The sequence below is a fragment of the Spinacia oleracea genome, chromosome 3, assembly GCF_020520425.1.
Source record: "Spinacia oleracea cultivar Varoflay chromosome 3, BTI_SOV_V1, whole genome shotgun sequence".
Taxonomy (NCBI): Eukaryota; Viridiplantae; Streptophyta; class Magnoliopsida; order Caryophyllales; family Amaranthaceae; genus Spinacia; species Spinacia oleracea.
Genome location: NC_079489.1, coordinates 86,606,865 through 86,745,648, shown reverse-complemented (window position 1 = coordinate 86,745,648; position 138,784 = coordinate 86,606,865). Strand labels below are relative to the sequence as shown.

At 38.3% G+C, this 138,784-nt stretch overlaps 3 protein-coding genes across 6 annotated transcripts; 2 read left to right on the top strand and 1 right to left on the bottom strand.

The window, feature by feature from the left end:
• Window positions 1–20,350: 20,350 nt before the first annotated feature.
• Window positions 20,351–35,137, top strand: LOC110794101 (uncharacterized). Of its 2 annotated transcripts, none has more exons than XM_056840550.1 (13): window positions 20,351–20,680; window positions 26,536–26,645; window positions 26,728–26,838; window positions 26,922–26,979; window positions 28,386–28,475; window positions 29,320–29,418; window positions 30,088–30,173; window positions 31,940–32,077; window positions 33,045–33,102; window positions 33,204–33,318; window positions 33,887–33,956; window positions 34,631–34,702; window positions 34,807–35,137. In XM_056840550.1, the coding sequence occupies exons 1-13, from the start codon at window positions 20,491–20,493 to the stop codon at window positions 34,924–34,926; spliced, it is 1,317 nt and encodes a 438-aa protein (XP_056696528.1). In that variant the 5' UTR covers window positions 20,351–20,490; the 3' UTR covers window positions 34,927–35,137. The 2 variants fall into 2 exon arrangements, with proteins under 2 accessions (XP_056696528.1, XP_021854742.1); XM_021999050.2 differs by having other exon boundaries at window positions 20,353–20,680; window positions 29,320–29,414; window positions 30,120–30,173.
• Window positions 35,138–38,199: 3,062 nt separating this feature from the next.
• Window positions 38,200–52,031, bottom strand: LOC110794103 (aquaporin NIP3-1-like). 3 transcript variants are annotated; one of them, XM_056840549.1, is made up of 2 exons: window positions 51,099–52,031; window positions 38,200–38,871 (listed from the first exon to the last, which is right to left on the bottom strand). In XM_056840549.1, exons 1-2 carry the CDS (start codon window positions 51,324–51,326, stop codon window positions 38,854–38,856), a joined length of 246 nt encoding a protein of 81 aa, XP_056696527.1. In that variant the 5' UTR covers window positions 51,327–52,031; the 3' UTR covers window positions 38,200–38,853. The 3 variants fall into 3 exon arrangements, with proteins under 3 accessions (XP_056696527.1, XP_021854744.2, XP_056696526.1); XM_021999052.2 differs by having other exon boundaries at window positions 38,200–38,843; XM_056840548.1 differs by having other exon boundaries at window positions 38,200–38,812.
• Window positions 52,032–57,411: 5,380 nt separating this feature from the next.
• LOC130469832 (uncharacterized) lies at window positions 57,412–84,147 on the top strand. Its single transcript, XM_056839337.1, has 9 exons — window positions 57,412–57,580; window positions 58,716–58,804; window positions 59,056–59,139; window positions 59,218–59,913; window positions 59,995–60,520; window positions 68,374–68,566; window positions 82,227–82,248; window positions 83,727–83,939; window positions 84,076–84,147. Exons 1-9 carry the CDS (start codon window positions 57,412–57,414, stop codon window positions 84,145–84,147), a joined length of 2,064 nt encoding a protein of 687 aa, XP_056695315.1.
• The last annotated feature ends 54,637 nt before the right edge of the window (window positions 84,148–138,784 follow it).

Here is a 138,784-nt window from a genome sequence, read left to right as displayed (position 1 = left end):
ACTTAAATTCTAGCATACATGCATAATTCAATGTTTATTAAGCATTTTATTCAAGTTATGTGTTCCGGCAGGTGTGAATAAAATGATTCCAAGATCCTAAAATCATTGAAGAACTAAGCACAGTTTGTCGACTTAATCCTAAAACATCTTAGGTAAGCAAAAGCCTTTTGCTAATAGCCTAGAAACTATTCTTGGTTGATAGGTACGTCTAAGAACTTATTAGGTAAACCTATCGATTTTTCCACGACATAAAAGGACTCCTTACTTATATCGTTGAGTTTCACCAAAACTAACATGTACTCACAATTATTTGTGTACCTTGCCCCTTTAGGACCAATAAGTAACACCTCGCTGAGCGAAAACTATTACTAGATTGATGTAAAGGATATCCAAGCAAGTGTATATTTTGGCATGGCACCTTTTAACTCAATTTTTAAGTTTGGAACTTAAGGCTCTTACTATGTTGGTTAGATTTTAAGTGAACTAAAATCCTTAATCATGAAACATAATCAAGCTCTTGATCTCATGCATTTTAAGACATATTTTAAAGCAATAAATAACTTAAAACATGCATAAGATAAATGTGATCTAGTATGGCCCGACTTCATCTTGAAGCTTTAACTTCAAAGTCCGTCTTGAAAATCTCCGTGGGAGGCACCATTTTCTTCAAATAGAATAAGCTATAATTAAAACTAATTACAACTATTTGATGGTACGCAGACCATATTTGAATTGAAAAACGACTTTGGTACTTTAGACCAATTACATTCAAATTAATGGTACGCATACCATATTTTCTATCCTATTTGGGCCATACTAGTCACTTCATAACCTGCAAAACAGTACATATACAATATATACCATTCACCCATTCATTATCATGAATGGCTCACATAGCTGGTTAGTAAAACACATTATGCATCACGTAAACATTTGCAGCAATTAATCAAGGGCACCAATAATCTACCAATTATTCAGTCCTTATTAATTCTAATCAAGTTGTTTTAACCTTAAGGATTTGTAGACCTAATCAAGAGTTTATGACTAAAAGGGCTCCCACTTAAACCAATAAATTCATATGCTTTACTAATTTTAAACATAAAAATGTATTTCTAGTCTAACCGGAAACATACAAATTTAATTAAAATTTAAAGCTCATATAAATTTATAATTGAATCCAAAAAGTTTAATTTAATTTCAGTCGTATTTAAATTAATTCATGATTTTAATTTTAGTAAAATAATTAGAATAAATAAAATTTATTATAATTACAATATTCAAAATTAAAATCCAAGAAAATAATTTAAATTATTAATTTTAAAATTAATTAAAATTACGTAAACTGAAAATTTCAAATTAAAATTTCAAAACGATCTAATCGCAACGCAAACACCTCACGCATCACACGCCCATGGGCCACACGCACACAGCCATCGCTGGCCATGTGCGCGCAGCCCATGCGCTGCGTCGCATAGCTGCTGCTTCTACCCTTCGCAAGCCATCGCGCGAGCTGGTGCTCGCTGCGCGCGCGCCAGCGCTCGATGCACGCGAGCCATCGCTCGCTGCGTTCGCTCGCTAGCGCTCGCTGCACGCGGGCCAGCGCTCGCTTCGTGCACTCGCCAGCGCATGCTGTGCGCGCTCGCTAGCGCTCGCTGCGCGCGGCATCGACGCTGGGCGCAGCACTCGTGGCACGCGAGCTTGCGCTCGCTGTGCGCGAGGCAGTGCGCGTTGTGGCGCAGCTCGCTTGCTGCCCACACGCGACTGCCGTGCCTTGCCTTCGCCCATGCCCATTCGTCCATTGCTCATAGCCCACGACACAAGGCAGGGCTGCTGCCTTGTGCTCGTGCACCATGCCCTTGCTCATTGCATTCGTGCCGCATGGGCGACGAGCTCCCTTGCTCGTCGTCACATGCCCGCACTATACAACACCCCTTAAGGGTAACACGTAGCGTCCATTGCTTTGTGCGTGCAAGTTATATGAACGAATCGCATAAAATTTAAAAAATTTATATTTAAAATTAAATGACAAATTAATAAATTAATATTAATTTCATAATTTTAGGGCGAAAAATCGAAAATTTATTATTCAATTGATTTCCGATTAACATTGATTCAAGTTTAGGTCATAAAAATTTAAAATTTATCATAAATTTACAATTTTTATGGTGGTTTTTAATCATAGGTATCTAATTAAATTATAATTAATTATGAAAATCAAATTAATTCTAAATTATTCTAATTTTCAACAAATTAATCATAATTACAAATTAGATTGCATAATTAACAAGGCTAGGCATTCAAACTTGTTAAACATATACAGTAGGTCAATCAAAAATTCAAGATTTATCAACAAGAATCGCAAATATTTAATTTAACATCTTAAATTTACGAAATTTTGCATTCGAAAAACTAAAACCTTCGAAAAGTCATAGTTAGGCTTCGAATTTGAGAATTTTGGGTTCGGCAGAAAAATATTTCTTTTGTCAAAATTTTAGAATGTCTTTTACATGCGGAATTGACACAAAAATCACTCGATTTGGATGAGTAACGAAGAAACTGCCGAAAAACCGCGTACGTATGATTAAATAAACGCAATTTGCAATTAATTAACAATTACGAAAATTAATCACCCCTTTTAATTCTTGCAAATTTGTAATATTTAACCATGTTCATGCAATTTAGATTATGAAAATAATAAGAGGCTCGTGATACCACTGTTAGGTTATGATACATATGACAATTCATAAATCATGCGGAAAAACCATTTAGCCAGGAATACATATTATTTACACATAATCATATAGCATAGTTTAGATGCATACTCTTTGTTGCGTGCCTTCCCTAGCTGCGCCCGAACCGAACAAGAACAAGTCTTTAGGACTCCAAGTGTCGTCCCTCCGTAGATAGTCCACAGCACGTCCGGATTCGCCTTAAGATTGACCAACTAGAATCGCCCTTAAGGTACTGATAATTTCGGCACTTTTAGGCAAGGTATGTGACTGAATTTTTCTCTCAAAAACTCACTTTGAATACTTGAATAATCTATGTAAATATGTGACCCTAGGCACCTATTTTGTTAGGTTATGATACATATGACATTACATAGATCATGCGGAAACAACCATTAACCCAGGACAACATATTATTTACACATAATCATATAGCATAATTTAGATGCATACTCTTTGTTGCGTGCCCTCCCTAGCTGCGCCCGAACCGAACAAGAACAAGTCTTTTAGGACTCCAAGTGTCGTCCCTCCGTAGATAGTCCACAGCACGTCCGGATCCGCCTTAAGATTGACCAACTAGAATCGCCCTTAAGGTACTAGAAAATTTCGGCACTTTATGAGCAAGATGTGTGTTTTAATTTTCTCTCAAAAACTCACTTTTTGAATACTTTGAAACTTGTGTATAAATTATGACCCCTAGGCCTTTATTTATAGAGTTATGGAAAAGGAATCGTAATCCTAGTAGGATACGAATCAATTGAAATTAGAATCCTACATGAATTCTATTTAATTAATTTATCCAATTAGGAATAGAAATTTAATCATACACTGACTCTTGTAGATTCAGGAATCACGCATGAGCACAAACTCACACACACACGGCAGCCACAAGGGCTGCCCATGCGCGTGCGAGCAGCAGCCCCGCGCAGCACGGCCCACGCATCCGTGGCCCTTGGCGCGCGCTGGGCCTGCCTTGCGGTAGGCCTGGGCGCTGCCTTGGCTGGGCTTGTGGCGCGCATGCTTGCTGGGCGATGGCCCCAGCTTCGTGCTGGGCCTTCGTCCGGCAAGCCTCGTCCGATGCTAATTCGTACGATACGCTTCCGTTTAAATTTCCATTTCCGGAATCTATTTCCAATACGAACAATATTTAATATTTCCGATTCCGGAATTAATTTCCGTTTCGAACAAATATTTAATATTTCCGTTTCCGGAATTATTTTCCGATTCCGGTAATATTTCCGATTCTGACAATATTTCCGTTTCCGGCAATATTTCCGATTCTGGTAATATTTCCATTTCCAATAATATTTTCCGATACGTACCATGTTTCCGTTTCCGGCAACATCTACGACTTGGATAATATTCATATTTCCGATACGATCCATATTTCCGTTTCCGGCCATATCATCGTTTCCGGAGTATTCATTTCTTGCCTGTGACGATCTTAGCTCCCACTGAAACCAAGATCCGTCGGTTCCGAATATTCATAGATGGAGTATTTAATGCCATTAAATACTTGATCCGTTTACGTACTATTTGTGTGACCCTACGGGTTCAGTCAAGAGTAAGCTGTGGATTAATATCATTAATTCCACTTGAACTGAAGCGGCCTCTAGCTAGGCATTCAGCTCACTTGATCTCACTGAATTATTAACTTGTTAATTAATACTGAACCGCATTTATTAGACTTAACATAGAATGCATACTTGGACCAAGGGCATTATTTCCTTCAGTCTCCCACTTGTCCTTAGGGACAAGTGTGCATTTCCTAATTCCTTTGTCGCTCGATGCTTGCTCTTGAACATAAGGTAAGAGTTGTCATCCTTATTATGTCCAGAGGTGTTCCTCGGTTTCAGAGTTCAACTGATCAAATAAACAGATAATCATAGCCTATGATTCATCCGAGCACGGCCATGCATTTCACAGTTTCTAGCTCTCCGAGTGGCCTTGTACAACTTTTAAGCATCTCATCCCGATTTATGGGAGGACAATCCCAATCTTGCGATCTTGAGATTAGACTTCGTTTGATAGGTGATTACCTGAGCGTTGCCTTTATAGCCTCCTTTTACGGTGCGACGGTTGGTCAACGTCAAAGCAACCAGTTCTCAAACAAGTAATCTCAAATCACTCAGGTATTGAGGATTTAGTGTCTAATAATTTAATGAAATTTACTCATGACAGATTTTCATCTCTTACAGTAAAGTTTCATAGGTCTTGTCCGATACTAGTCTTCCCAAAGTAAGTATCTATGCAAATGATTATGACATTGCCATGTCCACATAGTTCAAGAAACAGAACTACTAGTCATCTTGCATTCTAATCGTCTAACGTTTTCTATGCGTCCAATTTTATAGAAAACTCCGATTAGGGACCATTTTCAACCTTTGACATTCAAGTTCACTTGATAGACATTTCTTAGTCACAGGACTGGTCCTGACAGTCTATCTTGAATATATCGTCAAGTTGAAGGGACTCATCATTTAATAAACCACAAATTAAATGGAAAAATGAATTTCTTTCATTTATTGTGAATGATTAACCAATAATGTTTTACAAAGATTTAAACTCTAAAACTTTAAAACATTAAACAGAAACATCAAAGCCATTCTCCAATATGCTTGATTCCCATAGCTGCAGTGTGCGAGTTGTGCTTCGCTTGCGGCAGAGGTTTAGTTAATGGATCTGATATGTTGTCATCAGTTCCAATTTTGCTTATCTCGACTTCTTTTCTTTCAACGAACTCTCGTAGAAGGTGAAATCTACGAAGTACATGCTTGACTCTCTGGTGGTGTCTAGGCTCTTTTGCCTGTGCAATAGCTCCGTTATTATCACAATACAGGGCTATTGGTCCTTTAATGGAGGGGACTACACCAAGTTCTCCTATGAACTTCCTTAGCCATATAGCTTCCTTTGCTGCTTCATGTGCAGCAATGTACTCCGCTTCAGTTGTAGAATCCGCAATGGTGCTTTGCTTAGCACTTTTCCAGCTTACTGCTCCTCCGTTGAGGCAGAAGACAAACCCAGACTGTGATCTGAAATCATCTTTGTCGGTTTGGAAACTTGCGTCCGTATAGCCTTTAACAATTAATTCATCATCTCCACCATAGACCAGGAAGTCATCTTTGTGCCTTTTCAGGTACTTCAGAATGTTCTTGGCAGCAGTCCAATGCGCCTCTCCTGGGTCTGACTGGTATCTGCTCGTAGCACTAAGTGCGTACGCAACATCCGGGCGTGTACATATCATAGCATACATTATTGAACCAATCAATGATGCATATGGAATCCCATTCATTCGTCTACGCTCATCAAGTGTTTTTGGGCACTGAGTCTTGCTTAGAGTCATTCCATGAGACATGGGTAGGTAGCCTCGCTTGGAGTCCGCCATCTTGAACCTATCAAGCACCTTATTGATATAAGTGCTTTGACTAAGTCCAATCATCCTTTTAGATCTATCCCTGTAAATCTTGATGCCCAATATGTACTGTGCTTCTCCTAGATCCTTCATCGAAAAACATTTCCCAAGCCAAATCTTGACAGAGTTCAACATAGGAATGTCATTTCCGATAAGCAATATGTCGTCGACATATAATACTAGGAAAGCAATTTTGCTCCCACTGACCTTCTTGTATACACAAGATTCGTCCGCGTTCTTGATGAAACCAAAGTCACTGACTGCTTCATCAAAACGTATATTCCAGCTCCTGGATGCCTGCTTCAATCCGTAGATTGACTTCTTTAGCTTGCATACCTTTTTAGCATTCTTTGGATCCTCAAAACCTTCAGGCTGTGTCATAAACACAGTTTCTGTTAAAACGCCGTTTAAGAAAGCAGTTTTGACATCCATCTGCCATATTTCGTAATCGTAATATGCAGCGATTGCTAACATTATTCGAATAGACTTTAGCATTGCAACTGGTGAAAAGGTTTCATCGTAATCCACACCGTGGACTTGCCTGTAACCTTTTGCAACCAATCTAGCTTTGAAAACTTCAAGTTTCCCATCCTTGTCCTTTTTCAGTTTGAAAACCCATTTGCTTCCAATGGCTTGGTAGCCATCTGGCAAATCGACCAAATCCCATACTTGGTTTTCAGACATGGAGTCTAATTCAGATTGCATGGCTTCTTGCCATTGCTTGGAGCTAGGGCTCGTCATAGCTTGCTTGTGAGTCGCAGGTTCATCACTTTCAAGTAATAGAACGTCATAGCTCTCGTTCGTCAAAATACCTAAGTACCTTTCCGGTTGAGATCTATATCTTTGCGATCTACGCGGGGTAACATTTCTAGATTGACCATGATTCTCACCAGATTCTTCTAAAGATCTCTGAGTTTCATCCTGAATGTCATCTTGAGCATTCTCTAGAGTTTGTTGTTCGACTCGAATTTCTTCGAGGTCTACTTTTCTCCCACTTGTCATTTTGGAAATGTGATCCTTCTCCAAAAAGACACCATCTCGAGCAACAAACACTTTGTTCTCAGATGTATTGTAGAAGTAATACCCCTTTGTTTCCTTTGGATAGCCCACAAGGATACATTTGTCAGATTTTGGATGAAGTTTGTCTGAAATTAATCGTTTGACGTAAACTTCACATCCCCAAATCTTAAGAAAAGACACATTTGGAGGCTTTCCAAACCATAATTCGTATGGAGTCTTTTCGACAGCTTTAGACGGAGCTCTATTTATAGTGAGTGCAGCTGTATTTAGTGCATGTCCCCAAAATTCTAATGGAAGTTCGGCCTGACCCATCATTGACCTGACCATGTCTAGCAAGGTTCTGTTCCTCCGTTCTGACACACCGTTCCATTGTGGTGTTCCAGGAGGAGTCAATTCTGATAGAATTCCACATTCTTTCAGATGGTCATCAAATTCATAGCTCAGATATTCACCGCCTCTATCAGACCGCAGTGCCTTGATCTTCTTGCCTAATTGATTCTCTACTTCACTCTGAAATTCCTTGAATTTGTCAAAGGATTCAGACTTATGCTTCATTAGGTAGACATAACCATACCTACTGAAGTCATCAGTGAAAGTGATAAAGTAGCTGAAACCACCTCTAGCATTTGTACTCATTGGTCCACATACATCTGTATGGATTAAACCCAATAGTTCATTTGCTCTTTCTCCAACTTTAGAGAAAGGTTGCTTTGTCATTTTGCCAAGTAAACATGATTCGCATTTACCATAATCCTCTAAGTCAAATGGTTTTAGAATTCCTTCTCTTTGAAGTCTTTCTAAGCGTTTCAAGTTTATATGGCCTAATCGACAATGCCACAGATAGGTGAGATCTGAATCATCCTTTTTGGCCTTTTTGGTATTTATGTTATATACTTGTTTGTCGTGATCTAATAAATAAAGTCCATTGACTAATCTAGCAGATCCATAAAACATCTCTTTAAAATAAAACGAACAACTATTGTCTTTTATTATAAAGGAAAATCCCTTGGCATCTAAGCAAGAAACTGAAATGATGTTTTTAGTAAGACTTGGAACATGGAAACATTCTTCCAGTTCCAAAACTAGCCCGGAGGGCAACGACAAATAGTAAGTTCCTACAGCTAATGCAGCAATCCGTGCTCCATTTCCCACTCGTAGGTCGACTTCACCCTTGCTTAACTTTCTACTTCTTCTTAGTCCCTGTGGATTGGAACATAAGTGTGAGCCACAACCTGTATCTAATACCCAAGAAGTTGAATTAGCAAGTATACAGTCTATAACGAAAATACCTGAAGATGGAACGACTGTTCCGTTCTTCTGATCTTCCTTTAGTTTCAAGCAATCTCTCTTCCAATGCCCCTTCTTCTTGCAGTAGAAGCATTCGGATTCAGAAGTGGGTTGACTGACCTTCCTCTTTGCAGATTTGGCGCCAGTTTGCTTAGTTGGGCTGGCCTTGTTGCCACCTTTCTTAGCATTCCTCTTCTTTCCAGATTTCTTGAACTTGCCCCCACGCACCATAAGCACATCCTGCTTATCACTTTTGAGCGTCTTTTCAGCGGTCTTCAGCATACCGTGAAGCTCAGTGAGCGTTTTGTCCAGACTATTCATACTGTAGTTCAGTTTGAACTGATCATACCCGCTATGAAGAGAATGGAGGATGGTGTCTATAGCCATTTCCTGAGAAAATTGCTGATCCAGCCGACTCATATTCTCAATGAGTCCAATCATTTTGAGAACATGTGGACTTACGGGCTCGCCTTTCTTAAGCTTGGTCTCAAGAATTTCCCTATGAGTCTCGAATCTTTCGACTCGAGCCAGATCTTGGAACATGTTCTTCAACTCACTGATGATTGTGAAAGCATCTGAGTTGATGAACGTTTTCTGCAGATCCGCACTCATGGTGGCGAGCATTAGACATTTCACATCCTTGTTGGCATCAATCCAACGATTGAGGGCTGCCTGAGTGACCCCGTCGCCTGGAGCTTCGGGCATCGCCTCATCTAGGACATACTCCTTTTCTTCCTGCATAAGAACTATTTGCAAGTTCCTTTGCCAGTCAAGGAAGTTTTTCCCGTTCAACTTCTCCTTTTCGAGAATTGATCGAATGTTGAATGAATTGTTGTTTGCCATATTAAAAACTACAATTGAAAAGAATAAACAAATAAATAACCATTCACAGTTTCTCTTAATAAACTTAAATTCTAGCATACATGCATAATTCAATGTTTATTAAGCATTTTATTCAAGTTATGTGTTCCGGCAGGTGTGAATAAAATGATTCCAAGATCCTAAAATCATTGAAGAACTAAGCACAGTTTGTCGACTTAATCCTAGAACATCTTAGGTAAGCAAAAGCCTTTTGCTAATAGTCTAGAAACTATTCTTGGTTGATAGGTACGTCTAAGAACTTATTAGGTAAACCTATCGAGTTTGCCACGACATAAAAGGACTCCTTACTTATATCGTTGAGTTTCACTAACATGTACTCACAATTATTTGTGTACCTTGCCCCTTTAGGACCAATAAGTAACACCTCGCTGAGCGAAAACTATTACTAGATTGATGTAAAGGATATCCAAGCAAGTGTATATTTTGGCATGGCACCTTTTAACTCAATTTTTAAGTTTGGAACTTAAGGCTCTTACTATGTTGGTTAGATTTTAAGTGAACTAAAATCCTTAATCATGCAACATAATCAAGCTTTTGATCTCATGCATTTTAAGACATATTTAAAACAGTAAATAACTTAAAACATGCATAAGATATTTGTGATCTAGTATGGCCCGACTTCATCTTGAAGCTTTGACTTCAAAGTCCGTCTTGAAAATCTCCGTGGGAGGCACCATTTTCTTCAAATAGGATAAGCTATAACTAATTACAACTATTTGATGGTACGCAGACCATATTTGAATTGAAAAATAACTTTGGTGCTTTAGACCAATTACATTCAAATTAATGGTACGCAGACCATATTTTCTATCCTATTTGGGCCATACTAGTCACTTCATAACCTGCAAAACAGTACATATACAATATATACCATTCACCCATTCATTATCATGAATGGCCCACATAGCTGGTTAGTAAAACACATTATGCATCACGTAAACATTTGCAGCAATTAATCAAGGGCACCAATAATCTACCAATTATTCAGTCCTTATTAATTCTAATCAAGTTGTTTTAACCTTAAGGATTTGTAGACCTAATCAAGAGTTTATGACTAAAAAGCGCTCCCACTTAAACCAATAAATTCATATGCTTTACTAATTTTAAACATAAAATTGTATTTCTAGTCTAACCGGAAACATACAAATTTAATTAAAATTTAAAGCTCATATAAATTTATAATTGAATCCAAAAATTTAATTTAATTTCAGTCGCATTTAAATTAATTCATGATTTTAATTTTAGTAAAATAATTAGAATAAATTCCATTTATTATAATTATAATATTCAAAATTAAAATCCAAGAAATTAATTCAAATTATTAATTTTAAAATTAATTAAAATTACGTGAACTGAAATTTTCAAATTAAACATTCAAAACGATCTAATCGTAACGCAAACACCCTACGCGTTGCACGCCCATGGGCCGTACGCACACAGCCATTGCTGGCCATGTGCGCGCACCCCATGCGCTCGTCGCATAGCTGCTGCTGTCCTATCGCAAGCCTCCGCACAGCGCCCCGTCGCACGCGAGCTATCGCTCGCAGTGCGCGCGCGCGAGATCGCTCGCTGGGCGCGCGACATCGCTCGCTGGGCGCGCTGGCTCGCTCGCTGTGCGCGCGAGCCATCGCTCGCTGGGGCGCGACATCGCTCGCTGGGCGGGCGACATCGCGCGCTGTGCGCGCGAGCCATCGCTCGCTGGGGCGCGACATCGCTCGCTGGGCGGGCGACATCGCGCGCTGTGCGCGCGAGCCATCGCTCGCTGGGGCGCGACATCGCTCGCTGGGCGAGCGACATCGCGCGCTGTGCGCGCGAGTAGTGCTGGGCGCAGCGCTCGTGGCACGCGAGCTTGCGCTCGCTGCGCGCGAGGCTGCGCGCACTTGTGCGAGGCAGCGCGCGTTGTGGCGCAGCTCGCTTGCTGCCCACACGCGACTGCCTTGGCTCGCCCCTCGCCCATGCCCATTTGTTCATTGCTCGTGGCACACGACACAAGGCAGGGCTGCTGCCTTGTGCTCGTGCACTACGCCCTTGCTCATTGCATTCGTGCCGCACGGGCGACGAGCTCCCTTGCTCGTCGTCGCATGCCCGCATTATACAACACCCCTTAAGGGTAACACGAAGCGTCCATTGCTTCGTGCGTGCAAGTTATATGAACGAATCGCATAAAAATTTAAAATTTATATTTAAAATTAATGACAAATTAATAAATATTATTAATTTCATAATTTTAGGGCGAAAAATCGAAAATTTATTATCCAATTGATTTCCGATTGTTATGGATTCAAGTCTAGGTCATAAAAATTTAAAATTTATCGTAAATTTACAATTTTTATGGTGGTTTTTAATCATAGGTTTCTAATTAAATTACAATTAATTATGAAAATCAAATTAATTCTAAATTATTCTAATTTTCAACAAATTAATCATAATTACAAATTAGATTGCATAATTAACAAGACTAGGCATTCAAACTTGTTAAACATATGCAGTAGGTCAATCAAAAATTCAAGATTTATCAACAAGAATCGCAAATGTTTAATTTAACATCTTAAATTTACGAAATTTTGCATTCGAAAAACTAAAACCTTCGAAAAGTCATAGTTAGGCTTCGAATTTGAGAATTCTGGGTTCGGCAGAAAAATATTATTTTTGTCAAAATTTTAGAATGCCTTTTACATGCGGAATTGACACAAAAATCACTCAATTCGGATGAGTAATGAAGAAACTGCCGAAAAACTGCGTACGTATAATTAAATAAACGCAATTTGCAATTAATTAACAATTACGAAAATTAATCACCCCTTTTAATTCTTGCAAATTTGTAATATTTAACCATGTTCATGCAATTTAGATTATGAAAATAATAAGGGGCTCGTGATACCACTGTTAGGTTATGATACATATGACATTACATAGATCATGCGGAAACAACCATTAACCCAGGACAACATATTATTTACACATAATCATATAGCATAATTTAGATGCATACTCTTTGTTGCGTGCCCTCCCTAGCTGCGCCCGAACCGAACAAGAACAAGTCTTTTAGGACTCCAAGTGTCGTCCCTCCGTAGATAGTCCACAGCACGTCCGGATCCGCCTTAAGATTGACCAACTAGAATCGCCCTTAAGGTACTAGAAAATTTCGGCACTTTATGAGCAAGATGTGTGTTTTAATTTTCTCTCAAAAACTCACTTTTTGAATACTTTGAAACTTGTGTATAAATTATGACCCCTAGGCCTTTATTTATAGAGTTATGGAAAAGGAATCGTAATCCTAGTAGGATACGAATCAATTGAAATTAGAATCCTACATGAATTCTATTTAATTAATTTATCCAATTAGGAATAGAAATTTAATCATACACTGACTCTTGTAGATTCAGGAATCACGCATGAGCACAAACTCACACACACACGGCAGCCACAAGGGCTGCCCATGCGCGTGCGAGCAGCAGCCCCGCGCAGCACGGCCCACGCATCCGTGGCCCTTGGCGCGCGCTGGGCCTGCCTTGCGGTAGGCCTGGGCGCTGCCTTGGCTGGGCTTGTGGCGCGCATGCTTGCTGGGCGATGGCCCCAGCTTCGTGCTGGGCCTTCGTCCGGCAAGCCTCGTCCGATGCTAATTCGTACGATACGCTTCCGTTTAAATTTCCATTTCCGGAATCTATTTCCAATACGAACAATATTTAATATTTCCGATTCCGGAATTAATTTCCGTTTCGAACAAATATTTAATATTTCCGTTTCCGGAATTATTTTCCGATTCCGGTAATATTTCCGATTCTGACAATATTTCCGTTTCCGGCAATATTTCCGATTCTGGTAATATTTCCATTTCCAATAATATTTTCCGATACGTACCATGTTTCCGTTTCCGGCAACATCTACGACTTGGATAATATTCATATTTCCGATACGATCCATATTTCCGTTTCCGGCCATATCATCGTTTCCGGAGTATTCATTTCTTGCCTGTGACGATCTTAGCTCCCACTGAAACCAAGATCCGTCGGTTCCGAATATTCATAGATGGAGTATTTAATGCCATTAAATACTTGATCCGTTTACGTACTATTTGTGTGACCCTACGGGTTCAGTCAAGAGTAAGCTGTGGATTAATATCATTAATTCCACTTGAACTGAAGCGGCCTCTAGCTAGGCATTCAGCTCACTTGATCTCACTGAATTATTAACTTGTTAATTAATACTGAACCGCATTTATTAGACTTAACATAGAATGCATACTTGGACCAAGGGCATTATTTCCTTCATATTTATAGAGTTATGGAAAAGGTTTTGGAATCCTATTAGGATACTAATTTATTTAATTATAATCCTACTAGGACTCTAATTAAATAATCATTATCTAATAGTTTTAGGATTTAATCATATTTCGAATCCCGATTGCTTTAGGATTCCCGCACAAGCATTGCATGAGCACCGTACACCCGCGCAAGCCTTGCGGCCCACGCTAGGCGCACAGCGCTCGGCCCACTGCTGTGCTCTCGCGCGCGCGCCCCAGGCCTTGGCTGGGCCTGGCCTTGCGCTGGGCCTGGTCGAGGCTTGGCATGCGATGGTGCGTGTTGGCTCGCTGGGCGATGGCCTGGCTTCGTGCTGGGCCTTCGTCTAGCGGGCCTCGTCCGATGCTAATTCGTACGATACGCTTCCGATTAAATTCCCGATTCCGGAATTCATTTCCGATACGAACAATATTTAATATTTCCGATTCCGGAATCAATTTCCGTTTCGAACAAATATTTAATATTTCCGTTTCCGGAATTATTTTCCGATTCCGATAATATTTCCGATTCTGACAATATTTCCGTTTCCGGCAATATTTCCGATTCCGGCAATATTTCCATTTCCGATAATATTTTCCGATACGTACCATGTTTCCGTTTCCGGCAACATCTACGACTTGGATAATATTTATATTTCCGATACGATCCATATTTCCGTTTCCGGCAATATCATCGTTTCCGGAGTATTCATTTCTTGCCTGTGACGATCTCAGCTCCCACTGAAACCAAGATCCGTCGATTCCGAATATCCATAGATGGAGTATTTAATGCCATTAAATACTTGATCCGTTTACGTACTATTTGTGTGACCCTACGGGTTCAGTCAAGAGTAAGCTGTGGATTAATATCATTAATTCCACTTGAACTGAAGCGGCCTCTAGCTAGGCATTCAGCTCACTTGATCTCACTGAATTATTAACTTGTTAATTAATACTGAACCGCATTTATTAGACTTAACATTGAATGCATACTTGGACCAAGGGCATTATTTCCTTCATTTCCTTCAAGATTCGGGAAAAGTTAGACTTTTTGAATTAAAAGTTAGACTTTTGAACTTAAAAGTTAGACTACTGAAACCTTAACTTTAACTTCAGAAACCTTAACTTTAACTTTAGAATCCTTAACTTTAACTTTAAAATCCTAAACTTTTAAGTTCAGAATCCTTAACTTTAACTTTAGTATCCTAAACTTTAAGTTCAGAATCCTCAACTTTAAATTTATAATCCTTGAAACAATTTTAGAATCCTAAACTTTAACTTTAGGATCCTTAACATTAACTTCAAAATCCTCAACTTTAACATTAAAGTCCTTAACTTTAAATACATAATCCTTAACTTTAACTTTAGAATCCCTAACTTTAACTTCAATATACTCAACTTTAACATCAAAGTCCTTAACTTTAAATACATAATCCATAACTTTAACTTTAGAATCTTTACCTTTAACTTTAGAATCAAATCTCAAAACTACAATAAAAAATTTAATAAAAGAGAAATAACTATAAAAATGTTGAGAAGAAACTTACATCAGTTGCAATTGATTGAATTGCTGAATTTGACAATTGCCCATCAGGAATGACGAACCGTATATGGTTCTCATCATCGTTCACAGCATCATGCCTACCACAAATCTTGGCAAAACCTTCTTCAAAACCCAACTTCTGACAAACAGGGTAGGTCACAATATTTAATAAACCACTGCCAAAGCAAGCTGAATCCTTTTCCAAAACAAGCCTTTCGTGAATTTTAGTACCAGACCAATGCTTCATCAACGGAAGACTACAACTCTCTGCAACGCCCCTAAATTGAAGGCGATGAAAATAGACAACTTGTAAAACCCATAAACAACCACCAACGTTACCCTGGCAGCCTGAAGTTTTATGCTTCCTAATAGCTCGACAAAGTCTCTCATGGACATATCCACACCAATCAAGATTCTTTATTTCATCTACATCCTCAAGAACTTTAACAAAACCCAAATCAGCAGTCCTATTAGCTATAGGAGCTAAGAAAACAGAGAATGCAAACATCACAAATATTCGCTTGAACATTTCTCCACCTTCCTCTAATTCACCCATCTTAATCTCCAACAGACGCAATGGAATGGTTGCATTTTTTTTAACTTTAAAGTACTCTCTCCACTGATTTTTCAAACCTACATCCTTAGTCCTAGTGCTGCTATCTACAATAGGATTGTCAGAATGTAATGGGAGAAGAAACACATCATGCACATAACATGGACTAAATATGAATTCCTTACTAGCTTCTATTTTAAACAACCAACTAACAGGATCAAAATGATCAATCAACCAGAGAAATAATGTTGTATCTAACTTAGAAGTTTGCGTAGGTAAAGATAACAACCAACCAAATCCAATTTCCGAAACAGCCTTAATTTGATTTGAATTGAATGTTTCTATGACAGCTAACAAAGCAGTTGGTCTACACTGGGTAGTCATGTTTGAAGTACTGCAACCCCCATCCAAGCTGAAAAAAAGTTAAACAGGTAAAAATTAGACTTTTAGCAGTTAAAGTTTGGTTATTAACAGTAAAAGTTAGGTTTCAGATGATGGAAGAATTTCTTAATATTTACAACAAATACCATAACTTTAACCTACATAAGTACAATTTTAATATTTAAAAGGAAAAAGTTGACTTTTAGCAGGTAAAGTTAGGAGAAAAAAGTCAAAATCCTTAACTTTATATTTAGAAATCTTGTTTGTAAGATTTGACTTTAACATCAAAATCCTCAACTTTAACTTCAAAATCCTTAACTTTAACTTCAAAATCCTCAACTTTAAGTTCAAAATCCTTAAACTTTAAATTTAGAAATCTTAACTTTAACTTTAGAATCCTAAACTTTTAATTTAGAATCCTTAACTTTAATTTCAAAATCATAAACTTTAACTTTAAGTTCCTTAACTTTAACTTTAAAATTCTTAACTTTTACTTCAAAATTCTTAACTTTAACTTCAAAAATCTTAACATTAACTACAAAATCCTTAACTTTAACGTCAAAATCCTCAACTTGAAGTCCAGAGTCCTTAAAACTTTAATTTCAAAATCATAAACTTTAACTTTAGGATTCTTAACTTTAACTTTAACTTCAAAATTCTTAACTTTAACTACAAAAATCTCAACTTTAACTTCAGAGTCCTTAACTTTATATCATTTCAATAACTTTAAGGCACACAAATACAACTTTAACACAGAAAAGTTCAATTTGAGAAATAAAACAAATTGTAAAACTCACATCTGGACATCATTTTCAGCATCAACAGGAACATCAGCATCAACCTCAGCCTTAATCCTTGCCTTCTTCCCTTTGGTTTTTAAACTCACTCTTAACCATTACTTTCTTCTCCATGACTCCCGGCTTCTTCTTCCCTTTGCCTGTCGGTTTAACCAAACCAACATTAACATCCTCGTCCTCGTCCCCGTTCTCGTCCTCGTCCACGTTCTCGTCCTCGTCCTCATCAGTATTAACATCCTCATCATATTCATAAAGAACATCGTCATCATATTCCATATTTTCTGAATCTGGATATTGAATGTCATCATCTTGTTGTAAAATCTCCTTCTTATTAACAGTTTTAGTTCTCGGCATGATTCAATGATGTCAAAAATCACTGCAAAAGTTAAACTCCCATTAGATGAAAAGTTTGTAAATATAAAAGTAATAGATTTAACTGTTAAAGTTAAGATATTAATAGAAAAGTTAAGTCTTAAATGATTGAAAACTGTCTTAACTTTTATGCCAATTTCCATAACTTTATTATATAAAACTATAACTTTAACACAACAAAGTACAACAGTGAAATAAAACAGACTGAAAGACTCAATTTAGTTGTAGAAAGGTAAAAACGTGAAAGTTAGACTACTACCAATTAAAGTTAAGTTATTCACAGTTAAAGTTAACTCAATTATCCTAAACTTTAAGTCAATTATCCTAAACTTTAACTACAGAATCCTCAACTTTAACATTAGAACCCTCAACTTTAACTCTAAACCCTCAACTTTAACTCAATTATCCTAAACTTTAACTACAGAATCCTAAACTTTAACTTTAGAACCCTCAACTTTAACTCTAAAACCCTAACTTTAACTCTATAATCCTCAATTTTAACTCAATTATCCTAAACTTTAACATCAGAAACCTTGCAACTTTGATACAGATTCAATGATTCACGTGCTTGCAACTTTGAATACAATGTTCTTCACTATTAGGTGAATAACCTTAACTTATTAACAGATTTATAAACTTTAACATTTATATAACAGAAATTAAACCACAAAATTGAAATTGCAGCAAAGAACAAAATCGCAGCAAAGAAGCTATCTGTGCAAAGGAACAAAATCGCAGCAAAAACAAACGATCGTTGAAGAAAAACCTAAATCAAAACACACAAATACAAATTCGAAACAACACAAACAAAACGCGACATAATTGGAAGAATAATTCAAGTAGAACAACTAAAATAATTAAACCTAATTATCAAAATTCGAAAAATCAAAGAAAATAGGTAGAAAACTAACATGGATGAACTGTCGAGGTAAATGTAGCAAAATCGCGAAGAAATTGCAGAAGAAATCGCAAGAAGTTGCGGTTGAAATGAAGAAGAGAGAAATCGCGGTTGAAATCGCGAAGAAATCGCAGCTAAATCGCAGCAGAAATCGCAGAAGAGAGAGAGAGGAGAGAGAAAAGAGAGAACTGGGAAGATGAATGAAGACCAACTGACTACTTCCCCCAATTTGCGTTTCACTTGTTTCACTTCACACGTGCCAATTATTTTGAGTTGCCTAATATGGGCTTGGTGTACAATAATTTATTGTACAACCATTTTAAACAAGATTTTGTGTTTCAAAATATTCTTTACATTTCCTTTTATATTATCACATAAATAACTTAGTATTCTATCAAAATTTGTGTCCAATTATTATTTTAACCAATTAAATTCATTGGGTCATTTAATCTTTCACACTTTCCCAATGGAAAATTAAAATTTTCTCATTTCCCAGTATTAGTATTTTGATAAAAGTGAAAACATTCTAAATAAACGTAATTTATCTTATTTAAATAAAAAATTGAGGAATCTCGATACAAATTAATTAATCGTTGAAACGCATGAAAAATACCAAACGTAAAGAACAAAAAGAGACGGATGGAGTAGTATAATAAGTTTATAAAAGGAAATATTCTCCCAAGTAACCAACATTGTGAAACATCCTAAAAAGAATACGTAACAAACAAAAAGAAACGGAGGGAGTAACGGTTATTTATAACAGCGCGTCTCCTATGAGACCAGTCACACCATCAACTTGATGGTGTGACGAGCGCGAAATCAATAACGTACCTCCCCTAAAACTATAAAAAAAGTAACAGATCTAAACTATATAAGTAACATACCAAAACTAAAAAAGTACCTCCTCTAAAATTATAAAAAAAAAAAGTAACATGTCTAAACTATAGAAGTAACATACCTAAACTAAAAATGTACCTCCCCTAAAACTAATCCGTATAAAAAAAGTAACATGTCTAAACTATAGAAGTAACATACCTAAACTTTAAAAAAGTAATTTATCTAAAATTATAAAAAAAAGTAACATGTCTAAACTATAGAAGTAACATACCTAAACTAAAAAAAATACCTCCTCTAAAATTATTAAAAAAAAAGTAACATGTCTAAACTATAGAAGTAACATACCTAAACTAAGAAAATATCTCCCCTAAAACTACTCCGTATAAAAAAAAGTAACATGTATAAACTATAGAAGTAACATACCTAAACTAAGAAAATATCTCCCCTAAAACTACTCCGTATAAAAAAAGTAACATGTATAAACTATAGAAGTAACATACCTAAACTTTAAAAAAGTACTTCCTCTAAAATTATAAAAAAAAAAGTAACATGTCTAAACTATAGAAGTAACATACCTAAACTAAGAAGGTATCTCCCCTAAAACTACTCCGTATAAAAAAAAGTAACATGTATAAACTATAGAAGTAACATACCCAAGCTAAAAAAGTACCTCCTCTAAAAAAAAAAAATAACATGTCTAAACTATAGAAGTAACATACCTAAATTCGCAAGTGTGAACTGATCTCACCATCAGTTGATGGTGAGGACAGTCTCATATAAGAATTTGGGTATTTATAAAGAAATTACGGAGTAACTCAGAATTTCTCGTCTACTTTTGGACCCGTAAACGGCCCCTACAAAATGTTTATGAAATGTACAAAAATTAGTCCGCCTTCCAGCCAAGGCCAACACAGCTAGAACCAAAACCTGACATCGCCTCTAAAAAAAAAAATAACATGTCTAAACTATAGAAGTAACATACCTAAATTCGCAAGTGTGAACTGATCTCACCATCAGTTGATGGTGAGGACAGTCTCATATAAGAATTTGGGTATTTATAAAGAAATTACGGAGTAACTCAGAATTTCTCGTCTACTTTTGGACCCGTAAACGGCCCCTACAAAATGTTTATGAAATGTACAAAAATTAGTCCGCCTTCCAGCCAAGGCCAACACAGCTAGAACCAAAACCTGACATCGCCTCTAAAAAAAAAATAACATGTTTAAACTATAGAAGTAACATACCTAAATTCGCAAGTGTGAACTGATCTCACCATCAGTTGATGGTGAGGACAGTCTCATATAAGAATTTGGGTATTTATAAAGAAATTACGGAGTAACTCAGAATTTCTCGTCTACTTTTGGACCCGTAAACGGCCCCTACAAAATGTTTATGAAATGTACAAAAATTAGTCCGCCTTCCAGCCAAGGCCAACACAGCTAGAACCAAAACCTGACATCGGTTCTCCAAATCGAAGCAAGCTTCGCATCAATCGCAAAGATGAGCAGCCAAATTCCAAATCCAACTCAAAGTGATGATGCTGAAGATCCACTGATCAAAGCTGCAATAGCGACTGATAATCTTTACAAAATTAGGGACACATTTTACCCACCAAACCCAGATGATAAAATTTCTAAATTGCAGCAAGATTCTCAGAAGTGTATCGACCTGCTCGATTCTATACAACTTGGTACTGTTTTGCTCCTTTATCATTTCATATGATACTTCCATGCAGTATTTCATAAGTTGGGTTCACTAAATATCAAATTTCTTGTTAATTTTACTTGGGTTTTCGTGTTTACTATCGAATTCATTTACCTTTGAAGTTTTCTTTTTTGTAGAAATCGGTGTGTGAATTTATGATATGATGAGCAATGACGTTTCTTGGGTTAATGACTTCGTGGTTCATAATATTTTTTGATCCAAAGCATGATGCAGCAGAGTTTGATTCTTTGTAACGTGTTCTAGTGGCAGTGAAATTAGTGGCACTGAAGTTTGATGTGGAATAATACTTTAGTAATGATAGGCACAGGGCACAATTTATATTGTGCTCGCTAAATATGGTTGATTTATGGCGAAATTTGCTATTTACATGAGGAAGCTGCTTTAGGGCAATTGTTTTTCTTTATGTGAATGTAAGTACAGTGACAACTTAGAAGCATCATTGACAGCCTTTCATTGAGATTCAATGACTGCTATCAACCCATCATGCACATCGATAAGTGTGTACTAGCATATTTTGGACTACAACGAAATATGCCCGGACTTGTGTTTGGCACTTGACAGCACAAAGTGTGTCCATTGTCCTGGCTTTTACATGCTATGTACGAATTGTGATGTTGTTAACTAGGCCACATGGCCTTTGTGAGTCTGTGTTTGCTGCATTTAAGTGGTCGTCATAGTCTTTGGATATGAAGTACTAGTGTTATACGCACGCATCGCGTGCGAAGATGAGAAACAAATTTGTGTTATTACATTTAAACCTGAAATAACATGTAAAAATATAATATAAATGCGATGCATGCGAATATATGAAACTGGTAAGTTAGATAGAGCCGAACGCATATAAATAGATTGATTAAAATGGTAAGAATTTATTTAAGGGGCTAGATTGATTAAAATGCTTCTTTGGGCTTTTTCTATTGGGTAGGTTCAAGTTGTCATTATATTCTCTATTCTATAAGTGTGGAGGGTATTTTAGTAATCCAAGGGGGACACCAAAAGTGGATTTTCTAAAATAACCTCAGCTCTTCACTTATATAATAGAGATTCACCAAAAGTTGGGTTTTTTATTTAATTATGTAAGCTTTTGTCAGCATATCAACTTCTTGGAAATTCAGGTGCCTCTGTTCCCAATACATTTTGTTTCTAGAAACTTAATGTAGTTTATAGGTTGGTCGGTTTTCTGAAGATGATTGGAAATAGTGGTGGAACTTCAAGTGACTTTGCAGAAGATTTGAACCATCCATTTCTTGTTTAGGTGAACTTGCTTAGCAATAATGCCTAAATTTTGACATTCACGGGTAACGATCTAACAGATCTTTTGTATTTGATGACGCAAAAACTTTATGGTAGGGCTAGCCTCCTTAGGCTTGGTGGAAGTTATGCTCTTGATTAGAAAGGAAAGAAATGGAAATAGTGATTTATTGTCTGGTGTAATGGGTAGAATTTTGGAGAGGTCTTTTTGTTTAGCTAAATCAGTTTGAGAAAGGTTCTTGTTATGTGGATTCATTTTTCTTGGGTTAATGACTTTGTGGTTCATAATATTTTTTGATCCAAAGCATGATGCAACAGAGTTTGATTCTTTGTAGCTTGTTCTAGTGGCAGTGAAATTAGTGGCACTGAAGTTTGATGTGGAATAATACTTTAGTAATAATAGGCATAGGGCACATTTTATATTGTGCTCGCTCGATATGGTTGATTTATGGCGAAATTTGCTACTCCCTCTGTCCAGGAATACTTGAATCGGTTTGACCGGCATAGAGTTTAATACAAAGTAATTGACTTATTATTTAATTAGATGGTAGTTGATAGTGGGGTATTTTTTAATATAGACAGGGATATGTGTCAACTTTTTAAAGGGGGTAGGGGGGGGTAGGGGGGTAGGGGGAGGGTGCATGGCACCACAAAGTGACATGTGAAGGGAGTATTAATAAAATTTTACCATTTTTGGAAGTGGTGCAAGTAATCCGGGACGGCTTTATAAGGAAAGCGGTGCAAGTATTCTGGGACGGAGGGAGTATTTACATAAGGAAGCTGCTTTTGGGCAATTGTTTTTCTTTATGTGAATGTAAGTACAGTGACAACTTAGAAGCATCATCAAAAGCCTTTGATTGAGATTCAATGACTGCTATCAACCCATCGTGCACGTCGATAAGTGTGTACTAGCATATTTTGGACTACAAATGAAATATGCCCGGACTTGTGTTTGGCCCTTGACAGCACAAAGTGTGTCCATTGTCCTGGCTTTTACATGCTATGTACGAATTGTGATGTTGTTAACTAGGCCACATGGCCTTTGTGAGTCTGTGTGTTTGCTGCATTTAGGTGCTCTTCATAGTCTTTGGATCTGAAGTATTCACCAAAAGTTGGGTTTTTTTATTTAATTATCTAAGCTTTTGTCAGCACATCAACTTCTTGGAAATTCATGTGCCTCTGTTCCCAAAACATTTTGTTTCTAGAAACTTAAAGTAGTTTATAGGTTGTTCGGTTTCCTGAAGATGATTGGAAATAGTGGTGGAACTTCAAGTGACTTTGAAGAAGGTTTGAACCATCCATTTCTTTTTTAGGTGAACTTGCTTAGTAATAATGCCTAAATTTTAACATTCATGGGTAACGGTCTAACAGATCTTTTATATTAGATGACGCAAAAAATTTATGGTAGGGCTAGCTTCCTTAGGCTTGGTGGAAGTTATGCTCTTCATTAGAAAGGAAAGAAATGGAATTAGTGATTTATTGTCTGGTCTAATGGGACTAATGTGATTCATGTTAGCCGACCCCAAAACATTTTGGGACTAAGGCTTTGTTATTGTTGTTGTTGTTGTTGTTGTTGTTGTTCGTTGTGTCTGGTCTAATGGGTAGAATTTTGGAGAGGTCTTTTTGTTTAGCTAGATCGGCTTGAGAAAGGTTCTTGTTATGTGGATTCATTTTTCCCAATTTTATTGATTGGAAGAGGAAGAGAGTTTTTCTGTTCTTAATAAGAAATCAACAATCTCCTTCATCTCTTTTCAAATCCAATTGATGAATCAAAACTAAATATGGGAAATTGATAATGTTGGATGATTTATGGGTGCGGCACATCTTATGCAATATATAAGTCTTTTGGGGAGTTTATGGTCTATTATTTTCAAATTAGGGCCAAATATTAGTTCTAGGAAGTAGTTTTTGCGTAAACTATCTTGTAGTATGCAGGATTGCAGGGTTAGTGAGCTACATATTGGAGCAGCCGTTAGTTAGTTGTGGCCTTGTGGGGGAATAATGGTATGTTTAACAGTATAAGGCAATAGTATGGCTTATATTTGTTTAAATAATGATTTTGCTTTATCCCTTGAAAACCCAAATTACTACTTTGTTTTTGAAGGTTCTGATTTAGGTGCTATCCTATTGTGTTAGAAATATCAGGTAGCACTATTATTTGAATAAGATTTTAAATTTAGTTGTTTACTTTAGAGGTCTTTTGTAAAAAAAATTAGAACTAAGATTTTCATTTACTTTAAGTTCAATTTTAGTAAAACAACCTTATATTAAATCATATTATCTATATTTTCAGAGCTAAGTTGATGAAAGATTGAGATTGCAGTTGCAATGTTTTGTCGCGAATGAAGTGTTCTACAAAATCCCTAGTCTTGGTGAGTGTGGAGGCATTTCAAGTTTATCCCTTATTTAAAATATTTAGCTAAGTGACATAATTAACATAAATAATCCCTCGAAGTTAAACCCTTAGGTTTTTCATTACTAGGTGAAGGTAGGGGTGGACACAACCTAGCTAGACATCAACAAAGCTTGGCTTGTTTAACAATTTTTTATACCAGGTTCGAGTTCGAGCTCAGTTCGAACTTCAATTTTGAGCTTGGGTTAGGCTAAATTGTTAGACTCACAGTTTGGGTTTGAGAAAGGCTCAAATTGGCTCATTAGCTGCTTGAGCCGAACTATTATTTGAGTCCGACTTTATGTTGACCTTAACAAAATAATCTTATTGTGTTAAATAATTGGACAAATTATTTTTTACCACCTACAAAAATCGAAAAATTATTTTTTACCACCTAAAAAACTAAAACTTGTATTTACCACCTAAAAGAAAATTATAACTTGTTTTTTACCACCTGAAAACGAAAAAATAGATGAAACCTTTATGTGTGGCTACCTAATTCAATTTACCTCCAATTTTTTACAAGCAGAGGAAGAGAAGAGAGTTAAATACAAGAAATCGTGGAAGAAGAGAATATATCAGAAATATTACCGTTATTGTGGCCCCCAATAACAATTTCATCTATTTTTCCATTTTTTAGCTGGTAAAAAACAAGTTTTGAATTTTTTTAGGTGGTAAAAACCAAGTTTTCGTTTTTTTAGGTGGTATTGTGGTAAAAAACAATGTTTTTTTAGGTGGTATTGTGGTAAAAAACAATTTTTTGTTTCTTTTAGGTGGTAAAAAACACTTTATCCAAAATAATTAAATGCAATCAATTGGAACTGACTTATAAGTTATAACTAGGGAGATATGGTATACAATTGATACCTGGAGTTAGAAATCTTGATATGACAATTCAAAGAGTAAGAATGCAAATAAACGAAGAAGGTAAGATATATAATACACGCTGTAGTTACGGAGATATGGAGAAATACATATAATTAGAAAATTATTTTCTTTTCTCTTCTTAATGATGCGAAAGTCAATGGATTCTATGATAAGATTTTTTGTAACTTTTTTATAAAGGCTCGCGAGCTTTCGAGCCGAACACTATAAAGTTTGAGTTCAGCTCGTTTATTATTCGAACTATATTTTTTCACTCGAGCTGGGCTCCTTTATAAAAGAACCGAACTCGAACCAAACTTTTACCGAGCCAATTCCGAACTGTTCACGAACAGTTCAGTTCGTGTCCACCCCTAGGTGAAGGTAATTAAAACTATAACGTCTATAAGTCTTACGGGTTTATACAACAACAACAACAAAGCCTTAGTCCCAAAATGATTTGGGGTCGGCTAACATGAATCGTCGTAGGAAATCGTCATTATCACCAATCAAACCAGAAGGGAGTCTTACGGGTTTATTACTTTTTAAAATTATTTTACCACTTGATACTATCAAACCTGTTGGGGAAACTTCTTTATTATTTAGATTACTGTCCTTTAACTACAGGTTTACTCCATCCTAGGACCTCTAGATTTTCAAAATCTCTTTTACTTTCTACTGTTCTCTTCTTTGGTAACAAAGTATTGCTGAGCTCAGAAGTGTACTCCAGGACTTCCTGTGTTTTCTGATTGAGGGCTGCCTTACATAAGCAAAGAAACACAAGTGCAATTTACAGCTCTAGGCTTAAAACCAGTATGAAAGAAGTTTCTAACAGCAGCATAAACTTTTTAACCAAATGCCTTCTTAAAGAACACTGAATTAAATCCATCAATAAGCTCCAAGAGCTTTAGCGAGTGAACCCTTGTACATCTTCATTTCTGGACTTCCTGTTTCCTACTTCGCTACGTTTTAGGAACAGAATATTTATGCATTGCTCATTGCAGTGTATTTTAATAGTCTAGCAGAAAACAAATATTCTGTTTAAAACTTACAACACAAGGATGGTCTTAAGGTCATGCACGTTTAACCTGAAAAGCAAAAAGATTATAATGAAAATATTGGAAATCCTATCAAGGAGATTCCTTACAATCTGAATGGTTCAGGTACATTCATGAAATATTTTCTGTGGACATGGTATTTTGATATAATAGTTATTGAATTAAAATTAATTAATTATCACAGCTGTTACTTACTGTACCCATGGCATGTTTGTCAAAATTCATATTAGTTATTTAGTGCAAAGTATTCTTTTGCAGAGTTTAGGAAATCTGCTATTCAGCGTGCAAGTTATGAACATTTGAAAGGAAAAGTGTTGGATGTTTTTCCGGACTACAAGAAAGAGGCTGAAGACCATCTTTCAAAAGCTGTAGGTTACGGTTGCATATAATTGGCCTAATTTTTTTTTTTGGTTGTATATTGTTCATATTAACCGTTCATTTTCTCTTCAGGTTAAGTTGAATCCGTCTCTCACAGATGCCTGGCTATCTCTAGGGAACTGCTTTTGGAAGAAAGAAGATTTAGTTTCAGCCAAGAACTGTTTTAATCGTGCATTAAGTAAGGTAATATCTGCAGTTACTTTGCTGGTCTCTTTCTAAAAAAGATGATTTGGTCTAGTTGTTAACTGTTAACGCAATCTGTACAGGGTGCAGACAAAAATGTACTATGTCAGCTTTCGATGCTGGAAAGGAAAATGGCTCAAGGTTTGTGTTAATTCAAACTTCTTCTGTTGTTTTGTTTCTTTGTCATATATTTCAATTTTCAAGTTTTCACTTTGGAGCTTGTGATGATCTTTTGAATGAATAGTTCTTTCGCTGCATCACTAGATTTAAAAATAGATAACTAATTATTTTATTCAATTGTAAAGATTTGCTTTGGATCCATACCACTTGAAGTGAAAAAAGTGAGAATTTGTTTCACGCAAAATATGCTTACTTGGCTTAGGCCTAGGCATGGGAAAATCCAGGTTATTAATAAATTATCATTACCAATGTTTAACAAAGTCCTCCAAAATCTACTCTCTTTTGCCAAGACAGAAGAACACTCATTATTTTTATTGAAAGAACACTAGTTGTTACTCACAAATGATAGAGGTCCATCCAATACGGCTGAGCAATGAACATTAGCAACCCCATTTCAAAGAAAGTGCAATGCAGTAAAATTTCATCATGGTAAAGAAAATGAGAACAACCATTGTAACATACTCAGCAGATCTGGCCTTGACTGTTTCGGATTGTTACAAAACAATGAGCCAATTGCTGACAAGAAACACTGTCAAGCCAGAAGCTAGAATTCTGGAAGGTCACAATTAAAACAACAAAAAACTTAATAGGAAATGCTCTGGGTTCAATCCCATTACTTATTTTCTCCGGATAAAATCACTTAGGCTCTGTTTGGTTTGGTGTAAAACGTTTTGAGTGCAAAATGATTTTCCGTGGAAAACATTTTCCAAGGAAAAACACAATTCCTACCTAGTTTTCTTTTGTTTGGTTCTTTAAAGAATATGGGAGAAGATGGTGAAGATTGGGGAAGAAGGGAGAGGGAGGAAATGAGGAAATGTGGAAAAGTGGTTTCCCTCCCTTTCAAATGGAAAAGGTTTTTCCACCTTTGAGGGAGTTATGGAAAATTGATTACCATCCCTTGTCAAATCAAAGAACGTAAAATGATTAAGAAGAGGAAAATCGTTTTCCAATAAAAACGTTTTATGCCCTACCAAACGGAGCCCAAATGTAAGACTTCACGTAATTACCCAGGCAACAGAGCATCTAAGTCTTCTACAGGCTGTGCCAAGAAGAGTATCGGGTGCAGCCGGTCTTTCCAACTAATTAATGGATTTGGTGAAAATCGTATATGTATAATCCAGACATACCATTTTTCTTTACCTATATCTCATTGCACATCAAAATATCACAGTTTTTGTCATATTATATGCAGGATTAAGTCTTAGAGATAGAGAAATTAACGAGTCACATGTAAACTGGATAAATGCATCAAATATTTAAATGATATATTTTCTTGTGCGTTTCTTTCTCTGCTTAATGTTAGCAAAAAGGTTCATCTGATTTAGGTTTACTAAATGTAAGGTTATGCTATTCTATCATGATTGCAGAGAGTGAAGACAAAGCAGAACTTGTTGACGAGAGTATCCGGCATGCTAAGGAAGCTATAGCTTTGGATGTGGCAGATGGAAATTCCTGGTGTAAGTCTTTAAGGGCTTTCTATTGATTTGGATAATTGGATGGTTGATATATAACTACATTCTTTTTTCTAATTGCGTAGGGGCATTGTACTTTTGTCCTTGATGTGTTTACCTGTACATTTTTTGGGGGTTCTTGTTCGTTTTATTAATGACTAGGGTTATGCACGCGATGTGTGCGTGGCATTTTATATAAATATTGTACTTTTTTAGACAAAGGTCATACGGAGTATGTAATTGCTTAGATAAATGGAAATATTTTATATTTTTGGTTTGGAATTATCTTTTTTCTAGAAAGAGACGAACTAAATTTTCTTTTCACTAAACAAATTTAACACCTTTGTAAGAGTATAATAGATACTTCCTCCGTTTTTTTACTTGCACCATTTGGGTTGGGTACAAAGATTAAGAAAAATTGTAAACATCAAAATTGCCCAAATGATAACAAAACAAAAGAGAGGAAGAAGTTTAGGTAAATTGTTAAATATGAAATGTGAATAAGGATAAAGTGGGTATTTAGTGTGTGAACACACCAAAAAGCACTGTGAACATACTCCGTATGACCTTTGTCTTAAAGAAAATGGTGCAAGTAATGTGTAACTTCCACAAAAAGAAAATGTTGCAAGTGAAAAAAAAAGGAGGAAGTATTTCCTAGAGGGACACCAAAAAGTCAAAAGCTCAAGAGTTCCCTTCTAGAATAGAGATGTTTCAGAAATCCTTGTTGGACATGGTGTGTGAGAATAGTTTTGTAGGGTTTTGCACTTTGTGCATCCTTAATATATTTTATTTATTTAAGCTTGTACCTTCTGAGTGAAGCTTTTTGCAACTCCTCGCTTCTTTTTGCCAGATAACCTTGGGAATGCATGCCTCACAAGCTTTTTTGCATCGGGAGCCTGGGACCACTCAAAACTTTGTCAGTCGTTAAAAGCATATCAGAACGCCGTAAGTATGTGGTTAATAGAACAATAGCCTTTCCCGGATACAATTTATCTTGTCTAAGTTTATCTTGTCTAAATTTTGCATGGGCAACTATGTCACTTTTATTGGATAGTTTTGCAAGTTCATCAAAACTTTATTGAACGGCAATTCTTATTTTCTTGTGTTTCAAATAAAGTAATCAATATGTAGTTCTGTACTTGTAAGATATAATAAATTATCTTTTGGTCAATGAGAACATATAGCTTAGTAAGCCTGAAGACAGCATTGCTACTCTGAACAAATAAATGACCCACTTTGCTGAGTTCGAATGTGAAATTGAATTCAGAATCATTCTGATTTTTTTAAAGTTAATTGAAAGTTATGGTAGTTTAAGTTTATTGAATTTCATGGTAGAAGACCGTTTGCAATAAAATAACAAAATATGTGATATGAATATGCTTGTACCTTATAGTCACAGAATAAACACAAAGAACTGAAGAAGCATGTGATGCCATCTCAGCATGTATTGCTTAATTATAATTTTCACGTCAGTGATATACCGCGAATATGCAAATATTTTATTTATTTTGTTTGAAGTAGATTGTGTAGAAAATATGGTGTAAATGTGTAATAGTTCTTTAATTGTATGGAATCTGATGGAGCCATGGAGGGTCTCAAGTTCTTGACTGTTTACTAGTGTGTTCTGTTGGCTGTGTTTTCACGATTCAGGAGAAAGATGAAAAGATGAAGGGAAATCCTGATCTGTTTTTCAACTGTGCCACAGTAAGTTTAATTTCTCATTTTTTTTCCATTATTTATTTGGATTTAGGACGCTTATGACACAAGAAGAAAGAGCTTCGAACTGGGGTATAATGTAAATTCAGGCCCCACTTTTGAACTTTGCTAAATCCTCATTGGATACTTATTTCCTGAATGTTCGTTTCCTGTTGTCCTTTACAGGTAGCTAACTTCTCTATTGTCTGTTTGGATTCTTTTAGTTAGTAGAATTTCAGAAAAAATGACAAATATATGATAGGTAGACCTTTATTTTTCCTTAGGGGGTGAGTCAAGTGTGGATCTGATGTGTTTCTGCTTCTTGGTTAAGTTGATTGTATGTGAGTTGATTTGTTGGAGTTTCTTTGCGGGATTCACGGCTCGGCTAGCCAGTGGACCATCTTTGTTGAACTCAGTCAAGGGGTCACAACGCTTGCTAGCTTGTTTCTTGTGAATATTCTGAGAATTTTCCATAAGATAGAGGATGATGATAAGAATGCTTGGTATCAGCTGGAAAGGGGAGTGCATGGTCCGCTGGCTGGTTTCCTGTTACAATATGAGAAACCTTATTTTTTTTTCCGTTTTTTTAATGAGATTAATAAAAAGACAAGATTGCCTGCGACCCAGTAGCAGACTCTTAAACAGCTTTTCTGATTCCTGTTATGTTGTCATAAACTATTTTTCATGAATAAAATCCCCTGGTAAGCATTAGCCTTTGATTAGTAGATAGACTGATAGACTTGAACTCTGCCTTTCATGCACTCATGCCATGCCATGCCTGACTGCCTGGTTAGGATTTCCTTAGAAAATGGCAGAACCAGGAATTGTACTTGAAAGAATATAATAATAGTAATATTGAAAATAAAAAAACAAGTGGAATTAGCTGGCATCAAATGAACAAAGAGAGAAAAAAGTAAGAAGTAAGCAATAGTTGAACCCGCAAACACAAAATTTCGGTAATGAGTTTTCCAAATCGTTCCTCTGCCACTGAACCAAAGTCCACAATGCGTAATGCTGTCAAAAAATTTATATATTGTAGGGCGAGCCCCCCTGTCTTTGCCGCTGCTTAGACTAAGTTAGGATCCTAAATATAGCATTTCTTTTTTCACCAACATGTTCTTTGTTTTTTGTAACTTTTTCTTATTAGTAATACTTCGTTTATACCAAAGTCGTAATATTTACAGGGGTTTTACATGGCTTACATCCATACTCTCGCAGACAAGTTATTTGCATCTGCCACAACAAGAACTACGCCATTCAGTACAGTATTAGACACTGTTGTGGGGCCCACCTTCTAGGAAGGGTGACACCTAAGAGGCTATCACATGCTAAGTCCAAGTATAATATATTGATGCACACACTCTAGGTTATTAATTCATTCAGTATATAAATGCAGACCATTGCAACATTCACATCAGATCTAGACACAAGATCATTCTGAAAATCTTGCCTTTGTTCAGTGATTTTTATAACTCCTACCACATATACAAAATTTCAGCTAAAATAGGTCTGATTGAAGTTTCTAGCTGAGATTTGTCTTTTAATATAGCAGTCTGGGCAACTTTCTGCGTTCTGACCATGAGTTCTCTCTAATTCCACACATCCCACTATCCTAGTAGTCCTTGCCTTCTGACTTTCTGAGTACTATCATTGAAAATAAAATTGTTCATAAGCTTTTCATTTGAAGCGGCTTCTCCCATTTTCCTATATATATTTAACTTTTATTGCATCAGATGAGGCTTGACTTCGTGAATACTAAAATGGGTTTCTTTCAGGTGAACAAATATCTTGAGAACTATGACAAGGCACTTAGTGGATTTGAAGCAGCTTGTAAAATTGATCCTGCCCTAAATGGTTCTGGAGAGATCCAGAAAATGGTCGGTCTGCTTGATAAATTGGAGAGCTTACTAAAGGTTATGATCTTTCTTTACTAGTCTCAACTAATTAGGGTAAATGCTATATACATCTGGATCTTTTTATACCAGCAGGATCATTACTGGGTGGTGGTTGCTAATGGTTATGCTCAAGGTGAGTGATGAAACTTTGAGGATGATCCTTCTGTCATTGAAGGGCATAATGATTCTAGGTTGTCTTTCTTTATCTTGAATTGCAATTTACTTTTGGTGATGTTGGTGGTTAAACTTGGTATATATTTATTGAACTTCGTGAGAAGCAAGAACCCAAGTCATTTCTGTGGGTTCCATTTGCAGTTTTATCAAATTTGGGAGAAAGGAGACGTTAGAGATGGCATATGGATTGATTGCTAGGGAAAGGGATAATAGAAGTAGAATCATGGAATTAAAACTCGGCCATTCCGTTACGTTACGGCCGTTCTGTAACCTATTTTGGATTTGCCGTTACGCGAAAACCCGTTACGTTACGGTTTGACAAAAATCACGTCTTTCTCCCCGCGTCGTCCGTTACGTAACGGTGACTCGCCGCGTTAGACGTTTTTTTCTCCGTTACACCGTTCTTTTACATAAATTGACCAAAAATATTTTTGTAATTAGTTATGTAGTTTATGAAACATGATTTTTCTAGCGCTTATTTGTTCACAGAATATAATAGTCACTCATATTAGGATAGATTTGGTTATATTGTCTTGATATAATACTTTTTAGACTAAAAATGTAATAATAAGGCTTAGACATGCTAACGTGGTTTTTTTCAAAAAATTCACACCGCGTTAGCCGCGATCCGTTCTATTCTTCCGTTACAAGCGGTTTCCGCGACAACGTGACCGTTACCGCGAACGCAACCGCATCCGCGTTTTTTTCTATGAGTAGAATATGAATTTTTGAGATATCGAGCTCTTTATTTGTTAGTGTATTCTGTTTAACCTTGATAGTACTGATCACTAGATAACATTTTTTCTAACAGGTACATATCAAAGCTAAGCGTCTTGCTTCTGTTGTATCCTCTGTAGTTGCTGTTGACTGTAAGTTACCTGCCTTATATCGAGAATTTATGTTTCTTTTCCTAATTGTTTCAAGGTTAGATGTTTATAAAAGGACTTAACGACTTGCCATTTTGATTCAGCAAATCTGTCATACAAAAAGTCCACTGTTGATCTTCTGTTTGAAGGTCTGAACAAGTCTACAGCAGTTACTGGAAAAGTGCTTTTTGATGTTAAGCACAATAATGTTGCACCACTGTGAGTCCTCTTCTCAAGAAAGGAATTTTTTTTGTAGTATATGTTTACCAAATGAGATATCTTGTGGAATTTCCTGCTGTTATGAGATCATAGGTTGTTCCCTTTTTGTTGTTCATTAGCTGACCAAGTTGTAATGCACATTGGGTTATCAAATAATAGCAGTGTTCCCTCTGTGCTGGGTAGAAAGGTGGGTGATTGTTCCTGACATGGCTTCATCAGCTTTTGTGTTTGTCTCGCTGGTTAGTGTTTGTGCACGTCTGAAGTGTTGGAAAGCAAAAATGTCTTTGATTAATCTACAAGAAAAGGAGGCGGGCAGGAGGTGTCCCCTCTCTTTCTATGGCCCTGCATATAAAAAGAAGTTGTAAAAAGAGAATCCCACATACAAGTTGCTAGTTTGCGTATAACTTGGTTAGGCTTGGGGGTAAAAGGGTAATTTTGGAGTTCAGATGTCACTGTTGCTTTTCTAGATGGCCCCCTGCCTTGGGGCCATTTTTCACATTTGAAAATTATGTAATGCTAGTGTTCAATCGGCAAGTCATGTATCTAATTTCAATGTACGATTCTGCAGGTATTATGTAGCATGTGATTCAAATCAAATGTGTTTTGTTCTTTCAGTGTATGGGATACAAGACAATGTGGTAAGACACCATTTTTGCAACAGCGGCTTCTGTTTATCTCATGCCTTCACATAAATTTATCTTATTGATGTCCCTTTCAAATATTATACTCCGTAATAGATAAGGGAGAACTTGAAGACTGTAATAATGAATTTATTTTGCTTGATTTGCTACTTTTATTTTTTGGGGGGGCCTGTGAGAAACTTAGTCTTGGCTGTAGCAGGTAAACTTTTTCCCTGGGGTTCGTTAAAAAAATGAGAAGATAAGGGGAAAAATGCTGAGTGAGTCTTAACTCTTAAGTTGCTGCTTGCTGTTACATATAGCTAATGCAAATACACATCTTCGAATGCTGAACGGGTTTAACATTTTTTTTTGTTGTTGAAATGTTCAGAATTTAATTGATTGATTGTCATATTACATTTACTCTACTTATATCAATCAAATTTGGTCAAATATGTCAAGCAAAACAAAAAAGATCTCATTTTCAAGAACACTCATTTTTAACAAACCCACACACCCTATATTGGTTGGTTAGTTGTTTCTTCAGGTCAACCAATGTTGCATAGTCTTCTTTCATCCGAGATTTATTTTATCTAAAATAGTCGAAAATTCCCATACACAACGTACATTACATTCGATTGTTGATGGGATTTTGGGCAGTTGTGAATAATTAAGTACTTCCATGTGGTGAACAGATTAGGGAGGGAGATCAGATAATGTTGCTGGAACCTTGGTACAAGAATGTTTGTTTTTCATGGAAAGGAAAAGTAAGCTTTTAAGTTGTTGTTTTTACTTGTTGCTCTTGCCTTCAACTTCTTGTCCGGCTTTGAATATTTTGTTTTCTTTCATGCTCATCGTGTGATCATTTCAGCATTACTCGTTTAAATCAATTCGCGCTGATTTCAAAGAACAAGTGATGGTGAATGGTAAAGCTCTATCACCAAATCAAGCTATCAGTACATCATTCTACGCACAGCATAAGCCTACTTAAACAGCGCCAAGTTTCTTGGGATTTTGAGTATATATCTGCAACTGCGACTACATGTGGATGCTTCTTAGTTCTCATAGTGACTTGTAATTTTGTACATTGTGTAAACTAGCCAACTTCATTTAGTAAAATTAACATATAGGTGTACTTTAGCTTCCCTATGGTTATTGTTTACATTATCTGCTCATAATCTAATGGGGCATTTTTTTGCTAAGATTTGATGCGCTGTGTGTAATCGAAAAGTGACCACTCATGTTTCATCGAAAGAGTCGAGGCTACAAATCGAAATCAATAATCCGAGAGGGCATTAAGTCCCTCTCATCCCATATTCGTTAGATGGAAGTTTTGTGTTTTACCTTCCAGAAAACATCCGAAATTGTGTTTTACTGCCTAAAAATATATATAAAAAGTTCATTTTACCATTTTTAACGGCAAAGTTAACGGCACCATTAGTGGAGCCCGCCAATTAAGCTTTCCCCTGGGGTGCAAACAAGCCGAGCCGAGTATTACCCTGTTCATGTTCATCTTTATTTATTTTAGGCGAGCTCGATCTCGAACCCGAGCTTTCAACTGAGCTCAAAAATCTATTCAAGCTCGATTCATTTAAGAGATTTTGTGTTCGTAAACAGTTCATGAACGTCTTGTTTGTTAACCGTGTCGAGTTCATAATTGAGCTTTTATCTTAAACGAGCTTTGCACTTTAAAGTTTAACCATTTGAAAACATAATTTTGAATGTCCACAAATTTAGCCGTTTAAATTCAAAATATTTTTATTCTATGATATATTTTGGTTGTTAAAATTAAAGTCAGAATACGATTTTTATCTATGATCATACAATTATGTATGGAAAATTTATTTATGAACACAAATAGATGAACTTGTTCATGAACATAAATGAACGAGCATGCGTGCGTTCATGTTCAAGCTCGTTTATTGAACGAGTTTCAGAAGTTGTTCAAGGCTCATTTATTAAACAAACGAACTTGAACGAGCTTTAACCGAGCCAGATTCAGAATAGTTTATTGAGGGTCTCAGCTCATTAATTTGCACCTACTTCCCCCAATTCTTTACCCAATTTATGCGATTTTCTTTTTTACTTCTTCTCATTCAATTTTTCACCTTCTTCTTTACTCTTAAATTCTCGCCACCCATTTTTGCACTTCAAATCTTCAAATTAAACAAATTAAAAACTTATATTATACCACATACTTAATTTTCTTTTGGAATTTTATAAGGGAAATGCTATGCTAGCCGTTGAAGTGGGTCCAGTAACAATCCGGTTAACTTTGCTTTAATAGGTGGTAAAATAAAAGTTTGAGATTTTTAGTTGGTGAAACACAAATTTGGATTTTTTTAAGCCGTAAAACGCAAAAAGTCCTTGTTAGAAAGATATCAGAATCCAATACAAATGTTTAAAAAAGACGGTCTCGTGACTATAAGACAACATTTTTGGTGGTTTTGCATGGCTATCCCGCAGTGCTGAAATCAGTATGATGTCGGCTTTTTTAAAACAAAATTATTAATATTTATTTATTGAGCGAAAGCTCAACTATCGGTCATAAGTGTAATTATTTGTGTAATGATAACTAATTTATGTAATAGCTTAACTACTCATAAGTGCAAATAATTGTATTATACTTTATCTAATCTATATAAATTATTCTTCTCATAAGTGCAACTATTTGTATTATACTTTAACTAATCTATATAAATTATTCTGCTCATAAGTGCTGCATGAAATGATACCGTAAAATCTGAAAATGATAATAAAATGTGGGCCGAATATTTGATGTATGTAAAGCTACGACGTGTTATAAAATATTGTCTTAGAAGAAAAATTCACCCCGACTATGGTGCAATCGTAAATGGCGTTGCCCCCCAAAATTTAACACAACGTTCCTCCAAAATGTGCACTCAACTAAGGAGGAATTTGGAACTCATAATAATGCTCAAAAAGTAGGTGAAGAGAAGAGAAGAGAGTTAGAATTTTCGGTGTGTTTTGAAATGATCCCAAAAACTGATTTATATAGCAACAACATTTTATAACCGAAAATCACCTTTTAATAACTTAATTAAAACCGAAGATCAGAATTAAAATGGGAGATTAAAACGCAGGCAAGAATCAAGGGACCGTTTAACGTAAATCAAGCGGCGGTTACGATTCTGTCATTAAGGTTATGGAGTGAGCTACGTAACTGAACGGTCTCATAATAACTGGACCGCCAGTTACATCATGGCCCAAAAAGGAGGCCCCACCCCACCGCACACGTGCCACGAACACGAACACGAACACGAACCGACCGAACGGGCGGCGGCGGCGCGTGGGGATGCCTCCTTCTAGCCCACACCACTTGGGGAAGTACTTCAAAGTATAAACATTACTTCCCTATATTTAAACAAAGGGAAAAGTTCATTTTCTTTCCATGTGGGACAAAACCCTTTTCTTTAAATACTCCACTTGAAATGCCTACTTTTCATTTCTACCAATGTGGGACATTTTCACAAAATGCCAAAACTCTTTCTTTGCATTATTTCCAACAAGTGCAACTATTTTTATTATACTTTAACCGTACTTCAACTAATATATATATATATATATATATATATATATATGAACTTTTACTTTAAAAAAAAAAATATACTCCTTATATGAACTTAATTATTCGGCTTATAAGTGCAATTATTTATATTATACTACAACTAATTTATGTAATCTATACACTATACTTATTAATTTTTGACTAATAAACGCACATAAATAATTGCACGAAATAGGCAGAGCGTGCGGAAGAACTTTCCAGCGCTAGACAGTGCAAACATGTTCTTTTATGGCACATGGCAGCCAGGCGGTGTTTATTTCTGGTGCCTGGCTATTTTTGTTGCTTTGTAATTTTGATCTAGTGACCGTTTGAGTATACATGGTTGCGCTGCAAATTTCTTGCGCTCAACAGATCAATTTTTGAAATTTGTAGCGTCGTCCCGGCAGACGCTGAAATGTTTTGGCTCCTGTCCGAGTTTGCAAAACACATAATTCTGGTAGTATAATTCGTAGTTTTTTATTGGGTTTTTAATGTTTTAATCATTTTTTATTGACCTTATTAAAGTTGTTGACCCTAAACTACGTGTCTGGTTGGTTAGTTTTACATAGCACAATAAATTTCTTCACTATAAAAACATAAGATTCCGATCATTATTGACAAACCTGCCGAAAATCCCGCAAACATATAATTAAATATTCGCATGAATTTGCAATTAATTACACCAAATTAATTCACCCCTTTAATTCTTTGCAAATGTATAAAATTAATCCATATTAATGTAAATGATTATGAAATTAATTAGATGCTCGTGATACCACTGTTAGGTTATGAACAATCTAATGTCATGCGTAATAAACCATAAATGCCAGAATCCAAATTAAATGCACATAATCATTTAGCATAATTTAGTGAACACACTTTGTGATGTGTACCTTCCCTTGCTGCTCCAGAACCAAACAAGAACAAGTTAGAACACCAAACTTCGTCCCTTCGTAGAAAGTCAACAATACGTTTGGATCCGCCTTAGATCGTACCAACGAGGATATAAAATAAAGTTTATGATTTCAGGATCTCACTTTTAGGTGATATGCAAAGTGTATTGAATTGTGCGTTTTAATTCATGACCATAAGCCATGAATTTATGGGAAATAGGAAAAACTTTAGGATCCAAAATCCTAGAACAATTTAGGAAAGTTTTGGGAATATAACAAAAACCAAAACCCTAAAACACTAGGGTGGCCGACTGCTTGTAAGGCAAGAAAAATGACCAGCCTTGATGCACAACCAAGGCTTCGAAGCCTGCCTTGTGCGCTGCCAGGGCCGTCTCCGACAATTTGGTGGCCCTGTTCTAGCTTATCAACAACGTTCATATGAGGCCCCTAAAAAAATTTAGAGCTCAATTTTCAACTATAAACATATTAGTGTTATATAACAGAATATTAATGCAAATGTATAGAGACAAAATATCTCAACAAAACCAAAGACATCTTTAATTACTTAGAAACACAAATCCTTCTAACATTCTTTGAAGCACAATAATCAATTATATCTTCATAATCAATTGTTTTCAAAATATCATTCTGAATTACAAATACAATATTTCAGCATTTGAAAAATCAAACAACAAATTAAAATTACATAAAATTATACTCAGTAGAAATACAAATATAAAACCATTAAGAAAGATAGATACAACCTAAATGTATGGCTTGTCAAACGAAGAAAGATGAGAAATTGATTGCTTCCCCTCTTAGAATTACTGCAAATTGTAGTTATTGATACTCTCGATTTCCCCTTCTTTGAATTGAAAAAATTCGAACTTGCAGATGACACTTGAGAGATCTTTATGACTTGATACATATACTATAAGAAATTTATCCATCGAACACCATGATTTTAGGTGGGTTTTTGAGAAAATGGATTGATAAGGAATAAAGAAGATGAACAGCAGTTTCATAATTGCAGAAAAGGTAGGTGAATATTTCAGTCAATTAGAGTATTTTTAGGAGAGATAATTAAGGGAATTAAGAAAATTAATTGATTACTTTTTGGAAATCAAACCATGGGAAGGAGAGAGAATTTGAAGAGTTATTTTTGGGTTCCATGATTAACTGTTTCAAGAATTCACGGGGAAGGGAAGAACTGAAAAAGACGTGCGTTTTTTTTTAAGATTTAATCCAACATGCGTTTTTTTTGGGCCCCCAAAACTTTGGGGCCTTGTGCCATAGGTCCGACCAGACCTCCCAATGGTCGGCCCTGTGCGCTGCCCAACGCAACGCTTGCCAGCTCCAGCCATGCACGCGCGCTGGGTTGCTGGGCCTGGCGTGTAGCTTTGTGTGCTTGGCCTTATGGCTTGGCATGCATTGCTGTGCGCTGGGCCTTGTTGCCTAGCGTGCTGCGATTCACTTGCGGTTTGGCTCATCGAGCGATGGGCCGATCCCGGAATTTATTTCCGATTCGAACAATATTTACGTTTCTGATAATATTTCAGATTCCGAAAATATTTCCGATTTCGACAATATTTCCAATTCCGGTAATATTTCCGTTTCTGGTTATATTTCCGATTCCGACAATATTTCTATTTCCAATAATATTTCCGATACGAACCATATTTCCGTTTTTGGCAATATCTTCGACTTCGATAATATTTATATTTTCGTTATGAACCATATTTCCGTTTCCGGTAATATCTTCATTTCCGGAAAATATTCTTTCTTTGCCTTTTGACAGTTTGTTTAGCTCCCACTGAAACAACCATCCGTCATTTTCGAATACCCATAATTAGAGTATTTACTGAATATAATATTCACCTAAATAGTTCATATGTTCACCTACTATTTGTGTGACCCTACGGTTTCAGTCAAGAGTAAGTTGTGATATTAATAACATTAATTCACTTGAACTGAAGCGACATCTAGCTAGACATTCAGATCACTTGATCACACTGAATAATTAACTTTCTTAATTAATACTAAACCGCATTTATTATATTTAGCATGAAATGCATTAAATGCAAACTTGGATTAGGGAATTATTTCCTTCAGGTGTATAATTTATGTCACCCAGACCTAATCCCACAACAAATGTACCATCTTCATAGCACCTTTCTGCTATTTCAATGAGAGAAGTCATGATCTCAGTATCATACCTCCATCTACCATCTCCATTACCATATTTCACCCAATTAGGTGTACCATCCTCAAAATTAATATCACTAAGCTTAGCCTTAAACTCAATGTATGGTGCCCTATGTGGAAAACAATGCACAATTGTTGTAGCTATGACATCTACTTTCCTCAAGTGTGGTAAATTTTTAATCTCAGCTAAGTAGTTACACCCAAATTCGATCTTCTTCACATACAAGTATGGAGTATACAAGTATGGAGTCTCATCCTCAAGTTTCTCTAAGTATCTAGGTTGGAAACTTTGAAGGCAACATCTCAAATCCTGAAATACACAACTTAAAATTTCTTACTAACGTGTTCCCATAAAACCAACCACCAAGAGAAATAAATTAAGCTTGAAAGCTTAAAAAAATTCAATGGACAAGTATATGATTAACATGAATCATGATGTATTTAATCACATAAAGCATAATAAATCATGTTAAAAGTTCAATCAATTCAAAAAAGTAAACACTTAGCACATATTTGAATTAAAAGACACTTAAAGTGCATACTTAATCTAAATATGCCCTTCTTAAACTACCCATTGCTCACTTAGAATAAATATTAATTTCCAAAAATAATTAAGAAATAACTCCTATATAATCGAAATTATTTAAAATTAATTCGAAAATTATTAATAAATATTCAAAATGTAAATGTTAAAATTTGAAACTAAAATCGATTTATTTGAATTATTCCAATTAAATAGGGAAAAAAAATTCGGACTTTTGAAGAAAATTTTCGGAAAAATTTAAGTTCAATTTCGAAATTAAATCTTAATTTTCGGAATTTATAAATAAATGATTAAAATCCTTATTTACTTTTAAATGATCCTGAAATTTGACTTTCAAAATATTGTGTACTCAGAATTATCTTTTTGACTTTAGGAAAATAAATTTTTTTTAAATTCAACCTAAAGTTCCGCAAACCACATAAATAGTATGAATTACTATCAATTAACTATTTTAAATCGTAGTTTAAGGAATTACCAACTTGCAATATTAATAAGTGCAAAACATCACTTAAACTAAAGTTCTGATACCACTTTGTAACACCCTAATAATTCTTTGCTTTTATAAAACTATTTTTAAACTTAAATAAAGGAATTAATAGAATATTACCGCCACCGTGATAACGGTTAATGATAGTACCTGAATTACGCAGCTGTAGACACCTAATTCGTGTCTCCCCTAATGGGATGATGACGAAACCATTATCCTTGCTAGGTGGTTGGTACAACTCCGTGCGGAAGTCCCAATTGCTAAGATGTATTCCAAAATCCAAAGTCCAATATCCGAGCCCTTTCCCATTTCAAAACTCGGTACAAAATTCAATTTCCAAAATTCATGTTCAAAATCCAAACACAATCTCACCCAATGGAGCTCTCCATTGGTTTTAAAAGGCCATTCCAATCAAAATGCCATTAAGCAATCCAAAATCGGGCGCCGACCTACAAAACCGAGCATGCAGGGCCCCGTCCCGTAAAACCAAGTCCAAATACAAATCCCGAATTCAAAAGGTGGGTTTTTAGTCGCAAATTCTTGCCTTAACCTCCAAGAAAACACTACGCTCCAAGATCGTACAAAGGTACAATCCCCCCGGTACAAGAAGGACGGCGTCATCGTCCTTCTTTTGGCGACACATGCGTCACGTCAGCAGCGCCTGACAGCCCCTATTTAAACCCTTTATTTCCACCATATTTGGAGGAGGAGAATTTAATACAACGTCGTAATACACATTTTCCCTCTTAAATTCAAACACAAAATCAATCTTCAAAAACCTTCAAATTTTCCTACAATTTTTCCAAACATCAAAGCAATTGGGAGTAAAAATCGAAAATCTAGCCTAAACCTAACAAGGTAAAACCGAATCACTAATACAAATCACCATGATTTAATCCAACTTTCTACCTTTCTTATTTCAAGTTTACTAATCCTATGATGTTCTTGTGATGTTCATACTCACTTGAACTAGGAAATGTCTCAAAAGGAGTAATCTTTGAGGGGATTTCATACTTGAAACCCCCCTCAAATGATCTTCAAAACTCCCTTTACAAGTTTCAAGTCTCAATCTTTATGCTTTTTTTTTCAAAAAATATGATTAGTAAGTTGAGGCTTTCATTCTTGAAAGTGTTCCTTACAACAATCATCATTCTAATCTTCAAAAATCTTTAACTTTATGCAAGTTCAAGGATGTTTGGAAAAGTGCAAACCCTTTTCCAAACTAGAACACATGAACATCCAAATTTCTATGTTCAATATTCAATGATATTTAAATGAGATCAACTTCTCTTTAAACTAGAATCAATTTCAAGTCATGGAGCATATTAAAGGTGAGGCCTTTTAACATGAAAAGGTCTAATCTTTAAGAACCAAGGTTCCTAATTTCAATATTAAAGTTCTATATTCAAGTTCAAGTTCTATTTCAAGTTCTATTTTGATATTCCAAATCAATGATACTTCAAGATAAGAAACTCATCTAAAGTTAAGATTTTTAGAGAATTGAATCCATGTCGGGCGCAACTATTATTAAGAAGTTTCTTGGCGTTCGGATTTCAAAACTATAGTACTATTTCAATATCGTACTTTCAATATCGCAATTTCAATACCGCAATTTCAATACCGCACTTTCAATTCCGCACTTTCAATACCGCAATTTAAATATCGCAATTTCAATATCGCAATTTCAATAACGCAACCTTTACTCGCCTTTTCAAGGCGATGTGGTTTTGCACTTAAACGGTGTTGTACGCATTTCAATAATTCCTTTTCTATTTGTGATGATGCTTTACGTGGTTATTTCTTTCATCACCCAACATGCTAAATACAACAATATACAAAAGGTTACATCACGCTTATCAAAGATAATTTTTGGACAAACCGGCCTTAGGTTCCTTGAATTAACTTTAAAGCAAAGTGAACACGTACAAGTAGCAATTTCAATGTATCTAAATGCATGATTCAACCAACCTAGTGCCATGATTAGTATTTCGCAAAACAATCCTTGTCGTGTGTTTAAATGTGTTTCTAAAGCCTATCAAAATAAGCGATTCTCTCCCGTACCCGAATCTCACACATTCAGTTTCAAGATTCAATGCCTTGTCCAAAAAGAGTCAACTTTTGTCCTTCCAAATGGGACCCTTAATTTGTTTGGTGGCGAGTCCGTCAATGTTCAATATTTTGAAAGCCATATGGTTATTTTGCGCACTTTCTTATATTTTGAGCTTTGATTTTTCTATCTTCAAAATTCAATTACATCACTTGTGTGAACCTAGAATTTGGCTCCCCTTTTAAGGGTGGTATTGAGAAGATCAAGTCAAATTTAGTTGATCACACACTTGACAAATTGAACAAGTTAGAGAGCTTGGTGAGTCTTAAACAAGATTCATCAAGCTCTCATAACTTACGTACAAAATTCAATGTACAAGCTATACGAAATACGAAAAATACCACTACAAGAGAAAAATAAAAAAAAACCCTACAATCTAGCGACTCCACTGGGGAATCTTATACTTCAAATGCAATGTTGAGCAAACTGCCACGCTCAAGCGCTGAGCGCAGGCAGGAGCGCTGGGAGCTGGTGCATCGTCTTGCCCTGTTGAATGGACTTGGTGCAGTGGCTTCCAGTGGCCCTTTGCCCATTCTTCCCAAAGTTCGAATGGGAGTTTAGCTCAAATTTTGAACTTCGAAAGAGCGCTCCCAAACTTCGAGAACGAACGCCGAAAGGTAGGCCTTTTAAATACAAAATTCAAATACAATTGTGATTCTAGGCATCTCATGCATGTTTTTCGAAAATACTATTTGTGTAAAATGAATTTCTACCTTCGCCCGTACGAATATGTTCTACATTCGGGCTAGCCCCGGTGGTAAAGGAGTGGTCACTCTCCATACGGCTCCCGACCAAATTGTTTGACCACTTCCGAGCCCACTGAACCTTGACATTTATTTGATGTTCCCGACATCTTGCATGGAGGTCGTCCGCCAACAAACACATCCCTTGGGTAGAGGTGCTTTGTTACCGGATCCGCCTTTCAGTCAAGGACCTTTTGCCTCCTAAGCCAACCACTTGCATCATACAAAACTTAGACCGACCTTAGGTTGAGAACTTTGCATGTCGCATTCATATTCATGCTAGTGTGACAACGTTCTATTTGTGCAATGTGTGGGCGTCTTTACACACGTGAATGGCTAACCCCGAGTTCTAGCTTTACCAAAACCATTAGCCTCCAACTAGAAAACCTTACCCCTAGGAGCATCATTCAAACCTCATGCATCTAAAATCACTGATTTAGGCTATTCTAGGAGTGCTACTCCATTTGATTCAAATACCCCTAAACACGCCTCACGCACAAATGCCAAATTCAAAAAATCCAATCCAACGGCATTATAATCCGGATTTCCAAGTCAAATTGCCAAATCCAAATTTCAAAATCCAACGGCGTAATAATGCCGGATTTCCTAGTAAAATTTCCAGCTCCAAATTTTAAAAAATCCAAACGGCGTCATAATGCCGGATTTCCGAGTCTAATTTCCAAATCTAAATTTCAAAAAATCCAAAAGGCGTCATAATGCCGGATTTCCGAGTCAAGATTTCAAATCCAAGTCCTATGTTCAAAACCCTAAGTTCAAATTTCCAAATCCATAATGGCGTAATGTCGGATTTTCAAATTCCAAAACCTTCAAATTTTAAATTCAAATCTTCAAGGTCTCATCTTCTATACAAAAAGCTTCCTTCTTCAAATTCCAAATTCAAGTTTCCAATCAAATTAAAGTTTCAAATTCAATTTCAAGTTACAAAGATATTAGCAAACCATTACTCTCAAATACAAGTTCAAAAACAATCCCAATGGGTTGAAATTACCTAGAAATAATACAAAATTCAATTCCCATGGGTTTAAATTCCCTAGAAATAATACAAAATTCAATTCTCATGGGTTGAAATTCCCTAGAAATAATACAAAATTCAATTCCCATGGGTAGAAAACCCTTTGAAATAATACAAATTCAATTTCCCACGGGTTGAAAACTCCTTGAAATTATACAAATTCAATTTCCGAATGGGTTGAAATCCCCTAGAAATAATACAAATTCGATTACAATGGGTTGAATATCCCTTGAAATAATTCAAACCCCATCCAAATTCAAAAAACAATTCCAATGGGTTGAAAATCCCTAGAAATAATACAAAATCCAAAAATTACCGTTGGGTTGAAAATTCCTAGAAACAATACAAAATTCCAATGGGTTGAAAATCCCTAGAAATAATGCAAAATTCAATCTCCTCCAACGGGTTGAAATTCCCCCAAAATATTCCGAGTTCTATTGTCGAGTTAAAATCCCCCTAAAATATTCCAAGTTCTAATGTTGGGTTGAATTTCCCCTAAAATATTCCAAGTTATATTTTCGGGTTGAAATCCCCCTCAAGTATTCCAAGTTATATTGTCGGGTTGAAATTCCCCTAAAATATTCCAAGTTCTATTGTCGGGTTGAAATCCCCCTAAAGTATTCCAAGTTCTATTGTCGGGTTGAAATCCCCCTAAAATATTCCAAGTTCAAACGCCGAATTGAAATTCCCCTAAAATATTCCAAGTTCTATTGTCGGATTGAAACTCCCCTGAAATATTACAAGTTCAAATGCCGGGTTGAAATTCCCAGCCTTAAATATTCCAAGTTCTATTGTCGGGTTGAAATCCCCCTAAAATATTTCAAATTCCTATTCCAAAGAATGTAGCCTTCAGAAAAAAATGAAGCTCCTCTACAAACATTTCCAATGGGTTGTAAATCCTAATACAAGTACCAGATCCAATAGGTTGAAACTCCTCTGAAATATTTCCAATGGGTTGCAAATCCCAATACAAGTACAATTTCCAAAATACCGAATCTTCGGAGTGGCAGTTAGAGTCAGTCTAGGTCTCATTCATCTGCATGCATATCATGTCATGTGTCGGAAAGTCCAAGTTCTAAAGTCATGTCGTGTCATGTGTTTCAGAAGGAATCGAAGGATTTTGTGGGTTCGTCGAAAAGGAGAGAGACTGAAGAGAGCTCCATCAGCCCTAACCTCCCTTATAGCCGGCATCGAACAGACAGCAAGTCCATCTTCAACAAATCAAACTTCGAACCCTTTTTTAGAACCAATTCAAGAACCAATGGCAACCGCTGATCAGATTACCCAGCTCGTGGTAGCCGTAGCCAGTCTCAATACGAACTTGGAACTTGTGAGTAATTGGCTGGGTGGCGTGGAACAAAGTGCAGTTCCAGTTGATCTTAATAAGAAGATCGAAAGAATGGTCAACAAGGTAACCAACAGGGAAAACTACTTCGACACCTAGGTGAAGGATGATCTCAAGGGGAAGGCCAATTTTCCCGACAAGTTCTCTGCCAATGATATCCCTAAGTTCAAATCAACAAACAACCCCAAATATCATCTCAAGAACTTCAGAGCCACCATGGAAATCAAGGGGGTTGATCATGACCTATACCCGTGGTGTTCCCTATGTCCTTGGAACTAGTCTGCCAGAAATGGTACTATTCCCTCAAAGATCATGAGACTAACACTTGGGATGCAGTAGCCCATGCTTTCACGGAACAATACTAGCCGAACATACAATTGCAAAAAACTCTCCGAGAGCTAGAGATGCTTAGACAAGGGCACCGGGAGGGTTTTACCAATTACCTCAACTGATGGAGAGAAATAGCCTCTCAAATGGTAACCCGACCGTCTGATAGGGAGTTGGTCAAGATCTTCATTGCCGTTCTTTACCAAAATACAACACCCATATGAAATATCTAGGCCTGGAAAGCTTCAAGAGGACCTATGACATTGGGGTCGACATTGAAGATGATCTCTTGAAAGCACCCACGGCACCAACTCCACAAGCTGAAAAGTGGAAAAGTAAGAAGGCCGAAACAACATCCAAGGTCCACGACGTTAACACTTTAGAAGCTCCTCAAGGTCAGGTCCAAAAGGCAAGCAATTTCAACAAAAATAACACTAATCAATGCAACTTCCAGAGCAGGCCCCAGAAGGTTTTCACTAACCTGGGAATGTCCTATTCAGACACTTTCGACCGGCTGGCAGAGAAACAATTGATTACTCCTAACGATCCAACCGAGGATCCTCTAGCTGACAAAAGATCCAAAAGTTGGGACCCGAATGCGTATTGCAAGTTCCACCAGGGAAATGGGCATGACATTGAAAACTGTTTCAAGCTTAAGCATCTAATCTAAAACATGGTGGACAACAAGACACTACATTTGCCTCCAGGGGCCAAGCAATCACCATCGGTCCTAGCCATCTCCCAGGATTGCGGAGATGAGGAAGATGTTTCCCATGTAACCTGATTTCTACAATGTACAATTCATCTTTTGAATTGGTGGTCCCAATCTTCCACCATCTAATGCCGCACCTTCAAGACTGGGTGATCCCCAAGCCTCGGGTAACCTCAGACATCCAAGTGAACATTTATCCCCTTTCAATTCTCAAGGAATAGGCTTCACCGAGTACGATATAATGCTGGAACAAACAATCAAGCTTCATGGCGTTACATACAAAATCCTGGGGATCCTGGAGCTAGTCTTCTTTGTTGGGTCCTACCACAACCAAGATGAGTTCATGGTCATTGACATACCAACTAATTATGATGTGCTATTCGGGGAATCTTGGCTCGAGGAACTACTAGACGGTCCTTCCTGCTTCACACCCAAAGGCTACAACTACAAAAGCACCTCCATCAAGCAAGCACAAGAAAAAAGCAATCATGATTTATGATTTATGAAAAGTGGGAAATGTGTAAAAAAAAAAAAGATTCATGACAATTATTTTGGAACATATGGAGTACATATCCTTTTTATTTAATTCCCTTTTACGGAGTATATTGTAATATAAAAAAAATTGTGTTTAATTTTTTTTTAATGATAATAAAGGTAAAATAGACCGTCAATATTTACACCACTAAGTCATATCTTTATATAATAGAGATAGATGAGAATTGCAAAGACTTTTACTAAGAAGGAAGAGTTCTGAGGACTTTGGCTGGTGTTTGTACTTCATTTTATTTAGTTGCTATATTTTGAGGACAAATTGTGTTTTACCACCTACAAAAATCGGAATTTTTTTACCACCTAAAAAGCTAAAACTTGTAGTTTACCACGTCAAAAAAAAAAAACTTGTTTTTACCACATGAAAACAGTAAAATAGGTCAAACCTTTATGTGTGGCTATCTAATTCAATTTCTCTCCAATTTTTCCTTGTGTTATTTTCTTTAACTCTTTCACCCTTCTCTCTTTACTACCATTGAAGTTTGTCAATTTTGTGAATTAATGATGGTGCAAATTATGTGAATTCATGGAAGATAAGGAAGCAGGGGAAGAGAAGAGAGTTAAATACATGAAATCTTGGAAGAATATAACATATTAGGAATATTACTGTTATTGTAACCTCCCACATAACATTTTCATCTATTTTTCCATTTTTTAGGTTGTAAAATACAGTTTTTAGTTTTCAACGTGTCTCCTGCGTGACCAGCCACACCATCAAATTGTTGGTGTGACGCGCGCAACTACTATGGAAAAGGTTATTGACTAGTGTTACTTGACTTTCTATGTTGGTGTTACTTATAAATTGTATTCGCTGTTACCTTTTTTGTGTTTTACAGTAGTTTCTTCAATTTCGTGTAAGAGGTTCCTTGTATAGACCGGTGTTACTTGACTTTCTATGCTGGTGTTACTTATATATTGTATTCCTTGTTACTTTTCTTGTTTTATTGCAGTTTCTTAAACTTCATGTTAGAAGTTCATTGCATAGACTGATGTTACTTGACTTTCTATGCTGGTGTTATTTATACATTGTAACCGTTGTTACTTTTCTTGCTTTATTGTAGGTTCGTATTAGAGGTTCCTTGTATAGACCATTGTTACTTGACTTTCTATGCTTGTGTTATTTATACATTGTATTCGTTGTTACTTTTCTTGTTTTATTGTAGTTTATTCAATTTTATGTTAGAGGTTCCTTGTATAGACTGATGTTACTTGACTTTATATGCTGGTGTTACTTATACATTATATTCATTGTTACTTTTATTTTTTATCGCAAGTTCTTCAATTTCATGTTAGAGGTTCCTGTTATAGACTTGTGTTACATGATTTTCTATGTTGGTGTTACTTTTTTTTTACTGCATTTTCTTCAATTTCATGTTAGAGGTTCCTTATATAGACTGGTGTTACTTGACTTTCTATGCTGGTGTTACTTATACATTATATTCGACGTTATATTTTTTTTTTATTATTGAAGTTTCATGTTAGAGGTTCCTTGTATAGACTGGTGTTACTTTATTTTCTACGCTGGTGTTACTTTTGCTTTTGGTTGGAGCTTTTCTAATTCCAAAAAGGGGGAAAGGTTTGAAGCTACTCACTTCCGAGTATTCCGTTAACTAACCCGATGGACTTTAAAGACAGTTGGCTTATTTATAAGTGTGAAGACGCCACACCATCAAGTTGATGGTGTGGCTGGTCACATATAAGACATGAGGTTTAGTTTTTTAGGTGGTAAAAAATAAATTTTTGATTTTTTTGATGGTAAAAAACAATTTATCCATATTTTGACCATGAATGTCTCATAAATGTTCAAATAGAACATTTTAATTTTGACGTGGGAAGTAAAACTTTAAGGAGTCGCTTGGTTTATGATACGTAGTGGGAAGTAAAATCAGGGGCGGCGCTGGGGCGATGCTACCAGGGCGACAACACAGAGCCCTAAAATTTTAATATGTATTTAAGTTATTCTACTGAGATAAAGAAAATCGTACAGTGCGATGGTTGAGTGACAAGCTATATGACCCAAAGGACCCGCGTTCGAATCAAGAGCAGTAGTTTTTTTTTAAAATATTTCTCAATTTTTGTGTTGTTTTGATTATCAGGGGTTATTTAAATTTTCATAGATTTAAAGAATGTTTAAGGCTAAACCAATATGCTTGTTGGTTCAGTGATGAATGAGGCTGAACTTGGTAGAAAGGACCCCGTGTTCGATCTCCCGCAACAACAATTGGAAGGGGACTGAAACCTATCCACTCAGAACTTGCCCCGAATCCGAATTAGCCCTAAGGGTGAAGCGGGTGATACACCAAAAATAAAAGAATGTTTAAGGCTTTAATCCTTTTCAAGTTTTCGCTTTGCAGTAATTCGCCAATCCGGTGTTGTCATATCTTCCTCTTCTTAATTTATTTATCAGATTATGTTTATTTTTTATGTTTAAATTGTTATTTGACACTTTAGATATATTAAAATCGCACATGGCCCATTTAGTTTGCCCCCGCCCTTGAGTAAAATTTACTATGAAGAATGTTTAGAAAAATATTTTTCAAATGCAAAATTCACTTTCATGTGTTAGTACAACAAATCAATACAAGCAATTTCGATCAGAAAATTGATCGAAAAAAAAGCAGCAATTAACGAGAGGGCCTATATGAGTTACCTTACGGGTGAGAGTGACGTCAGGAGTTTTGGAGACATCAGTGACGGAGGCAGGACCCGATCCAAATCCAAACGGGCCCTCAGGGAGGCAGTTGCATTTTGGTAACGGCGACTGCTTGTACGACAGTGAGTCAACTCCTCTACGCGGGAGCAGCGGCGGTGGTGTTTCATTTGGTGTCTGAGGCACCGATACCGGCACTTCAGCCGGTGGCTCTGGAACTTGGTTCATTTTACTAAAAATATTTTTCTTAAATAAACACTTTAAATAAACACTAGAAATTATTTTTGGATTTTTTTTAATGTTTATTTTGGGAAAGGAAAATAAGGAATTATTGGTTTACGAGTACGGATCCTCTAGAGTTTTAATAAAACTCTACAAGATAGAGTTGTATCTAAACCATACATTTTAAAATCAATGGCTCATATTGATAGAAAAAATATGGAGAATTTTGGAAAGATAATATATAAACCACTGATTTTTCATTCAATGGTTAATATGCTCAAACTCTACCTTATAGAGTTATTTCAGAACTCTAGAGGATCCAAAACCTTGGGTTACATAATTTGGTGGTTTTTATAAAGTTTATTTCAAGGCTTCGTCTGAAAATGAGCCACCACGAACAACAATTGAGCAAGATTAAACTTAAAACTAGACAGACATAACCATAATGTCTAGATAGAAATCACAAACGTTTTTAAAAAATATTTTGGGAGATCAAAGGCATAATAAAACAAGCTTAAAGTTACATAATTTGAAAGGTTTTATTAACGTATTTCTATGGTTTAATAATTTTGGGAGCTATAGAGAAGTGAACCATGGAGAATTTGGGATGAGTGAAACAGAGAGAAAGATGGCAATTATTTAAAATTGAGTTAGGTTAGCACTTAGCAAATGACTGTCTTTAAAGTTTAAACAATCGAAAAAGTAGAATGGCCTCTTTGGTTGTGGCCTTGTGGGAGATGATAAGGGATGCCTGCATGTTAATTAATTAGGCCATGCTCTTTTATTCAACCGTATTTTGTTAAGAGGTTACCTGAACGATATACGAAGTACTCCTAACGTCCCTTAATACTCGCACTGGTTTGATCAGTGCAAATTTAAGACACGTTAATTGAATTATTAATTTAATGGGTGTTAGTTTATAGTGAGGTTTTTTTTAATATAGTTAGTGGGAAATGTGTAAGGGGTGGGGTGTGGTTAGTGGGGGGTGTGAATTTTTAAATAATTTTTTGTAAAGAGTAGAGGCGTAGGTGGGTTAGTAGTTAAGTGTGAAAAATAATGTAATATTGGTAAAGATTTCCTTTTATAGAAACGGTGCAAGTATTAAGGGACGGCCGAAAAAAGGAAACCGGTGCGAGTATTAAGTGACGGAGGGAGTAAATAGTAAGGAAATTTAGTTGAATTTAATATATGGAGTAATAATAATGTAAGTGGTATAGTCGATAATAAAGAAATATAAAAAAGCAAGTGGGTATTAAAGTCTCAACAAATGAAATTGTTTATCTCTATTATATAAGGCCACATGAAAGTAGGAAATAGTAAACAATGGAAAAGCGGTTGTAAAAATTATCAAAAATTGGAACTATAACTCCTAAATAATACAGTCGCAAATTCGCAATTATTTATTATAAATCCTAAAAGATTCGCAATTATTTATTATCAGTCCTTTTTTTGAACACAATTCAATTCAATATTCATTTAAGTTCAATTTAAGTTTAAGGTATGTTCTGTTCGATTTAACTTATTTCAGACAAATTATTAAGTTTTTCAGACAAAATAAGTTCAGATAATATAAGTTCAGACAAAATAAGTCAAATGAAACGGAGCCTAAGTTCAGTTAATTTAAGTTTATTTCAGTTTTATACATTTAATAAAATAAAAATAAAAATAATAATATTACTATTATTACTATTATTATTATTATTATTATTTTGTTAATAATAATAATAATATTAATTATTATTATTATTATTATTATTATTATTATTGTTATTATTATTATTTCATGAAATGCCCATGAGATTAAACGAAATGCAAAAAATATCCTCATGTTTTCAGAATTGCATCAAATAAGATTTGTGAAAATATATTAGATGTCCTTCCCGACTAACGGACATTAGCTCAGTTAACTAATTAGCTCATTTACTCTCTTGTTTATTTTCTCTTTTAATGCCCCTTCTCTTTCAATTAGTCATTTTTTATGGGGATAGCGGAACACCGTGTAGCACTAACTCGTATGTGATTAACAACGATTAACAATTACGAGGAACAAATTAAGCAAGCAAACCAAGCATGAAAATGGAGGCAAGAAAATTTACCGTGGGAACCCGAGTATCGGAAGAAAACCCACCAATCCACTATGAATAACATGATGATGATAAACAACAAAGATTTGGAACCTTTCTTCAACCATGAAAGTTCCCCCTCAAACTCTCCCTCTCTTAACCCTAAGTGTATGAGCTTACATGAGGTTACATCTTTGCTCTCTTTCTCTCACCACACTTTAATTAGAATGCTTACAATGAGTATATATAGTGCTAGGGTAAACATTACAATCCAAGGGTCATAAAAAACAAGCCATGTCTCTTGATCAAAACATAAAGAGATAAAACTAGCAACATCCGGCGCGAAAACCAGTGGGCCCGCTAGGCCACCCGCTTGATCACGCAAGGAAGAAGAAATTTGCAACTGCAATGCCCACTGGAAACCAAGCGGCCCCGCTGGATTTTCTTACCTAACCTTTCTTCCACCTTCCAAGCCTCTCCTTATGCCTTTGTTTCCCATCAAACCCATCTCCACACTACATCAAACCCCAACAATCTCCCACCTGGAGATCGGGTTCAAGTGTGAGTTTGACATAATATAACTCATTAACCCTTTAGGATTTAACATGTCTACATAAAACTTCTCAATTTCCAAACCCGGAAATTAGTTTATTGATAGCACACCCACAATGACACCATCATCGTCTTCACCTCCATTTAGATGCAACTCTACCACATAAACCTATACTATACACCCTCCTACCTCGGAGGTCAGTTTATTCAAGAGACAACTGAAGGAAATAATGCCCTTGGTCCAAGTATGCATTCAATGCTAAGTCTAATAAATGCGGTTCAGTATTAATAAAACAAGTTAATAATTCAGTGAGAGCAGGTGAACTGAAAGCCTAGCTAGAGGCCGCTTCAGTTCAAGTGGAATTAATAATATTAATCCACAACTTACTCTTGACTGAACCCGTAGGGTCACACAAATAGTACGTGAATGGATCAAGTATTTAAGTGAATATTATTCATCAAGTACTCCATTTATGAACATTCGGAAACTACAAATCTCGGTTCCAGTGGGAGCTGAAATCGTCAAAAGGAAAAATAAAGAATACTTCGGAAATGATGATATTGCCGGAAACGGAAATATGGTTCATGACGGAAATATATATATTATCCAAGTCGTAGATGTTGCCGGAAACAGAAACATGATTCGTATTGGAAAATATTATCGGAAATAGAAAATATTGCCGGAATCGGAAAAAATTGCTGGAAATGGAAATATTACCGGAATCGAATATATAATCGGAATCGGAAAATATTGTCGGAATCGGAAATATTAACGAAAACATAAATATTGTTCGAATCGGAAATACATTCCGGAATTGGAAAACGAATCGGAAGCGCGACGTGCGAATGCTCGACGAACGAGCTTGCGAGTCGCAAGGCCCAGCGCAAGCGCCAGGCCCAGCGCCAAGCAAGCCCGCGCGGAGCAAGCATGCTTGGGCCGAGCAAGAGCAGCAGCGCCCAGCTCATGGGCCGCGTATTGTGGGTTGTCGCCAAGCATAGCGAAGCAACGTGGGCTTAGGCCACACGCTGCAAGGTTTTGGCCGGCCGGTTGCTTGCATGCTAAGCAAGCTGGTGTGCCAAGCTACTTGCGCATCAAGTAGTTTGGGCCACAAGTTATAGTTTTCCTAAATCCACTAAAATTAGACATTAACGGTAAATCTGAAATACTTAGTATTTGATTGTCCCTAGAATTCTAATATTATTAATTAACTAGAGTCCTAATAGATTTAGTTAATTGAATTCGAGTAGGATTGTAATTCCTTATTTCTACCCTATAAATATGTGGTTCATGATCACAATTTATTAAGCTATTCCAACACCTTAAATTCAAGGGAGAATTTAATACTTGCCTATCACCATTATGAGTTTCCCGAGTGCACATAAAACCTTAGAGAATATTCTAGTTGGTTGAATCTAAGGCAGATCTGAAAGTGACGTGGACTATCTATGGAGGGACGATATTTGGAGTCCTGTACTTGTTCTTGTTCGGTTCGGGAGCAGCTAGGGAAGGCACGCATCACATTGAATGTATACTAAATTATGCTAATTGACTATGTGACAATTAATTTGGATTTCTGGATTTATGGTTTTTCCGCATGAATTATATTGCTTATATTATTCATAATCTTACAGTGGTATCACGAGCCTCTAATTAATTCCATAATCAATTATAGTTAACATGGATTAAATTTTATAAATTTGCAATGATTTAAAGGGGTGATTAATTTCGTGTATGTAATTAATTGAAAATTCGTGCGATTATTTGATTATATGTTCGCAAGATATTTCGGCAGTTTTGTCAATAATGGTCGAAATTTATGTTTTTATAGTGAATTTCGCATGTAAACAACGTTTTTAAATTTTGACAAAAATCATACATTTGATGTCGAACCCAGAATTCCCAAGTTCGAAACCTAACTAGCTATGACTTTTTGGAGGTTTTAGTTTTTCGAATGCAACATTTGTAATTTTTATGATGTTAAATTAAATATTTGCGAATCTTGTATGTAAATCTTGAATCTATAATTGACCTACTGTATATGTTTAACAATTTTAAGGCCTAATCTTGTTAATATATAACTACTACGTTTCCGAGCTAATGCAACGCCATTTCCCGTTGCATTAGAGCCTAAAAACCGTCGTATTAGACCTGATGCAACGTCTCACAACCGTTGCATCCGCTGGCGTTGCATCAGAGCTAATGCAACGGAAATTAGCTCTAATGCAACGGCCTTACCACAACCGTTGTATTAGACGTTTAGCTAATGCGACGGTCAATATTCTATTATTGCAACGGTTCACTCAATTACAACGGCTATGTGTAATAAGCTATAATCAGAGCTAATGCAACGGTTGTATGCCTGTATGTATATATAATAATTAATTTAACATTACTGCCCAAAATAAATAAATTGACATTAATATAAATATACTTAAGATATTGAAGATGAATTTCATTTATAATAAATGAAATTGATATTTTTACATAGTCCCCCTTGGGAAAATTACAAAGACAAACTTCATACTCCTTATTAACTAATCAAAGTTAAATTGATATTCCCCAAACATACTCAACATTAATTAGACAATGGCACAAGCCATCAAATAACTACTGTTCCGGTGTTGTAAAGATGGAAACAATGGGCTTCGAATGAAGGCCCTTTTGTATGTGTTGAAGATCTTGCTTGTTTGAATGAGTGGAGTCCGAATTCACCTGCACAAGAGCAAAGTTACTAGCCTCGGGGGTGTTTCCGAGGAAAGCCCCTCCGATGCCTAAGTAAGAATGATGCTCGGATTCTAGAGAGAAGTTCTCTAGAAGAGTAGTCTTAAGGCGGTAAATTGGACGTACCTTGAGGTGTGAGCCTTGGCGGCCTATTTATAGTGTTTGCATAATAAATGCCCATAGGTCATTTATTACTATTGGGCCTTGGGCCTTAATGGATGGCTGAATAGCCACTGGTGGGTTCGATGTTGTTGTTTAGAGCCATTGGGCTTTGGACTTAGTGGCCCAATTGAGAGTCAATTGGGAGCCCAAACAACATGCCCCCCAGACCCGGTCCATTTAGAATTAAATGGGTGGGTTTCCAGCTGTCAGAAGTCCGAAAGTTCCCTCTCTTTTTTGAAAAGGGATGATTTGCATTGATGACAAGTGTTGGGAATTGTACTGTGTCATGGAGATCGTGGGTTTGAGGAAGTTGATGCGCCCTTTCTCTTTTCTATAAATATTGGGTGCTTTGCTCCTTGAACTTTTTACTCCTTATTTCAAACCCATTCTCTCTCTAAATTCCGGCGATCGCAGTGCAATTTGCTTCTTCAGATCTACGAAATTCGGCCAACTTTAGACTTCGGGAACTTGTGTTGTTCGCTTTATCGGCGAATTCCGCTTCGGAAAAAGGTAATTTGTTTCTGAGTTCTCCTTTTTTCTTCGTTCTTCCTTCTACCCCTCAATCTAAACCCTAGATCGAGATTTCGCGACCATGGCAAAGAATAGGGGCAAAAGCAAGTTCGTTGTTGGCTCCTCGAGTGAGAGAGAGAACGTGCCCTCGGGGAGGTTACCGAAATCTTCGAGGGGTCGACCTTCGGAGAGGCCGTTGGAGAAGAGTTCGATTGGTTGGGATGCTTCCGAAGATGAACGCGCAACCTCTGGTGAGAGAGCTGGCTTTTCGGGTGCTCGTCGTCGTTACTCCGAGTTTCCAGTTCATTGGACGGAAGCTGATCCGAAGGGCAAGTATGCCTCAATTTTGCATGAGACCACGCAGATCGACGGTCCGTTGGAGAAATCGGTCAGCGGTGACTGGTTGGTGGAAGCGAAGTTAGGGAATTATCATCGGAAGGCCGAGGAGCTATACGGAATTCAGCATGCCTTGGGGTATTGGTGCGAGCTTCCTGAGCAAGAGCGTCCTCGGGTGACTCATCCACCGAGGGGGTTCATTTCCGTGTATACTCACCATTTGGAGAATGGTCTCCGCTTTCCTCTGGATCCGTTCGTATCCGAGCTCTTGGTGTCGTACAACATTAGTTTGGCCCAGCTCACACCCAAATCTATGAGGCACATAATCGGATTTAGATGGGTGTGTGACTTCGTCAATTTCCCCTGCTCTGTCGCTGTTTTTCGGGATCTTCACGATCTGGTTCTCAACCATGCTTCCAAGGGTGATGGGTATGGTTGGTGGACCATTGTCAACAAGAAGTCCCGAAAGAGGGGGGATCCGAACTACATCACGGCGTACCCCTACCTTAGCTCTGACCACAATTGGAAAACGGAGTGGTTGCTCGTCCGTGTGCCGACGGATCCGAAGCATCCCAACTTTTATCGTCCTCCGAAGTGGTTCGTGGCTCCTGATCCTGATATGAGGGGTGTGGCAGCTCCAGATCGGAACCATCGCCACTATGTGGACCTCCTCCAGTGGTTCTTGGCTCAAGAGGATAACCATCGACTGCCGTCTAGCTGGCTTCCGAATCTCAATTACATTTTGAGGGAGGACATTCTTGCTGTTGCCGGTCTCAGCAGGATCTTTGACAGGGGTAGGTGTCTTTCGGCTGAGACCGTTTTTCAGTGAGTTTGTCCTCTTTCCTGCTTCGTTTTGCTGACATGTTTTGTGCTTTGTTTTTGCAGAGTACGGCTTTAGCCGCATTGATCCTAAGAAGTTGGGCATTTCTTTGGATTTGAAGACTATTCACGACCCGGCTCCCGAGTACAAGTTCGGAAAAGATAACCCTCGTAATCCTCGTCTGAAGGATTACGTGTTGTCTCCTTCGGGGGTTGCTCGGATATCCGAAGTTCGGGCTGATCCGTGGGATTCCGCCTCCTCTGTTGAAGCTGTTCCTGTGAAGGTTGTGCTTCCTGAGTTGAAGACAACTTCGGACCCGGTGAGTGTTCATTTATAGGCTCGATTTTCTGTTTGTCTTTTTCTTTTCGGTTGGCCGTCGGCTAACGTCTTGGTCCTGGACCATCTTTTTAGGGTCCTGGGACTGACGCTGTGCCGCGTGCCGTTCCTTCGGTTTCATCTCCGGCTCGGATAGATATCTCTTTATCTAGGAACCGGGTATTTCCCGCTTTTTTCTCTATTTCTTCCTTTTTCTTCTTTTATATTCGTTGACCCTTGGTCTCCCCTTTTTAGGATCAACGCAAAAGGAAGGGTAGCACTCTTTTGAGGCCTTCCACGCATCCGAAGAAAGCGAAGGCTTCTCAGCCCTCGGAGAAGGTATTTGTTCTGACTTGGAGTTTTTGTAGTTCGTTTCTCCCTTTTTCTGAAACTAATCTTTGAATGCTTGCTATGTAGGAAGCGGTTTCGGAAGTTATGCCTCCTCCTAAGAATCTTCTTCACTTCATGCCCTTGCCGGGGCAGAAGTTAAAGAGTGTGGTGGTTGCTGAACCGCCGCCCGTGGATCAGCCGCTGATCGAGGAAGATATCATCCCCTCTCCCCTGAAACCATCTGTTGCTTCGGGGATCGAAATCCAGGATATCACCGAGGTGGTGGAGGCGATTGAAGCCGATTTTGTTCCTGGTTTGGTTGTCCCTGAGGTAGCTGAGGAGAAGGAGTCTGCTGATCTTCCCTTCGAGAGAGAGAAGAGTCCAGACAAGGAGATGATAGATCTCTCGGGCCCCGAAGCTGCGGTCCCCGAGGTTCAGAAGGAGGTTCCCTCTGCTGGAGAGGAGGAGCAGCCCGAGCAAGGTTTGACGAGGAAGAGGCGCCACTCAACTTTGGGCTCTACTTCTACCTCGGCCCTGGATAGGCTGATCCATGCTGATCCCTGTTCGGATATTCCGCTAAAACGGATCCCCGAAGAAGTAAGGGAGGCGATGGCTCGATATGCTAGGGCTCCGATTTTGGGAGAGGACCCCTTGGCCCACGTGGGATCCTTGGTGGGCCCCGAGGCTGCTCGGGAGAATCTGCTTCGTGCTAACCCGCAGTGGAGGGTTCCTGGGGCCGAAGAGAGGAATCCGGCTATGATGGCCCAGTACTATCTGAACGAGGTAATTTGCTAGATTTTTCTCTTTGAGTTGTGTTTTTGTTTTATGTTTTTCCTATTTTGCTCATCTTTCTCTCGTTCCCAGGCTGTTTTCTGGTCTTCGTTCGCTTCCGAGTGTAGCTCGGTTGAGGAGAAACAACTGAGGAAATATCGTGAGGCTTATGCTCGTGATATTCCCATTTTGGACCAGAAGGCTGGGCAACTCCTCTCCGAGCTTACGGAACTCAAGCAGCTGTACCTTCATTATAGTCGCGAGGCTAGAGAGTCTGCTGAGAAGATCGGGACCGAGGTTGGCCAGCTCATCTTCCGAGTTGAAGAGGATGCTGAGAAGATCGCTTCCTTTGCTGAGGAAAAGAAGGATATGGCCGCTAAGTTCGCTAGCGAACTTGAGGAAAAAGATAGACTCTTCCAGGAGATGAAGTCTAAATTTGAAGCGGCCGACAAGGAGCATAAAGAGGCGGAGTTAAGGCTCCACCATTTTGTCCAGCATCGGGAGCTGATCCAGCAGCAAGCTGATAAGGTGCCTGTCCTTCGGCTGAAGCTTCGGGAAAAGGATGACTATATTCGGAAGCTGGAGCAGGAGCGAGTCAACCTCTACACTGCTGATCAGTGTAGAGAGCAGTACTGGAACGGCATCCTGGGTGCTCGGCGCATGTTTGCGAAGCACATGCCTCACTTCCCTTGGAACGAGAAAGTTCCCCTATGGATGCAGGCCGAGGACCACTTGGTGGAATGCCAAGCTGATCGAGATGAAGCTGAAGCTGAACGCCAAGCTGCTCTTGCAGAGGCTCGGGCCCAGAAGGCCACTTCCGAGGGTGATACTACTGCTGGGGGTTCTTCGAAGGATGCTCCCCTGGGGGCCGCTCCTGAGACTCCTAAGAGTTAGGGACTCGGGCAGTCGTCTTCTTCAGAGTCGGTCGGTTCCAGTTGAGGACTTCCGAATATGTGCTTGCTTTTCCCCCTTTTGCCTCGGCGCTGCGTTGTACTCGTTTCTTTTTGCTTTCTTAGTACTTCGGTAGGCCGGTATTGTCTGTTGATGGCTGCCGATTTTAACTGTTTCATTTTGTTTTCAATTTTTGAGGTTTTCAATGTATTTGTACTTCCCCCAAATATTGAATAAAAAATGAATGTTTGTTACTTGGCTGCTTCTTTTCAACTTGTTCTTTCGCAATTTTAGGTCTTTAAATCCGTAGGTTTCTCGAGCTCCTCTTTCTGTAGACTTGCTAAAAACCTTTTGATCTTGCGAGCTCTTTAAATCCGTAGATCGGTTAAGAGACTTTTTAACTTTTGCGAGTTCTTCAAATCCGTAGATCTGCTAAGAGACTCTTTGACTTTGTGAGTTCTTCAAATCCGTAGATCTGCTAAGAGACTCTTTAGTTTTGCGAGTTCTTCAAATCCGTAGATCTGCTAAGAGACTCTTTAGTTTTGCGAGTTCTTCAAATCCGTAGATCTGCTAAGAGACTCTTTAGTTTTGCGAGTTCTTCAAATCCGTAGATCTGCTAAGAGACTCTTTAGTTTTGCGAGTTCTTCAAATCCGTAGATCTGCTAAGAGACTCTTTAGTTTTGCGAGTTCTTCAAATCCGTAGATCTGCTAAGAGACTCTTTAGTTTCCAGACTCTTCAAATCCGTCGATCTGCTCAGAGGTTTGGATTGTTCTTCCGATCTCTTGTGGTTCGGAAACCTGGGCAAGAGATCGCTAGTCTGCCTCTTTAGTTATGCCTTCGGCGATCCGTGGATCTGAGCCGGAGTTTTATAACTTGATTCGAGCGACTGTTTGTTGCGAACAAATTTTATTAGGGTACCGCGAATCCGAGGATTCTGGACGATTCCCTGAAGTGTATGATTTGGTCATTTCTTGCATTTTATCAAGGAATGGGCAAAGTCAACCTGTTTTTAGTCTCGGATTGATCAGATCCGAGGCTGCATATATATATAAAGGGACAATAATTATAGAGATAAGTTTAATGAAACACATGGTGCCAATGGCTTTCCTCTTCTCATTAAACAACTTACTTGGTTTACAGACAGAGATCATACAAAATATTTCTTGAGAACATCGGTATTCCAATGGTTCTTCAGCATTGTTCCATCTAACTGTTTCAGCATATACGTGCCTGGCCTTTTTTCGGAATGGATGATGTATGGTCCTTCCCAAGTGGCTGAGAGTTTGCCATGGATCCGTCCTTTCTGAACCGAGGCGGCGTTTCTGAGTACTAGATCACCGACTTTTAGGGGTCTGGCGTTGACTCTTCGGTTGTAATGCTTGTTGACCCTCTGCAAATAGGCTGCGTTGAGTGTCCTTGCATCGTTCCGAGCTTCGTCCAGTAGATCGAGAGCTTCGGATAGAAGTTGGTTGTTGCTTTCTCCTTGGAGCCCATCATACCTGTTGTATGCCTGGATCCTCAGGCTTTCTGTTCCGATTTCCACAGGAATTACAGCTTCGGATCCGTATACAAGGTGGAATGGTGTTTGTCCGGTAGCTTCTTTCTCAGTGGTCCGAAGGGACCATAGCGTTCCGGGTAGCTCTTCTAACCATTTGTTTTTGTCATCCTCGACTCTTTTCTTGAGTGCGTTGAGGATGAGTTTGTTAGCAGCTTCGGCTTGCCCGTTGCTTTGTGGGTGACAGACTGCCGAGTACGCTAGGTGTATGCCGAACTGTTTGCACCACTTTTGCAACGGGGTGTTGTCGAACTGTTTCCCGTGGTCGAAGACCATCAGTCTTGGTATGCCGAACCTTGTGATGATGTTCTGCCATATGAACTTGCGGACCTGAGGTTCGGTGATGGAGGAGACAGCTTCGGCTTCGATCCATTTGCTAAAATAGTCGACTCCTACAATCAACCACTTCTTCTGGTTCGTCGCTGAGGGGAAGGGACCAATGATGTCTAACCCCCACTGTGCGAATGGTAAGGGATACAGTGTTGATTGTAGGGTTTGAGCTGGTTGATGGATGGCTGGTGCGAACTTTTGGCATTTCTCGCATTTCCTTGCCATCTGCTTTGCCTCGGAAACCATAGTGGGCCACCAGTACCCAGCCCGAAGGGCTTTATGTGCTAATGTCCTACCTCCAATGTGGTTTCCGCATATCCCGAGGTGGATTTCCCTTAGGATGTAGTCAGCGTCTGTTGGACCCACACATTTTAGCAGCGGAGCAGAGAATGATTTCCTCATGAGCTCTCCTTCGGCGCTGATGATGAACCATCTGTTGAATCTTTTCAGTTTTCTCGCTTGCAGCTTATCTTCGGGAAGTTCTCCCCTTTCTTTGTATGCAACTACTGCGTCCATCCAGCTAGGTTCGGTACGTAAGCTGCATACTGTGGTGGGTAGCAAGTCGATGCTTCTCTCTTGGTGAACTTCCACGTGGACCGACCTGTTTAGGTCGATGAGTGTTGAGCTTGCGAGTTTTGACAGTGCGTCTGCTTGCGTGTTCTGTCCTCGGGGAATGAGGATGACTTCAAAGGATCTTAACTTTGACGTTAAGGATTTAATTTTTGCTAAATAGGCTGTCATGCTGGGCCATTTGGCCTCATACTCCCCTCGGATCTGGTTGGCTACAAGCTGGGAATCAGTTTTGAGGCGAACATGTTCGGCCTCCAGGGATAAACAAAGCTCTATCCCTGCGATTGCGGCCTCGTATTCGGCCTCGTTGTTGGTTGCTTTGAAGCCGAACTTCAATGCATACTCTATGCTTTTCCCCGTCGGGGGGATCAGTACAACTCCTGCCCCTGAGCCGTTTATTGTGGAAGATCCGTCAGTGAAGACCTCCCAAGTGCTTTTCGTATCATCCAACATTTCCTGGTATGAGCACTCGGCCAAGAAGTCTGCCAATGCTTGTGCTTTGATTGCTGTCCTCGGCTGATATTTGATGCCGAACTCTGATAGTTCGAAGGCCCAGGCAGCCAATCTTCCTGACCTCTCTATTTTGTCGAGTACTTTTTCGAGCGGTTGGTCAGTTAGCACTGTGATCTGGTGGGAGTCGAAGTATGGCCTCAGTTTTCGTGCAGCTACCACTACTGCATATGCGACTTTCTCGATGAGTGGGTACCGGGTTTCGGCCCCTGTGAGTGTTCGGCTGGTGAAGTAGATTGGCTGTTGCTTCTTTTCTTCTTCCCGAAGAAGCACTGCGCTGACGGTTCCAGGGCTAACTGCGACATATAGGTACAGGGTTTCCCCCTCCTTTGGTCTGGCCAGTGTCGGCAGTTGAGCTAGGTGGGCTCTGAGTTGCTGAAAAGCTTCTCTTTGCTCCTGTTCCCATATCAGTTCGGGATCCACTTTCCTCGGGACCCCTTTTTTCTTGACTGGTTCTGCTTCTCCTCCGGGGAGGTTCTTTGGTTTCAGTGCTTTGAAGAAGGGGGCTCCCTTGTCCGAGGCTTTTGATATGAACCTTGTTAGTGCGGCTAACCTGCCGGTTAGCCTCTGCACATCTCTCTTGGTCTTCGGCTCGGGTAAATCCAATGCCGCTTGGACTTTGTCTGGGTTCGCATCAATTCCTCTTTTGCTCACCATGAATCCGAGGAATTTCCCTGATTTCACCCCGAAGACGCATTTTTTTGGGTTCAGCTTCATGCTGTATTTCCTCAGATTTCCGAAGGTCTCTGCCAGGTCTTTGACGTGGTCTTCCTCCTTGATGCTTTTTACGATGGAGTCATCCACATAGACCTCCACATTCCTCCCTTTCTGGTCGGCGAAGACGTGATCAACTAGCCTCTGGTAGGTGGCTCCGGCATTTTTCAAGCCGAAAGGCATCATTTTGTAGTTGAACACTCCTGCGCTTGTGATGAACGCTGTCTTTGCTCTGTCATCGGGGTGCATGAATACTTGGTGGTAGCCTGAAAAGGCATCCATGAAGCTGAGCAGTGCATGGCCGCTGGTGGAGTCAACCAATTGATCTATCCTTGGCAGGGGATAGCAGTCTTTGGGGCAGGCTCGGTTCAGGTCTGTGAAATCTACGCACATTCGCCAGGAGCCGTTCGCTTTTTTGACCATCACCACGTTGGCCAGCCATTTCGGATACATGCATGGTTCAATGAATCCGGCCTCCTGCAACTTTTTCACCTCCTCGGCGATGGCTTTGTTTTTCTCCGAGGAGTAGTTCCTCTTTTTTTGCTTGACTGGCCGAGCTTCAGCGTTGACGTCCAGCTTGTGACAAATCAGCTTCGGATTTATCCCTGGCATATCTGCTGCTGACCATGCAAAGATGTCTTTATGATCCCTGAGTAATCGGATCAAATCGATTCGGAGCCCCGAGCTTAGGCCCTTGCCTATTCGGACGCTCCTGTCTGAATCCTCTTCGAGGAAGATATCCTCCATTTCTTGATCTGGTTCGGGAGATAGGGTTTCGGGGCGGGCATCAACTTCTGCGGGAGACAAGCTGCTCGTGCTTGCTCTTCTCCTTTTTGCCTCGCTTTCCTCTCCCTTAGCTCCTTTTTCTTCCTCGGGGCCGTCCTCTAGTTTGGGCTTTCGGACAGCAGTGTGGCAGGTTCTTCTCGCCACTTCTTGATCACCTCTGATTCGTTCGGCGAATCCTGCATCCGAGACGTATATCATCAGCTGGTGGTATGTGGAGGGGACTGCTTGCATCTTGTGAATCATGGTTCTCCCCATGATTACATTGTATACGGAGTCGCAGTCCATCACCAAAAATTCGTCCCGAAGGGTTTTTGCTGCCTGGCCTTCGCCCACTGTGACTGGCAGGGTGATCTTTCCTCGAGGGATAGCTGCGGATCCGTTGAATCCGATCAGAGGATAACTGACTTTCGTCAGTGCTTCCTCTGGCTCTTCGAGGATCAGCTGCTCGAAGCAGTTTCTGAAGATGATATTGACGGCACTTCCTCCGTCGACTAACACTCGATGTACGTTGTGGTTATTGAGGTCCATGGAGATGACCAGAGGATCGTCATGTTTGTACTGGACTCCGAAGCAATCATCAGCAGTGAAGGTCATGTTCGGGGGGTGTGGCTGGTTGTCTCCCACCGCGCTGAAGTTGACCCGATGGGAGAGGGCTCTTAGGTGTTTTTTGCTGGCCTGGCCAGACTTCTGTCCCCCGAACACCACTAGGATGTCATTTTTCTTGTGCCCTGTTGCTTCGTAGACCCTTTTCTGGGGTTGCTCGTGTTGTTTGCCGCTTGCGGCCTTTTCTTTTTCCTCCCTTCGGTCTAACAAGTACTGTTTCAGGTAGCCTTGGCGAACGAGGTCCTCAATGTTGTCTTTCAGCGAGTTGCATTCTTCGGTATGGTGACCGAAGTCATCATGGAACTCGCACCATTTGTTCTTGTTTCTCCGAGCTGGGTTGGACTTGAGCTTCCCAGGTAGTTTCCACTTTTCGTCATTTCTGTTGAGGCTGAATATCTCCTTTCGGGGTAGAGCTAGTGGAGTGTAGTTGGTGTACTTGGGTTGAAGTTCACCCCTTCTCCCGTCTTTCTTCGGGCTCATCTCTCTAGCTCCTACTTTCTCTTTCCCCTTCCTTGAGCTACCCTCGGGCTTGCTCTGGGTATTCTTTGTGTCTCTCGGATCCGACGATCCTTTCAGTCTTGCAGCGGCCTTGTTGAACTCCTCGGTTCTGATGAACGCATCAGCCATTTGGAGCACGTCAGCTATTCTGGAGGGGTTCTTCATTGAGAGTTCGTCACGGAACTTCCCTTCCTGGAGCGCGTGCTTCAAGGCAAAGATGGCCACGTCTGGCTGCAAGTTTGGTATGTTTGTTGATTCCTTCATGAATCTGGCCATGAATTCTCTCAGACTTTCGTCTCTTTCTTGTTGGATTGAGGTCAGTTCTGCTGTGGTTCGCTCGGGGCGATTGTTGCTCACGAACTGTGTGCAGAATCTCTTTTTCAGCTTTTTCCAGCTCTTGATCGATCCCTTCGGCAGCGATCTAAACCACTCTCCCGCCACTCCGGTTAGCGTGGTTGGGAAGTATTTACACCAGCATGCTTCGGAGTAGGGACTCAAGAACATTTGCTGCTCGTAGGAGATGACATGATCCCTCGGATCTGTGATTCCGCTGTAGGTTAGGTGAGCTGGCAGTCTTACCTTCGGTATTTCTTCCATGATCAGCTCGTCCGAGAAAGGGGATGACGTAGGAGTCATGATTCTTTTCCCGAGTCTAGCCCTGATGCCTTCGTTTGCCGAGGTTCTGTGATTAGAACGTTCGGGCGTACGATGGGGGCTAGGGGTTCGATCATGCCTCCTGTCTCTTCTTCTTTCTCGGCTACTGACCTCGGGTCGTTCGCCAGATCTGCTCGACTCACCTACCCCGAGTCTCGTATGGATCGAAGGTCTTAACCTTGAGTGGACCGAGGGCCTCAACCTGCTGAGTACCGAGCTTCGGATCCGAGTGTTACGAGTAGTTGATTCGCTTTGGAGAGCTGTTGGAGTAGGCGATGGTCTCGCAAACCAATCTGGTTGCTGTTGTGCCCTTTTTTGGGTGTCCCACGTGCTTTCCATCCACCTCGACGTCAAGTGTGTACCTGTCAAGGGAAGGAGTTCTCGTTCGGGTCTGGACACTTCCGCACTGGGTGGCTCGTTCAGCCTTCGCCTAGTCCTCCTCTCTTCTCTGCGGTCATTTGCCAGTCCTTGCTGCTTCTCATTGAAGAGGAAGTTTTGCATGATGGTCATGGCCGCAGTGAGCTCTTCCCTAGTTGGAATCGGAGGTCCTGCATTTGTGGCGGTCGTAGCTCTGCTTGGCTGTGACCTCGCCATCGATTGAGGGTGCCCCTCTTGGTCAGATTCTGAATCTGACCGCACCATCATATCGTCGTCATTGTTGTTAACAACATCATTCACCATTTTCGCGGAAAGAGGTGATTGATGTCTTTCAAAGGCTTTGAAGTGTTCTTCCCCACAGACGGCGCCAAATTGTTCCGGTGTTGTAAAGATGGAAACAATGGGCTTCGAATGAAGGCCCTTTTGTATGTGTTGAAGATCTTGCTTGTTTGAATGAGTGGAGTCCGAATTCACCTGCACAAGAGCAAAGTTACTAGCCTCGGGGGTGTTTCCGAGGAAAGCCCCTCCGATGCCTAAGTAAGAATGATGCTCGGATTCTAGAGAGAAGTTCTCTAGAAGAGTAGTCTTAAGGCGGTAAATTGGACGTACCTTGAGGTGTGAGCCTTGGCGGCCTATTTATAGTGTTTGCATAATAAATGCCCATAGGTCATTTATTACTATTGGGCCTTGGGCCTTAATGGATGGCTGAATAGCCACTGGTGGGTTCGATGTTGTTGTTTAGAGCCATTGGGCTTTGGACTTAGTGGCCCAATTGAGAGTCAATTGGGAGCCCAAACAACTACAACTGAGTTAATCAGATGAGAACCATTGTTGTTCGCCTTATTTTGATGTTGATATGTTATTACGCCCCCATTTCCTAGGTTGTCTGAATGCAATGGATGTGCGGAAACAAGTTGTTGTTTGTTTGGTATTCTAGATGATATTTCAACTTAATTCGCATTTGAGGTTGTCAATGCTGCAGCAACACCAACACCAACAGCTATACCTACAACTGGTATTGCATCACGCATTCTTGCACTCGCTCTTGCTCTCTTGCATTACATGTTGAGAAACTTTTGTGTGAGACCGCCTCACAGGAAAGACCGCCTTGTTGGCAGTCTTGCTGGCAGCCCCGTTGGCAGCCATGTTGGCGCATGTGCTGACGTCATGTTGACGTCAGCATGTAAAAAAAATTAAATTTTTTTTTTTTGAATTTTTTTATTTTGAATTTTTTTTTTTTTTGAATTTTTTTTTTTGAATTTTTTTCTCAGGCTTAACTAATTGGACTTCAGGCTTAACTAATTAGACTTCAAGCTTAACTAATTAGATTTCAGACTTAACTAATTGGATTTCAGGCTTAAATTATTATTTTTTCAAATTTTTTTTCGAAATTAAAATTTTTAAATTTTTTGGGTACTAACTAAATTAGTGTAAAATATAACTAAAAGTAATAAAATCATAACTAATTGAATAACAAAATAGTTAAGGTATAAAAACAAATAATTAAATTTATGAGTCGAATAGTTATTAATTTTAAACACTTATTATTAACTAAAACTCATAAAATTTTAACTAGTTAGTTGCAATGCTTAACTAATTGATTTCATTGCTTAACTAATTGGTTTCAGTGCTTAACTAATTGGTTTATTGCTTAACTATTTGGTTTCGTTGCATAACTATTTGGTTTCGTTGCATAACTATTTGGTTTCGTTGCTTAACTAATTGAATCTCAAACTTAACTAATTAGTTCCAGTGGTTAACTTAATTAAATCCAGGGCATAACTAATTGCTTCCAGTGCTTCACTAATTCGCTTCAGTACTTCACTAATTGATTCAGTGTTTAACTAATATGTTACATTACTTAACTGGTTTATTACATTGTTTAACTAATTGATTCTGAAGCTTAACTTATTAGTTTCATTTTTTAACTAATTGATTCAATTGCTTAACTAATTGGTTTCAATGCTTAAAATTTTGTATCTTAACTAAAACTCTGAAATTCGTTATCTGAAATTCAAAAATACAAAACTAAAACTCAAAAAATCTTAACTAAAACCAAGAAAATCGTAACTTAAACTCGTGAAATCATAACTAAAACTCGAAAAAACGTAACAAAGGCCTGATTTGAAACTAAAACATACGTAACTAAAACTCAAAAAACCTTAACTAAAACCAAGTAAATTGTAACTAAAACTTAAAATTCTTAACTAAAACATAGTAAATCAGAAATTTTAACTTAAACTTGAAAATTCGTAACTAAAACTCAGAAAATATTAACTAAATTTCAGAAAATCTTAACTAATCAGAAATCTTAACTAAACCTCGAAAATATAATCTTAACTAAAACAAGATTATTCTTAACTAAAATGAAATAATTGTAACTAAAACAACAATATTCTTAACTAAAAGAAAATAACTTATAACTAAAAGAAGCATTCTTAACTGAAACGAAATTAACTAAACCATCAACATTCTTAACTAAAACAAAATAAATTATAACTAAAAGAACCATATTCTTAACTGAAACAAAAGACCTAAAACTAATTAAATAACAGCAACCAATTGCTCCTTCGCGACACCGCAAGGCTTCTGCAGCTTACCACACCAACAACACGAACAACACCGAGCACCAGCAAGCAGATCGTCGAGATCGCCTAGACCACGAGCCGCACCGAAAAGCCACCTCTGCTCGCGACAACTCTCCTCCGTCCTTCGCCGCTCAATCTCTCTCCGCCTAAGCGCCACCGCAGCTTTCCGTCGAGATTACCTAAACCACACAACAAATCAATCAAATACACAAACCTAAATTTTAAAATCAAAAAAATTGAAAAATAAAAAACTTAAGGAACAGATCTAGCGGTGGATGCTCCCTCACACCTTCGATCAACAAAATTAATCAAATACATAAACTAAAATCAACAAAATTAATATAAAAAAAACCTAAAAAATCAAAAACCTAAATCGATCGAAAAAATCAATCGAACATCGATCAAAAATCCAAGTCAGGATTTCGAAAATCAAAAATCTAAATACGTATGAAGAAAAGAGGTGGAAGAATTACCTTAACCACCACCGTGACCAGGCAACCATTAACGCAACAACGAACTCCTCGCGCAACCATAACCTCGGCAACGACGACGCTAAGATTGTTCAATTCGCTGGAGTTGATCGCGGCGGAGATTCTCTCTCTTGCCTCCGACAACCGTCGTTAATTTCTTCCAGAATTAGGTCTGGAGAGGAGAGAGAGGAGAAGAGTGTTTAAGAGAGAGAAAGGGTGCCGAGTTGAGGGGAGGGGAAGAAATGAATTAGGGTTTGTAAATGGGGAGGAAAATGTGTATATATACTGCTGACGTCAGTATTTTGTCAGCGATTACGTGTCATTATTAGTGCCATCAAGGAGGTCTTTTCTGTAAGACCGCCTTACTTAAAGGTTTGTATTACATGTTCATAGTTCGTACTTATTTCCTCCATAAGTCTCCGTACCACACTTCCTTATGCTTTTGCATCACTAGTGGAAAAACAATCATTTGCATCACCACATTTGCCTCGCACATTTAAACACGTGACGCAATTGACAGTTCTAAGCTTTAAAATTAGTCATTTGCGTCGCAGAATTATTAATCTGCGACGCAAATGACTCTAAAATGTTCTCAGAGTCATTTGCGTCGCAGATTAGTAATAATGCGACGCAAAATATTACCTCCTTTGCGTCGCAGAATTACTAATCTGCGACGCAGATGACTCTTTAAGTCACCTGCGTCGCAGATTAGTAATTCTTGAAGGAAATAATGCCCTTGGTCCAAGTATGCATTCTATGTTAAGTCTAATAAATGCGGTTCAGTATTAATTAACAAGTTAATAATTCAGTGAGATCAAGTGAGCTGAATGCCTAGCTAGAGGCCGCTTCAGTTCAAGTGGAATTAATGATATTAATCCACAGCTTACTCTTGACTGAACCCGTAGGGTCACACAAATAGTACGTAAACGGATCAAGTATTTAATGGCATTAAATACTCCATCTATGAATATTCGGAACCGACGGATCTTGGTTTCAGTGGGAGCTAAGATCGTCACAGGCAAGAAATGAATACTCCGGAAACGATGATATTGCCGGAAACGGAAATATGGATCGTATCGGAAATATAAATATTATCCAAGTCGTAGATGTTGCCGGAAACGGAAACATGGTACGTATCGGAAAATATTATCGGAAATGGAAATATTACCAGAATCGGAAATATTGCCGGAAACGGAAATATTGTCAGAATCGGAAATATTACCGGAATCGGAAAATAATTCCGGAAACGGAAATATTAAATATTTGTTCGAAACGGAAATTAATTCCGGAATCGGAAATATTAAATATTGTTCGTATCGGAAATGAATTCCAGAATCGGAAAATTTAATCGGAAGCGCATCGTACGAATAAGCATCGGACGAGGCCTGCCGGACGAGGCCCAGCACGAAGCCAGGCCATCGCCCAGCAAGCCAAGCGCGCCGCACAAACAGCCACGCCAGGCCCAGCGCAAGGCCAGGCCCAGCAGGCTGCGCGCAGCGCGCAGCGCGCACAGCGCGCACAGCACGCGCAGCGCGCAGCGCGCGCGGGCGCTGAGTGGGCTGCTGCTCGCGCGCACGCATGGGGCCCATCGTGGCTGCCGTGCGTGTGTGTGCAAGTGTTTGTGTTCGTGCACGTTTCCTAAAACATGCAGAGTTCGGTTAATGATTAAATTCCTAATTCTATTTGATAAATTAATTAAATTAGAGTTCTTGTAGGATTCTAGGTTTAATTAATTTGTATATGAATAGGATTTCGATTCCCTTTCCATACCGCTATAAATATGAGGCTAGGGCTCACAATTTATAACACGAGTTTCAAAGTATTCAAAGTGAGTTTTTGAGAGAAAAATTCAGCCACACATCTTGCTCAAAAGTGCCGAAAATTCTAGTACCTTAAGGGCGATTCTAGTTGGTCAATCTTAAGGCGGATCCGGACGTGCTGTGGACTATCTACGGAGGGACGACACTTGGAGTCCTAAAGACTTGTTCTTGCTCGGTTCGGGCGCAGCTAGGGAGGGCACGCAACAAAGAGTATGCATCTAAATTATGCTATATGATTATGTGTAAATAATATGTTTTCCTGGGTTTATGGTTTTTCCGCATGATTTATGAATTGTCATATGTATCATAACCTAACAGTGGTATCACGAGCCCCTTATTATTTTCATAATCTAAATTGCATGAACATGGTTAAATATTACAAATTTGCAAGAATTAAAAGGGGTGATTAATTTTCGTAATTGTTAATTAATTGCAAATTGCGTTTATTTAATTATACGTACGCAGTTTTTCGGCAGTTTCTTCGTTACTCATCCGAATTGAGTGATTTTTGTGTCAATTCCGCATTTAAAAGGCATTCTAAAATTTTGACAAAAATAGTATTTTTCTGCCGAACCCAGAATTCTCAAATTCGAAGCCTAACTATGACTTTTCGAAGGTTTTAGTTTTTCGAATGCAAAATTTCGTAAATTTAAGATGTTAAATTAAATATTTGCGATTCTTGTTGATAAATCTTGAATTTTTGATTGACCTACTGCATATGTTTAACAAGTTTGAATGCCTAGTCTTGTTAATTATGCAATCTAATTTGTAATTATGATTAATTTGTTGAAAATTAGAATAATTTAGAATTAATTTGATTTTCATAATTAATTGTAATTTAATTAGAAACCTATGATTAAAAACCACCATAAAAATTGTAAATTTATGATAAATTTTAAATTTTTATGACCTAGACTTGAATCCATAACAATCGGAAATCAATTGGATAATAAATTTTCGATTTTTCGCCCTAAAATTATGAAATTAATATTATTTATTAATTTGTCATTAATTTTAAATATAAATTTTAAATTTTTATGCGATTCGTTCATAAAACTTGCACGCACGAAACAATGGACGCTTCGTGTTACCCTTAAGGGGTGTTGTATAATGCGGGAATGCGACGACGAGCAAGGGAGCTCGTCGCCCGTGCGACACGAATGCAATGAGCAAGGGCGTAGTGCACGAGCACAAGGCAGCAGCCCTGCCTTGTGTCGTGTGCCACGAGCAATGGACGAATGGGCATGGGCGAAGGGCGAGCCAAGGCAGTCGCGTGTGGGCAGCAAGCGAGCTGCGCCACAACGCGCGCTGCCTCGCACAAGAGCGCGCAGCCTCGCGCGCAGCGAGCGCAAGCTCGCGTGCCACGAGCGCTGCGCCCAGCATTGCTCGCGCGCACAACGAGCAAGGATTCGCGCGCACAGCCAGCATTGCTCGCGCGCACAGCGAGCGATGTCGCCCGCCCAGCGAGCGATGTCGCGCGCCCAGCGAGCGATGTCGCGCCCGCACTGCGAGCGATAGCTCGCGTGCGATGAGCGCTGGCGCGCGCAGCGAGCACCAATGCGTGCGGAGGCTTGCGATGGGGATGCAGCAGCTATGCGACGAGCGCATGGGCTGCGCGCACATGGCCAGCAATGGCTGTGTGCGTGCGGCCCATGGGCGTGCAACGCGTAGGGTGTTTGCGTTACGATTAAAGATCGTTTTGAATGTTTAATTTAAAAATTTCAGTTCACGTAATTTTAATTAATTTTAAAATTAATAATTTAAATTATTTTCTTGGATTTTAATTTTGAATATTGTAATTATAATAAATTTTATTTATTCTAATTATTTTACTAAAATTAAAATCATGAATTAATTTAAATACGACTGAAATTAAATTAAACTTTTGGATTCAATTATAAATTTATATGAGCTTTAAATTTTAATTAAATTTGTATGTTTCCGGTTAGACTAGAAATACATTTTTATGTTTAAAATTAGTAAAGCATATGAATTTATTGGTTTAAGTGGGAGCGTATTTTAGTCATAAACTCTTGATTAGGTCTACAAATCCTTAAGGTTAAAACAACTTGATTAGAATTAATAAGGACTGAATAATTGGTAGATTATTGGTGCCCTTGATTAATTGCTGCAAATGTTTACGTGATGCATAATATGTTTTACTAACCAGCTATGTGGGCCATTCATGATAATGAATGGGTGAATGGTATATATTGTATATGTACTGTTTTGCAGGTTATGAAGTGACTAGTATGGCCCAAATAGGATAGAAAATATGGTCTGCGTACCATTAATTTGAATGTAATTGGTCTAAAGTACCAAAGTTATTTTTCAATTCAAATATGGTCTGCGTACCATCAAATAGTTGTAATTAGTTATAGCTTATCCTATTTGAAGAAAATGGTGCCTCCCACGGAGATTTTCAAGACGGACTTTGAAGTTAAAGCTTCAAGATGAAGTCGGGCCATACTAGATCACATTTATCTTATGCATGCTTTAAGTTATTTATTGCTTTAAATATGTCTTAATTATGCATAAGATTGTGGCTTGATTATGTTGCATGATTAAGGATTTTAGTTCACTTAAAATCTAACCAACATAGTAAGAGCCTTAAGTTCCAAACTTAAAAATTGAGTTAAAAGGTGCCATGCCAAAATATACACTTGCTTGGATATCCTTTACATCAATCTAGTAATAGTTTTCGCTCAGCGAGGTGTTACTTATTGGTCCTAAAGGGGCAAGGTACACAAATAATTGTGAGTACATGTTAGTTTTGGTGAAACTCAACGATATAAGTAAGGAGTCCTTTTATGTCGTGGCAAAATCGATAGGTTTACCTAACAAGTTCTTAGACGTACCTATCAACCAAGAGTAGTTTTTAGACTATTAGCAAAAGGCTTTTGCTTACCTAAAATGTTTTAGAATTGAGTCGACAAACTGTGCTTAATTCTTCAATGGTTTTAGGGTCTTGGAATCATTTTATTCACACCTGCCGGAACAATAAAATCGAATAAAATGCTAATAACTTGTTTGAATTGCATGGTTGCTTTAATTTCAAGTTATTATTCATGATAAATGTTTAAACTTTGCATGCTTCAATGTATGTTTTAATTATTGTTTATAATTAAATATCTTGCACTGCAATAAATCCTTTTAGAAAGGTAACAGTAAATTTCCTCGATTGGTAGTGAATCCAAGAACGATTCACGGAAATGAGAGAAAGTGAGCAATTTAAAATGTACGTTTCTTATAGCGACTTTTATGGTTGTTTTCGAACGTCAAAATCGAATGGCAAACCAATTGGTGCTTGTGAATTCAAAATACACTGTAGTTTTGAGATCATAAAGCATTGAGTTTAATACGCTCAGCTTTACCAATGGTTAACACCCTAATATCTTTGTCCATTTAATTCTCGAATGAGTCTAGTCCCTAGACATTCGAATAGATCGATGCTTAGAGAAATTTAGAAGCTTCTGGTAAGATCATCTAGTTGAAACAAAATATTCAACATAAATTAAAATGGTAAAGAACCTTGTTGGTGACATTGGACATGTCTAACAAAGTATAAAAGTCAACACTAAAGAATTCAATTCTTAAGACTATAAGAAAAGGTACAAGAAATAGGAAAACGAGGAACAAATGAAAGGAATTTACGATTTCGTTTCTACCTATAAGTTTATGTTTAAAGAGAAGTGACCTAGCAATCAAACTTCCTTGGTATCATATACCGCTTGAGGTTCTTACTTCGATAATAACTCAAACAATGGAAGCTAGGATACACTAATGACCTACAAGTGGGAAATGAAGCATGGCAATGCTACATTAGTTGTAGGGTCATCTAGTTTGTTTTAAGTCCTTTCAAAGGCTGGAACTAAATGGCTATTTTGTTCCATAATCAGCATACCTAAATTTCTGCTTCAAAGACAGAAAGACTCACATTCAGAAGAACAAAAACAATGCTTGTTTGTTTGTTTATTTGAATGAAATGGTCAATTACAGGTTGAGTCAATATGCTTGATTAAAACAAACAACTCTTTAAAGAACTTTACTAGGTTCAAATCAAACCCTTGATTTGAGTTCCATTAATCTTTGGCATTGTTGCTTAGACCATATCAACAAGTTAACATTCATAAGCTCTATTTTGATGGACCTTTTGAAAGTTGGTTGATTTCTAGATCAACTTAAGACAAGCTAGTCTTACTTGTTGAAAGTAACAAAGAATATGAACTATTGTTAGAACGCCTAGATAATAGAGTTCAAAGCTAAAGAAAGGTTTTATGACTTTATTATTTCACACAGATTTGAGTGAATATAGGTTTATTTACTCAAATGTGATATAAGTTGAATCTGTTTGGCTAGTTCAAAGATTCAGAAGTATAAAAACCACTTCGCAAGAAATCATAAAGATCTAGGTTAGATCATGTTGATGATTACTTAAGACCAAATATGATCATCAATGATTGTGTGTTGTAATTTCACAATCTAGCTCCATAAGATATGGCATATCTACGTTGGAATGATCGAAGTCAATTAATACTTGATTCGATCAATGATGAATCATAAAGACTTTTCCTATAATTTCTAAAACAAAATGCTCAACTACCACCAAACTAAACCAAATTCGTCAATGCTATTGAAAAGTAATTTCAGAATATCTTTTCAAAATATATCTAGAGAGTTGCAAAACTCAGTGGGAGCTTAGTGTTTGTCATTCGACAAACTAAGGCTCAAGTATAGATATATGTTTCATTATGATGAAACACAAGGGTATTGTTTCTACCACAAATTTTTGAGAACATAATGTTTGTTTGCTCGAAATAATGTCCTTTTTGGAAATTCGTTTCCAAAATGACAAGTGGGAGAAAATAGACCTCGAAAGTTTTCGAGGCGAACAACAAACATAAACGGACATTCCGGAGGCTTTTCGAAGTGCTTCAGAAAATCCAAACTTATTCTTTAAGGACTTTAGAAGTGGCTTTAAAGAATAGACATCTCTTAGAAGACTTTACAAGTGCTTCAAGGAGAACAGAATATTCAAAGGACTTTCAAGTGGCTATTGATATTCTATTGTTTGATGTTCTATACCCTAGTAGGCATAGAGTTCAAGTCACTGGAACTATGAGATTCTTCTATTAGATAGTGAAGAAACGTGGAGTTCAGGTCATTGAAGCTATGCGATTCTTCCATTAGATAGTGAAGAAACCTACAACTTGCAGTCAAACTATTATCATGTAGATTAATGAGTTTGTGACTTGTAAGAAAGCTATGACGAAACCCAGATTCCCTAAAATGGTTAGAGGCCATATATAGACTCAAATGTTTTAAATGGTTAGAGGCCATAAAACATACTCAATGTTTTGATGACAAAATTGAAATTTTGTTGATTTGCAAGAATAGTTTCACACCTATTGGTTGCAAGTTTGTTTTAAAGGATAAAAACCATCAAACATTGAATTGTGTTCACACACAAAGCTAGATTAGTTGCTAAAAGTTACAAGCAAATTCACGATGTGGATTGTGTTGAAACCTCATGCATAATCGTAATGCTCAAGTCTATAATTCAAGCAAAGATTGCATATTGGTACATATAGCAATTGGATGACAAAACGTATTCCTCACTCAAATGTTGGAATAAACTATGCACATGGTATGTCATAGGATTTGTGGATCCAAATAAATGCTTGAAAAGGAAAGCTAGCTTATGAAATCTAAGTCCAGATTTAAGCAAGCAATTGGGAATTAGAACTGTATTTTAGTGAAGCTAATAAGTATTTTAGTTTCATAAAATGTACATGATTCTTATAGATATATAAGAAGCTTAGTGGGAGTACATAAAACTTAATTGGTCCTATGTGTATCACACACATATCTCTCTGTTGTAAAATAACATTCAAATGCTAATGACTTAGATTTGAGATTATTCATCAATAATGGACCATGGCGAAACTTAGTACATACTGGGTATTAAGATCTATTTACAAAGATCTTATGATATTGTTTTGGATTAAGTAATGGCATTTACTAAATCAAACACGAAAGTCTCCATTGGAGATATTCGACCCATGTGAATAAATCTAAGTAAAGGATGTTTGAACTATGTATAAGCATTTACTAAGTTAAACATCAAAGAATCTAAGTAAGATTCTTAAACCTATATTATATGTCAAAGAATTTAGCTGGATTTAGTATCTACTGAAACTAGATGAGCTAAAGTTACAAGAATAGAATTCAATTGGGAATTATTCTGCAAAAGAATTTATCATGTATGATATAATATGAGGATCGCCAAAAACGTATCGTATGACTTTAGCCATGACGAACATATACCAATCTCTATTGATCTAAGTAAAGATCAACTAGATTGAGATCAAGAATACTTATGGTACTTGAAAAGGTACATAGGAATAGTTCTTGATTCAAGGAAATAAAGATATGCTAAATATTGATGCTACACGCATAAACACTGGCAAAGGATCAAGCAAGACCCTTTGGAGTTAACCATTGATAAGGACGAGCTATAGAGCATCGTGTTTTGAAATGGCAACATGGATTGGAGACCATGAGTTGTTGCGTGGGAAATTAAAATAATAATTTCTATGTTCTAAGATATAGTTGGAGAGTCTTCCACATATCTATGAACTGCTTGGATAGGTAAATCCAAACAAAGCATCACTAGCAACCTATACAGTTGAAGTAAAAGTGATTATTGCCTAAGAAGCAATAAAACAGGGTTGTTTAAAGTTCTTCACTGAACTTGGGTAGATCACCTATCTGCTGGCTTGATGGTTCTTCATTGAAAAATGCGTAGAACCACTCTTGAAGCAAGAAAAACGTCTGCTAACTTGATGGTTCTTCATTGCAAAATGAGTAAAACCACCATCGAAGTAAGAAAGACTAGATCACATAATAAACAAACTCGAAAAGATCTTATCATCATATCTCGAAGAACATTCGATGAAAAGGATATTAAGATTGGCAAAGCATGATAACTAAACCTATGCAACAAGTGAGAAGCAACACTCACGTTGTAGCACTGGAAATCAAGCATAGCTTTGAATTCCATGAATTGTTTTAGAAGATGGGTTTGAGGCCCATGGTTATAAAACATTTGGGTTGAACATTTATCATATATGAAATGTATTTTCATATTCCATTTAATCTTGGTTTAGTATTAAATGATGAGTCCCTTCAATTTGACGATATATTCAAGATAGACTGTCAGGACCAGTCCTGTGACTAAGAAATGTCTATCAAGTGAACTTGAATGTCAAAGGTTGAAAATGGTCCCTAGTCGGAGTTTTCTGTAAAATTGGACGCATAGAAAACGATAGACGATTAGAATGCAAGATGACTAGTAGTTCTGTTTCTTGAACTATGTGGACATGGCAATGTCATAATCATTTGCATAGATACTTACTTTGGGAAGACTAGTATCGGACAAGACCTATGAAACTTTACTGTAAGAGATGAAAATCTGTCATGAGTAAATTTCATTAAATTATTAGACACTAAATCCTCAATACCTGAGTGATTTGAGATTACTTGTTTGAGAACTGGTTGCTTTGACGTTGACCAACCGTCGCACCGTAAAAGGAGGCTATAAAGGCAACGCTCAGGTAATCACCTATCAAACGAAGTCTAATCTCAAGATCGCAAGATTGGGATTGTCCTCCCATAAATCGGGATGAGATGCTTAAAAGTTGTACAAGGCCACTCGGAGAGCTAGAAACTGTGAAATGCATGGCCGTGCTCGGATGAATCATAGGCTATGATTATCTGTTTATTTGATCAGTTGAACTCTGAAACCGAGGAACACCTCTGGACGTAATAAGGATGACAACTCTTACCTTATGTTCAAGAGCAAGCATCGAGCGACAAAGGAATTAGGAAATGCACACTTGTCCCTAAGGACAAGTGGGAGACTGAAGGAAATAATGCCCTTGGTCCAAGTATGCATTCTATGTTAAGTCTAATAAATGCGGTTCAGTATTAATTAACAAGTTAATAATTCAGTGAGATCAAGTGAGCTGAATGCCTAGCTAGAGGCCGCTTCAGTTCAAGTGGAATTAATGATATTAATCCACAGCTTACTCTTGACTGAACCCGTAGGGTCACACAAATAGTACGTAAACGGATCAAGTATTTAATGGCATTAAATACTCCATCTATGAATATTCGGAACCGACGGATCTTGGTTTCAGTGGGAGCTAAGATCGTCACAGGCAAGAAATGAATACTCCGGAAACGATGATATTGCCGGAAACGGAAATATGGATCGTATCGGAAATATAAATATTATCCAAGTCGTAGATGTTGCCGGAAACGGAAACATGGTACGTATCGGAAAATATTATCGGAAATGGAAATATTACCAGAATCGGAAATATTGCCGGAAACGGAAATATTGTCAGAATCGGAAATATTACCGGAATCGGAAAATAATTCCGGAAACGGAAATATTAAATATTTGTTCGAAACGGAAATTAATTCCGGAATCGGAAATATTAAATATTGTTCGTATCGGAAATGAATTCCAGAATCGGAAAATTTAATCGGAAGCGCATCGTACGAATAAGCATCGGACGAGGCCTGCCGGACGAGGCCCAGCACGAAGCCAGGCCATCGCCCAGCAAGCCAAGCGCGCCGCACAAACAGCCACGCCAGGCCCAGCGCAAGGCCAGGCCCAGCAGGCTGCGCGCAGCGCGCACAGCGCGCACAGCACGCGCAGCGCGCAGCGCGCGCGGGCGCTGAGTGGGCTGCTGCTCGCGCGCACGCATGGGGCCCATCGTGGCTGCCGTGCGTGTGTGTGCAAGTGTTTGTGTTCGTGCACGTTTCCTAAAACATGCAGAGTTCGGTTAATGATTAAATTCCTTATTCTAGTTGATAAATTAATTAAATTAGAGTTCTTGTAGGATTCTAGGTTTAATTAATTTGTATCTGAATAGGATTTCGATTCCCTTTCCATACCGCTATAAATATGAGGCTAGGGCTCACAATTTATAACACGAGTTTCAAAGTATTCAAAGTGAGTTTTTGAGAGAAAAATTCAGCCACACATCTTGCTCAAAAGTGCCGAAAATTCTAGTACCTTAAGGGCGATTCTAGTTGGTCAATCTTAAGGCGGATCCGGACGTGCTGTGGACTATCTACGGAGGGACAACACTTGGAGTCCTAAAGACTTGTTCTTGCTCGGTTCGGGCGCAGCTAGGGAGGGCACGCAACAAAGAGTATGCATCTAAATTATGCTATATGATTATGTGTAAATAATATGTTTTCCTGGGTTTATGGTTTTTCCGCATGATTTATGAATTGTCATATGTATCATAACCTAACAATTCTGCGACGCAGAGGAGGTAAAAAAAATTCGGAAGTTTTTAATTATTCCTCACCCACGCGTACTGCACCCTAATTTGTCGAAGAATAAAACAAACAGGCGCAGCTACCTTCACGACTTCACCCTCATCCTCCATCGATCTTCGATCTTCTTCACCCTCATCCTCCATCGATCTTCTTCATCCTACACCAGGCGCAACTACATTTAGAGAGAGTTTCGCTGGAACCGTAGGCCACAGCCGCCGCCGCCGCCGCCGCCTCCATTGGAGAATGCCCACTGAATAGGAATCGATCCCTGTCTCCATCAGGTACACTTACTTACCCTCAATTTCCATCTTCTTCACCCTAATTCTTCAATTGATTCCCTTATTTACTCAATCAGGTACACTTTCATTGAATTTTGTGGTTACTTTTTTGTTTAATTTGAAAGATTTAGGGTTTCTTTTTTTGGGTTTGGGATTTGGTGAGAAATTACGTGAATTAGGTCACTAATTTCCAATAATTTAGAACAATGAGGGGGTGAGTGTGCGTAATATTTTGCTAGGGATTATGAATTTGTTTTTGTTAATTTTGCGCAGATTTTTTTTCTTCTGACATTGTGTTCATTTGAATGTTCTGTTGCAGTGGTTTGGCTGAATTGAGTCTCGTTTGGGAGTAAGAAGATTTACTCCGATGGTAAGTTTCATTCCTCATGTTTCCAAAATGTATGAGACTATAGTAAGACTTTGAATTATTGTTGTTTGTTCTTGATTAAGCTATACATTTTGGCTTGCAAATGTTAATCAGCTTGAAGTTGTATGAATTCAGATAGAAGTTTGTATCTTTCTTCTTTACTTACTGACTTTGAATAACTCTCTTTGTTTCCTTTTTTTCTTCTTCTTAATTTTAGTTTTCATCCGAAATTTGCATTGTTTGTTTTAGAATGATTGATTGTTGTGATATATTGTGATTTCTTTGCTAGATTTTTTACTCTTTCCCCCCTTAATTTCCTGGTATATTTCTTGTTGATTTCATAGATGTTTTTATTGATTTGGATTGGTTAGTTAGTGTTATAGTTGAGAATAATGGTTGGTTATTGATCTGGTTAGCGCTTTTAGAGTTTTGTTGGAAAGTTGAGAATTTTTGGTTTAATTTCTGAAGTAGACTAGAAATGTGTCATGAGGAAGAGGAATAAGGTGCAGTGATATACAATGTCCTCTTAATAGTATCAGTTAATGGCGACCAATTTGACCATAGACTGGTCGTTCCAGACTCCATAACGAACTTGCTTAAAGTTATAGTAAAAAGCCTAGAACATCAGTTAGTACTGAGTAGAGTCCAGAACGGACTTGGTTAAGTCATAGAAATTGCTGGAAAGCTTGTTAAAGCCTTGAGAAAATCAGATGCAATATAGCTTCTAACAAAGGTTATCTAACATGGAAATTTAGAAAGCTATTACCTTATCACATTAAAAATAGACACATCTACGAAACTTCAACCCGAATCTTCTGAGGAATCCAAATACAATGGCATCAACTATACAGGACCACATGAAGTTTATTGTTTTAGCACAGCATGACCATATACCCACCTAATGATAAAAGAAACACTAAAACAGTTGGAATCCTCAGTACTGACTGATGTTCGCACTATCATCAGTGTTAACTTTGAACACCTTAAGCCTCCCAGCAAACTCCTTCGATAGCTCATCGATTACTGGTTGGACTATTCGACAAGGCCCGCACCATGGAGCCCATAATTCTACAATAACAGGAAATTCTGACGAGAACGCATATGGCTGGTTAACTAAATAATGTTTTTCAAAGTCTTTGCAACTAGTGAGCCAACAGAGGGCTGAGCTCAAGGGTCTCAAAATTATACTCTATCAAACCATGATTAATGCCATTTGTGACTAAGAACAGGGTTTGAGCTCATTCAATTTTTTTGTTTGTGGTATCTTGGTGTTTTCTAGAGTTTTTTTTAATCTATCACTTGGTCTTTTGTGGGAGAGAAAACATAAAGTATCTCATATATCTTCCTGTCAATCAAGGAGTTTATTCCCATATATGTATAGCAAACCTATGGCAAGCTGTTTTTTGTATTGTTGACCCCATAAGTGTTGATTTTGTCTTTTGGCCTTATTAGGTGGAGAACTTACTGAACGTGAAGCTGCTACAATTTGTCAATGTTGACCTGTATGATGTCAAGGTAACTTTCTCTACTATCATAGAGATAGCTAACTTGCTCTACTATAATTGTCGAGCATCCATTCTTCCGTATTTTTCCTTTCTTTCATTCTTAGATGCCTTATATATATGCTCTCGTTCTCTGAGGTTGGTACAGCAGATAAGTATTGTGGTTTGCGTGGGTTTATTTTCTTCAGTTTTTCCATCGCCTTGATGAATTTTGCAGGCACAAACAATTTTTTGAGCTTGCTGAAACTCTTGGACATTTGTTTTCATGAACTCTTATGTTCATCTGGTTCTTTTTGTAGGATCTTTTACCTGTTTGCTGTTGCTTTTCTGCTGATCTACCAGTCACTTTTCCATCTATTTCACCACCTTAGCTGCAATTTTCTTCGATGGAGGTTGTAGGAGTTGAAATTCTCTCTCTGACAGAACTATTAGCCATTTCTTGGACTGGATTTGGCTGTTGATGAAATGACTCTGCATCATATTGTAGGATTGCATTAAGTGCTTCTTGTACTAACTTTATGGCTGCAGTCTGTTGCAGTCCAAGTTTCTCTGTCTTTGCAACTTGGTCATCAACTTCCTAGAGATTGTTGCTGTTTTTACTCAGCTCCATATTCAAGTTACTCATCTCATGGCTATTGTTTCCATCTCCACTTTCTTTTTCATCTGCTTGAATGATATCTTGGGCCTCATTCGTTTATGGTTCACTTAAACTTTTATGTTAAAAGTGTAGTTAGGTTATCAACATGTTGGGTGATCTATGGTGAATTTGCCTTTTATTGGGTTGTAACTAAAATATTAAAAAACGAATTTTTTTTTTTAAAAAAAAAAGTCATTTGCAACGCACATTTAGCTAATGTGCGTGGCAAATGACTTTTTTTTTTCGCCTAAAAGTCATTTGCGTCGCACATTTAGCTAATGTGCGACGCAAATAACTTTTCAGGCATGGTGCTGAAAAGTCATTTGCAACGCACATTAGCTAAATGTGCGACGCAAATGAACCTTATTTGCGTCGCACATTTAGCTAATGTGCGTTGCAAATGACTTTTCAGCACCATGCCTGAAAAGTTATTTGCGTCGCACATTTGCTAAATGTGCGACGCAAATAAGGTTCATTTGCGTCGCACAAATGTGCGACGCAAATGACTTTTAGTTATTTGCGTCGAGAGCTTTTGCCACGCACGATGTGCGACGCAAATGTGCTTAAAAGTGCGATGCAAATGACCCTTTTTCCACTAGTGCATAATTGCAACATTTTGTCATGTTTTATGAAATAACAATTATATTTCTAAAATTATCTTCATAAACAAAAGGAATTAAATTATTTTTTACCCTATTTCATAGCAGATACTGATTGGATGGAAATCCGGGTGGAGTGCTTGTGACGAATTAAGATGAGTACCTAGCCATAATCGAAGCAAGTCAGAATAGCATGAATTAGAGCTACAATATCATTACAATTTCAAACAAAAAATTAGAAAACTCAACATTTTTAAAATCAAACTTTTTCCACCGTGAAAGATTGTAAGGTTTTTATTACACTTTAAACTGTTGTACCTGATTGATTTATGGAAAACCGAGAATTTCGATAAACTGCCACAATACTCTGTTAGCATTTGGATAAACTTCCATAACAAGACAATGTGAAATGTAAACCTGCCATTTGGTGTAGATGAAAGTTGAAACCAACTTTCACGAAAATATACACATATGCTTCACTTATCCATCAAATACAATACAAGGTTAAAAGCAAAAGCATGGCAAGCCTTTATAAGAGAGATATTGAATACATTGACACATAAATGATAACTATGATGTATAAAAAAAAGGTGAGATGGCTGATAAAGAGAATAATTAGTAATAATAATTGTTTAGTTTGAAGATTAATAAATACAACTCAATATGAAGCCAAAATAATGCAAATAAAATAGCAAAAAAAAAATACAAAACACAGAATATTGGTATAGGACTATAGGATGTATAATAGGAGAACACTTTACATAATTTTAGAAGAGATTCCGATCATGAATTGATAACAAGTTCTATACTCTTAATTAACTTACTTTCCTCAAGCACGCAAACTGCCTTTTTTCTGTTCAATTATTTGTTCCATTAATTTTTCATTCTCTCTTACTTCATGTGAGTACGCTCTTAGTTGTTTGGAATTTAAATCTAGTCTTGACGTGCAATGTAGATCTTCCGCTTGCCATACTCTTTGAATACAATATTTCCACTTTCAACAAGTGAATCTAGAGCTTTTTGGACGTGATACCAATTAGAGAAGCCAAACAAGTATAAGCAACTAAAAGAATTAGTTGACAGCATAACGAGACAATTCTCTAACTCTGTAAGTGCCATAATATAAAGAATTGGTTTATTATCCATTTAATCACCTGATAATGTGTCTAGTAACTGACACAGAAAGGATAATTTCAAGTCCTTAACCAGGTTATTTTCGAAGCTCAATGAAATCTTGTTCTGTTCTTCATTCCAAGTCGAATCTCTCCAAACCCTCAAAATAGTTTGTGTTTTGACAACAAAGTGCTTCAAATTAAACCAGGGGCACTCGAACCCACAAAAGCATACCCAACTCTCACCTTTACTTACCTAAACTGTAACACCCCGACCTCTAATTCAATTATTAAAATATAATTAGCAGCGGAATTAACCTAATTCGGTCGGGACATTACATGCCGTAACTCCCTCTTGGGAATTACAAGGCAACTATCAATCATAAGCTATTAAACTCCAAAATTAACATAATAATCCTTTTTAATTCCTTAATAAAAGTAGGTAACTTAATCAAGAATCTTCCCTTAAACTTGTTACAACTTAACATTAACTTAGGTGGACTTTGTAATAGTGAAATCCTCGCCACTAGTCGTTTCCGTGTTCCCCAGCAGTACCTAAAACGGAAAACAAAACGGTGAGCCGAAGAATCAGTAACGAGTTACCCTAGCATCGTAACATCATTTCAATTCATTTTATTTAATAAACAGGGAGAATAGAATATAGTAAAACATTTAATAAATCATCATTTCAGAAGCATCATTTCAAAAATATCATTTCAGGAATATCATTTCATTAATATCGTTTCAGGAACATCATTTCAGGAAAATCATTTCATTAATCTTTTTCCTTTTAACAGTATTATTCTGGTCGTCAGGACATTACAGGAAAACATGGTAGGACGTCTCCTACGAACAGGGGAAGCCAGTGCTTCATAACAGGGGGAGCCAGAGCTCCATAACAGGGGAAGCCAGTGCTTCTTATCAGGGGGAACCTTGGTTCCATATCAGGGGAAGCCAGTGCTTCTTATCAGGGGGAACCTTGGTTCCATATCAGGGGAAGCCAGTGCTTCTTATCAGGGGGAACCTTGGTTCCATATCAGGGGAAGCCAGTGCTTCTTATCAGGGGGAACCTTAGTTCCATATCAGGGGAAGCCAGTGCTTCTTATCAGGGGGAGCCTGAGCTCCATAACAAGGGAACTTGACCAGTTCTTACACTTTCATTTATCATGTTTACATTTCTTTTAGTTGAACATTAATCAGGAAAGTCTCATTCATTCAGGGTGGTTCAACAAAACCATTAAATCTCGTTATTTCATAAAATCATTTTTTTCAGGAATAATAATTCATTAAATCGATACTTTGCATAAAGCTGAATTATCATAAAACAATTCAATCGAATCATATTTGTAATCCCGCAAATCATAAAACATCATTATAAAACATCAATCATTCATAACATCATTCGTACATAAATACATTTCGAAGGGATTGCGGGTACTAGCAATAACCGTTACCTCAACCGTAGTTTTTATACTTCCTGTCTGATGGATCGTCCTTCCTAAGCCCCGAGTCCAATTTCTTTCAAAATATTAAATTATCGAATTAGTATTAAATCGACAAATAATCTAAAATCGATATTTTATAAATAATAAATTTTATAAGTAGTGATGTTATAAATAACGAATTTCGATAAAAATATAATTTCATAAACTTAAAGAAAATATTGTTTTTAATCGAAATTTCAAAAAAAAAATATAAATTTATAATTCATAAATCAATTTACATAACAATTATTTAAATTCTATTTTTGAAAATTAAAACTAGTAACTTATTTTAGGAAAATCGATAATTAAACCTGAAAATAGTAAACAATTTGTTAGTAAATAATAATAAATTATATCATAAAATTTTTATTAAAACATGGAGATTAATAAGTTACAAAATCTGAAATAGCAAACTAGTTTCTTACCAAAAGCCCAAACTAGAGTGGCCCAATTAATTTGTGGGTTTTAAGGAGAATAAAAACCAAGGACCAAATATTGGTTTTGGTTTTCTGGAAAGAAAAGCACGAGCAAAAGGGGATGCAAGCAGAGAAGCACGAAAGGGAGGAGGATAGGAGAAGAGAGAAGAGGAGGGAGGGGAGGGTGGCCGCTTGAGCTGGGCGGTGCAGCAGCGCAAACCGCGCCGGAGGTGATGGTGATGGTGTGGTTCCGCGGCGGCGGAGAAACAAGGAAGAGAGGGGGTGCGAAAAGGGGAGAGAACAAGGGAGGGGAACGTGGGGTGGTTCAGGGAGGTGCGGTGGTCGTGGCTTGCGCACAGAAGAGAAGGGAGGTGGAACGTGGCGGCACGGCGGCGCCGACGGCTGGGCGCGAAGGAGAGCAAAGGCAGGGGAGAGGTTGCGCAAAACAGTGGAGGGGGTATTTCAGTTTGGTTCTGGGCGGCGGCGCAACGGTTCGCCGGAGTTTTTGGGGGCGGCTGTTGTTTACAAGGTGGATGTGGTGGATGGAGGTGGTGGTGGTGGTGCTGAGTTGGTGGTTGCGGGTGTGGTACATCGAAGAGAAAAGAGGGAGAGGCAGGGGAGTTGCGAAGGAGGGGAAGCAGGGGACGGTGGTGCGTGTTACGGTGGGCGGTGGTCAGGGTGGTTGAGTGGTGTGGGACGGAGGTGATAGTGGTGGTAGTTGGTGGTTGAGGTGGTGGCAGTTGTGGTTGTTGGTGGTGTTTTTTGTGGTGGCTCGAATCAGAGGAAACAAGGGAGAATGATTTTCAATTTTTGGTTAACTGATTTTGTTGGAAAATGGTGACAATTTGTGGCTTGTTTATAGTGTGGAGTTGAGTGAATAATAAGCTGAAATCCTTGGAAAACAAGGCATGAAAGTAGACTGAATTGTGGGTGGAATTCTTGTTCTTGTTTGTATGCTATTGTTTGTACGTGAATAGCAAGGAAAGAGATAGAAAGATGCCAATTTGTTCCTTAGGGGCATTTCGGTCATTTCACTTAGTTAGGCAAGATTTCTAGGAAATTAATTTGAATAGAAATGTTTAATTAAAATTAAGTTTTAAAATAATTCTTTATAAAAATATCGTTAACGAAAAAAAAATTTCGTTTTCGAATAAAATAAGAACGTTCCGAAATTATTAAAAATCCGAAAATAATTAACATTTAAAAAGGTCGTTAAGCTCGTAAATATAAAAATTAAATTATGAATTGAAAAACAAATCGTGTAGCAATATTAAAAATTCAAGCGAAATAAAACTTCGCTAATTAAAATAAAGTTCGAATTTAGGATTTAAAACGATTTTAAGCTAAATAAAAATAATTAAGCATAATTAATCGAGTTTTTAAAAATTCGGGGTATTACATTCTTACCCCCTTAGAAAAAGTTTCGTCCTCGAAACTTGAAAATTAGATTTATAAAAATGATTGATGAAATTGAAAACACTCGAATGAGAGTATGATGTTTTATTTTAAAACCAAGATCTCACAATTTCAATTCTGACAATGTATAGTCTTAATTCCGCCATCATCTTTTAGGACTCCACTTCAACTCGAGACCTAGAATCGAAGAGTAAAGAGTACAAAAGGGGCAAAATTAAATATTAATCCTTAATCGTCATTAAGGTCATATAAATTCCGCCATCGTCTTTCGTATCTCCACTTTACTTCATAAAATAGGACCGAGGAGCAAAGAACATAAAAGGGGCAAATTGTTAGCTTAGACTAGGCTCCCATTTTACTTTGTGATATCTTGTTTGAAAATATTTTCTACTGAAAATAGTAACTTTTAATGCCAACTTTATAACTCTAAAAATATATTTATATGTAATGAAAATAAATATTTATCTACCAATTTCGATACTCAAATAATTTGTAAAAGTCATTTATTATATCAATCTCGTACTCTGAGCTCAGGAGAACTTCCATCGGAGGCGGCTTCCATGTATAACAATTAGATTACCAGTACAATCATGTCAGCATAAACATAATCCATATCATAAGGACATAATTCATAAATTGAAAATTTCAAATTAAGCATAACATTCATAATCATTTGATCTAACACACGAGCATGGTTTATCATAACATAATTATTCATAGAAAACATAGTCATTCATACATCATATCGCTCGTGGGCGAATAATTAGAGATATTTCGCTTTCATTTTCTATTGGCCTCTTTGTTGCTGGAATCTTGTCGTGACTTCCGTTATTTTATTCGTTTCGATTTCGATTTCCGATCTTTTCTTCTGCGTCACACAACTTTGTTGACTACGTTCGTTGCGGGGGTTCGAGTCCAATCACGCGACATGAACTACATCATTAGACGTACGACTTCGTTACTTATCCTTAGTATTTAAAGTCGACAAACCTTGTGTTAGGTTATGATACATATGACAATTCATAAATCATGCGGAAAAACCATTTAGCCGGGAATACATATTATTTACACATAATCATATAGCATAATTTAGATGCATACTCTTTGTTGCGTGCCTTCCCTAGCTGCGCCCGAACCGAACAAGAACAAGTCTTTAGGACTCCAAGTGTCGTCCCTCCGTAGATAGTCCACAGCACGTCCGGATCCGCCTTAAGATTGACCAACTAGAATCGCCCCTAAGGTACTATAAATTTTCGGCACTTTTGAGCAAGATGTGTGACTGAATTTTCCTCTCAAAAACTCACTTTGAATACTTGAAAAACTCGTCATAAATTGTGAACCCAGGCCACATATTTATAGGGGTATGGAAAGAGAATTGGAATCCTATTAGGATATGAATTAATTAAATTAGAATCATAATAAAACTCTTATTTAATTAATTTATCAAATAGAATTAGGAATTTAATCATTAACCGAACTCTGCACGTTTTAGGTTTCGTACGCGAACACAAACACTTACGCGAGCATGACACGCAAGCGTGCAGGCCATGCCCGCGCACAGCCCACACGGCCGCACGGCCCACGCGAGCTACAAGCCCACGCGAGCTGCAGCAATGCTCGCAGCCCACTGCTCGCAGCTGCGCGCGCTGCGCGCGCTGTGCGCGCTGCCACGGCCTGCTGGGCCTGGCCTTGCGCTGGGCCTGGCGTGGCCTTGGCTGTTCGTGTGGCGCGCTTGGCTTGCTGGGCGATGGCCTGGCTTCGTACTGGGCCCTCGTCCGGCAGGCCTCGTCCGATGCTTATTCGTACGATACGCTTCCGATTAAATTCCCGATTCCGGAATATATTTCCGATACGAACAATATTTAATATTTTCGATTCCGGAATTAATTTCCGTTTCGAACAAATATTTAATATTTCCGTTTCCGGAATTATTTTCCGATTCCGATAATATTTCCGATTCTGACAATATTTCCGTTTCCGGCAATATTTCCGATTCCGGCAATATTTCCATTTCCTATAATATTTCCCGATACGTACCATGTTTCCGTTTCCGGCAACATCTACGACTTGGATAATATTTATATTTCCGATACGATCCATATTTCCGTTTCCGGCAATATCATCGTTTCCGGAGTATTCATTTCTTGCCTGTGACGATCTCAACTCCCACTGAAACCAAGATCCGTCGATTCCGTAGATGGAGTATTTAATGCCATTAAATACTTGATCCGTTTACGTACTATTTGTGTGACCCTACGGGTTCAGTCAAGAGTAAGCTGTGGATTAATATCATTAATTCCACTTGAACTGAAGCGGCCTCTAGCTAGGCATTCAGCTCACTTGATCTCACTGAATTATTAACTTGTTAATTAATACTGAACCGCACTTATTAGACTTAACATAGAATGCATACTTGGACCAAGGGCATTATTTCCTTCAGTCTCCCACTTGTCCTTAGGGACAAGTGTGCATTTCTTAATTCCTTTGTCACTCGATGCTTGCTCTTGAACATAAGGTAAGAGTTGTCATCCTTATTATGTCCAGAGGTGTTCCTCGGTTTCAGAGTGAAGGAAATAATGCCCTTGGTCCAAGTATGCATTCTATGTTAAGTCTAATAAATGCGGTTCAGTATTAATTAACAAGTTAATAATTCAGTGAGATCAAGTGAGCTGAATGCCTAGCTAGAGGCCGCTTCAGTTCAAGTGGAATTAATGATATTAATCCACAGCTTACTCTTGACTGAACCCGTAGGGTCACACAAATAGTACGTAAACGGATCAAGTATTTAATGGCATTAAATACTCCATCTATGAATATTCGGAACCGACGGATCTTGGTTTCAGTGGGAGCTAAGATCGTCACAGGCAAGAAATGAATACTCCGGAAACGATGATATTGCCGGAAACGGAAATATGGATCGTATCGGAAATATAAATATTATCCAAGTCATAGATGTTGCCGGAAACGGAAACATGGTACGTATCGGAAAATATTATCGGAAATGGAAATATTGCCAGAATCGGAAATATTGCCGGAAACGGAAATATTGTCAGAATCGGAAATATTACCGGAATCGGAAAATAATTCCGGAAACGGAAATATTAAATATTTGTTCGAAACGGAAATTAATTCCGGAATCGGAAATATTAAATATTGTTCGTATCGGAAATGAATTCCGGAATCGGAAAATTTAATCGGAAGCGCATCGTACGAATAAGCATCGGACGAGGCCTGCCGGACGAGGCCCAGCACGAAGCCAGGCCATCGCCCAGCAAGCCAAGCGCGCCGCACAAACAGCCACGCCAGGCCCAGCGCAAGGCCAGGCCCAGCAGGCTGCGCAGCGCGCACAGCACGCGCAGCGCGCAGCGCGCGCGGGCGCTGCGTGGGCTGCTGCTCGCGCGCACGCATGGGGCCCATCGTGGCAGCCGTGCGTGTGTGTGCAAGTGTTTGTGTTCGTGCACGTTTCCTAAAACATGTAGAGTTCGGTTAATGATTAAATTCCTAATTCTATTTGATAAATTAATTAAATTAGAGTTCTTGTAGGATTCTAGGTTTAATTAATTTGTATCTGAATAGGATTTCGATTCCCTTTCCATACCCCTATAAATATGAGGCTAGGGCTCACAATTTATAACAAGTTTCAAAGTATTCAAAAGTGAGTTTTTTGAGAGAAAATTAAAACACACATCTTGCTCATAAAAGTGCCGAAATTTTCTAGTACCTTAAGGGCGATTCTAGTTGGTCAATCTTAAGGCGGATCCGGACGTGCTGTGGACTATCTACGGAGGGACGACACTTGGAGTCCTAAAGACTTGTTCTTGTTCGGTTCGGGCGCAGCTAGGGAGGGCACGCAACAAAGAGTATGCATCTAAATTATGCTATATGATTATGTGTAAATAATATGTTGTCCTGGGTTAATGGTTGTTTCCGCATGATCTATGTAATGTCATATGTATCATAACCTAACAGTGGTATCACGAGCCCCTTATTATTTTCATAATCTAAATTGCATGAACATGGTTAAATATTACAAATTTGCAAGAATTAAAAGGGGTGATTAATTTTCGTAATTGTTAATTAATTGCAAATTGCGTTTATTTAATTATACGTACGCAGTTTTTCGGCAGTTTCTTCGTTACTCATCCGAATTGAGTGATTTTTGTGTCAATTCCGCATGTAAAAGGCATTCTAAAATTTTGACAAAAAATAATATTTTTCTGCCGAACCCAGAATTCTCAAATTCGAAGCCTAACTATGACTTTTCGAAGGTTTTAGTTTTTCGAATGCAAAATTTCGTAAATTTAAGATGTTAAATTAAATATTTGCGATTCTTGTTGATAAATCTTGAATTTTTTGATTGACCTACTGCATATGTTTAACAAGTTTGAATGCCTAGTCTTGTTAATTATGCAATCTAATTTGTAATTATGATTAATTTGTTGAAAATTAGAATAATTTAGAATTAATTTGATTTTCATAATTAATTGTAATTTAATTAGAAACCTATGATTAAAAACCACCATAAAAATTGTAAATTTATGATAAATTTTAAATTTTTATGACCTAGAATTGAATCCATAACAATCGGAAATCAATTGGATAATAAATTTTCGATTTTTCGCCCTAAAATTATGAAATTAATATTATTTATTAATTTGTCATTAATTTTAAATATAAATTTTAAATTTTTATGCGATTCGTTCATAAAACTTGCACGCACGAAGCAATGGACGCTTCTTGTTACCCTTAAGGGGTGTTGTATAATGCGGGCATGCGACGACGAGCAAGGGAGCTCGTCGCCCGTGCGGCACGAATGCAATGAGCAAGGGCGTAGTGCACGAGCACAAGGCAGCAGCCCTGCCTTGTGTCGTGTGCCACGAGCAATGGACGAATGGGCATGGGCGAAGGGCGAGCCAAGGCAGTCGCGTGTGGGCAGCAAGCGAGCTGCGCCACAACGCGCGCTGCCTCGCACAAGGGCGCGCAGCCTCGCGCGCAGCAAGCGCAAGCTCGCGTGCCACGAGCGCTGCGCCCAGCATTGCTCGCGCGCACAACGAGCGAGGACTCGCGCGCACAGCCAGCATTGCTCGCGCGCACAACGAGCGAGGACTCGCGCGCACAGCCAGCATTGCTCGTGCGCACAGCGAGCGATGTCGCGCGCCCAGCGAGCGATGGCTCGCGCGCCCAGCGAGCGATGTCGCGCGCCCAGCGAGCGATGTCGCGCGCCCAGCGAGCGATGTCGCGCGCGCACTGCGAGCGATAGCTCGCGTGCGATGAGCGCTGGCGCGCGCAGCGAGCACCAATGCGTGCGGAGGCTTGCGATGGGGATGCAGCAGCTATGCGACGAGCGCATGGGCTGCGCGCACATGGCCAGCAATGGCTGTGTGCGTGCGGCCCATGGGCGTGCAACGCGTAGGGTGTTTGCGTTACGATTAAAGATCGTTTTGAATGTTTAATTTGAAAATTTCAGTTCACGTAATTTTAATTAATTTTAAAATTAATAATTTAAATTATTTTCTTGGATTTTAATTTTGAATATTGTAATTATAATAAATGTTATTTATTCTAATTATTTTACTAAAATTAAAATCATGAATTAATTTAAATACGACTGAAATTAAATTAAACTTTTTGGATTCAATTATAAGTTGATATGAGCTTTAAATTTTAATTAAATTTGTATGTTTCCGGTTGGACTACAAATACATTTTTATGTTTAAAATTAGTAAAGCATATAAATTTATTGGTTTAAGTGGGAGCGCTTTTAGTCATAAACTCTTGATTAGGTCTACAAAATCCTTAAGGTTAAAACAACTTGATTAGAATTAATAAGGACTGAATAATTGGTAGATTATTGGTGCCCTTGATTAATTGCTGCAAATGTTTACATGATGCATAATGTGTTTTACTAACCAGCTATGTGGGCCATTCATGATAATGAATGGGTGAATGGTATATATTGTATATGTACTGTTTTGCAGGTTATGAAGTGACTAGTATGGCCCAAATAGGATAGAAAATATGGTCTGCGTACCATTAATTTGAATGTAATTGGTCTAAAGTACCAAAGTTATTTTTCAATTCAAATATGGTCTGCGAACCATCAAATAGTTGTAATTAGTTATAGCTTATCCTATTTGAAGAAAATGGTGCCTCCCACGGAGATTTTCAAGACGGACTTTGAAGTCAAAGCTTCAAGATGAAGTCGGGCCATACTAGATCACAATTATCTTATGCATGTTTTAAGTTATTTATTGTTTTAAATATGTCTTAAAATGCATGAGATCAAGAGCTTGATTATGTTGCATGATTAAGGATTTTAGTTCACTTAAAATCTAACCAACATAGTAAGAGCCTTAAGTTCCAAACTTAAAAATTGAGTTAAAAGGTGCCATGCCAAAATATACACTTGCTTGGATATCCTTTACATCAATCTAGTAATAGTTTTCGCTCAGCGAGGTGTTACTTATTGGTCATAAAGGGGCAAGGTACACACATAATTGTGAGTACATGTTAGTTTTGGTGAAACTCAACGATATAAGTAAGGAGTCCTTTTATGTCGTGGAAAATTCGATAGGTTTACCTAATAAGTTCTTAGACGTACCTATCAACCAAGAATAGTTTCTAGACTATTAGCAAAAGGCTTTTGCTTACCTAAGATGTTCTAGGATTAAGTCGACAAACTGTGCTTAGTTCTTCAATGATTTTAGGATCTTGGAATCATTTTATTCACACCTGCCGGAACACATAACTTGAATAAAATGCTTAATAAACATTGAATTATGCATGTATGCTAGAATTTAAGTTTATTAAGAGAAACTGTGAATGGTTATTTATTTGTTTATTCTTTTCAATTGTAGTTTTTAATATGGCAAACAACAATTCATTCAACATTCGATCAATTCTCGAAAAGGAGAAGTTGAACGGGAAAAACTTCCTTGACTGGCAAAGGAACTTGCAAATAGTTCTTATGCAGGAAGAAAAGGAGTATGTCCTGGATGAGGCGATGCCCGAAGCTGCAGGCGACGGGGTCACTCAGGCAGCCCTCAATCGTTGGATTGATGCCAACAAGGATGTGAAATGTCTAATGCTCGCCACCATGAGTGCGGATCTGCAGAAAACGTTCATCAACTCAGATGCTTTCACAATCATCAGTGAGTTGAAGAACATGTTCCAAGATCTGGCTCGAGTCGAAAGATTCGAGACTCATAGGCCAATTCTTGAGACCAAGCTTAAGAAAGGCGAGCCCGTAAGTCCACATGTTCTCAAAATGATTGGACTCATTGAGAATATGAGTCGGCTGGATCAGCAATTTTCTCAGGAAATGGCTATAGACACCATCCTCCATTCTCTTCATAGCGGGTATGATCAGTTCAAACTGAACTACAGTATGAATAGTCTGGACAAAACGCTCACTGAGCTTCACGGTATGCTGAAGACCGCTGAAAAGACGCTCAAAAGTGATAAGCAGGATGTGCTTATGGTGCGTGGGGGCAAGTTCAAGAAATCTGGAAAGAAGAGGAATGCTAAGAAAGGTGGCAACAAGGCCAGCCCAACTAAGCAAACTGGCGCCAAATCTGTAAAGAGGAAGGTCAGTCAACCCACTTCTGAATCCGAATGCTTCTACTGCAAGAAGAAGGGGCATTGGAAGAGAGATTGCTTGAAGCTAAAGGAAGATCAGAAGAACGGAACAGTCGTTCCATCTTCAGGTATTTTCGTTATAGACTGTATACTTGCTAATTCAACTTCTTGGGTATTAGATACAGGTTGTGGCTCACACTTATGTTCCAATCCACAGGGACTAAGAAGAAGTAGAAAGTTAAGAAAGGGTGAAGTCGACCTACGAGTGGGAAATGGAGCACGGATTGCTGCATTAGCTGTAGGAACTTACTATTTGTCGTTGCCCTCCGGGCTAGTTTTGGAACTGGAAGAATGTTTCCATGTTCCAAGTCTTACTAAAAACATCATTTCAGTTTCTTGCTTAGATGCTAAGGGATTTTCCTTTTTAATAAAAGACAATAGTTGTTCGTTTTATTTTAAAGAGATGTTTTATGGATCTGCTAGATTAGTCAATGGACTTTATTTATTAGATCACGACAAACAAGTATATAACATAAATACCAAAAAGGCCAAAAAGGATGATTCAGATCTCACCTATCTGTGGCATTGTCGATTAGGCCATATAAACTTGAAACGCTTAGAAAGACTTCAAAGGGAAGGAATTCTAGAACCATTTGACTTAGAGGATTATGGTAAATGCGAATCATGTTTACTTGGCAAAATGACAAAGCAACCTTTCTTTAAAGTTGGAGAAAGAGCAAATGAACTATTGGGTTTAATCCATACAGATGTATGTGGACCAATGAGTACAAATGCTAGAGGTGGTTTCAGCTACTTTATCACTTTCACTGATGACTTCAGTAGGTATAGTTATGTCTACCTAATGAAGCATAAGTCTGAATCCTTTGACAAATTCAAGGAATTTCAGAGTGAAGTAGAGAATCAATTAGGCAAGAAGATTAAGGCACTGCGGTCTGATAGAGGCGGTGAATATCTGAGCTATGAATTTGATGACCATCTGAAAGAATGTGGAATTCTATCAGAATTGACTCCTCCTGGAACACCACAATGGAACGGTGTGTCAGAACGGAGGAACAGAACCTTGCTAGACATGGTCAGGTCAATGATGGGTCAGGCCGAACTTCCATTAGAATTTTGGGGACATGCACTAAATACAGCTGCACTCACTATAAATAGAGCTCCGTCTAAAGCTGTCGAAAAGACTCCATACGAATTATGGTTTGGAAAGCCTCCAAATGTGTCTTTTCTTAAGATTTGGGGATGTGAAGTATACGTCAAACGATTAATTTCAGACAAACTTCATCCAAAATCTGACAAATGTATCCTTGTGGGCTATCCAAAGGAAACAAAGGGGCATTACTTCTACAATACATCTGAGAACAAAGTGTTTGTTGCTCGAGATGGTGTCTTTTTGGAGAAGGATCACATTTCCAAAATGACAAGTGGGAGAAAAGTAGACCTCGAAGAAATTCGAGTCGAACAATAAACTCTAGAGAATGCTCAAGATGACATTCAGGATGAAACTCAGAGATCTTTAGAAGAATTTGGTGAGAATCATGGTCAATCTAGAAATGTTACCCCGCGTAGATCGCAAAGATATAGATCTCAACCAGAAAGGTACTTAGGTATTTTTTACGAACGAGAGCTATGACGTTCTATTACTTGAAAGTGATGAACCTGCGACTTACAAGCAAGCTATGACGAGCCCTAGCTCCAAGCAGTGGCAAGAAGCCATGCAATCTGAATTAGACTCCATGTCTGAAAACCAAGTATGGGATTTGGTCGATTTGCCAGATGGCTACCAAGCCATTGGAAGCAAATGGGTTTTCAAACTGAAAAAGGACAAGGATGGGAAACTTGAAGTTTTCAAAGCTAGATTGGTCGCAAAAGGTTACAGGCAAGTCCACGGTGTGGATTACGATGAAACCTTTTCACCAGTTGCAATGCTAAAGTCTATTCGAATAATGTTAGCAATCGCTGCATATTACGATTACGAAATATGGCAGATGGATGTCAAAAATGCTTTCTTAAACGGCGTTTTAACAGAAACCGTGTTTATGACACAGCCTGAAGGTTTTGAGGATCCAAAGAATGCTAAAAAGGTATGCAAGCTAAAGAAGTCAATCTACGGATTGAAGCAGGCATCCAGGAGCTGGAATATACGTTTTGATGAAGCAGTCAGTGACTTTGGTTTCATCAAGAACGCGGACGAATCTTGTGTATACAAGAAGGTCAGTGGGAGCAAAATTGCTTTCCTAGTATTATATGTCGACGACATATTACTTATCGGAAATGACATTCCTATGTTGAACTCTGTCAAGATTTGGCTTGGGAAATGTTTTTCGATGAAGGATCTAGGAGAAGCACAGTACATATTGGGCATCAAGATTTACAGAGATAGATCTAAAAGGATGATTGGACTTAGTCAAAGCACTTATATCAATAAGGTGCTTGATAGGTTCAAGATGGAGGACTCCAAGCGAGGCTACCTACCCATGTCTCATGGAATGACTCTAAGCAAGACTCAGTGCCCAAAAACACTTGATGAGCGTAGACGAATGAATGGGATTCCATATGCATCATTGATTGGTTCAATAATGTATGCTATGATATGTACACGCCCGGATGTTGCGTACGCACTCAGTGCTACGAGCAGATACCAGTCAGACCCAGGAGAGGCGCATTGGACTGCTGCCAAGAATATTCTGAAGTACCTGAAAAGGCACAAAGATGACTTCCTGGTCTATGGTGGATATGATGAATTAATTGTTAAAGGCTATACGGACGCAAGTTTCCAAACCGACAAAGATGATTTTAGATCACAGTCTGGGTTTGTCTTCTGCCTCAACGGAGGAGCAGTAAGCTGGAAAAGTGCTAAGCAAAGCACCATTGCGGATTCTACAACTGAAGCGGAGTACATTGCTACACATGAAGCAGCAAAGGAAGCTATATGGCTAAGGAAGTTCATAGGTGGACTTGGTGTAGTCCCCTCCATTAAAGGACCAATAGCCCTGTATTGTGATAATAACAGAGCTATTGCACAGGCAAAAGAGCCTAGACACCACCAGAGAGTCAAGCATGTACTTCGTAGATTTCACCTTCTACGAGAGTTCGTTGAAAGAAAAGAAGTCGAGATAAGCAAAATTGGAACTGATGACAACATATCAGATCCATTAACTAAACCTCTGCCGCAGGCGAAGCACAACTCGCACACTGCAGCTATGGGAATCAAGCATATTGGAGAATGGCTTTGATGTCTCTGTTTAATGTTTTAAAGTTTTAGAGTTTAAATCTTTGTAAAACATTATTGGTTAATCATTCACAATAAATGAAATGAATTCATTTTTCCATTTAATTTGTGGTTTATTAAATGATGAGTCCCTTCAATTTGACGATATATTCAAGATAGACTGTCAGGACCAGTCCTGTGACTAAGAAATGTCTATCAAGTGAACTTGAATGTCAAAGGTTGAAAATGGTCCCTAATCGGAGTTTTCTATAAAATTGGACGCATAGAAAACGTTAGACGATTAGAATGCAAGATGACTAGTAGTTCTGTTTCTTGAACTATGTGGACATGGCAATGTCATAATCATTTGCATAGATACTTACTTTGGGAAGACTAGTATCGGACAAGACCTATGAAACTTTACTGTAAGAGATGAAAGTCTGTCATAAGTAAATTTCATTAAATTATTAGACACTAAATCCTCAATACCTGAGTGATTTGAGATTACTTGTTTGAGAACTGGTTGCTTTGACGTTGACCAACCGTCGCACCGTAAAAGGAGGCTATAAAGGCAACGCTCAGGTAATCACCTATCCAACGAAGTCTAATCTCAAGATCGCAAGATTGGGATTGTCCTCCCATAAATCGGGATGAGATGCTTAAAAGTTGTACAAGGCCACTCGGAGAGCTAGAAACTGTGAAATGCATGGCCGTGCTCGGATGAATCATAGGCTATGATTATCTGTTTATTTGATCAGTTGAACTCTGAAACCGAGGAACACCTCTGGACATAATAAGGATGACAACTCTTACCTTATGTTCAAGAGCAAGCATCGAGCGACAAAGGAATTAGGAAATGCACACTTGTCCCTAAGGACAAGTGGGAGACTGAAGGAAATAATGCCCTTGGTCCAAGTATGCATTCTATGTTAAGTCTAATAAATGCGGTTCAGTATTAATTAACAAGTTAATAATTCAGTGAGATCAAGTGAGCTGAATGCCTAGCTAGAGGCCGCTTCAGTTCAAGTGGTATTAATGATATTAATCCACAGCTTACTCTTGACTGAACCCGTAGGGTCACACAAATAGTACGTAAACGGATCAAGTATTTAATGGCATTAAATACTCCATCTATGAATATTCGGAACCGACGGATCTTGGTTTCAGTGGGAGCTAAGATCGTCACAGGCAAGAAATGAATACTCCGGAAACGATAATATTGCCGGAAACGGAAATATGGATCGTATCCGAAATATAAATATTATCCAAGTCATAGATGTTGCCGGAAACGGAAACATGGTACGTATCGGAAAATATTATCGGAAATGGAAATATTGCCAGAATCGGAAATATTGCCGGAAATGGAAATATTGTCAGAATCGGAAATATTACCGGAATCGGAAAATAATTCCGGAAACGGAAATATTAAATATTTGTTCGAAACGGAAATTAATTCCGGAATCGGAAATATTAAATATTGTTCGTATCGGAAATGAATTCCGGAATCGGAAAATTTAATCGGAAGCGCATCGTACGAATAAGCATCGGACGAGGCCTGCCGCACGAGGCCCAGCACGAAGCCAGGCCATCGCCCAGCAAGCCAAGCGCGCCGCACAAACAGCCACGCCAGGCCCAGCGCAAGGCCAGGCCCAGCAGGCTGCACAGCACGCGCAGCGCGCAGCGCGCGCGGGCGCTGCGTGGGCTGCTGCTCGCGCGCACGCATGGGGCCCATCGTGGCAGCCGTGCGTGTGTGTGCAAGTGTTTGTGTTCGTGCACGTTTCCTAAAACATGCAGAGTTCGGTTAATGATTAAATTCCTAATTCTATTTGATAAATTAATTAAATTAGAGTTCTTGTAGGATTCTAGGTTTAATTAATTTGTATCTGAATAGGATTTCGATTCCCTTTCCATACCCCTATAAATATGAGGCTAGGGCTCACAATTTATAACAAGTTTCAAAGTATTCAAAAGTGAGTTTTTTGAGAGAAAATTAAAACACACATCTTGCTCATAAAAGTGCCTAAATTTTCTAGTACCTTAAGGGCGATTCTAGTTGGTCAATCTTAAGGCGGATCCGGACGTGCTGTGGACTATCTACGGAGGGACGACACTTGGAGTCCTAAAGACTTGTTCTTGTTCGGTTCGGGCGCAGCTAGGGAGGGCACGCAACAAAGAGTATGCATCTAAATTATGCTATATGATTATGTGTAAATAATATGTTGTCCTGGGTTAATGGTTGTTTCCGCATGATCTATGTAATGTCATATGTATCATAACCTAACACAGAGTTCAACTGATCAAATAAACAGATAATCATAGCCTATGATTCATCCGAGCACGGCCATGCATTGCACAGTTTCTAGCTCTCCGAGGGGCCTTGTACAACTTTTAAGCATCTCATCCCGATTTATGGGAGGATAATCCCAATCTTGTGATCTTGAGATTAGACTTCGTTTGATAGGTGATTACCTGAGCGTTGCCTTTATAGCCTCCTTTTACGGTTCGACGGTTGGTCAACGTCAAAGCAACCAGTTCTCAAACAAGTAATCTCAAATCACTCAGTTATTGAGGATTTAGTGTCTAATAATTGAATGAAATTTACTTATGACAGACTTTCATCTCTTACAGTAAAGTTTCATAGGTCTTGTCCGATACTAGTCTTCCCAAAGTAAGTATCTATGCAAATGATTATGACATTGCCATGTCCACATAGTTCAAGAAACAGAACTACTAGTCATCTTGCATTCTAATCGTCTAACGTTTTCTATGCGTCCAATTTTATAGAAAACTCCGACTAGGGACCATTTTCAACCTTTGACATTCAAGTTCACTTGATAGACATTTCTTAGTCACAGGACTGGTCCTGAACAGTCTATCTTGAATATATCGTCAAATTGAAGGGACTCATCATTTAATAAACCACAAATTAAATGGAAAAATGAATTCTTTTCATTTATTGTGAATGATTAACCAATAATGTTTTACAAAGATTTAAACTCTAGAACTTTAAAACATTAAACAGAGACATCAAAGCCATTCTCCAATATGCTTGATTCCCATAGCTGCAGTGTGCGAGTTGTGCTTCGCCTGCGGCAGAGGTTTAGTTAATGGATCTGATATGTTGTCATCAGTACCAATTTTGCTTATCTCGACTTCTTTTCTTTCAACGAACTCTCGTAGAAGGTGAAATCTACGAAGTACATGCTTGACTCTCTGGTGGTGTCTAGGCTCCTTTGCCTGTGCAATAGCTCCGTTATTATCACAATACAGGGCTATTGGTCCTTTAATGGAGGGGACTACACCGAGTTCACCTATGAACTTCCTTAGCCATATAGCTTCCTTTGCTGCTTCATGTGCAGCAATGTACTCCGCTTCAGTTGTAGAATCTGCAATGGTGCTTTGCTTAGCACTTTTCCAGCTTACTGCTCCTCCGTTGAGGCAGAAGACAAACCCAGACTGTGATCTGAAATCATCTTTGTCGGTTTGGAAACTTGCGTCTGTATAGCCTTTAACAATTAATTCATCATCTCCACCATAGACCAGGAAGTCATCTTTGTGCCTTTTCAGGTACTTCATAATGTTCTTGGCAGCAGTCCAATGCGCCTCTCCTGGGTCTGACTGGTATCTGCTCGTAGCACTGAGTGCGTACGCAACATCCGGGCGTGTACATATCATAGCATACATTATTGAACCAATCAATGATGCATATGGAATCCCATTCATTCGTCTACGCTCATCAAGTGTTTTTGGGCACTGAGTCTTGCTTAGAGTCATTCCATGAGACATGGGTAGGTAGCCTCGCTTGGAGTCCGCCATCTTGAACCTATCAAGCACCTTATTGATATAAGTGCTTTGACTAAGTCCAATCATCTTTTTAGATCTATCTTTGTAAATCTTGATGCCCAATATGTACTGTGCTTCTCCTAGATCTTTCATCGAAAAACATTTCCCAAGCCAAATCTTGACAGAGTTTAACATAGGAATGTCATTTCCGATAAGTAATATGTCGTCGACATATAATACTAGGAAAGCAATTTTGCTCCCACTGACCTTCTTGTATACACAAGATTCGTCCGCGTTCTTGATGAAACCAAAGTCACTGACTGCTTCATCAAAACGTATATTCCAGCTCCTGGATGCCTGCTTCAATCCGTAGATTGACTTCTTTAGCTTGCATACCTTTTTAGCATTCTTTGGATCCTCAAAACCTTCAGGCTGTGTCATAAAAACAGTTTCTGTTAAAACGCCGTTTAAGAAAGCAGTTTTGACATCCATCTGCCATATTTCGTAATCGTAATATGCAGCGATTGCTAACATTATCCGAATAGACTTTAGCATTGCAACTGGTGAAAAGGTTTCATCGTAATCCACACCGTGGACTTGCCTGTAACCTTTTGCAACCAATCTAGCTTTGAAAACTTCAAGTTTCCCATCCTTGTCCTTTTTCAGTTTGAAAACCCATTTGCTTCCAATGGCTTGGTAGCCATCTGGCAAATCGACCAAATCCCATACTTGGTTTTCAGACATGGAGTCTAATTCAGATTGCATGGCTTCTTGCCATTGCTTGGAGCTAGGGCTCGTCATAGCTTGTTTGTAAGTCGCAGGTTCGTCACTTTCAAGTAATAGAACGTCATAGCTCTCGTTCGTCAAAATACCTAAGTACCTTTCCGGTTGAGATCTATATCTTTGCGATCTACGCGGGGTAACATTTCTAGATTGACCATGATTCTCACCAGATTCTTCTAAAGATCTCTGAGTTTCATCCTGAATGTCTTCTTGAGCATTCTCTAGAGTTTGTTGTTCGACTCGAATTTCTTCGAGGTCTACTTTTCTCCCACTTGTCATTTTGGAAATGTGATCTTTCTCCAAAAAGACACCATATCGAGCAACAAACACCTTGTTCTCAGATGTATTGTAGAAGTAATACCCCTTTGTTTCCTTTGGATAGCCCACAAGGATACATTTGTCAGATTTTGGATGAAGTTTGTCTGAAATTAATCGTTTGACGTATACTTCACATCCCCAAATCTTAAGAAAAGACACATTTGGAGGCTTTCCAAACCATAATTCGTATGGAGTCTTTTCGACAGCTTTAGACGGAGCTCTATTTATAGTGAGTGCAGCTGTATTTAGTGCATGTCCCCAAAATTCTAATGGAAGTTCGGCCTGACCCATCATTGACCTGACCATGTCTAGCAAGGTTCTGTTCCTCCGTTCCGACACACCGTTCCATTGTGGTGTTCCAGGAGGAGTCAATTCTGATAGAATTCCACATTCTTTCAGATGGTCATCAAATTCATAGCTCAGATATTCACCGCCTCTATCAGATCGCAGTGCCTTAATCTTCTTGCCTAATTGATTCTCTACTTCACTCTGAAATTCCTTGAATTTGTCAAAGGATTCAGACTTATGCTTCATTAGGTAGACATAACCATATCTACTGAAGTCATCAGTGAAAGTGATAAAGTAGCTGAAACCACCTCTAGCATTTGTACTCATTGGTCCACATACATCTGTATGGATTAAACCCAATAGTTCATTTGCTCTTTCTCCAGCTTTAGAGAAAGGTTGCTTTGTCATTTTGCCAAGTAAACATGATTCGCATTTACCATAATCCTCTAAGTCAAATGGTTCTAGAATTCCTTCCTTTTGAAGTCTTTCTAAGCGTTTCAAGTTTATATGGCCTAATCGACAATGCCACAGATAGGTGAGATCTGAATCATCCTTTTTGGCCTTTTTGGTATTTATGTTATATACTTGTTTGTCGTGATCTAATAAATAAAGTCCATTGACTAATCTAGCAGATCCATAAAACATCTCTTTAAAATAAAACGAACAACTATTGTCTTTTATTAAAAAGGAAAATCCCTTAGCATCTAAGTAAGAAACTGAAATGATGTTTTTAGTAAGACTTGGAACATGGAAACATTCTTCCAGTTCCAAAACTAGCCCGGAGGGCAACGACAAAAAATAAGTTCCTACAGCTAATGCAGCAATCCGTGCTCCATTTCCCACTCGTAGGTCGACTTCACCCTTGCTTAACTTTCTACTTCTTCTTAGTCCCTGTGGATTGGAACATAAGTGTGAGCCACAACCTGTATCTAATACCCAAGAAGCTGAATTAGCAAGTATACAGTCTATAACGAAAATACCTGAAGATGGAACGACTGTTCCGTTCTTCTGATCTTCCTTTAGCTTCAAGCAATCTCTCTTCCAATGCCCCTTCTTCTTGCAGTAGAAGCATTCGGATTCAGAAGTGGGTTGACTGACCTTCCTCTTTACAGATTTGGCGCCAGTTTGCTTAGTTGGGCTGGCCTTGTTGCCACCTTTCTTAGCATTCCTCTTCTTTCCAGATTTCTTGAACTTGCCCCCACGCACCATAAGCACATCCTGCTTATCACTTTTGAGCGTCTTTTCAGCGGTCTTCAGCATACCGTGAAGCTCAGTGAGCGTTTTGTCCAGACTATTCATACTGTAGTTCAGTTTGAACTGATCATACCCGCTATGAAGAGAATGGAGGATGGTGTCTATAGCCATTTCCTGAGAAAATTGCTGATCCAGCCGACTCATATTCTCAATGAGTCCAATCATTTTGAGAACATGTGGACTTACGGGCTCGCCTTTCTTAAGCTTGGTCTCAAGAATTTGCCTATGAGTCTCGAATCTTTCGACTCGAGCCAGATCTTGGAACATGTTCTTCAACTCACTGATGATTGTGAAAGCATCTGAGTTGATGAACGTTTTCTGCAGATCCGCACTCATGGTGGCGAGCATTAGACATTTCACATCCTTGTTGGCATCAATCCAACGATTGAGGGCTGCCTGAGTGACCCCGTCGCCTGCGGCTTCGGGCATCGCCTCATCTAGGACATACTCCTTTTCTTCCTGCATAAGAACTATTTGCAAGTTCCTTTGCCAGTCAAGGAAGTTTTTCCCGTTCAACTTCTCCTTTTCGAGAATTGATCGAATGTTGAATGAATTGTTGTTTGCCATATTAAAAACTACAATTGAAAAGAATAAACAAATAAATAACCATTCACAGTTTCTCTTAATAAACTTAAATTCTAGCATACATGCATAATTCAATGTTTATTAAGCATTTTATTCAAGTTATGTGTTCTGGCAGGTGTGAATAAAATGATTCCAAGATCCTAAAATCATTGAAGAACTAAGCACAGTTTGTCGACTTAATCCTAAAACATCTTAGGTAAGCAAAAGCCTTTTGCTAATAGTCTAGAAACTATTCTTGGTTGATAGGTACGTCTAAGAACTTATTAGGTAAACCTATCGATTTTGCCACGACATAAAAGGACTCCTTACTTATATCGTTGAGTTTCACCAAAACTAACATGTACTCACAATTATTTGTGTACCTTGCCCCTTTAGGACCAATAAGTAACACCTCGCTGAGCGAAAACTATTACTAGATTGATGTAAAGGATATCCAAGCAAGTGTATATTTTGGCATGGCACCTTATAACTCAATTTTTTTAAGTTTGGAACTTAAGGCTCTTACTATGTTGGTTAGATTTTAAGTGAACTAAAATCCTTAATCATGCAACATAATCAAGCTTATGATCTCATGCATTTTAAGACATATTTAAAAGCAATAAATAACTTAAAACATGCATAAGATAAATGTGATCTAGTATGGCCCGACTTCATCTTGAAGCTTTAACTTCAAAGTCCGTCTTGAAAATCTCCGTGGGAGGCACCATTTTCTTCAAATAGGATAAGCTATAATTAAAACTAATTACAACTATTTGATGGTACGCAGACCATATTTGAATTGAAAAACAACTTTGGTACTTTAGACCAATTACATTCAAATTAATGGTACGCAGACCATATTTTCTATCCTATTTGGGCCATACTAGTCACTTCATAACCTGCAAAACAGTACATATACAATATATACCATTCACCCATTCATTATCATGAATGGCCCACATAGCTGGTGAGTAAAACACATTATGCATCACGTAAACATTTGCATCAATTAATCAAGGGCACCAATAATCTACCAATTATTCAGTCCTTATTAATTCTAATCAAGTTGTTTTAACCTTAAGGATTCGAAGACCTAATCAAGAGTTTATGACTAAAAAGCGCTCCCACTTAAACCAATAAATTCATATGCTTTACTAATTTTAAACATAAAAATGTATTTCAAGTCTAACCGGAAACATACAAATTTAATTAAAATTTAAAGCCCATATAAATTTATAATTGAATCCAAAAATTTTAATTTGATTTCAGTCGTATTTAAATTAATTTATGATTTTAATTTTAGTAAAATAATTAGAATAAATAAAATTTATTATAATTATAATATTCAAAATTAAAATCCAAGAAAATAATTTAAATTATTAATTTTAAAATTGATTAAAATTACGTAAACTGAAAAATTTCAAATTAAACATTCAAAACGATCTAATCGTAATGCAAACACCCTACGCATTGCACGCCCATGGGCCACACGCACACAGCCATCGCTGGCCATGTGCGCGCAGCCCATGCGCTCGTCGCATAGCTGTTGCATCTTCCCATCGCAAGCCATCGCACAAGTGGTGCTAGCTGCGCGCGTGCCAGCGCTCGATGCACGCGAGCCATCGCTCGCTGTGCGCGCTCGCCAGCGCTTGCTGCGCGCGCTCTAGCGCTCGATGCACGCGAGCCATCGCTCGCTTTGCGCGAGCAATTGCTCGCTGCGCGCGATCGACGCTGGGCGCAGCGCTCGTGGCACGCGAGCTTGCGCTCGCTGCGCGCGCTTGCGCGAGGCAGTGCGCGTTGTGGCGCAGCTCGCTTGCTGCCCACACCCGACTGCCGTGCCTTGCCTTCGCCCATGCCCATTCGTCCATAGCTCGTGGCCCACGACACAAGGCAGGGCTGCTGCCTTGTGCTCGTGCACCATGCCCTTGTTCATTGCATTCGTGCCGCACGGGCGACGAGCTCCCTTGCTCGTCGTCGCATGCCCGCACTATACAACACCCCTTAAGGGTAACACGAAGCGTCCATTGCTTTGTGCGTGCAAGTTATATGAACTAATCGCATAAAATTTTAAAATTTATATTTAAAATTACTGACAAATTAATAAATTAATATTAATTTCATAATTTTAGGGCGAAAAATCGAAAATTTATTATTCAATTGATTTCCGATTATCATGGATTCAAGCCTAGGTCATAAAAATTTAAAATTTATCATAAATTTACAATTTTTATGGTGGTTTTTAATCATAGGTTTCTAATTAAATTATAATTAATTATGAAAATCAAATTAATTCTAAATTATTCTAATTTTCAACTAATTAATCATAATTACAAATTAGATTGCATAATTAACAAGGCTAGGCATTCAAACTTGTTAAACATATACAGTAGGTCAATCAAAAATTCAAGATTTATCAACAAGAATCGCAAATATTTAATTTAACATCTTAAATTTACGAAATTTTGCATTCGAAAAACTAAAACCTTCGAAAAGTCATAGTTAGGCTTCGAATTTGAGAATTCTGGGTTCGGCAGAAAAAGACTATTTTTGTCAAAATTTTAGAATGCCTTTTACATGTGGAATTGACACAAAAATCACTCGATTTGGATGAGTAACGAAGAAACTGCCGAAAAACTGCGTACGTATAATTAAATAAACGCAATTTGCAATTAATTAACAATTACGAAAATTAATCACCCCTTTTAATTTTGCAAATTTGTAATATTTAACCATGTTCATGCAATTTAGATTATGAAAATAATAAGAGGCTCGTGATACCACTGTTAGGTTATGATACATATGACAATTCATAAATCATGCGGAAAAACCATTTAGCCAGGAATACATATTATTTACACATAATCATATAGCATAATTTAGATGCATACTCTTTGTTGCGTGCCTTCCCTAGCTGCGCCCGAACCGAACAAGAACAAGTCTTTAGGACTCCAAGTGTCGTCCCTCCGTAGATAGTCCACAGCACGTCCGGATCCGCCTTAAGATTGACCAACTAGAATCGCCCCTAAGGTACTATAAATTTTCGGCACTTTTGAGCAAGATGTGTGACTGATTTTTTCTCTCAAAAACTCACTTTGAATACTTGAAAAACTCGTCATAAATTGTGAACCCAGGCCACATATTTATAGGGGTATGGAAAGAGAATTGGAATCCTATTAGGATATGAATTAATTAAATTAGAATCATAATAAAACTCTTATTTAATTAATTATCAAATAGAATTAGGAATTTAATCATTAACCGAACACTGCACGTTTTAGGTTTCGTACGCGAACACAAACACTTACGCGAGCATGACCCGCAAGCGTGCAGGCCATGCCCGCGCACAGCCCACACGGCCGCACGGCCCACGCGAGCTACAAGCCCACGCGAGCTGCAGCAATGCTCGCAGCCCACTGCTCGCAGCTGCGCGCGCTGCGCGCGCTGTGCGCGCTGCCACGGCCTGGCCTTGTGCTGGGCCTGGCGTGGCCTTGGCTGTTCGTGTGGCACGCTTGGCTTGCTGGGCGATGGCCTGGCTTCGTGCTGGGCCCTCGTCCGGCAGGCCTCGTCCGATGCTTATTCGTACGATACGCTTCCGATTAAATTCCCGATTCCGGAATATATTTCCGATACGAACAATATTTAATATTTTCGATTCCAGAATTAATTTCCGTTTCGAACAAATATTTAATATTTCCGTTTCCGGAATTATTTTCCGATTCCGATAATATTTCCGATTCTTACAATATTTCCATTTCCGGCAATATTTCCGATTCCGTCAATATTTCCATTTCCGATAATATTTCCCGATACGTACCATGTTTCCGTTTCCGGCAACATCTACGACTTGGATAATATTTATATTTCCGATACGATCCATATTTCCGTTTCCGGCAATATCATCGTTTCCGGAGTATTCATTTCTTGCCTGTGACGATCTCAACTCCCACTGAAACCAAGATCCGTCGATTCTGAATATCCATAGATGGAGTATTTAATGCCATTAAATACTTGATCCGTTTACGTACTATTTGTGTGACCCTACGGGTTCAGTCAAGAGTAAGCTGTGGATTAATATCATTAATTCCACTTGAACTGAAGCGGCCTCTAGCTAGGCATTCAGCTCACTTGATCTCACTGAATTATTAACTTGTTAATTAATACTGAACCGCACTTATTAGACTTAACATAGAATGTATACTTGGACCAAGGGCATTATTTCCTTCACCTTGGGTTTTGGCGGATAATTCTATGCCATCACACGTGCCCTTATCAGAAACAATCTAGGTTCCAGTAACTTAGTTCAGACTACCTGGATTTACAGACATGTCATTTCGTCGATTTCTTTTCTTAACTCCATTGCATTCCTCAATCATTCATAATTATTTTCGAACTTCATAACATTCATTGATATCATCAACCTTATAGACAGACTAATTCTCGATAACTTATTTTGGTAAGTTCCTCAAAGCTTTATCTGCAAACTCAATTCCATATTTTCACCATAATTCATGTTTTCCACATAACATTTTGCAGAACCTTAAATTCTTTCGCTTAGCTTTCTTGATGGAGATTATCGAGCATCCTTTCAAATAACTTCATAAAAATAGTCCTTACCAATGATGCAGAAAAGTAAACTAAGAATTGATTTCAATTATAACTTCAATGCTTTAAACCTCGATTTATTTGTTAATTTGCCACTTACGAAATACAAACTCATGCTCTTTCGATGCTCTATCATTCAACCTTTTGATAGACTAATTCTTCATAACTCCTTTTTTATAAATCCTCAAGATCTTATTCATGTGTCAACTCAAACGGGTCTTTTACCATAACTCATGTGGTTCATAACATTCATGTATAACTTCTTAGATTCCTTAATAAAGGCATATCAATCATCTCTCAGATACTAGACTTTTGCACTTATAAACACCAAAATATTCATCATGGATAACATGGGAAGGTAACGCTAGAATTAATTTCATCCACAATTTGCACATTTTTAAACTTCGAATAATCTCAACTTAATTAGTGATCAACCACTCATGAAATACAACCTTATGCTCGCTTGGTGCTCTTAACATTTATACTATCCTTAAAGATTTTAAAAAAAATTCCTCGAAATAATTCATATCCACAAAGTCTTTTTGTTCACTCCGTGCTTAACTTAACTTCTTCCAAGAAAACAGTAATGCTTAAACTTTACCTAGTCTGTCTAGGGTAGGAAACTCATAACATGACATGATAAACATGAAAACAAGGGAAGTTCGGATCCAAAGCGATAGAGAACAAAATTAAAACAATATTAGCGTTGGCGCCATCGTGGATGTTGCGCTTGCGAGCTTCGTTCGTGGCATCATTAGTAACCTCGATAATCGATATTTCACATAACATATTCAATCAAGAAAACATAAATAACAGAGGAATTAAATCCCTTTTATCCCGTGCGTTCCTACGCTCTCACTCATTTCATTTTAACTTGACATGATTTTATCATATTCCTTTTTAGCTTATTCCTTAAAACTCTTTGCTTAAAGCCTATTGAATTCTATTACGTGCAAAACCGGTAAAGTTTAGCACTTATGGTCCAGAACCTTTGCTCTGAGTACCAAACTGTAACACCCCGACCTCTAATTCAATTATTAAAGCATAATTAGCAGCGGAATTAACCTAATTCGGTCGAGACATTACATGCCGTAACTCCCTCTTGGGAATTACAAGGCAACTATCAATCATAAGCTATTAAACTCCAAAATTAACATAATAATCCTTTTTAATTCCTTAATAAAAGTACGTAACTTAATCAAGAATCTTCCCTTAAACTTGTTACAACTTAACATTAACTTAGGTGAACTTTGTAATAGTGAAATCCTCGCCACTAGTCGTTTCCGTGGTCCCCAGCAGTACCTAAAACGGAAAACAAAACGGTGAGCCGAAGAATCAGTAACGAGTTACCCTAGCATCGTAACATCATTTCAATTAATTTTATTTAATAAACAGGGAGAATAGAATATAGTAAAACATTTAATAAATCATCATTTCAGAAGCATCATTTTAGAAATATCATTTCAGGAATATCATTTCATTAATATCGTTTCAAGAACATCATTTCAGGAACATCATTTCATTAATCTTTTTCCTTTTAACAGTATTATTCTGGTCGTCAGGACTTTACAGGAAAACATGGTAGGACGTCTCCTATGAACAGGGGAAGCCAGTGCTTCATAACAGGGGGAGCCAGTGCTCCATAACAGGGGAAGTCAGTGCTTCTTATCAGGGCGAACCTTGGTTCCATATCAGGGGAAGCCAGTGCTTCTTATCAGGGGGAACCTTGGTTCCATATCAGGGGAAGCCAGTGATTCTTATCAGGGGGAACCTTAGTTCCATATCAGGGGAAGCCAGTGCTTCTTATCAGGGGGAGCCTGGGCTCCATAACAGGGGAACTTGACTAGTTCTTACACTTTCATTTATCATGTTTACATTTCTTTTAGTTGAACATTAATCAGGAAAGTCTCATTCATTCAGGGTGGTTCAACAAAACCATTAAATCTCGTTTTTCATAACATCATTTTTTTCAGGAATAATAATTCATTAAATCGATACTTTGCATAAAGCTGCATTATCATAAAACAATTCAATCGAATCATATTTGTAATCCCGCAAATCATAAAACATCATTATGAAACATCAATCATTCATAACATCATTCGTACATAAATACATTTCGAAGGGATTGCCGGTACTAGCAATAACCGTTACCTCAACCGTAGTTTTTATACTTCTTGTCTGATGGATCGTCCTTCCAGAGCCCCGAGTCCAATTTCTTTCAAAATATTAAATTATCGAATTAGTATTAAATCGACAAATAATCTAAAATCGATATTTTATAAATAATAAATTTTATAAGTAGTGATGTTATAAATAACGAATTTTGATAAAAATATAATTTCATAAACTTAAAGAAAATATTGTTTTTAATCGAAATTTCTAAAAAAATATAAATTTATAATTCATAAATCAATTTACATGACAAGTATTTAAATTCCAATTTTGATGATTAAAACTAGTAACTTATTTTAGGAAAATCGATAATTAAGCCTTAAAATAGTAAACAATTTGTTAGTAAATAATAATAATTATATCATAAATTTTTTATTAAAACATGGAGATTAATAAGTTACAAAATCTGAAATAGCAAACTAGTTTCTTACCAAAACCCAAACTAGAGTGGCCCAATTAATTTGTGGGTTTTAAGGAGAATAAAAACCAAGGACCAAATATTGGTTTTGGTTTTCTGGAAAGAAAAGCACGAGCAAAAGGGGATGCAAGCAGAGAAGCACGAAAGGGAGGAGGAGAGGAGAGGAGAGGAGAGGAGAGGAGGGAGGGGAGGGTGGCCGCCTGAGCTGGGCGGTGCAGCAGCGTAAATCGCGCCTGAGGTGACGGTGATGGTGTGATTCCGCGGTGGCGGAGAAACAAGGAAGAGAGGGGGTGCGAAAAGGGGAGAGAACAGGGAAGGGGAACGTGGGGTGGTTCAGGGAGGTGCGGTGGTCGTGGCTTGCGCACAGAAGAGAAGGGAGGAGGAACGTGGCAGCATGGCGACGGCGACGGCTGGGCGCGAAGGAGAGCAAAGGCAGGGGAGAGGTTGCGCAAAATAGGGAAGGGGGTATTTCAGTTTGGTTCTGGGCGGCGGCGCAACGGTTCGCCGGAGTTTTTGGGGGCGGCTGTTGTTTACAAGGTGGATGTGGTGGATGGAGGTGGTGGTGGTGGTGCTGAGTTGGTGGCTGCGGGTGTGGTACAACGAAGAGAAAAGAGGGAGAGGCAGGGGAGTTGAGAAGGAGGGGAAGCAGGGGACGGTGGTGCGTGTGACGGTGGGCAGTGGTCAGGGTGGTTGACTGGTGTGGGACGGAGGTGATAGTGGTGGTAGTTGGTGGTTGAGGTGGTGGCAGATGTGGTTGTTGGTGGTGTTTGTTGTGGTGGCTCGAATCAGAGGAAACAAGGGAGAATGATTTTCAGTTTTTGGTTAACTGATTTTGTTGGAAAAATGGTGACAATTTGTGGCTTGTTTATAGTGTGGAGTTGAGTGAATAATAAGCTGAAATCCTTGGAAAATAAGGCATGAAAGTAGACTGAATTATGGGTGGAATTCTTGTTCTTGTTTGTATGCTATTGTTTGTACGTGAATAGCAAGGAAGGAGATAGAAAGATGCCAATTTGTTCCTTAGGGGCATTTTGGTCATTTCACTTAGTTAGGCAAGATTTCTGAAAATTGGTTTTTATTTTTAGGAAAATAATTTGAATAGAAATGTTTAATTAAAATTAAGTTTTAAAATAATCCTTTATAAAAATATCGTTAACGAAAAATAAATTTAGTTTTCGAATAAAATAAGAACGTTCCAAAATTATTAAAAATCCGAAAATAATTAACATTTAAAAGGGTCGTTAAGCTCGTAAATATGAAAATTAAATTATGAATTGAAAAACAAATCGTGTAGCAATATTAAAAATTCAAGCGAAATAAAACTTCGTTAATTAAAATAAAGTTCGAATTTAGGATTTAAAACGATTTTAAGCTAAATAAAAATAATTAAGCATAATTAATCGAATTTTTAAAAATTCGGGGTATTACTTAAACATACAAGAATTCTTTCCATTACCTTGAATAAAATAGGGGAAGTTTATTTAAAAGTTTTTCCAATAACTTTTGTTCAATACTTCCAAGAAAACACAAGCAATGTAAACCACGATACGATGTGTATGAATTATATTTGACTATTGTTGTAGAATCTATTAATAGCATTCAAGGTTAAACATTACTCCAACCCCAGCACCACAAAATCATCATTTCATATTTATTGACATCAAAATTTCAACAGTAACACAAATAGTTGTAGAAAGTTGTCCTATTTCTATCTTTTAACTTAAACTCATAACCTAAATTTAGCTATTTCGCTTTTACTCTTCCTTTTTTCACGGAAAACCCATTCACACTCCGAAAATTGCTTTTGGACCTATATAATTAAAAAATTATACAATTTAACCAGCATCACTTCGTTATTTAAAGCCAGAATTTTACAGAGTTATTAATGTCCCCTAAAAAAATCCATGGAGAAAATAGAGGATTTAAGGAAAATCAATTACCTCATTGACGAAGCTGAATACAATAGATCAACAAATCGGAAAGAAATGGACAAAGTTTAGGGAAATTAACACAGAAAAATGTCATATATGAAGAAATTGTAGGAATTCGACAATAACAATTCGTTTTTTCAAGTCAATATACAAATGATTTAAATGCCTATTTGTTCCAAAAACTGATAAAAACATCCAATTGTAAGTAAAAAATATAAGAGATACCTTCAATTAAGATGGGCCTCCAAATACAAGAAAAATTGAGACCTTTCCAATCTTCGAGGATTTTGATGACAGATCTTTCAAAGATCCCGACGCCGAATCTCGAATGAATTTCGGCAATGAACTTTCTCAAAACCCTAAGTGAGAGAGTAGAAGGGTTTTGGAGGAAGGAGGCGATGAAAAAGAAAATGGGCTAGTAGGGTACTGGTGTGTCCTGACACGTGAGTGCGTGCTTTTTTTTTTTTTTTGTAATAACATAAAAGTAAAGCTGTTGCTTTAGTCGTTGCATTAGCCAAGCTAACACGACGGTATGACATAAACTGTTGTAATAGAATATAGGCGTTGCATTAGATACCTCTATTGCAATGGCATCAACTGGACCGTTGTATTAGTCATTTTAGTGCCGTTGCATTTGATAAAAAATGTAGTAGTGTATACAACCTAATTTGTAATTGTAATTAATTCATTTGAATTTCAAATAATTTAGAATTTGTTTTGAATTTCATAATTAATTGATAATTTAATTAGGATCCTATGATTAAAAAGCACCATAAAATTTGTTAAAACTGAAAAGTTTTAAAATTTTATGACCTAGATTTTAATCCCTAATAATATATGTAATCGGAAATTAATTTGAATAATAAATTTTCGAATTTTCGCCTAAATTTAGTGAAATTAATATGTATTATTAATTTGTCGTTAAATTTAAATATAAAAGTTATTAATTTTTATAAATCGGTCACCAATCTTGCATGCACAAAGCAATGGAAGCTAAGTGTTACCCTTAAGGGGTGTTGCATAGTGCGAGCATGCGACGACGAGCAAGGGAGCTCGTCGCCCATGCGGTACGAAGCAATGAGCAAGCACGAGCATGCGCGCGGGCACGGGTATGTGCGGTGTGTGCTGTGCGGGTGATCGAGCAAGGCGACGATGCATCATAGTGCAAGGCAAGAGGTGAGGCAGCAGCAAAACGAGCAAGGGAGCTCGCGTGCCGCTGCGCCAAGCCCCCTGCCCAGCGCGCAGCAGCAAACACATCAGTGCTGGTGCGTTGCTGGCTGTGATGCGTCACTCGGCCAGCAACAAAGCAGGCCATGGGCGCTGCCTTGTGCATGCGGCCCGTGGGCGCTACGGCGTGGCTGCTTGGGCGAGGCGTGGGCTTCGGCCTACGGCCTTGCCTTGGCACTTTGGGCCGTTTTGTTTTTGTTTCGGTTGAAAAACGATTTTAATTAAATTTCATTTCGTAATTTAATTTTTTCTCGAAATTAAATTTTGATTAATTTATTTATTATAAATTATTTTATACAAATTATTTTAATAAAATTAAAACCTTGATAAAATTTAATTAATTAATTTTAATCAAATGAAACTAAAATTAAAGGATTTAAATATTATTTTATATGAGCTTTAAATTTTAATTAAATTTGTAAGTTTCCAGTTGGACTAGAAAATAAAATTTTATATTTAAAATTTGTAAAGCATGTGAATTCTTGGTTTTATTGGGAGATTTTATTCATTAAACTCTTGAATAGGTCTACATACCTTTAAGGTTAAAACAACTCGATTAAAACTATTAAGGTTGAATAATTTGTAGATTGTTCGAACCTTTGATTAGTTGCTGCAAATGTTTTATGTGATGCATGATTTTTTCTACTAACTTGCTATATGGGCCATTAATTGATAAATGAATGGGTGAATGATATATTGTAAATATACTGTTTTGCAGATCATGGAAAGTGACCAGTATGGTCCAAATAGGATAGAAAATATGGTCTGCGTACCATTAATCTGAATGTAAAATTGGTCTAATGCACCAACGTTTTTATTTTAAATATGGTCTGCGTACCATCAAATAGTTATAATTAGTTTTAATTATAGCATATCCTATTTGAAGAAAATGGCGCCTCCCATAGTGAAATTCAAGACGGAGTTTCCAATCCAAAGACGGAGTTTGAAGTTGAAGCTTCAAGATGAAGTCGGGCCATACTAGATCACATTTAAATCTTATGCATGTTTTAAGTTAATTATTACTTTAAATATGTCTTAATAATGCATGAGATTGTGGCTTGATTATGTTGCATGATTAAGGATTTTAGTTCACTTAAAATCTAACCAACATAGTAAGAGCCTTAAGTTCTAAACTTAAAAAAACAAAAAAATTGAGTTAAAAGGTGCCATTCCAAAATAACGCTTACTTGGATAACCTTTACATCAATCTAAGTAATAGTTTTCCGCCATAACGAGCTGTTACTTGTTGATTCTAAAGGGGTAAGGTACACAAATAATTGTGAGTACATGTTAGTTTTGGTAAAACTCAACGATACAAATAAGGAGTCATTTTATGTCGTGGAAAACGGGATAGGTTTAACTAATAAGTTCTTAGACGTACCTATCAATCAAGAGTAGTTTCTAGACTATTAGCAAAGGATTTGCTTAACTAAATATTTTAGAATTGAGTCTAAATACATAATGTGCTTAATTCTTCAATGATTTTGAGGATCTTGAATTCATTTTACTCACACCTGCCGGAACATATTGCGAATAAAATGCCAATGACTTGTTTAAATTGCATGATTGCTTTAATTTTCAAGTTATTACTCATGATAATTGTTTAGACTTTGCATGCTTCAATGTATGTTTTAATTATTGTTTATAATTAAATATCTTGCACTGTAGTAAATCCTTTTAGAAAGGTAACAATAAATTTCCTCGATTGGTAGTGAATTTAAGAACGATTCACGTAAATGAGAGAAAGTGAGCAATTTAAAATGTATGTTTCTTTTAGAGACTTTTATGGTTGTTTTCGAATATCAAAGTCGAATGGAAAATCGATTGGTGCTTGTGAATTCAAAATACAATGTATTTTTGAGATCATAAAGCATTGAGTTTAACACTCAGCTTTACCAATGGTTAACAACCTAATATCTTTTATCCATTTAATTCTCGAATGAGTCTAGTCCCTAGACATTCGAATAGATCGATGCTTAGGGAACTTTATGAGCTTCTGGTAAGATCATCTAGTTTAAACAGAATATTCAACATAAATGAAATGGTAAGAACTTTGTTGGAGTGACATTGGACATGTCTTACAAAGTATAAAAGTCAACACTAGAGAAGTCAATTCTTAAGACTATAAGAAAGGGTACAAGAAATAGGAAAACAAGGAACAAATGAAAGGAATTTACGATTCCGTTTCTACCTATAAGTTTGTTTAAAGAGAAGTGACCTAGCAATCAAACTTCCTTGGTATCAAATACCGCTTGAGGTTCTTACTTCGGTAATAACTCAAACAATTAATGGAAGCTAGGATACACTAATGACCTACAAGTGGGAAATTAATGGCTATTTTGTTCCATAATCAGCATACCTAAATTTCTGTTTTCAGACACAGAAAGACTAACATTCAAGAAAAACAAAAACAATGTTTGTTTGTTTATTTGAATGAAATGGTCACTTACGGGTTGAGTCATGTATGCTTGATTAAAACAAACAACTCTTTAACAATAAAAACTTTACTAGGTTCAAATCAATCTTTTAATTTGAGTTCCACTAACCTTTGGCATTGTTTCTTAGACCATATCAACAAGGTAACATTCAAAAACCCTATTTTGATGGACTTTAGAAAGTTGATTGATTTCTAGATCAATTCAAGACAAACTAGTCTTACTTGTTGAAAGTAACAAAAGATATGAACTATTGTTAGAACTCCTAGACAATAGAGTTCAAAGCTAAAGAAAGATTTTATGACTTTATTATATAATCTGGATTTGAGTGAATATTGGTTTATTTACTCAATGTGATATAATTTTGAATCTGTTTCGCTAATTCAAAGATTCAGAAATATAAAATAACCACTTGGAAAGAAATCATAAAGATCTAGGTTAGATCGTGTTGATGATTACTTATACCAAGAATGATCATCAATAATTGTGTGTTGTAATTTCACGATCGAGCTCCATAAGATATAGTTTATCTAAATTGGAATGATCGAAGTCAATTAGTACTTGATTCGATCAATGATGCATTATAAAGTTTTTTCCTATAATTTCTAAACAAAATGCTCAACTACCACCAAACTAAACGAAATTCGTCAAAGCTATTAAAAAGTAATTTTAGAATATCTTTTCAATAATGTATATATCTAAAGTGTTGCTAAAATCAGTGGGAGCTTAGTGTTTGTTATTCGACAAACTAAGGCCAAGTTTAGATATATGTTTCATTGTGAATTATTCAAATGAGACACAAGGGTATTGTTTTTACCACGAATTTTTTAGAACATAATGTTTGTTTGCTCGAAATAGTGTCCTTTTGGAGATTCGTTTCCAAAATGACATGTGGGAGAAAATAGACCTCGAAAGTCTTTGAGGTGAACAACAAACATAAACGGACATTTTGGAGGCTTTTAGAAGTTCTTTAGAAAATCCGAACACTTATTCTTTAAGGGCTTTAGAAGTGGCTTTAAAGAATAGACATCTCTTAGAAGACTTTACAAGTGCTTCAAGAAGAACATATATTCAAAGGACTTTCAAGTGTCTGTTGATATTCTATACTCAAGTAGGCATAGAGTTTAAGTCACTGAAACTATGAGATTCTTCTATTAGATAGTGAAGAAACCTACAACTTGCAGTCAAACTATTATCATGTAGATTAATGAGTTTGTGACTTGTAAGAAAGCTATGACGAAACTCTGGTTCCCTAAAATGGTTAGAGGCCATATATAGTGTAACACCCTAATAATTCCTTACTTTTATAAAACCATTTTCCAACTTAAAATAAAGGAATTACTAAAGTATTACCGCCACCGTGATAACGGTTAAGGCTAGTACCAGAATTACGCATCGGAATTTTAATGACAACTAACTTTTCAAAAACATAAATAATAAATTATCGAGGCCTCCTACAAGTTGGAACCATAACGGCCCAAAAACCAAGGTATTAAAAGTTCAACAAATTCAAAACATAATTAAAGTATAGATAAAATAGTTTTAAAGTACGAAAGCATGCAACTCTCTCAATCATCCCAAGCCACATGATTTCGATCGTACTTTGATCTACCAACCTGCTATATTATTCTACTCCCCAACAATGCAAGTGAAAAAGATGGATCATCATAGGGTCATTAAGGCAAAGGCCATGACCAAAAGACACAAATCACGTAGTCAGCAAAAAGATGAGTACTTACAAGGCTAGAGTGAGATACAACTATAAACATGCATCACTCACTAAGTACTAATCAACATGAAAAAGCCATTAAATAAATAACAAGCAAATCATGAATAAAAGACTCGACTCTTGACTCGACTCTTGACTCACAATTTAATTAGAATAAGCTTCGAACGGGCCAAAAGAATATTCCATAAAGGAAAGGTGATGGGAGCCAACCATACACCAAATAATAAATAATAAAATCGGACCATACCGAGTGTCGGGCCATACCGACGGAATTCCTGCACATAATATGAATGAAACAACGTCTTGTATCATTAGTAGGAGATCAAGCTTTCCGGCAAGTCTCCCCCCATTGTTCATACTCAAGGTATATACGTTCCAAGAGTTTTGAAGCTTGTCCTGGTTGCACTTTACGTTTATTAATATTTTATTAAAGGCGAACTCAAGACTCAACAATCCTACACACATACAATTGATAAACAACAACCAAAACAATCTTATTTTAATGCTTTAGGACTTGTGATCAACAAAGCAAGACATTGTGAAATTACTACCAGGTTCCTTCTCACAAAAGTGAGATTCCACATTATGCCTATTAACATGAGGGTTGTGCCCTTGCACGACAAATCCTAATTCATTTCATATATAATATTCCCAACTGAACCCTACATGTGCGGTGGCTTACATGAGCGAACCCTTCACATGTGGTAGAATAAATAGTACAACGAGGTACGAATAATTGGCTCAAAAGTATGCTAGACATCCCGTACAATAGCATAACAATAAATAATCCATCCCTTGCATGTGAAACAAACCATACATGCATAAATATTGAACAACATGATTGACAATGAAATCCATACTCATAATAATCCCAATACGCTTGTTCAATCAACAATTCAATAATTCCAATAATAATAATTCACATGATTGTCCACCAAATCAAATATGAATTCACCAAGTTCACGTAATATGATTCACATCAATAAATAATCACGTAATGTCCCTTGACAAATAATGTGGTCGCCCTAGACTTGTACGTACCTGGAATACCTAAGTACGGGGCCACTGTGTGAATCACAACTTACTAGAAATCAACTCCTATAAACACAATGGAGAAACTTAATTATTATCCATGTTTACTAAATTTCCAGCAACTTTGTTTAGTTTTAAAACACTTGAATTAATTAGGACTTAATCGTTCATTAATAAAATAATAGTCTCAATCAATCGTTTAAAACCCTAGCATGAAATTAATTTATTTTCATGTATAAAACCATTAAAAGTCGACGTTTTAAGTCTTTACAATATTCTGAAAAATATAATTGATTATCATAATTAAATTCATCATCTAATTATGCTAATCAATCGCCCATAAGACTTAGATTAAAACTCCAATCATAGTTTGTAATTAAAACCATTAAAACTAATAAAAATTGAAGCTTTAATATATACTTCAAATCTGAAAATTATAATATTTCAATTCAAAACATTCTTCAATAATTCAAACATACAAATCCTCAAAATTCGGTGTTCATAACCGATCCCAGCATTTAATTAATCAAAACCAATAATAGTAATATAATTTAAATACGGAATTGAAATAGAATAGGCAAGGAAGAAGAGAATTATACCAATCCGGCCTATAGTATGGAACAACCACGAATTAAATGTGATTGGGCGAAAGAATTGAACGAACGAACAAAACACACACACACACACACCTTGTGCGTGTGCGCGCGCGGGCGAGAACGAAGGCAACAGCAGGGGCGCGCTGGCGCGGGACGAGAGGGCGAGCAAGAGAGACGAGTGTGTGTGGGCAAGGGCCAACAACGCACAGCAACAACAAGAACAACACACATCAACAGCACGCAGCTGTGCTGTGCGGGTCGAGGGGCGTGAGAGGCGAGAGAAAAAAGGGAGTAAATTACTGCAGCAGGATTTTAGAACGCTCATAACTTTTAATCTACAACTCGGAATTGATCGATTCTTGAGGCAAAGTTCAAGAACTTTTCGAGATCTACAACTTTGGAGAAGTAAACGTTTTCTAAAAACGAACGGAAGTAGGAGAAAAACGACCAAACATAAGTTCGACGAAAGAAAGAAGAATTTAGGGTTAGACTTTTTTTTTAGATTTAATGAATAATAGGGAGCGATTTTGAGGGTGAGCACCTATATTTATAGGCTTAGGAAACTCAAAGATGGGTTAGGCTTTAGGATTCCCTTTCAGGCTTCATTAAACATAGGATGGGCTTGTTTAATTTGTTTTGACTTGAACTCGGAATTGAATTGAGCTAGATTCATTTAAAATCGTTTTACTTTTGAAACCCAATTAAATTCCCAACATTAAATAATAAATTCGTTTGGTAATAATTAAACTAATAAATATTCTAATTAAATAAAATGCATTTAAATAACATTTAAATGCGTTTTAAATTCTAAAAATCATAAAAATACTTTATAAATATAATAAAATATATTTATAAAATACAGAAAAATACGAGGTATTACATATAGACTCAATGTTTTAAATGGTTAGAGGCCATAAAACATACTCAATGTTTTGATGACAAAATTGAAATTTTGTTGATTTGCAAGAATAGATTAACACCTATTGGTTGCAAATTGGTTTTAAGGATGAAAACTATCAAACATGGAAGTGTGTCTTCACACAAAGCTAGATTAGTTGCTAAAGATATCAATCAAATTCATGGCGTGGATTGTGTTGAAACCTCATGCAAAATCGTAATGCTCCAGTCTATAAATCAAGCAATGATTGCATATTGGTACATATGACAATTGGATGACAAAATGTATTCCTCAATCAAATGTTGGAAGAAACCATTTAAATGGTATGTCATAGGATTTGTGGATCCAAATATTGCTTAAAATGAATGCTAGCTTATGAAATTCGGGTACAGATTTAAGCAAGCAATTGGGAATTGAAAATATATTTTAGTGAAGCTAATAAGTATTTTAGTTTCATAAAATGTACATGATTCTTATAGATATATAAGAAGTTAGTGGGAGTACGTAAAACTTAATTGGGCCTATATGTATGATACACATATCTCTCTATTGTAAAATAACATTCAAATGCTAATGACTTAGATTTGAAATTATTCATCAATAATGGAATAAGGCGAAACTTAGTGCATACTGGGTACTAAGATCTATTTACAAAGATCTTATATTATTGTTTTGGATTAAGTAATGACATTTAATAAATCAAACACGAAAGACTCCATTGGAGATATTCGACCCATGTGAATAAATCTAAGTAAAGAATGTTTGAACTATGTATAAGAATTTACTAAGTTAAAGATCAAAGGATCTAAATGAGATTCTTAACCTATATTATATGTCAAAGAATTTAGCTTCAATTAGTATCTACTTAAACTAGATGAGGTAAAGTTACATGAATAGAATTCAATTGAGAATTATTCTTCAAAAGAATTTATCATGTATGATATAATATGAGGATCGCCAAAAATGTATCGTATGACTTTAGGCATGACGAACATATACCAATCTCTATTGATCTAAGTGGAGATCAACTAGATTGAGATCAAAAAAAACTTATGGTACTTGAAAAGGTACATAGGAATAGTTCTTGATTCAAGGAAATAAAGATATGCTAACTAATGATGCTACACGCATAAACACTGGCAAAGGATCAAGAAAGATCCGTTTGGAGTTAACCATTGGCAAGGATGAGCTAAAGAGCATCGTGTTTTGAAATGGCAACATGGATTGAAGACCATGAGTTGTTGCGTGGGAAATTAAACATTAATTTCTATGTTCTGAGATACAGATGAAAAGTCTTCCATGTATATGTGAACTGCTTGGATGAGTAAATCTAAACAAAGCATCACTAATAACCTATACAGTTGAAGTAAAAGTAATTATTGCCTAAGAAGCAATGAAACAAAGTTGTTTATGTTAAAGAGTTCTTCGCAGAACTTTGGTAGATCACATGTCTGCTGACTTGATGGTTCTTCATTGCAAAATGCGTAGGACCACTATTTTAGCAAGAAAGACTAGATCACAGAATAAACATACTCAAAATATCTTATCATCCTATCTCGAAAGACATTCGATGAAAGGGATATTAAGATTGGCAAAGCATGATAACTAAACCTATGCAACAAGTGAGAAATAACACTCACATTGTGGCACTGGAAATCAAGCATAGTTTTGAATTCCATTAGTTTTTTAAAAGATGGGTTAGGGGCCCATGGTTGTAAAACATTGGGGTTGAACATTTATCATATATGAAATGTATTTTCATATTCCATTTAATCTTGGTTTAGTATTAAATGATGAGTCCTTTCAATTTGACAATATATTCAAGATAGACTGTCAGGACAAATCCGGTGACTAAGAAATGTCTATCAAGTGAACTTGAATGTCAAAAGTTCAAAATGGTCCCTGTCCGAAGTTTTCTATAAAGGTGGACGCATAGAAAACGCTAGACGACTAGAGTGCAAGATGACTAGTAGTTCTATTTCTTAAACTATGTGGACAGGGAAATGTCGCAATCATTTGCATAGATACTTGCTTGAGAAGATCAGTATCGGACAGACCTATGAAGCTTTACTGTAAGAGATTAAAATCTGTCATAAGTAAATTTCATTACATCATTTGACACTAATCCTCAATACCTGAGTGATTTGAGATTACTTGTTTGGGAACTGGTTACTTTGACGTTGTCAAGCATCCCACCGTAAAAGGAGACTATAACGGCAACGCTCAGGTAATCACCTATCAAACGAAGTCTAACCTCAAGATCACAAGATTGGGATTGTCCTCCCATAAATCGGGATGAGATGCTAAAAGTTGTACAAGGCCACTCGGAGAGCTAGAAACTGAAAAATGCATGGCCGTGCTCAGATGAATCATAGGCTATGATTATCTGTTTATTTGATCTGTTGAACTCTGAAACCGAGAAATACCTCTGGACATAATAAGGATGACTACTCTTACCTTATGTTCATGAGCAGGCATCAAGCGACAAAGGAATTAGGAAATGAACACTTGTCCCTAAGGACAAGTGGAAGACTGAAGGAAATAATGCCCTTCGTCCAAGTATGCATTCAATTCTAAGTCTAATAAATGCGGTTCAGTATTAATTAAACAAGTTAATAATTAATTCAGTGAGATCAAGTGAACTGAATGCCTAGCTAGAGGTCGCTTCAGTTCAAATGGAATTAATAATATTAATCCACAACTTACTCTTGACTGAACCCGTAGGGTCACACAAATACTACGTGAACGGATCAAGTATTTAAGTGAATATATTATTCATTAAGTACTCCATTTATGAACATTCGGAAACGACGGATCTCGGTTCCAGTGGGAGCTGAAATCGTCAAAAGGCAAAAAAAAGAATACTCCGGAAATGATTATATTGCCGGAAACGAAAATATGGTTCATGACGGAAATATAAATATTATCCAAGTCGTAGATGTTGCCGGAAACGGAAACATGGTTCGTATCGGAAAATATTATCGGAAATAGAAAATATTGCCGGAATCGGAAATATTGCCGGAAACATTACCGGAATCGAAAATATTATCGGAATCGAAAAATATTGTCGGAATCGGAAATATTAACGGAAACGTAAATATTGTTCGAATCGGAAATAAATTATGGAATCGGAAAACGAATCGGAAGCGCGACGTGCGAATTCTCTACGAACGAGCTTGCGAGATGCAAGGCCCAGCGCAAGTGCCAGGCCTAGCGCCAAGTAAGCCCGTGGGGAGTCGCTTGGGCCGAGCAAGAGCAGCAGCGCCCAACTCATGGGCCACGTGTTGTGGGTTATCGCCAAGCATAGCGCAACAACGTGGGCTTAGGCCACACGCTACAAGGCCTTGGTCGGCCGGTTGCTTGCATGCTAAGCAAGCTTGTGTGTCAAGCTACTTGCGCGGCAAGTAGTTTGGGCCACAAGTTATAGTTTTCCTAAATCCACTAAAATTAGACATTAAGGGTAAATCTGAAATACTTAGTATTTGATTGTCCCTAGAATTCTAATATTATCAATTAACTACAGTCCTAATAGATTTAGTTAATTGACTCCTAGTGGGATTGTAATTCCTTATTTCCACCCTATAAATATGATGCGTGCCTTCCCTAGCTGCTCCAGAACCGAATAAGAACAAGTCTTTAGAGCTCCAAGTGTCGCCCCTCCATAGAAAGTCCACAACACGTTCGTATCCGCCTTAGGTTCAACCAACTAGGATATTACTACGGTTTTATGCACTCGGTTTAGGCTATAAACTATGTTCTCCCTTGAACACAATGTATGTAAAGAATATGATTTTATGTGTGTGAATTATGAGGACTAGCCTCATATTTATAGAGTAAGAAATAAGGAATTTGATTCTTACTAGGAAAAAATTACCAATCCCATTAGGATTGAAATTCTTAACCAATTGGAATTATAGCAATAATTAAACTCTTAATTAATCCAATTCTAGTAGGACTAGGAAAACTAATACTCAAAGCCAAATTTACTTGGCGACTAAGTAATGGGACATTGCTTGAAGCCCAAGAAGAAACAACCAACACAGCCACAAGGGCTACGCTGGCGCGCGTGCCTGGCTAGGCCGAAACGCAGTCGATGCTGGCCCGAGGCCCAGCTCGCGCTGCCGTTTGGCCTCGGCCATATGCGATGCTGCTTGCCTTGGCTTGCTGCTGCTTGCCTTGGCTCGCTGCGGCCCACGACGCTCCATGTCCATCGCACACGGCTTGGCTCCGGTGCTGGGCTTCGCGCCTAGTGCTGTGCACTCGGCCTTTTGCTTGTCGAGCGATGGGCCGGCTCGCTTGCCGGGTTGTCGCTCGTCGAGCTTCCGATTCGTTTTCCGATTCCGGAATCTATTTCCGTTACGAACAAATATTTACGTTTCAGTTAATATTTCCGTTTCCGGAAATGATTTCCTATTCCGACAATATTTCTAATTCCGGTAATATTTCCGTTTCCGGCAATACTTCTGATTCTGGTAATATTTCTATTTCCGATAATATTTTCCGATACCATCCATATTTCCGTTTCCAGCAACATCTACGACTTGGATAATATATATATTTCCTTCATGAACCATATTTCCTATTCCGTCAATATCTTCATTTCCGAAATATTCTTTACTTTGCCTTTTTGACGATTTCAGCTCCCACTGGAACCGAGATCCGTCATTTCCGAATGATCATAAATAGAGTACTTAATGAATAATATGTTCACTTAAATACTTGAATAGATAATATTTGTGTGACCCTACGGGTTCAGTCAAGAGTAAGTTGTGGATTGATATTATTAATTCCACTTGAACTGAAGCGGCCTCTAGTTAGGCATTTAGTTCACTTGATCTCACTGAATTATTAACTTGTTAATTAATACTGAACCGCATTTATTAGACTTAGCATTAAATGCATTAAATGGAAACTTGAACCAGCGGCATTATTTCCTTCAGTCTCCCACTTGTCCTTAGGGACAAGTGTGCATTTCCTAATTCCATTGTCGCTTGATGCCTGCTCATGAACATAAGGTAATAATATTCATCCTTATTATGTCCAAAGGTATTTATCAGTTTCAAAGTTCAACTGATCAAATAAACAGATAATCATAGCCTATGATTCATTTGAGCACGACCATGCATTTTTCAGTTTCTAGCTCTCCGAGTGGCCTTGTACAACTTTCGGCATCTCATCCCGATTTTTGGGAGGACAATCCCAATCTTGTGATCTTGAGGTTAGACTTTGTTTGAGAGGTGATTACCTGAGCATTGCCGTTTGTGAGGGGGTCGAAAAAGCACGAGGCTAATGCGTGACCTCGTCCCTCGTGGGTGTGACGATTCTTTTTATTCAATCAAGTGTAATTTGATTTCCTGTGAGTTTACACCCAATTGACTAGTAATGTAGGAGTCGCCATTCATTTTTTAACAACAATGAGAAAAACTGACAAAACCCGGTTATCGTGACATAAAGGGAGTGCAATTATGTTTGACCACGACGGCCGTTGGTTCCCTTGTGATCCCTGGTGTGGGGATCTCTCAACATACACCCGCAAGGTAGAGATTGAGGGTTCGGGGGACTGTAACTACCGAAGGCTCGTCGGTTGTTTTTCGCATCTTGTAATCGTGTTTGGGGTCATGCTCGTATGTGCGAGCGACCTTTTATAGTAGTGTGCTACTTTAGCGAAGCCGTGGAGTGCGACTTTAGTTTTCAGGTGACATCCGGTTTTAGCTTGGCCCGGATTAATCCTTTGACAGACAAACATTTTTTATTTGGAAAACCAACGACTTAACGATACACATTTTTGGTGTTTCGAAGAATGACCATGATATTTAACTTGTTTTTTGAAAAGTGTACATAAGCATTTTCTGAGACGAGTCTAAGTTTTGACCAAGTTTTAATGTTTATTATTTTTTTTTGCTTATTTGGGAGCTAAAGGTGCTTTGGGCTTGATCCTACTTGCAATAGGGCCTCGTGTTTAGCAACACGGTCTTAAGTCCTTTCCTGTTCCGCGTTTTGTGAAATCTGGGCCTTGGGCTGCATTTTCAGCGCCCAAGGCCAGGCGTTAAACATTTCGGCGCCCAGCCGTGGGCACTGAAAGTCTTTTCCTGGTGATATTTGACTTTTTCGGATTTCTTAACACGTTTCCGAATGAGATCAGGACGTCATCGGGTTCTATATATAGGGGCTAGATACGTCCCTATTTTCCACCACTCTCAAATTCTTTCTCTCTTTTTTGCTGTGTTTTAATTACTCATTGCTTTTTCCATGCCGATCCCTACTTTCTCACTCCAACGGACTGTTAGGCGTTGGCTACGGGCCCTTACTCTCACAGAAAAGGCTTTGTTAAAAGAATACCACTTAGAGACACTTTAAGGCTTACAACAAATTAATATTGATTATAACTTTCTGCATGCTTCCCTAAGCTTTTGGGACTCCGATCATCATGTTTTTGCCTTTCGGGGCAACGAAATATGTCCTTTGCCAGATGAATTTGCTGCGATCCTTGGTTATCCTACTAATGCTACTCCTGTTACCCCTGACACTATTGAAGAGGGTAAAACAACCATAGGGACTTTCCTAGGATTAGATGATACCATGTTTGCTGAAATTATTGTAGATGACAAGGTTAACTTGGCAAAACTTGTAAAACATCACTTTAGGCCTAGTAAGAATATGACCGAACAGAAATTGAATATTCGAGCCCTTGTATTTTGCTTGTTGAATCACTATTTGCTATCAAATAACAATGGTGAGTTCGGTGACATAAGGTTTATCCCCTTGATTAGCCAGATGGAAAGTTGCTATTCTATTATGCCGTTGGTTGTTGCCGAGACTTTGCTGAGTGCGGATGAGTTGAAGAAGGATGCCAAATCTGAACATTTTAAGGGAAGCCCCCTATTACTGCAGGTAATCAATTTTCTTCTTTGTGCACGCATACGACCCTTCTGCATATATTTCTTTTGCCTGGGGCTGAGTTTCAGCGCCCAGGGCTGGGCGCTGGAGTTTTCGGCGCCTGGTCCTGGGCGTTGAAACTACGCCGCAGGGACCGTTTTTTTTTCTTTTCATTCTTTTGATTCGATCGTACCCTGTTTTTGCAGATTTGGCTTGCGGAACGGCTTAGACTTTTGGAAGCTCCTGCCGATCCTAAACATTATCGCCCTATAGCTTTGGGTAACCGAAAATACTTGCACCAAGGCCAGGACGAGGCCGAATGGACCTCCTTTTTTACTTATGGCATTTGTTCTATTAAGTGGGTGGTACCATGGTGGGGTTTGACTACTATGACAAGGGGTTCTGATGTATCGGTTTATGTTTCCTTGTTGGGGCTATCTCGTCCCATTTATATTTTCCCTTACCGAGTCATGCGTCAATATGGTTTAAGGCAGACTATCCCCTTTTCTGATACGGTACCACCTAAGGTAGCGGCCTTTTCACAAACACGGGTTCTAGCGTGGGCTAAGTATTATGATTGTCTCCCGCGTTGGGCCGTAGCTACAAATGGCTTTGTGGGTCTTTCTGAAAACTACAAGTTGTGGATGAGCTCCGATGATAAAGATGTGAGGGCCGAGGCTCGTAATGGGGAGCCGGCTGAGCTTTTGATACCTCGTATTCGCGTTAAGTATGAGGGTCCTGATTCTGCCAAATCTCGTACCTATAGTATTAAGACTATGAAAGCTCGTCCTGATCGAAAGCGAAAGGAAGTTCCTCCCCGTTCCAGTTTCAGGCCTAAAAAGATGCCTAACATGAAGGGGTCTGCTGTTGTTAAAAGAAATGCAAGCTCTCGCGGAGATCGTCGCCGGAACAATGTATGGGTTAGGAAGGCTCAGCCGCCTGTAGAAACAGTGGCTAGTCTAGTTGATGATAATAATCCTTCTCCCACCATTGTCTGTGCCCTTGAGGCTGAGCGGACTATAACTGAGAATGTTTCTGAAGCCTTGGCATCTTTTGAAGTTAGTGTCCAGGAGCCGGTTCTTATGGAGATTGATATTGGGGCAGCGCAGAAGACCGTGGGGGTGGATCCTGCGAACATTGCCCTCTACAAGACTTTATTTGATGATCCGGAAGAACTAGAGTAGTGTAGTTCTTGCTAGGGTGTAGGTGCCCTCTATTTATTTCAGTTGTGTTTGTTTTTATTCTTAGCACTTTGTTTTCCTTCTTATTATTTTTTAATAAAGGCGTATTTTTATTTTTCATTTTCATTTATTTTCTTTCTCCTCTTTTTTATGTTTTTATATGTCTAACACTTTTTGCACAAAGAATATTCGGTTTTTTTATTGGACCGAATCCTTGGTAAGGATTGCCTACGTATCTTGTCAGAATCAGGTCGCGCGTAGTTCTAGCTTTTTGAATAAGTTCTAGGATGCCAGATTTTAATAGATATGCCCTGAGGTGGTAGCATATTACTTAACCGGTCAAATGAGTGAAGTATTATCATTATTTTCGTCTGCCGTTTTTTTTTTGCCATAAGTCGCGTAAAATATGAAATTCGAAATTCGACTAATTTGTATGGCTATATTCTTGGTAAGCCTATTTGGATACGTACTGTACCCCCCAAGTGTTCGTTATTTTTCCGTTGTGTGCGGATAAAATGACGAGCACTTCTGAAAAGAAATTTTTTGTCAGGCAGAGAGTTTCAACGCCCAGGCTGGGGCGTCAGAAATTTCGGCGCCCAGCCCTGGGCGCTGAAAATGACTTGGGCGGTCAATTTTTGACGCTTTGCTTCACATGTTCTTGCATTTATTTCTTTTTTGTGCCTTGATATTTTGCTCGTATTTAAAGTCAATTTTGAGGCTATTTTGGAGGCTTTTTTGACTGTTAGCCTGAAATGCGTTTTTGTCCGGATTAATTTTTTTCTATTCGTGACTCGAAACAGTTTTGAAAATGGGGTTAGGGTGCGGAAGTTATGAAGATCTTTGTGTAGGCTTTTGAGGTGGGTTGAAGTGCGTGTTGTTAGTGAAGGGTATGATGGAATTATGTTTTATGAATCTGTTTTTTTGGTAACATTTGCATTGTTTTGGATTTTTATTTCCTTTGATTTTGGGTTGCATGGATTGACTCTTGTGATGACACTGGTTGGCTTTTTAGGTTTTTGGGGATATAAATGGGATAGCGTGGTTTATTTTGTGGGTTTCGGGAATTGGTTCCCATGTCACTATTTCAAAACTGAGTGGGCTTTGTTTGTTGGGCCTAGAGTGGGCCGCCTCTTTATTTTAGTATTTTGCAAGTACATTTGGTGCTTATTTAATGTTAGAATAAAAATTTTAGGAGAAATATTACGCCTTTATTAATTCGGAAAGTAAGGAAAACACACTGAAATAAAACTGACCTATATTCTAAGGGGCCTTAGGACCATCTAAAGTCTCTATTATTTTTTTCTATCAATCTAAAGAGCTACTAGGCGCTTTTTACTAATGGTGCTCTATATGGCTCAAGCCTGGGGTTTAGTCTCATAAAACTTCGGTCCTTCACCGGTACTCATCTTGAATTCCATTCCTTTTGCATTGACCCACTGATATGTCTTCACCCATCCGTTCTCGACCTCTTCTAGTGTTGATGCATGAGAGATTAACCGGGTTGGATCGAAACCTTCATCTTGTAAAGATAGGGTAGTCATCACAGTCTCGTTCTCCATAGGCCTCGATTCGTTAAACAATGTCCATAGAGCCTGGTTGTCCAATATTTCAGCTGTTTTAGTCTTGGTGAGGTGGGGTGCCTCATCCAAGGTGTGGCAGTCATGGAAAATTTCAAATCCGGGTTTTAGCAAGCCATCCTGAACGAAGGGTTAGGGCAATCACAGCATGGGTGTTCTTCTCCTTCCCGAACGAACATCCCGTTAAGGGTCCTTTGATACGGGGGAAGGAGGGTGGTTTGTTTGGCTTTGTTAAGGCGTAGCCTAGACAGGCGGTCAGCAATATCTTACTCTGTTGGTTCATAGCCTAAGCCAAAGGGAGTAGATTTGTTGGGAAAAGGATGGAATGTGTATTCCTTCTTCCTTATGCCCAATGGGGTTCCTGGGAAATAACCTTGAGCTAACAGCATTCTAGGGATGACTCGGGATGCATGCGGGTCTAGGAATGCTGGATCATAATCTTCGATGAACTGGATTGTTTCTTCCATTTGAAACCCGTAAAGGTCGTCTGCAGTTTCGGCCGTTCCAACCATAGTGCAACTGACGTCGAGAGGAGGGGCGCGGATTTCTAGTATTACCCCGTTATGGTTAAGTTTAACCATTTGGTGCAAGGTAGAAGCCACACCTCCTAAGTCATGGAGCCAAGGTCGCCCCAAGAGGAGGTTGAAAGTGGGCTTGATGTCGGTTATTTGAAACTCCGTGGTGCGTGCCACAGGCCCGGTTTGTATGGTAAGGTTGATTTTTCCCAATACAGGCCTTCGGGAGTTATCATAAGCTCGTACCCCTTGCGTGGAGGTTTGGAAGTCATCGTTTCCTAGCCCCAAGCAATGGGCAGTTCGCAATGGGCAGACATTAACCGCCGAACCATTATCTACGAGCGCTAGGGGGATGTTTTGTCCTTTGCATCCATCCACTAGGTAAAGGGCATTATTGTGAGCACCCCCCTCTTTGGGCAAGTCTTTGTCAGTGAAAACTATGGCTTTTTCTCCGGCATCTCTCGTGACATGGCTAACCAATGAGTCAGGTGTGATATCTGTAGGTACTGAGATGAGGTCGAGTGAGCGAATAAGCTTTTCGCGATGTTCCTTAGAAGTACACATGAGATCCCAGATGGTAATCTCGGCCTTGGTTCTTTTTAGTTGTTTCAAGAGAGGATTTTCAATGACTTCTGCGACGGTGGCGTGTCGTCCATTCTCAAGAGTTTGCCTAACCGGGATGTCGTCCATAGGAGGTGGGTGAATATCCGGTTGGTATATTCTTCCGGATCGGGTGAGGTTGTCGACCTCGGGCTCCTGAGGGGTGGTGCCAATGAGAGCATTCCCGGGCCAAGTTTCGGTGAAGAGGTCCTGGCCCGATACTTGAGATAGGTAAATATCTTCAGCATCATCATTCCACACACCGCACCCTTCTCTCTCGATTCGATCCATAGGGACCACATCGAGTGCTGCACCTTGAGGCGTGATGTACACCGTGGGGTCGAAATTCTCTGGTTGGTCGAGAGAGATGTGACAAGAGCCGAGTGGGCTCTTGTTGTTGTTGGGTTTGCCAACGTTAGGGAGAGGTATCACTTCATCCTCTATCATGTCCTGGATCGTATGTTTTAGATTCCAGCAGTTTTCAGTGTCATGCCCATTTCCTTGATGGAATTTGCAGTAAGTACCCTCGACCCAATATTTGCTTTTGACAGGAGGGTCACGGGTGGGGCCTATAGGTCTCAACTTTCCTGGATTGGTTAGTCTTTCAAGGGATTGTACCAAAGTCGACCCGAGTGGGGAAAACTTTCGGTCTCGGACCCATCTTCCAGGGCTTCTTCGGGCGGGAGTCTCTTCTACAGCATGGACTTCTTGGGTTTGGGATGTGTTACCCCGATTATAGGTGTTGTTTTTATATGTGGGTTAGCTTTGTATGGTTTTGGCGAGGTCGTCCTCGATCTTTATTCCCACATCATAAACTCTTTTGAAAGTCCCAGGTACCTAAGGTGTTGTCTGTAAGCCTGGTCCAGGTTGTCAATGAATTTTTGGACCAATTCTGTTTCGGGAGGCCTATTGATTAGCTGGGCCGCCTGGTCCCTCCATCTAGCAAAGTAGGTCGTGAAACCCTCATCTTTCTTTTGGAAGAGAACTTCCAGCTCGCGCATGGTGACTTGGAAATCCATGTTCGACTAGTATTGCTTGATGAAGACATTGACAAAGTCTTCCCAAGTGGGGAAGAGCTTAGGGTTCTGGTGATAGTACCATTTGAGCGTCACAGGTTCCAAGGACAAAGGAAAGGCAGGTAAGTACATGGACTTATCCACGCCTTTCAAGTTCATGGCATTCACAAAGCTCAGTAGATGATCACGGGGGTTGTCCGTGGCCTTGAACTTTGGTAAGTCAGATGAACTGAACTTTTCTGGTAGTTTGCCAGGAAAAGGTTCAGGATCGAGGGAGAAGTATTTTCTCCCCATGGTTTGCTGTAGGACCATTTTTTCAATCCTCTTCTCGTTATCGAGGTCATTTTTGGCTTGCGCAGCCGCTAAAGCTTCATTTTCCATTTTCAATTGGCCCATAAGTTGGGTCATTTGGACCATCTGGTCTCGCAGATCTTCGATGGACATGTTTGAAGGTGCGAATCGAGGTTGGGGAAGCGGAGATCCTTGAAATGAGGGACGACGGACGGAGCTTGGAGTCACTAAACCTGATGTTGGTGATGTATTTTCGAGACGCACTAACCGTTGATTCCCTGATCGGCACCAAGTGGCAGGACCAGTCCTAGGCATAAGATAAGCTAAAGTTTAGGTTCCCAAAGTTTCAAGCATTACTTAGTCTAGACTTCGACTCTCTCTATTGGTTTTTCACTCTTTCTTTTGTTGGTACACTTTTTGGTCTTTTTTTTTTCTTTTGGTCATTCTTTGGATTTTCGAAACACTTGCCCGTGTGACATTCATAGTTGTTAGCATGTTCGGTTTTTTAGTGCCGAGCATTGTCGTCGTAGGAGGCCTAACAACGACACAAAGAGTTATTAATTTTTTACGAGTCGCTTTTGAAATCGAGTGCTTTTCTTACGCCCTCGTAGCAATTCTTTTTACGAACATTTTTTGTGCTACGTATTTTCCTTTTGCGCGGGCACCGAGGCTGTTGTGCCTGACCAGAAGGCCAAGCAGCAACTTCAGCGCCCAGCGAGGGGCGTGAGAAAATCTGGAGCCCAGTCAGGGGCGTTGAAAATGCGTCCCTGGCTGGTTCGCGTTTTCCGTCTTCTGTTTATGCGACTTCGATTTGCGTGCTTGCCTAATAACGTCCTTTACGCGTAGCAACGTTTGTGGGATTCGTTACAGGCCATCCCGAGCATCGCTTATTTTTGTGGCGATCATTCGGGTTTACGGAACACGTATTTCGGTATAACTCTTTGGCAAATTAGTCTATGAATGTTTGGGCAATTTTTAATGTCGTTGGTTTTTTTCTATGGTAGCTTGTCACACACAATCATATATTTCGCTACACATAACTAACATTTATCATGAGGCGATAATAACATGTCATGTAGGTTATGATAGGCTTCTATGGGTAGTTATTTGCGCCTGGCTTGGTACCGCTTCTATCGTAGATCCAACACATGCCCCGGTCGAGGTAGTGTCTTCAACAGACGAATTTCGCTCAAGAGGCCAACCCGCAAGTGCAAGCCAAGGGGGCATGCAGGCGAGAGGGACCTAATGAGCGAGCGATTGGGTTCGGGATAGGTGTACTACCTGCACAAGTACCGAGTGGGCAACATGCGTAGCGTATGCACCCCCCTATTGGCGAAAAAAGGTATCCTTAGTCCCAACTCCCGAGGGAGCCGAGATTCGTTATGCGGTTCTTCCCGTTCACATTAATATGCTGATTTTCAGGTCGTCCCAACTTGATGGGGAAATAAACGCGGGGTAGGATCGTTTCACCCTTCGGCTATTTTGATTACCTACAAGCACGAGTATTTCCTTCACTATCCCTAGTGGATTCGCCACTGTGAGGGGGTCGAAAAAGCACGAGGCTAATGCGTGACCTCGTCCCTCGTGGGTGTGACGATTCTTTTTATTCAATCAAGTGTAATTGGATTTCCTGTGAGTTTACACCCAATTGACTAGTAATGTAGGAGTCGCCATTCAGTTTTTAACAACAATGAGAAAAATTGACAAAACCCGGTTATCGTGACATAAAGGGAGTACAATTATGTTTGACCACGACGGCCGTAGGTTCCCTTGTGATCCCTGGTGTGGGGATCTCTCAACATACACCCGCAAGGTAGAGATTGAGGGTTCGGGGGACTGTAACTACCGAGAGGAGTACTTCGCCCGTCGATAACTCCATAGGCAGGATATCCTTACTAGCTCAACATAAATAATTGAAGGGACATGCGTTAACTATTAAACTAATCTGAGTTGATTTTAGCAATATGCAACTTATAATACTAGATCGATCACGATTATCTGATTTAAATAGCATTAAGGGACCTAGCATGATAATCCAATTTCCCAAAAATATTATATTTGTTAGGCGTGATAGAACAATCAGATTTAGTTAGTTTAACAGTTCATAAAAAGGGCGAGGAAAGCAATTAAATCATCAAAAAGGGACACATCACGACGCACCGTTGAGAGGTGCGTCACGGTTCTCAGAAAACTAACCACTTTGACTTTGCTATTTCTCCTTTTTATTTAACGAATGTCAAATTATGGGACAGGATACGTTCTGTTCGATTTATGGATCGATTGCGACAGAACGCGTGAACAATTTCGCAGCGAGAGGCTTAGGCTAAGGGTTGGAGTCAATACTCAGAATATGAATTGTGTGTCCTTTTCACGTCGAATTTGGGGCTGTATTTATAGGGAAGAGTTCGTGGAAAGATAGAATTGCAGAGTTCTAATCCATAAAGAATT

What these genes read in the sequence shown, in the direction of transcription:
- LOC110794103 (XM_021999052.2), bottom strand. Translation starts at nt 51,326, where the DNA reads ATGAACCAAGTTCCAGAGCCACCGGCTGAAGTGCCGGTATCGGTGCCT. An exon ending in ACGTCACTCTCACCCGTAAG is followed by an intron (nt 38,844 to 51,098) that starts GTAACTCATATA and finishes AAATTTTTTTAG; the next exon opens with GGGCCTCATATGAACGTTGT.
- LOC110794101 (XM_056840550.1), top strand. Translation starts at nt 20,491, where the DNA reads ATGAGCAGCCAAATTCCAAATCCAACTCAAAGTGATGATGCTGAAGAT. An exon ending in TTAATCGTGCATTAAGTAAG is followed by an intron (nt 26,839 to 26,921) that starts GTAATATCTGCA and finishes CAATCTGTACAG; the next exon opens with GGTGCAGACAAAAATGTACT. An exon ending in AGCATATCAGAACGCCGTAA is followed by an intron (nt 29,419 to 30,087) that starts GTATGTGGTTAA and finishes ACTGTTTACTAG; the next exon opens with TGTGTTCTGTTGGCTGTGTT.
- LOC130469832 (XM_056839337.1), top strand. Translation starts at nt 57,412, where the DNA reads ATGGCAAAGAATAGGGGCAAAAGCAAGTTCGTTGTTGGCTCCTCGAGT. An exon ending in AGATGAACGCGCAACCTCTG is followed by an intron (nt 57,581 to 58,715) that starts GTGAGAGAGCTG and finishes GGATATCCGAAG; the next exon opens with TTCGGGCTGATCCGTGGGAT. An exon ending in CCTCTACACTGCTGATCAGT is followed by an intron (nt 60,521 to 68,373) that starts GTAGAGAGCAGT and finishes TCAATGCTGCAG; the next exon opens with CAACACCAACACCAACAGCT.